Genomic DNA, 144179 nt, shown 5'->3' with positions numbered 1-144179 from the left:
TTCTTATTTATGTACCCTTCTTAACCATACCATCAATTAGTTTTGACTCAAAATACCTCCCAGACTTTCCACTGTATCATCTAAACTGCTTATTCCATAAGCAACAAGATTTCCTTCCTTTTAAGTCCTTTCCTCTCCCACATCTTCTCTTTAATAACTCTTACTAAAACCTGGCTCCTCCATGATGGTACAGACTCTCTGAAACAACCTAGTACTGATTACAACTCATTGGCTCAGTTTTTCAAGGTCAGAGAATTGAAATTCTCCTTGCTCACAAAATTGCCTCTTTCAAAATTTCCCACTTCCTCCATTACTCAATAACATCATTTTCTTTAAGGTTCCTGTTATTCATACCTGCTACCCAATACATTCCTAGTAACTATTATCTAACATTACCCCTGTATCACACCCTTTTCTTCCTTAATGAGTTTATATCTAGCTCATAATTTTCTTCTCCTTCATAGCTCCTACTCTCATTATTCAGTGAATATATTGATTACCTCCTCAGTTCCATCACCCCACTTCAGTTCCACATGATCTTTCCATCACCTATAAACATACCACTCCTGTTAAAACGTTCCGAAATCCCCTTATCAAACTATATTCTACTGAATTTTTCATCCTTCTCTCTCTTTCTCCCTTCTCCTCAAATTGCTACTCTTCATTCAAACTATGACCTCCAATACCTTCACTCCTCAGTTCTCCCCCAGGTCATCTTCCCTTCATTAGTTGATAATCTCTCCTCTTTGTCTCTATTTTGATTCCTTGGTGAATCAATTCAACTCTAAACTGTCCTCTTCTAACTTGAATCCCTAACCACTCTTACCAAATTAAACCTAATAAAGCCTTGACCTTGGATTTCTCCAATTATTTGTCACCTTAGCTCCTAAATACATGCATGAATCATGAATCATAACTTAATACATCATGCAACCATTCTGATTGAGATTTGGATACAGGTCTTCTCAAGTACAGATCCAAAACATTACTGATCAGTATTCTTTTTGCTTATATATTTTATTTTTTTATAATTTATTTTTAAAATTTTCAACCATTTCCAAATTCCCTCTACCCTTCCTTCCCACTCCCCTCCCCACTGTAGGGAACAGTCTGCTTAGCATTTTTATATACATATTTTTTCCAACATATTTGTAAATTGGTAATTTTTGGCACGAGGAATTATGATTAAGGGAAAGAGATATATAAGTAATAATTTTTATAAATTGTTCATCAGATTCAGTAAGGGTGTTTTTTTCTGTGTGTTTTGTTTTTGTTCTTCTGGTGGCAATAATATAGACCATTACCAGTCTAATTCAGTTGTCCTAGTTCTCTGGACTGTTGGAATAGTTCATATCATAATGTTGTTGATTGTGTACATTGTTCCCTAGGCTCTACTACCTTCACTTAGCATCAGATCTCGTAAGTTTTTAAATGCTTCTCTAGATTCCAACCATTTATGGTTTCTTATAGAACAATAATATTCCATAGTATTCATGTAACATGGCTTATTTAACTGTTAGTAAATTTTTGATTGTGGTCCCCTCAAGACATAAAGTCAAGTGGAATATATTTTTGCAGGTGTATAAGCTTAAGAAATACTTTTAGGACACAACTATATAATTACCTGTGTTATATAAGTTTTTCCAGTAATGATATGTATAGAAGCAGAAACAGGAGTTCTTCTCTAGAAATAGTTGGTATGGGATTCAAATCAACTTTTTTATGATTTTTCACTTGTTGGTGACAAATCATTTCACTTGTTGCTGCTATTCACTTCACCTCCTATCTCTCTGTCTTTGTATTTACTGTCCTCCATCTTTGGAATGCACAATATTTTCATCTCTTCCACAGAGAATCTTCATTTTCTTCAAGTCAGTGATCAAGCACCACTTATTTCTTGAAGCATTTATTGATGTATTATGTTCCTCCTTTCTAATTATATTATATTTATTTATGCCTATTATGTATATATGTATATATACTTGTATGGTTGCATGCTTTCTCCATTGAGTGAACACTGGATACTTAATAGCAGGTACTATTTTCCTTTTTTTATCTCTTTATAAATGCTTATTCATCTATTACTTGGATCAGATTTGTGAATGTATAATAAAATCTCAGATATTTGTATTTCAAATACTACTTAATTAGTTAAAATAACATTAATAAATATGGGATAAGATCAAGAAAACTTTAGTTTGATTCTCTAGTTGGTGGGTCAGGCATGGAGGTCACATTAATGTATAGACAAGGGAAAATTTCTCTATCATCAAGGGAGTAAAAAGAGTATGATTATCCTCTCTAATAAATGAATAAAGGATTATAGCTATTGACTGATCACATTTTCTAATATCTGTTTGGAGGCAAAGGGGAGGAAGCCTAGTAAGTTGTATGTCTGTCATTCCCCTAATTAGAGGAAAACAATCAGAAGAATTGAATACTTTATAAATGTATAGACCACTGTCTAGAGACATTTTCATGAGATTCAGTAGGAAAATTAAAGTTGTCTTTTCAGATTCTAGCAAAGCAGTTTTACCATGGAAATGAGTTATTGGAATAATTTAATGTCTTATCCTCTAAAGAAAACAATACCATAGTCAAGGCAGATGAGACATATTAAAAAGTAAGAATCACTTATGAAAATTTTCAGATTCACATATCTTATATAACATTCATTTAACTTCAATTCATGTTTAGTATATTTACACACATATAGCTAAAACTGAAAAAAATTCTTCCTATTTGCCTCACCTATCTATGTACAAATTATTAAAACAGAGAGGTCCTGATATATATATATATATATATATACATATGATAATAAAAATGTCTGGATTAAATCCAGTGTTGCAAATAGTTCTGGTAAAAACATGGATTCATGGCTATCTACAAGCCTGTCCCTTGGGATTAATCAATGATGAAGGTTAGAAATAAAGTCAAATTGTGCAGGTACTTTATTTTGCTGCCAGAATACTGTTAGAGGGCTATGAGGTTCCTCAGTGGATAGAGCACTAGGCCTGGAGTGAGGGAGCCCTTTCAAATACAGTTTCATACACAGATTCCACAAAAGGAGTCATGAAGAGTTGTATACAATTGAAAATAAAAAAAATTACATATGGATATCAAAGTCACTCTTTGTCCCCAAACCTTCTACTCTGATGTTTCTAACTATCCATCAATCTAGCTGTCAAAATCTATTCGAATATTTGTGGTGCTGCTGTTTATTAACTTTCAGTAATGTCTGGCTCTTTGTGAATTTTTTAGAACTTTCTTGAAAAGGTACTGTATTACTTTCTCCTGCACATTTTATAAATGAGGAAACTGAGGCAAAAAAAGTAATAAGGGACTTTCTAGCAAGTTTCTAAGACCAAATTTGAACTCAGGTCACCTTGGCTCAAACTCCAGCACTTTACTGTTTAACTATTTATCTCTATATACATATGTGAGTGTGATATGTAAATATATGTATACATATATGTATGTGTTTGTCTATGAGTATATGTGTTTCCTCATTCATGGAATGTTCTCTATCAATAAAATTTCAGGTCTGGTTACATGTATCCCTCTCTTCTATGTGTATGTTATTATGGAGAGATGCAAATGCTCACATGCGGTCTGGATTATGTGTGTGTGTGTGTGTGTGTGTGTGTGTACATATAGTCATATATACATGCATACATGTGCCTATACACTGTGTATGCAATACATACATATATACATACATACACATATATATTTACACATACATTCATTATACCTTTTTATCCATACACACATAGTGGACAGACATGTATTTTTGATTAGATGAATGTATTGACCACCTTTCAAATTTATAGGGGTTTTTTGGGGGGGGGAGGATTTTGCAAGGCAGTGTCTTGCCCAAGATAACACAGCTAAGTAATTAGTAAGCATCTTAGGTCTCATTTGACTCAGCGCCTCCAAATTCCAGAGCTGGCACTCTATCCACTGTATCACCAGCAGACCCTCAAATTTACTTTTGTTTAAAAATGATGCTTGTAGTGATAGGATGAAAACTTGACAGGCAAGTACATTAAACACAAGGTAGGTAACTGCAAATTGATCACTGATTATAATACGAATGATATTATTGGGTTAATAATATCCCACATTTTAAAATAGTATACAAATTTTGGAAGGTAAACATACACTGTTATAGAATTTATTTTTATTGACAAGAAAATATTACTCTAAGAATTGACACTGGAATATATTTAGTCCATTCAGAGTAAAAATGGAACTCACTAGAAGATTTCCCACAGGAATGAGCTTCCAAAGAAAATATCTATTGTAATCAAAAATGGAACATGAAGTACACAGCTTCTTCTCTGCATAAACATTGTCAATTCTTAGCACACATGTGCATCTGTTCAAATAAAAGGAATTATGCAGATTATTCTAAGATGAACAAAGAGGATTAGAAAATTCCCACATATTATGATTATGGCAGGAATTGTATGGCATTTTTCATTAGTCAGCCTCCTATGGTTAGTAGACTGACTTCTTGAAAATTGAGAGCAACTCTCTAAAGTCTCATAGATTTGTTAAAGTTTAGCATTCATTTCTGTATCAAAGTTCTGATACAGTAGACATATAAAAATATCACTCTGAGAATAAGTAAATTAGTCTAGCACATTGTTAGTTTGTTTTTTATTAGTTCAAATAAAAACATTAATAGAGTACTTCATGTTTTTACTCCCTTTTATATATTCATTAAAATGACATACATATTTATGTAAAATATTTATGAATATTTAACAGCATGTGTTGAATATATATGCTAATGCACGCATGCTCAGTCTATGTATGTCTCTGTGAATCTCTTTGTATAATTTGCCAATCTTATGGATTTAGACATCTAAAGAAAAATTTATTCTGAATTACTAATCCCTTTGGTTTTGCATGCCATTGTGATGTATATCCAACAGGACAAATTAATTCCCAAGACAATCTGCTAACAAAGAGAGATACTTGTGACTTGCTAGGTGTGAAGTGAAGTTACCCTGATTCCAAACTGTATTTTTTTTTTAAAGTGCCAGTGTCAACCTCAGTTTTTTTTTTCTTTTATAATATATCCTGCCTCAAGCTGCCAACAAAAGTGGGGGGGGGCGTTATGAGCATTGCTTAGTAAAGGAAGCTTAGTGCTGTCAGCCATCTTATCTAGGTTGTTGCATGGGCAATAGCTTTTATCTATGAGTATACACATTAAAATAGGAATATAATCCTACTTTATTCATTTTAAAGATTTTTAGCTACAAATGAGTTAGGAAGAAACTCTTCTAGCCAAAGGAGAATTATTTACATATAGATCATATACATAATATTTACACTCAAGTTTACTATGAAGTCACAATTGAAGTAAAAGAGTCACGAAAAAATAGAGAAATGTGAATTGATTATGGGAAAATAGCTAACAGAACTGAGTGCTGTCATAAATTGAGATCAACAGCCTTGTTCTAGTTCTTCCTATTTCTCATTATGATCCCAAAGAATATTATTGCCTTGTCTCTACACTGTAGTCCCTTACATCTTATGGCTTATCTTGCCAGACAGTAAAGTTGCAGTGTGTATTTAAAGTTCTTTCTACAAAATAGCACCTCAAGCCATAATTTTAAGCATGGAAATGACAAAGAGAAAAATAATGCTTACAAGTGTTAAGAAATCTTAAAAGTCATAGCATATAAATAGTTTTGGCTTTTTTTCTGAAACAGACAAAGCCAAACTTTCTTATAGCTCTGGCCAAAGCTTTTAATGTTCTTGCATCATAATGAAACTATTTAATAGAACAGAAAAGAATGAAATCCTATGCAGGTATTAAATAACCTTTATAGCAAAGCAAAAGGGAAGGTGAATGAGAACCATATATATATATACATGCATAAAATATGTGCATACATATATAAATATATATGGACATATATATTTATGCATATATCCATATCTATATATCTATCTATCTCTATCTATCTAAAGGATAGCTTGGAGTCAGGAGGATATCTCAGACAATTGACTCTTACTAGCCATGTGACCTTGGGCAGGTCACTTACCAGATAGGAATCAGGACAACTGGAGATGGCTTTGCATCCAAGGCCATCTCCAGTTGTCCTGATTCCTATCTGGCCACTGGAACTAGATGGCTCTGGAGAAGAAAGTAGGACTAATAACCTAGCAGCCCCTCCTCACTCAAACTCAATTCATGGGCTTGTCATGGCATCATCTCCTTGATGCCATGGTCTTCTCCAAGAATGAAGGCCAAAAAGTTCCATATGTTCCAAAATATTCATAGCAACCCTTTTTATAGAGTCAAAGAATTGGAAATTGAGGTAATGTCTGTCAATTGGGAAATGACTAAACAAGTGCATGAATCTATGGAATATTGTAGTTCTATAAGAACCCACAAATAATTAGACTCTAGAGAAGCATGGAATGACTTATAGGATCTGATGTTGAGTGAAGGGAGCAGAACCAAGAAAGCAACATTATAAGATGAACAACTTTATGGAAGCAGCTACTCTCAGCAAATTAAACTAGCTATGGGCAATGCTATCCCCATCCAGAGGAAGAAAAAAATCAAATAAATCAAAACAAAACAAACAAAAAACATAACCCTCCAGAATATAATAAATACTTTATAAAACTATATTTTATGTATTTTTTTCCTTGAATCCTAATTACTCATACTGAAAATGACTGTAAATATTTTTATCAAAAATATCAATGTACAATGTTACCCTGACTAGACACCACTGAGGGGAGGGAAGTGGGAAGGGAGGGTGGAAAGATATTTTGAAACTAAAATATGTAGTTCAAAAGTGGGGGCAGAGCCAAGATGGCAGCGTGAAGGCAGGAATTCCTAGAAATTCATTCCCCCCAAAACTCCAAAAGTTGTCAAATTATGACTCTAGCCAAAATTTCAAGGGGCAGAGACCACAGAAAAACTGAGTGATACAATTTCCCAGTCGAAGACAATTTAGAAGTTCTGTAGGAAAGGTCTGTTCTATTGGGACCAGGGGTTGGAAAAAGCCACAGTGTAGCTGTAGCAGCAGCACAACACAGTTGGGCCAGGCATCTGGGTGCCTGACAGAGGGGGTAGTTTCCAGATTTCTTGACAGAGACATCAGCAGGAACAGCTTGAAAGGGTGGTGAGAGAATTCTGCCATGCCAGAGTGACTGTGGAGGGAGTGCAGACCTCAGAGAAGCCGGTGGTAAGAACCTGCAGTGGGCAGAGCCACCCAGCATCTCCAGAACTCTCAGCCCATAGATGAAAAGGGGTTCAGGGGAGACTACACAAGTCTCTCTACTCTCCCTGGGGCAGGACTCAGCTGTTTGCACACACTCAGATCCAGGTTGCAGTCTGGGCTCTTAAAACACCACAATAGCTGAGCAGGGACCCCCCTCACATCTCCCGGGCAGAGGGGAAAGCCTGAACACAGGCAAGAACTTTCAGAACCTCTCATAGGACCTTGGAGGAATTAAGTTCCCTGTGGGTTGTTCCCCCAACAAGTCCTTGGAAGTTCTGTAAATCAGTCATAGGATGAGGAAATGAGCAAACAACAGATAAAAGAATAATCAGACCATAGAAAATTACTTTGGTCCAATAGAGGATCAAAATACATACTCATATGTTGAAAGAATAGAAGCTTTTGTTTCCAAAACCTCCAAGAGAAATAGAAAATGAGCTCAGGCTATGGATGAACTCAAAAAAGACTTTGGAAAAGCAAAGGGAACTAGAAGAAAAATTTGGAGGAGAAATAAAAGTGATGCAGATAAATCATGAAAATTAAGTCAGAAAGTTAGTGAAAGAAATATCAAAAATAATGAAGAAAATAACATATTAAAAAAACAGTTTAGGCCAAATGGAAAAAGCAACAGAAAAGGCAAATGAGGAGAATGCCTTAAAAAGCAGAGTTGTCTAGCTGTAAAAGGAGATTAAAAAAGCTCTCTGAAGAAAATTACTCCTTCAAATGCAGAATGGAACTAAAGGAAGCCTATGACTTTGCAAGATCTCAAGAAGAAATAAAACTATTTTTAAAAAATTAGAAGAAAATATGAAATATCACATTGGAAAAACAACTGACCTTGTAAACAGATCCAAGAAAGATTAGTTAAAAATTATTGGCTTACCTAAAAGTTATGAAAAAGAAAAGAGACTAGACTTCATTTTTCAAAAAATAATACAGTAAAATTGCCCTGAGATCCTAGAAACAGAGGGTAAAATAGAAATTGAGGGAATTCCCCAATCATCACCTTAGAGCCCCAAAGAAAAGGTTCCAGGAATATGATAGCCAAATTCCAAAACTCCAAGTCAAAGATAAAATACTAGAAACTGCCAGAAACAAGCAATTCAACTCTTGTGGCTCCATAGTCAGGATTACACAGGATCTGGAAGCATCTATATTAAGGACTTGTAGAACTTGGAATATGATATTCTGGAAGGCAAAAGATCTTGGTTTACAACTGAGAATCACCTGCCCATTAAAACTGAACATCCTCTTTCAGAAGAAAAGATAGTCTTTCAATGACACAGGGGACTTGCAAATTTATTGAAACAGCCAGAGCTGAACAGAAAATTTGATCTGCAAGTACAGGACTTGGGGGAACTATAGAGGGGGTAGACAAGAAGGGCTAATTATGTAAAACTTAATGATGGTGAACTTCTTATATTCTTGCATGAAAAGAAGATACTGATAACTCATATGAACTTTCTCATTTATAAGAACAGGTAGAAGGAGTAAATATAGGCATGGCATAGGAAGGAGGTGAATATAATGATATAATATAGTAAAACATTGGAGTCAATGGGTGATAAAGGAAAGTACTGGGAGGAAGAGAAAGGAGAGGAAGAATGGGCTAATATCTTTCATATAAGAGTCAAGAAAAAGCTTTTACAATGGACTGAAGTGGGTGAAGATGAAGGGAATGAGTGAGCCTTCATTCTCATCAGAAATGGCTCAGAGAAGAAATAACACACACTTAATAGGGTACAGAAATCTATCTTACATTAGAGAAAATGGGATAAGGTGGAAGAGGAGGAGAATGAATGGAGGAGTAAGTGATGGAAGAGAGGGAAGATTGTGTGAGAGGGTGCTCAGATACAACACACTTCTGAAGAGGGACAGGATGAAATGAGAGAGAGAATGGAATAGATGAGAGTGGGGAAGAACAGAGTGGACGGAAATACAGCTAGTGATACCAACTGTAGGAAAAACATTGAAGTAACTCTGATGGCTATGATGGGGAAGACAACTAATGCCAGAGACAGAGCCATTGGAATCTGAACACAGACAGAAGTATACTTTTTTTCTCTCTCACCATTCTTGAGGTTTCTCATCTTTTGAGGGAAGAAGGGGATCTATGATTACTCTCATAACAAGATTACTGTAATAACATAAAATAAACAACAAATGCATGTTCATATAAATAAAAAATGAATTTGAAAGAAATTTAGAAAAGAATTAAGGATAAATACACACACATGCACACATATGTGTGAGATATCTGGGCTAATCTACTCATGTACTAGATAAGAAAGTTAGGATGCCGATATATTAAGTGACTTTCCCTAGCCATTAGCAAGAACTAGAGTCAGAACTACTGCCCAGAATCCTCATTCTGAGACCATGACATTTTCTGCTGCATTGTATGCAAGCTCATCATTAACTGAAGGTACTCTTTCCAAAATTACTAATGGTTTTTTAATTGTTAAAGTGAATGGTCTTTTTTTTAATTCTCATCTTTCTTGACCTCTCTGAAGCTTTTGACACTGTAAATTACCCTCTTCTTTAAACCTTCTTTTCTCTAGATTTCTAAGATGCTACTTTACCCTGGTTCTTTTCTCATCTGTCTGATAACTCCTCAATTTCCTTTGCATTATCTTCATTTAGACCATACTTGATGTAGTTTGGTGTCCCAAGGACTCTTACCTGGATCCATCTCCATTTTTTCCTATATTATTTCACTTGCTATCTCATTAAGTTAATATGTTTTCAACTCTGTTTTACCACTATGATAATGAATCCCAGATATATGCATCCAGCAACAACCTCTCCTTTGATCTCACATGGCTATTTGTCTTTTTCTCTGACTTGAAATTTTTTTTAACTCATGTTGTCCAAAATTAAAATCATTATCTTCTCTTGCCTCATGACCTTAATACTAGCAAGAATACCACCATTTTCCCAGTCAGCACAGGCTCTCAAATTAGTTGTCATACTCAAACTTCATTCTCTTTCTCTCAATCCCCACCATCCAATCAGATGTCAAGTCTAGGCATTTCTATCTTTATAGCATCTTTTTCTACTTATCTTCACTTCTCTGATACTAACACTGCCTTGGTATAAAGCCTTATTACTTCATACATGGACATAGCTAAATTCTGCCTCTTGTTCTCCATACCACAGCTATCTTCCTATTCCAATCCAACTTCCAGTTAAGTGTAAAACTTTCTTTTAAAGTTTAGATTTGACCATGTAAGCTGTGTCACCATTCCATAAATTCTAGTATCTCGCTATCCCTTTTAGATCAAATATAAAATCCTTTGTTTTATGATAAAAGATCATTATAACTTGTTCCCCTTCCCTTTTTCAGTTTTCTTACAATTTAGGAAGAATGAAATAAATGTCTGTTTCTTACTCCTTAGACCATAAGAATCATGACCTTATGGTTTGTGCCTTAACTAAAATTCCTATTTCCTTCAGTAGCCAGAACAATGTTCTAGACATAATTGGAATGTAATGTGTTTGCTAAGTAAGTAGTGATTAAGAAAATGAATCGGATATCTATTTGTTTGCTTTATAATAAACTATCCTGAATTATTATAATTATTTCTCTATTTTTACAGTACTTGACAAATCAGGATTCCTATGATTTTCATTTTTACACAATCAGTTTCCATTATAAAAATGGGCATATGCTTCAATTTCTATGGTTATTAACTTTTATATAACTGAATATTTTTATCAATATACCTGAATTAAATGAAATAATTGCAACAGCAATCATATTCTTTTGGAGAAAAATATAACAAACTACTTCACAAGCTTAACTGTGTGTTTTAGTTTTTAAAATACTCATTAGTCTGTTTGCTCATTTCTTTGACTTTTAATCATTTCTTCAGTAACCTCTGGAGGGAAATTAATATAAGGAGAAAGATATAATTTTATCACTTAAATATTTATTAATGTTAATCAAAGAAGAAATTACCGGAATGGAAAAATATCATAGAAACAGTTTTTAGTATTGAGTGAAGGGGTAAAAGCTTATCACAAATTGATAATTGGAATGCTTACCTAATCTTTACTGTAAAGATAATCACTATAAACCTTATTGATTTAAAATATGAATGAAGTTTTATGAGTCACTGAACTCTTTTTTGCCATCTGAATGCTGAAGGGCATTAAAATATATTTTGGTCAAAGAGGAGAAATTGTCAAGCATTTAAAAACCCTGTCTTGCTGAAAAGGAAAATATCAGTACCATTTGTACGATAATAGCCAAGAAGTCTCTTCAGTTCTCTAAAAATGGATTAAAAATTCTTCCTAATCCAAATCAACAAATTCATCAAGATTATGAATCCTATAGTATTTATTAATGTAAAAAATCACTCTTTTGGAGATTACAGATAAAAATGAAAAACTCTGCCCTGAAGAACCTTAGTAACTTGAGGAATAAGGCATAAAAGGTTTAAAACTAAAAAGTGATAAAGGCAGTGAATAGGTAACATTTATATAGGGATTTAAGGTTCACAAAGAACTTTATATACATCATCACATCTTTTCCTTACAATAGCCTTTAGAGTCACTCTATTTTGCCAATATAGAAACTGAGGCAGACAGAGGTTGTGACATTTACCTAGAGTAACATAACTAGCAATTATTTGAAACAGAATTTTGACTTAGATTTTCCTCACTCCAGCCTCAGCACTTTATCCCCTGTGTCACCTTACTAAAATTTATGTTACATGCATATATTTATATATATATATATATAAATATGCATATGTATATGTATGAATATAGCATCACTGATAAACACATTAAATATCATAGAATAGTTTCTGAAAAGGCCAGAAATCTAGAGAATTTGATTAATGGATGGCCTTTCTCAAATTGACAACAATCCCTTAATGGTCATTTTTTTCAGTTCAGTCATTCAAGTAATTCTGAGAATACTTAATTGGATGATCAAAAGTTTCCATAGTATCCTCACATTATCTTGTATTAACTAATAAATTAACTGTCATATTAGGTAAAATAATAGTTTATAAAGAGCATATAGTTATTTAGATAGCTAGCTAGCTAGATGATAGATATCATTAGTAAATTATCACTTATTAAAATCTCACTATATCACACATAATGTGTATATATGTGCGTGCATGAGAAGAGAGACAGAGAGAAAGTGAATCTCTTGACAAGAGAGAAACAAAGTTATTACCTTGGAAGTCTAGAGAAATGGAGACTTACCCACTCTCCATTAACTGTATATTTATTTACAGGCTACAAAAATTGGGCAAAATTCAAAGATTTAAATAAATGAGATAAGAAACTCTCAGATTTGTCAAAAATGGCAATCACTTAGAAGATGTACCTTCAATCACTGCTGAAACCATTGACCCCATTACCATAGGTTAAAGTCAATCCCTCCTCACATGAAGTTCCATCTGAAGAAGAGGTTTTGAATTCCATTAGCTTCCTTTCATATAGCAATGCACTTAGTACTGATTCTATTGCAATTCATCTTGCTTATACAAAAACTGACTTTTTTCCTAGGTTACCTGGCAAGAGGACTTTATCCTTCAGGAATTCAAGGATACCTCCATTGTTCATAGATATAAAGATAAAGGAAATAAATTTTCCTGTGATTATTTTGGATAAATCCCTCTTTGTCATTGCTGGCATGATTCTTGTTGGAGTCTGCCCTAATAGCCCTGAAGATAGTTACCTATGTGATAACCAATTTGCCTTCAGAAAGGGCTGAGTCCATATAGTATTTTCTCCCCAGTAACTCCAGGAGAAATACCAGAAGCAGAATAGAGATCTGTATACAACATATGTGGATCTAACACCTCTGATAAGTTAAAAGAGCTAAGGGAACATTATACTGAAATTTGGAGAAGGTCATCAGTATTGCATATCAATTTCATGACTGCATCCATGCCCCAGTTCTGGATCATGGAAAATGTTGACTCTCCTTTCCCAATGACTCATGTCTGCTTACTCCCCTACTTTTAAACATGATGTTTACATCCATGTTGTCAAATATTTTCAATGAAGACAAACATGACATCAAAGTTAGCTACTACACTGATGATAAATTCCTCACTTGATAAAGCTTCAAGCCAAGACTAAAGTGGAGGTAAAATGGAGGGAGTCTTGGTGCCTGATCTTCTATTTGCAGATGATTGTGCACTCACTGTAGCCTCTGAATCTGAGATGCAACAAATTATGAATTGATTCTCTGCTGCTTTTGTGAATTTTGACCTAACAATTTATACCTGGAAAACAAAGACATCCAATCAGCCAGTACCACGCCATCAATACCTAGAACCATTGGGTACAGCAAATGCAGAAGTGTATAAATTCATTTATCTTTCTTGGGATATCAATAATGACAATGAGGTTGACATTCGCATTGCTAGAATTAGTTTAATGTTTGGGAGAGAAAAAATAATAGACAGACTACGAAACTGAAGGTCTACAGAATTATTTTGCTGGCATCCTTGTTCTTTGCCTGGAAAACCTCTACATTATACCAATGTCGTGCAGGAAACTGAATCATTTCAATTTTAATTGTCTTAGGAAAATTCTAAAAATAACCTGCTATGATAAGCTACCAGACTGTGAGGTCCTTTTTGCACTAAACTGCCAAGCATTCAAACTTCGTTGCAGAGAGAACAATGGGCTGACCACATTGTTCAAATACCAAATATACACTTGTCAAAAAGATTATTTTTATGGAGAACTCACACAGCACTAATATGATGGTTTAAAAGTTGATACAAGGATATTCTCAAATTCTCTCAAGTACTTTGACCTTAATTACTTTGGAATTGATTATGCTGTGTAAGAGCCATTGACACAGGACCACCCAGCTTGGCATGCCTTCAGCAGAGAAGGTTTTGTGTTCTGTTAGCAAGGAAGAATTAAAGTAACTCAAAAGAAACATGAGAAGCACAAATTTGGAGAATCTACTCCAGATGGTCACATGGCCTATTTGTACTCGATCTATGGCAAAGTAATCTGAACTTGTATTAGTCTGATAAGTCACAGTGGGACACACTGTAGCTTGACTCTAACATAGTGATGTCATTTTGGTCCTTTTCAAGAATGAAGGACAACAATTTACCTATCCCAACCAACCTAATCTAGCCTGGTATCACAGTTTTGTAAAACAAAGCAAAACAAAGCAATTTGACTCCTTAGCAAATCTCCCAGATATGAACTACAATAACAAACTAATTGGGAATGAAAGAAATTAAGACACATTTAAAAAGAGTTTAATTTAATAGCTGTTTTCATTATTATTTGTTTCAGTATACATTTGAGTTTCTTCCGTACATTCTCTTAATAGAATTATACAAAGAATGTAGCAAACTGTGTATTAGCGTTTTGACTTTAGCCTGGTTTTCATCTAAACTATCCATAAATTCTTCTCTTGGGAGATTCTGATAGTCCGAGAGTTAGTTTGTATTGGTTCCACAGACTGACATATATAATTTATCTATCACCAATGGTTAATCCAATGATCTTCTCCATAGGTCAGTCCTCAGATAGTACACAAAAATCTGTTACAAGAACCATATTCAATTCTTTTAGAGTTTGGAAAAGTCTGCAAGTACTTATTTTTTCACAGACATAGGAGAACATGATGACAATACTTCCATGATTTGACATGATAAAGAAATGACATTTGAGAAACGATTTTGCCTGTGAATTCTTGTTAGATTGAACTGAATTAAATGAGGCTTTTTTAAGCAAAGAGGTATTGATAGAATAATATGTAATATTATTGGAAGTTAGATATATACATTTCTGATAGGAAGAGTTATTTCATAAGATTGCTTTTGACTTTCAGTTTTTAAAAAAGAAACCATTTAATCTTCCTTTCATTCTCCCCCATTTCTAATTTTTGGTTATTAAATCATGTGATGTTTCTCAAATAAATTAGAGGAACTGTTCTGTAGTCTAGAGCAAAGGTTCTGAACCTTTTTAAAATCATGAAATATCTAATTTTGTTAGTCAGCTTAAGGCTAAAGACCTCTCCTCCAAATAATGTTGTTTTTTAAATTAGACCTAGATAAAATAAAATACATAAAGTTATAAAGGAAAGCCATTTATAAAAATATAGTTATCAATTTTAAAAATTCATGAATTCTAGTTTAAGAAGTCTAATCTTGGGGCAGCTATTAACTGGTCATTCTGAAAAGCAAATTGGAATCATATTCTACTATGACTCCCTTGCTGAAATATGCACATTCTTTGACTTAGAAGTATTGTCAATACCCCAAAAAGTTTAATGAAAGTAGAAAATGATATGTTGTCAGATGTATAGATAAGGAAGAAGGAAAGGATCAGGAGAAGAAAGAAAGCAAAAAAAGAAGGAGCTCCGGTATAAAGATTTGTTCTGGGAGGAGGAGGGGTGGGAATTTCTAAACTTCTCTCATATCTCTTAGTAGATGGGTGATCTAAAAGGTAGAGTACAAGGATGAATTTAAATCAGAAAGGTAGACCTGAGTTTTAATCTCAGATCAGTCAATTAGCTGTTAGAACCTATTTAGTGTCTGGCACTCTCCTAAGTGCTGAGGATGCAAAGAAAGTTCAAAAAGAAAAAAAAACAAATCCAGTTCTCAAGGAGCTCATATGCAACATGTAAGGAAGACAACATGCAAACAGTGATATACAGATACATATATTCAGGACAAAATGGGGGAAGAGAGTAATACTCTCAGAGGAAAGGCACTATGATTAAGGTCAGCTGGAGAGGACTTCTTGCCAAAGGTGTGATGCTGAGGCACCCAATTAACCACACTCTTACCTCAATCTTTTCCTCTTTGGAAAAAGTATAGCACCTATCTCCCAAGGTTGTTTTGAGAATCAGTTAGAAATCTATTTTAATAAAATTCTTGGACACTGATAGGTACTATGTCTATGATTTCATTGATACAAGGAACTCCTTGGTGAGGCGATTCTTGCTATCAATTGATATCAGTACATTTTCTTCTACTTTTAGTCTTTGTTGCTTACAGTAGTGAGAGATTAAGTGCTAAGGACCACATAGTGTTCCCAACCCTGAAACTTGCTATGGCAGAGAGAAAAAGTAGCAGGCAAATTAGGTCTCTAACTTTGCTTCTAAGTCTAGGGAGGTTTATATTTGATTGGGGCAGAATTGAGAGTAGGGTAGGGTAAGGATAATAAAGCATAAAACTTCTGCATTAATGCAGTTTTTTAATTTTACAAATCCAACAATTAGTCACTGAATTTTAACTTTTTTATTGTTTAGGTAAAAAGTGTTTCTAATGCCTCCCTTAAAGTCTTTTCTTTCTTTGTAGAATTTTGCTAGGCAATGGGGTTAATTGGCTTGCCCAAGGCCACACAGCAAGGTAATTTTTAAGTGTCTGAGGCTGGATTTGAACTCAGGTACTCCTGACTCCAGGGCTGGTGCTCTATCTACTGAGCCACCAGCCACCTAACCACCCCCTCCCTTAAGTCTTAAGGATATAGATCTTAAGTTCAAAAAAGTAAGGGGATTGTTTGTCTCTCTCTCTCTGCATGTGTGTTTCTATTTGTGTGTGTGTGTGTGTGTGTGTGTGTGTGTGTGTGTGTGACCCTGTGTTGGTATTATTCTGACCATGATATGAAAGATGCTTCCACAGAATTCACCAGCACTGACACTGTGGAACCAGGTATGAAGACCTTTTGCTTTTTTGTTCTTCCTTACATTTAAGTAATGCTATGATTTTGAAGTTGTGCATTTGGAACTATAGTGAGAAAGATGCAAATTAGGGATTGCTATGTTGACTGGCTCCGGTTTGGTGAGATAACTCCATTATACAGTCAATTCCTCTGTCCCAAGATTTCAACTGTAGAAGCTACCTGAACATATCTCCATGAGTGAAATTTAAAGCAACAAGTTTCTTATTGAAATTGGTAGCACATGGGCAGCTAGGTGGCTCTGTGGATAGAGCACCAGCCCTGGAGTCAGGAGTACCTGAGTTCAAATCCAGGCTCAGACACTTAATACTTACCTAGCTTAGTGGCCTTGGGCAAGTCATTTAACTCCATCGCCTTGCAAAAACAAAAACAGAACAAAAAATAAAAAAGAAATTGGTAGCACCAATGCTCACTCCCTACATAAGTTTAATGTTCCTTTCCTCCCTAACTTTGGTTCTTTAGACCTTTGGTTTTTTGGTTCTACTGCTTAACTCCATTGTTAAGTAAAGAAATTATCAGTAGAATAACCCTTTTTGTGGACCTGTTACAATGACATTTAAGAGGAAGATGAAATATGATAAATATGGATGACACATCTAGCATTTATCATGTATCAGGGAGAGGAGACAAAAAAACGATTCATCTTCCTCCCCAATTCCCTCCACTTTCCGTTCTTCACCCCTATCACAAACCGCTGTTGTAAACTTGGATATTCCTTAGTCAGCACAAAGCTGATTTATGAGAAAAAAGTATGAAAAATGAAAATATAATAACTTGAAAAAATAATACCTAAAGATAGTAGAGATAACTATCTTGGCTCAATATAGGACCAGCTCTGGATGAGGAAATATCATTTTCCATGTATTTCATATGGGTCCCTTTTTTGCAATCTTTTTTGTTGAATATTTTTTCTTATTATACTTACATCAATCTCCTAAGTAACTTATTGGTGTTTAAGGATTTTATTTCTCATTTTTTATCAGGCTACACTCATTTTGCTCTTCTTTGACTTTTCTATCTGCTTTTCACATCTTGCATTATACTGAGTACTTTTTAACTTTCTTTATGTATATGTCATTAGTTTGTAACCTCCTTGAGTCCAAGGTCTATCTATTTCCTTTAGACACTTCATGAATGTTTATCAACTATTATTGACTCGGGGCGGGGGACATAAAGACTTCTCCAAGTCCTATCTCAACCACTAATTAAAATTGAAAGCAAATTGTACATAATTTCTCATTGGTCAAAGAGTCCTTATGAATCTATTAAATTTTCCTAGCTGATATAATTCCCATATGGATTTGAGTACATTCGGGGATATCTGGGTCCTCTTTACACATAAAGAAGGGGAACTATTCGACTGACTGCTAACCTGGAACCAGGAATATAATCAAAGATACTACCTAAGATCTTTCCTCTATCTGACCTGACTCAGAACTAGCATAAAGTCCATGTTTGTGGTTCACTGTTCTTGGCCTTTTTATATTTTATCTTTTCTTTTTATTATGGTAAAAATAATTAGAGACAGTAATGACATTACAAACATCAAAAGTTTGGAATGGATAACCATCAGAGGTCCAAGACATAGACTAGATTGGTACTTATCAGAAGCTGTGCACCACCAAAGCTACTTTAGAGACTCTGATGAATGACTTGTAGATTGTAACCCAACAGAGATTCAGACCTGATAGTCAAGATGTTTTTTTCTGGAACAGTTTTTTTCTATAAGATTGTACTGAATATGTAACAGTATTGGCTAATGCTGTGTAGAAACTTCTTTCAGTTGAGCCCTTCATTCCGGTAACTAAAATGATATAGTGGAGAACAATGTCCCTTATTGTTTTTGAGGAGAGCAAACATTTTTATTTCCATTCTTATTATACTTCCTTTATAAGATATTATAAAGATAAAAATGAGATATCTGTAAAGTGCCTTGCATCCTCTATTATTGGTATTTTGTTTGTGTATTTGTTTTCATTGTAACCTTACAAATTTCCTGGTATGCATTTCTATATAGTTGGTTTTTTAATTTTTTTTTTTTACTAATCTCTGCTGTCTTTGTCTTTGGCTGCTGTTTTTGTACCCCCCCCCTTTTTGTTTTCTAGAGTGTTTGAGAAGCAAATAATTTCTTCAACACTGATTTTCTTTCTAAGGATGTTTCAAGTGCTTCTTTATTACTCATTGATTATGATTTTTTATTTTGTTTTATTTTGTTTTATGATTAAACTCATATTTGTAAGGCTAATTGACCATGGCTAATTGTTTTTCCCTAGTTTGTCTTATGTAGGATTCTTTGGAAATAAAATTTTGTTGATTTGACTTGACTTAACTTTGAAAAGATCTCATATGTTATCTATTCATTTTGTTTCTTCTGACAGAATATAAACCACTTGAGGGTAAGAATAGATTCCTTTTTTATTTTATCCCGAGAACTATCAGAGTACATGGTAATGTTTTATATGCTTTAAAAATAGACTTAAAGACATCCACTTTTTTTTAAACATTTGGGTTGTACCTATAATTATAAGGAATAGCCTCTATCTACAGATTTAAATTCCATTTAGAGTAATAAAAGGAAACAGGGTGTTTCATGTTTAAAACAATGCACAGGGTATTTTATGGAACCATTTTGATTTCATTAAAATCAACTAGGGACTAACCTTTCCCCAGGAGAATTGAATTTTTAATTAATGTTTCATGGAATAACACAGGAACATAAAGTGCACATTGCAACATCATAATGCTAATCACAGAGGCAGATTTAGGCTTGATGTAAGAAAGAGGGAAAATAAAAGCCCCAAACTTCCTAACAGAACAATCCAACACTGGAATGAGGTGACTCAGAAAGCAATGGAATTTGCTAACTTGGGAAGTTTTCAAACAAAGGTTTCATGGTTTTTGAGTATAATGAGGAATTATTTTTTTTAACAATCAGATTAGAAGGATGCTTATTCTATTCCTACTCTGAAATATTTTCATTCTGTAATTCAGGAAACTCATAATTAAAAATAATTTTCATTTGTATAAAGTGTTAAGAAAAACCATCCAATTTTCATAATCAATTTTAAGTCATTGAAATTTTCATTATATATCTTTTATGTATACATATAAATTCATAAACATAAATATGTATCCTCTTTGCAAATATTGGCATGCATATAACTTATGTAAAATCATTTGGATGGTATATATTCATATAATATAAATATATTAAAATATGAAATTATAATACAATATTTAAATATATATTATGACATTAGTTATTTAGTAAATGTATGTTTTGGAAAATATTCCATAATTGCTATCTATCAACATAGATCTCTTGCTATGTGTGTGTACATATATGTAGGACTGTCCCTGTGTGTATGCATATGCATGCCTTTCTGTCTATATCTATCTGTCTGTCTGTCTATCTATCTATCTATCTATCTATCTATCAATTATCCATCTAACTAACAATACTGTCAGGGTACAGGAAGGAACATTCTATATCAATTTTGAGAGCATCATATGAGTTAGAATCAATCCTCTATTTCATATGTTAATTACTAACTTTAGAAACTGTAAGAAAGAACTAAATTTTTATGAAATATATTTTTCTTTGGGGAAAAAGAGAGTTTTTAATGCCTGTAGCAAAACTAAATTAGAAGTGTTCATATTTCACTGAAAGTATGAATAAAGTGACAAGAAGACATTTAGTTCAGGAATTTAGATCAAATTATATACTAAAGGAATTTAATTTTAAATTATTATTATGTTGCCCTGCACTACACGGATCCTCATACAACACTTAGCTTTTTAAAAATTCTCCAAGTTTTTTTTGTACGTTCATGAGTCATCAACTATTTAAAACCTTGACCTGATTGCCTTCTGTATCAGACTAAATAAAAAAAAAATTCTGAATCCAAGAAGCAAATAGCATTTAATTAGGGCAGAATAATATGAATAACAGTACAATGAAGCATAGGAGCACACAGATGAATAGATAAATAATAATAATCATCTATGGATGATAATAAAATTATAGATAAATGCTAGTCCATTAGGGGCTATCTAGTCTAAGTGTATCATTTTATAAAAGAAAACACTGAGGGCCAAAGAAGGAAAATAACTTACCGAGTTTCATGCAAGTAATTAGCAACAGAATCAGGATTTAAACACAAATCTTCTGCCTGCAAATATTGTTCCTTTTTCTTTAAGTTACTTTAATTAGTGAACATTCTCTGCCCCTAAATATAGAATGAATGCCACCTCTCACAAGAAGAGATTCAGAGCATACATATGCCAGAGTTGGTAAGGAAACAGCATTGACTGCTATGTTTCTCTTGAATTGCTATCCATCCAGGCTAGAGGAGCTAGCCTTGACCAATACTGACACTTGGCAAGAAGTCAACTTTCCTCTTGCTGCAACTCTGAAACTGGGGAGGTATATCTCGTCCATGCCCATGAGGCCTTTCTCTGTTCTCTTCATATCCATTGAACCCTCATGTTATCTCTAATACTCACAACCTTTTTTTGCCAGTCAGCTCTAATTCTCTTCAATTTTTCTACCAGTTTTTTCTTCCAAAATCATGTTGCATCTGTAATTGCTCCTTTGTGAATGCCTTGCTCTTCCTTATTCACTATTCCAACTCTACCTTTCATAAACCTTTCACTTTAACTATGTCTATTTCTTCTGTTCATCCAGCTGATATAATCCTATGTTCTAGTGAAAAGTGCCACAGGAATTTTATATCCACAGACTTTCTCTAGTGAATGGAACCTCTGCTCACTCCTCTGTTAAACTATAAGCAACCAGAAACTATGCTAGGCAACATACATTAATGAAATGAGACCAATTTGAAAGCTGTTATACATGTATATCTCTTATTTTTGTCACTTGACCTATGAGTTTTACAAGATCAGAATGATATTTTAATTCTTTGTTTCTCCTACAGCCTTTGTACTAAGTACACAATCAATAAATATTTATTTTATTGGAAGGAGTGCCCTATAAATGAATTTTCAAGCTCATTAAGTTTCCAGTGGCTTTGAGGATAGGCTGCACTTTTATCTATAACAATTTTAGAATTCTCTATCATTTCTATTATTTTCTGCCTCTCATCTGGCCTGGAAAAAAAGATAACAATCAATTTAAACATATATGAGTATAAATAGATTAGTAGAATGAGGTGGGATTGTTGTTTTTAGGAAATGTTATAAAAATGAGCAATACATACAAACATATATCTATATCTTTATCTATATCTATATCTATATATATAGGTATATGTTTGCAAATGAGTATTTAAAAATCTCTCTATATATGGGTGTTTATATTGAGTCAGTGTGTCTATATATGTATTTATAGATAGACAGAAATAGTTATCTATATATATATGTATGTGTATAAGTTTGCATGTTTTGTTGCATATATGATAATTTTTTTATTCTGTGAAATAAAAATGTTTAAATATTTTTTTTAGATTTTTTCAAGACAATGGGATTAAATGGCTTTCTCAAGGCCACATGGCTAGGTAATTATTAAGTGTATGAGGTCGGATTTGAACCCAGGTACTCCTGACTCCAAGGCTCTATCCACTGCGCCACCTTGCCACCCTTAAATTTTTTTAAAAAGAATAAATTACCCACCCAAAAAGAAAAAAAAAGATAGGATGAAAGCCTAAGAAGTAAAATATAGGGTTGTAATGCAGAAGTTTTCTGTCTGATAATGCTATCCATTTTTCACAGGATTTTTCATTTACATCTAGATTGAAAGCTATGTTCTAGTGACTTGAAGTTGCTTTGAATCTAAGCTCTCAAAAGTTGGTGTGTTTACTATACCTTAAATAGGCTCACATTTCATTCCTTTTGCTAATGCTAAAACTGCTTACAGCATGTTAAATCCCATTTTTTAAAGCTTAGTCTGACAAAGTTAACTGTCAAAATATTGACATGGAATATAGGTATTCCAAGTGACCCATACCTAATACATGACCTGTAAGTTATGTCAGAAATCATTCTGTTTTTGAAGATTGCACTGGGAAGTATTGCTGAACTTCCAGCTGTTCTAGAAGTTCAAGTGACTTGAATAATATCTCCAATCTCTATGACCCCATACGACACATAAATTTTAAAGGAATTTAGAGAAATCAGGTTGAATCCTCAGATGTCAGACACATGAAATAAGTGAACCCAACATGAAATGTCCATGGATTAACTGAAAAGAAAATGAATATATTTGGCCCATGAGTAGAAATGGAGTGACTCTTTGGTGCTATTTCTATATGGGGCTAGTCTTTGAATTTAGTCAAACAACTGGTTAACTGAGTCACCAAGGTTTGTTTTTCAATAAAAACAACCAAATGCTCAGCTGAATTGGTTCAATGTGCAGCTTATTTTAGTATTATTGAGTAAAATTATGCTTGCACTCACTCTGCAGGCTCATTCCTCAAGGACTAGATTTACTTAGTTGCATATTTGGAGGCAGGGACAACATCTCATTTTAGACAACATTCTCTTCATGATGCTAGGTGCTCTTTATGTCCAACAATACTCTGAGCTCAAGTAAAGAAAAAAAAAATCTGCTTTGACAGAAATAAAGCAATAGAAAAATGAGGAAAAGATTTGAAGATCTTTCTTGGACTTAAGTCTGTTGAGATAAAAATTGATTGTGATAATCTACTAAAATGGGGGAAAAATCTAAAGACAAAAATACATAATATGAACAAGAGTGAACAAGAGATATAAGAAAAAAAGTTAAAAATAACTATTTAAGGTCCATCAGTGGCTTCCTTTTGACCATACAAGAAAATTAAAACTCAGCCTAAAAGAGTATTAAATGGTCTCAACAAAAATCTAAATCTATATTCTAAAGTGGCAGCCATCAAAACTGTCTGGGGCTGGCTAAGGAAGTGGAGCAGGAGAATGGATAAGGTACAAACAAAATAGAATTAAATGATTATCTTAACCTATTGTTTGATAAATCCAAAGACATTAACTCCTGGGAGAAGAACTCACTATTTGACAAAAGCTGCTAGGAAAACTGGAAGTAGCATGACAAAAACTGGGTAAAGACACATCTCACCCCTATACCAAAAAAAGATTGAAATTCATACAGGTTTGAGACATAAAGGGTGATACCATAGATCAATTAAGAGAACAAGAAATACTTTTTCTGTCAGATATATTGAGAAGGGAGAAGTTTGTGAGCAAATAAATTCCAAAATTAATGATTTTCAACAATATTAAAGTCAAAAGTTTTTTCATAAATTACACCAATGCAGCCAGGATTAGAAGGAATGCAGAAAGCTAGGAAACAATTTTCACAAATAGTGTTTCTGATAAAAGACTTATTTCTAAAATATATATAGAAAAGTGAATCAAAATTATAATATTACAAATCATTCTTCAATTAACAAATGGTAAAGTATATGAACATGCAATTTTCATACGAAGAAATTAAATCTATTTTTAGTCATATGAAAAAATGCTCCAAATAATTATTGATTAGAGAAATGCAAGTTAAAATAACTCTGAGGTACCACCTCATACCTATCACATTGGCTAAGATGATAAAAAAGGTAAATGATAAATGTTGCAGAGAATATGGGAAAATTAGGACATTAATGCATTGTTGGTAGAGTTGTGAATTGACCCAATCATTCTGTGGAGCAATTTGAAGCTATGCTCGAAGGGGAGTAAAACTGATCATACACTTTGATCCATCAGTTTCTCTACTAGGTCTATATCCCAAAGAGATCATTAAAATGGGTAAAATCTCAGACTTTCAAAAATATTTATGGCAGTTCTTTTTGTAGAGGCAAAGATTTGGAAACGGAAACATGCCCATCAATTACATGAATGAATAAGTTATGTTATATGAATGTTTTGGAGTACTATTGTTCCATAAGAAATCATGAGTGGTTAGACTTTAGAGATGCATGGAAAGATTTGCATAAACTGATCTTAAGTGAATGAACAGAAGGAAGAGAACATTATACACATTAACAATAACATTGTTAGATAATCACCTATGGTAGATGCAGCTCTTCTTAGCAGGTCAGTGATCAAGGAAAATCCTAAGACACCTGTTATAAAAAATGCATTCCACATCTAGAGGGAAAAAAAAACTATGGAATCTGAATGTAGAACAAAACATACTATCTTCACTTTTTCAAATTTCTTTTATGTTTTTTTCTTTCTTATTCATGTTTTTCCCCTTTGTTCTCTTTCACAACATGACTAATATGAAATTGCTAAACATTATTATAGATGTACAACTTTTCCTAGATTTTTTGCCAACATGGGGAGGGGGAGGAAGAGGAGTTTGGTAGAAAAATTCAGAACTCATAAATTTGCAGATGTATGAATGTTGAAAACTTCCTCACCCTGAAATTGGAAAAAATTAAGTTAAATTTTAAAGTTTTTCAAAAAAATTGACTTTAATTTCTTTTTCCAACTTCATTTAATGGAAGTTTCTTTCATATACACTTAGAATGAGCTGTATCAGAGGGTTTTCTTGTGGGACTTGAGAACCTTGTATATATCTGACTTAATTGTTCCATTTTTAGATGAGACTTTTACAGGTATATTACTTGTTTTGCTTTGATCACTAATAAGAGAGATCAAGTTAGCTGGGTGATTATTACTACAGATAGACTGTGATGCTGTGACACTGAAACTGGAGGTTTCCTTTTTGTTTGTAAAAGTTCCCATGTATACCAAATAGTTAAATGAGATACAGCATGTGGGTGGAGAAAGAGAGAGAGAGAGAGAGAGAGAGAGAGAGAGAGAGAGAGAGAGAGAGAGAGAGAGAGAGACCTTCAAGGTCTACTAATCTGAGACTAGACAGATTTCATGTGTTCACACTTTTAATTCTCTTACACTGGTAAGATATTTCTGAGAGTATATAACATTTGTTGTTTTGAAAATATTTTCCAGAAAATTCACTGTTGTCATCTGGAGGTTGAAGCAGCAAGGACAAGTAGGGAAAGGAAAGATATGCTGGTAACCTGTTATCAAGAGGAAAGGGGGGAAAGAGACAATTGAATTTAAAGGTACTAAAGATCTCTGAACTTAGAAAGCTACATATCTCAGGATCTGAGAAGATGCAGAAGGTTCAACTTTGTAAATTGTAATATAGGGATCATCTGCAAGTCAGGGAAACAATGTTTTTTTTTTTATTTTGTTTTTGTTTTATTTTTCTTTTAAAGAAATATCTCACTTCATTTTTGCATCTGCTTCTTTGCCTGGTTTCAAATCCAAGAAACAAGGTGCTTCTCCCAGGATGAGCTCTTAACTTTTAAGTTCACCACCATGTTACTACCTTAAACCCTGATTGACACAACCTTCTTCAGCCTCCACTCCATCTAAGTGGAGAGGTAGAAGGTGAATCCCAAATTCATCTCTAAGTCTTCCTTTTATAGAGCAGATTCTTCCAGATTGCATCTGGTATTCTGCCTCATTTTGACTCCACAGCAAATATTACTGGATTGTAATGGTCTTTCTTTCATTATATCTTGTTGATATTCTTCAAGGAGCATTTTAAATGTCACCCCCTCTCTCTCAAAAATCCCTTGCTCCTATTCACTTGCCATATATTATTTTAATTATAGGCATTCCAGGATATATCATATCATTGAAAACTTTGTGAAGTTCCTGTAGCTAGAGATTCTAGTTTCTTCAAAATGTCTTCCATACAACTTGAATGATTATATAGGAGATAGAGGGGAAAGAAGTAGGAGGAAAAGGAAAAGGAAAAGGAGGCAGATAAAAGACAACTTGATGTAGTGAATAGAGAATCATCTTTGAAGCTAGGAAAAATTGGGTTCAATTCCTATCTCCTATACATACAGAAACTGAAACCACAGAGAAGACATTTAATCTCTTTGTTCTATGGAGCAGACTTAAGATCACCTCTAGCCAAATTTGGTCACATGTGACTTTTAATCATTGTTCCCACTTCTGGAACAAAAAGAGTTGCATTCATAAAAGGAGTATCCTCACCTGAAAGTTTCTTTTACCAATTAAGCTACAAGCCTGATCTATAATACTAACTCTATTTTACAAATCCCCTTGCATACATTATCTTATTTGGATATCAGCAATAAACCTGTATATGACAAAGAGGGCAGCCCAGGCTTAATAAGGATGAAATTAAGACTCAGAAGAAAGGCATGATTTGCCAAGTTCTTTTAACTCAGAAGTGGCAGATGATGCTATAAATCAGATTTGTTAACTCTTGCTCAAGAATTTTTTTTTCATCATGTTGCTTTTTATACAGGTTTCTTTTCTTTTGCTTCACTGCTCTGGGAACCATGTGTATTGAAAAAAATCATAATGTGTGTAATTTGCAAATAAATGCAATAACTATTCATTACTGATATTATGGCAAGGCATATGCTAAGATCCTCATTGACTTCATTATAGATTGTACATTATGAAGAACAAATATCTCATTAGAATTTCACTTCATAAAAATAAATATAGGATTTTACTATGATATCTTCCTTAGCCATTTAAGACTAAAAAGAAATGTGTTTAATATCAAACTGAAATTATATCTTTATACACTTGAGTCTCTGAAAAATAGTCATTAAAAATTCAGTCCCCCTTTCCCCTGCATTGAGTTAGCTCCCAGTGGTTTTGACTAAACCAAAAAAATTTCAAAAACCTTTTGTGAACATATTTTCAAACATATTTTGAGGTGACATGATGCCATAGAATTTCAAAATCCTTAATATTGCTTTAATGGGAATCAAGATCTGCATAGAGGGGCACTGTCTTATACATGTCTATATTGCATTTTTTAGATGATCATTCTCTGAGGCAATGGCCTTCACACTGATAATACTACTCCTATTCATTGAGTGTATGCTGACACAGCCAGGGACATCTAGTCCAGGGCTCTATGTATAGCAATGCACCATCATAAAACACAAAAGCTTAATATGACAAAATCCTGATTTATTTCATGTGTCCATGGAACCTCTAAAATTATCTGTTTTATTAAAATTAATTTAGGAAGAAATTCTTCTAAGTCACAATTACATGTTGTTGTTCCTTACCATACCTTCTCAATTCACCATGTGATGGTGTAGTAATTGTAGTATTCTATCCAGGCAAAGAGCAACTTGTTAGCTGATGTTTTCCTTTCATTCCCAAAAAAGACCATGAAATCAGAGAGGTGAGGCTATGACAAACATGTAAAATAGATTTGAGTGAGGAGGAATGGTGCAAAATCATGAGCCTCAGTTTTGCCTCCAGAGCCATCTGGGTTCAGTGGCCAGATATGAATCAGGATGACTGGAGATAACCCTGAATGCCGGGCAATCAGGGTTACGTGACTTGCCTAAGATCACACAGCTAGTAAGTAGTGAGTGTATGAGATGGATTCAGATTTCCATCTTCCTGACTCCAAAGGTCATGCTTTATCCACTGTGCCAACTAGCTGCCCTACTTTGGTAGCAGCTTCCTGTTCACCAAACTTCATTAAAAAATTCTGAATTCCATGTGTCTATTGCAATACAAGAGTGAGAAACTGAAATAGAATAACATTGTCACACACCAACATCACTTGCAAGCAAAGTGATTGCTATCCTAAACCTCCAAAAGTATCAACCCCATCTTTTTACTTTTGATGCAAAAGAGACCTGACCCTTGTCAGCAGTTTATAGCTTGGCATGTTATAAAATTTTTTCTCAAAGTGACTCTTGCAACTCAAGAATCTAAGGAATATTCAAATATTATATCAGTAAACACATAACTACAATTTCATTAATAACAAATATGTCAGATAGACTTAAGGATTTGGTTTTTATTTGATGCAACAGAGTGTATACTTTTTAGATTAAAACTTACATAAGAAGTCTGTTGTCAAAGTCATGGAAGTATGGAAGAGACTTTTGCTGTCATTTACCCCAACCCCCACTGTTTTTCAGGTGAGAAGTATGAGGGTCAGGATATACAGGAATTTACATTAGTAAAATTCAAGCCAAGTCCTCTGACCCCAGATCCAGTGTTTTTTTTTTTCCTTCTTATATTCTATATACCTCCCATGGCAAGAGCTCTGCCCATTTGATTACAAAACACTCACCTCTACAAGAGGTTTAAAGGAATAATCAATCATTGTCACAACTCAGATTTCATATATTGGCCTTTTTCATGGAATTGGTGTAGCAGGTTGTCCCCATTCTGCCCTGCCCTTTTGCCCTAACAAAACTTCTGGTATTTTTGTAGTCTTATTTCAGAATACTGTACTGAAAACTGCAGCTGCTTCAGGATAAAGGCTAAAATCTCATTTGTCTGCATTTTTCATGTTGATAACATACTCAAATGAAGGTCATGGGCAATGAAATTTCTATATTTGCATCATGGGTCTCTGGAGAAGAATACTACATACTCTAAAGGATCCAGATGGGCTATTGGAAACTTCTGTGGGAGGTCTTCAGGAACTTGAAGGGGTACTTGGGGCTAGAGGAGCTGGTCGTCAAAGCACTGAACTTACACAATCATTTAATAGTGGGGTAACAGACAGACCAAAGTTTCAAATTTATTTCCCTTGACACCTGCAGCAAATTAGTAAACTATCACTTGTCCCTGGTACAGGTCACTGCTCTCCTTTTCCACCATCTGTGTATTACCCTTCTTAAAGTCCTTATTTACAGATGTAATTTTTTTTTTGGCATTTGGATTCAATTTTTCCTTTTTTGGCCTCCTCTTGTGCTTTTGTGAATCCCAGCAGGGCTTTTTTGACAGTGATCCAATTCACTTGCTTCCTCTTTTTAATTTACACCATTGTTATTGGCATCATTTGAAAAAGAGGGAGAGAAGGGAGGAGGAAAGTGACCATTTCTCTTCCTATGTCAGCCTCAAGGGGTAATGAAACTAATGTTTAATACTGTTAAGGTTTCTTTTAATAGTTAAAGAATTTTCCTAAAAAAATCACAATGATTACTAGCTCTGGCTGGTTAAAATTAATTGTTTATTCCCTTTTCTTTCCTTTAACTCTCTATTCTGTCTATATTTAATTAGAGAATCTCAGAATTTGAAGGGACTTCAGAGGGCTTCAAATCAAATTAATATTTGAACAAGAATGTTCTCTACAGCATACCTAAATGTTCTCTAGTCATTGCTTGAAGATACCTACTAAGTAAGGGGATGGGTACCTATAAACTTCACAAGTGGCCGATTTCATTTTGAAATTTTCTTAACAAACTAGCCAAACTAGTGCTATGTAATTTTTGTATATTATTGTTTTTTTCTGACTTATGGGATCAATCAGAAGAAATCAAAACCGTCTTCCAACATGATTTCATGAGGGGATGTATATGAATGTAGCCTTACAACTTGTAAAATTACACAGTAATTGACATAATTTTAAAAAATACATTTAGAAAATTTATTCTTCTAAGTATTGAATAATGATTCAATGAGACAAGTAAATAGGGAGTACTTTGTAAACCTTAAGAAAATGTAAAATGAGTTATTTAGTCTAAAATGAGTTATTATATAGATTGGTAAATTTTTCCTAATAGCATTATTTTTAAAATTTTAATTTATTTTTTTATTTTTTAAGTACCAAACTGTGTCCTTCCCTTTTCATCTTGCATGAAAAATTCCACCATTTCACATATATGTATATTTATTTATAAACTCATATTATGTATATATTTATCAATTCTTTCAATGATGGTGGACAGACTTATCCATCATAGATCCTTTTTGTAACTGTTTTGAATAATTATAATACTTAGAATCATTCAGTTATCCTTTATAATATTCCTATTAGTACAACCATTGTTCTTTTGTTTTTATTCATTTCAGTCTTCATTATTTCAAGGAAGACTTTGATATTTTTTTCTAAAATCACCCTGTTCCTCATTTCTTATAGCACAGTCAAAATTGTATGCCCAATCTTGTTTAGTTATTTCCCAATTGATAAGTACCACCTCAATTTCTATCTTGTAACTTATAGGTTCTTTTACTTTTTCCATTGATCATATTATAGCGGTATTGATAAGTCAAAGGATATATACACAATTTGATATTCTTTTGGGCATAACTCCAGATTGCTCTCCAGAAGCAATCTGGAGCTATGCCCAAAGGACTTTCAAACTATGTATACCCTTTGAGTCAGCAATACTGCTGATAAGTTTGTATCCCAAAGAGATGATGAAAAAGACATGATGATCCACATGTACAAAAATGTTTATAATAGCAAAGAATAGGACATTGAGGGGGATATCTATAAATTGGGAATGACTGAACAAATTTTGTATATAGATGTGATGGAATACTATTATTCTGTAAGAAATCATGAGTGGGTAGACTTCAGTAAAACCTAGAAAGACTTGCATGAATGGAAACTAAGTGAAGAGAGCAGAAACAGGAGAACATTGTACACATTAACAGAAACATTATGAAATGGTCAACTATGATGAATTTAGCTCCTCTCAGCAGTTTAGTGATCAAGGATAATTCCTTTTTTTGTTTGTTTGTTTGTTTTTGTGAGGCAATGGAGCTGAGTAACTTGCTCAAGGTCACACAGCTAGTAAGTATCAAGTGATTTAGACTAGATTTGAAACTCATATCCTTCTGACACCAGGGCCAGTGCTCTATCCACTGTGCTACCCACCTAGTTGCCCCAGATCAAGGACAGTTTTAAAAGACTTATGATGAAAATACTATCCATATACAGAGAAAAACAATGGAGTCTAAATACAGAGCAAAGCATACTACTTTCATTTTTTAAAACTTATTTTATTTTTTTTCTTTCTCATATTTTTTCACCCTTTAGTTTTATTTCTTCTATTACTACATGAATAATATGGAAATATGTTAAGCATGATTGTTTACTTGCTGCCATAGGGAAGGAGGAGTGAAGTGAGGGAGGTAGAAAAAAGTAGAAATTAAAGTCTTACAAAAAGAGGTATTTTAAAACTATTTTTTGTATCTAATTGGAAAAAATAAAATATAACATTCAAAAACAAAAACAAAAAACAAAATGGTTGAATAAGTTTGCAGTCCCATCAAATGTCTATTAGTTTCTCAATTCTTCCACATCCCTTGCGATGTTGTTTAGTTCCTCTTCTGTCATTTTAACCAATTTTATCAGTGTGAGATGATGGTTCAAATTGCTGTAATCAATAATGATTTAAAAGATTTTTCCAATATTATATAGAGCTTTGTTTTCTTCATCCCAAAACTACCTATTATATACTTTGAGCATTTATACATCGGGGAATATCTCATTGTTATAAATTTGGCAAAGTTCTCTATATATTTAAGATATGAGACCTATATCTTAGAAATTGTCTATAAAGAAAACAATCCTCTCCCTTATTTCTGACTTTCCTTTTAATCTTGGCTATATATTTGGTTTAATTTTAATTTAATGTCATAAAAATTATTCACTTTACATCTCAAAGTACTATCATTTGTTTATTCACAAATTCTTTTCCTATCCATAAAGCTGATAGGTAATATTTTCCAAGTTCTTCTTCTTTACTTATGATATCTGCCTCTATGTCTCAGTCATATATTCATAGAGATTATCTAGGTAAAGGTTTAAACTATTAATCTGCCATATTGCTTTCCAGTTTTCCCACCAATTTTTTTTTTTACCAAATAAAAAATTCTTATTCCTAAGGACAAATCTTTACATTTATCAAGCACATAGTTATTATAATAATTTATTATATGTTTATGTTTACTCTATTCCACTGGTGTACCTTTCTAATTTTTAGTCATTTCCAGATAGTTTTGAAAATAAACATTGAATAATACAGTTTAAGATTTGGCACTGTTAAACTGCCTTATTTTATTTTTTTCTCCAATTAAATTTTTTGACCTTTATTCTTTCCAAATGAATTTTCTTAATTTTTCCAACTCAGTAAACTAGTTTGTTTACTTGTTTGTTTGCTTGTAAATTAATTAGGATGGAGTTGAATAAGTAAATTAGTTCAGCTAGAATTGTTATTTGTATTATACTGGCTCTGTCTGTACATAAGCAATTAATCTCTCCAATTTCTCCAATTATTTAAATCTGACTTTATGTGTATATAATTATATTAATGTTGTTCCTGGATTTGTCTTGGCAGGTATATTTCCATGAAATTGAAGTGGTTTCAAGTTATGTTAATTCATTTTATTTTTTTTCTCTTATTGCTATTGCTAGTGTTTCTTATACAAAATTAAATAATATTGATGATAACTGTCATCCTTGATTCACTGCTGAACTTATTTAATTTTCTCCAGCAAAAATAAAGCTTATGATTGTAGGTAAGGTTTCTCATCATTTTAGGGGAAAAAATCCATTTTTACATGGCTTTAAATTTTTTTTAATGGGAAGGAGTATTAATTTTAATTTTAAAAAATTAATCTATTGATTTTATTTACTTATTGATATAATCAATTATGCTTATAGTTTTCCTTACATAAAACTATTCTTAGTATAAATTCCACCTGGTCACACAGTGTATTTTTGTGGTATATTGTTGAATTCTCCTAGTTAGTCTTTTCTTTAGGGTTGTTGCATCCATTTTCATTAGTGAAATTGCTCTATAATTTTCTTTCTCTATTTTTGCTCTTCCAGGTTCCAGTATGAGCACAAAATTTGATTCATAAAAGAGGTTTGATGAGATTCTTTCCCTATCATCCAAATACTTTATCACTATTGTAATTATATGATCTTTAAGTGTTTGGCATAATTAACTTACACATTCTTCTGATCTTGAAGCTTTTTATTTCCTACAGAAGCTCTTTTATGTCCTGTTCAATTTTTTTTTCAAAATAAGATTATTTGGATATTTTCTCTCATTTTTTGTTAATCTGTGTAGTTTATTTATTCTAAGTATTCTTATATTTCTCTTAAATTATTAAAAATTATTGGCAAATAATTGGGTAATGTAACTTCCAATAACTACTTGATTTCATCTTCATTAGTGATAAGTTATAATTTTCATTTTTGATATTAATAGCATTGTTTTCTCAATTTTAAAAATCATATTAATCAATCTCTCAAGCATTTTGTTTTTACAAACCAATCCTTAGGTTTATTTTTAATTCAAATTTTTTATTCCGTTGTATTAATCTTGCCTATAATTTTTAAAATTTCTAATTTGTGTTTAATTGGATATTTTAAATTCATTTTTTTCCATTTTTAAATTATGTACCCAATCCAATAATCTAATCTTTCTATATTTTTTGATGTAAGAAATTTAAGTTATCAATTTTCCTTTGACTCTGATTACTTCTTTTGCAATATCCCATGGATTCTTTATAACTATATAGTTTTTATTATTAATCTCTTTAATAATATTATTTATTGCTTCCATGATTCAATTTTTAACCCATTCAATCTTTAAGATTAAGTTATTAGTAAGCAATTAATTTCAATCTGGGTTTTCATAGGCATGTTTAATTAATGTTGATTATATTATGACTCATTTACTATTTCTGCTTTTCTATATTTGATTATAAAGGGTTTTTTGTTTGTTTTGTTATTTTAGTTTTTGCAAGGCAATGGGACTAAGTGACTTTCTGAATTTGAATTCAGTTCCTCCTGATTACAGGACTGGTGCCCTATCCACTGCACCACCTAGCTGTCCCCAGATATTTTTTAACCTTTTAAATTATGTTTCTTATAACATATTGTTATATTTTATTTTTTATCTCAATAGTATTAATTATTATGAGGCACTGCATCTTAACGACATTTTGACTAATATAAAAATATTCAGGGACAGCACAGTGGATAGAGCACTGGCCCTGGAGTCAAGAGTACCTGAGTTCAAATCCGGCCTCAGACATTTAATAATTACCTAGCTGTATGGCCTTAGGCAAGTCACTTAACCCCATTGCCTTGCAAAAACTAAAAAAAATATGCAAATGCATATAGTATACATAGGTCTCCCTGCATATAAAGATATTCATATTTTCATACCACAATATGAATAATTTAATATTAATATATTATTCTTTTGAGTGTTCAGGAAGAAAAAATCCACTTTTAATGTAACTAAGAAAACTTTTAATGTAACTTTAATTTCTTTGAAACTATTTTTATTAACATAATAGTTTATTAATATTTAGAATGTTCAACAGTATTCTTTAAGCACAGAAATTAATATAATTACTAACATTTATAAGTGTTTTTCTTCAATTGATCCTCTCAACAATCTTATAAGATATGCACTGCCTCAATTTTGTAATAGGTTCACAAAGGTTAACTGTCTTGCCTAGAGTTAATTCTGATTGGATGGTTTATCTCAGAACCTTCAGTTAAGTAGGATATCCAGGTCAACCATGTCTTCATTCTTAACTAGACTGCACTCCAGACTTGTCCATAATACACTAGTTCAAAATAACTCCCATGTCATCTTCTTTCAACTGCCTTTAATTTATTGTCTTTTCCATTAGAATGTAAGCTCCTTTAGGCAGGGACGATATTTTTCTCTTGTGTAGGCATTCTAAACAATGAGTATGGTTCTTGACATACAGTAAATATTTAATTTTTTTAAATTTTCTTTCAAATAATAAATATCTGAGTCAGTATTCAAATACAGTTTTTCTTAACTTGAGTTTCAGTGATTTATTTGCCATATCACTTAGAATTTTGTTGTTCAGTAATTTTAGTTGTGTCTGATTCTTATGATCCCATTTGGAATTTTCTAGGCAAAGATACATTTGCAGCACATCATATCCTTCATCAGTTCATTTTTTTCAGATAGGTAAACTGTGGTAAATTGAGTTAAATGACTTGCTCAGGTTTACACAGTGAATAAGCATCTAAATCTGAATTTGAACTAAGGTATTCCAGACTTCAATCCCAACATTCTATTTACTGTGCCACCTGACAGCCTATGTCACTTAGTAATAGATAATGCCAAAAAATGATCCTGTTCCATTTTGGACAGTATCAAATACATTAATCTAGAAGAACAAAGGAAACTAGAATGTATTTAATGCTTTACTGAAATCAAGGAATACAAAGTCACTCATATAGGATTATGAAAATTGATTGAAATATGAGTGAAAGCTGCAAAATGACTTTGTTAAAAAACAAACAAAAAAAACCTTCCTTAACAATTAAAGCAACAGAATCATGATTTACCATGTTAGATAGTTAGATGCATCTTTATTAGATAGATGACAGGTTCTTAAATATAATACAGAATCAATTCTTGTTAAGAATGACTAACATATTTCTGAAATCTCTTTCAATAATAAAATTCTATAATTATTCTGGTAATAATAATAATAATAATATTAGTAAATGAATTGAAAAAACTAAATGCATGACTATATTCAAAGATTAGGCATTACTGACTGTTATCTAGTTCAGGAAGTTCACTAATGAAGTGTCCAAAAAATTTCTCCAATGAGTTGTTCAAAAAATTTTTTAAACTAATGATTTATATTTAATGCACGCATATATATACATATATATATATATATATAACTATATATAAAATTTTCCAATGACAATAAACTGGGAGAAGTGGCTAATGTCTTGATCATTAAATAACAGTACCAAAAGACTTCAAATACGCTTAAATTTCATGCCAAATCTAATAAAATGAAACTTTATAGAAATAAATGTAGAGTCTTAAATTAAAATTTAAAAAATGACTTCACCAATAATAATATGAAGGATGAAGTCATAGTTATCTAACTCTTTTTGAAAGTACAGAGATGATGGTTGACTGAAAGTTCAATGTGAATCCAAAAATGCTATCAAATTTCAAAAAGGTGTTTGGTGCCCAAAATACAGGAGTTGATGGTGAAACTGTCCTTGACATCTGGGATGCTTTGTTATTCTTTGGGAATTACATTTTAGAAAAGGTATAAGCAGATGAAGGTGGTTGGAAAGATCATGCTCTTAATGGTGGCAGGTCCCAAGAATGTGCAACATAATCATGGATTGAAAGGACAGAAAACCTTTAATGTGAAAAATAATTAAAGATGAAATGAAATGTTTTCATGTATTTAAAGGACTAAATATTTGTAGAGATAAGAAAACTCTTGATCCCAAAGTAATGAGAAGAACATAAAGCAAAGCAAAGTTAAAATCTATGTAAAGAAAAATATATGAGAGTTATCCAAAGCACAATGAGATTTCTCAAGAGGGATGTAAGCTTTCCTGATTAGGGTTTTCCCCAATCAATGTTTGAGTGATCCTTTGTTGAAAATATTGTAGAAACTATTCTTGGTTAAGCATTGGTTGCTGATGACACCTGATATCCCTTCAACTCTGAAGTTCTTAGATTTTATGGTCCCAGAAAGATAAAATGCAGATTAGTATAAAGTTTCTTAGAGAGGAAAAAAATCAGGGAAGCTATATGTTTGTCTTGATTTTATGAGTTTAAATCATTCCATCTCAGTAGAATGATTTCATCACCTATAAATTTATTAGATAACATCCAATTCTCTAAAATTCACTATATTTTGTTATTCTTTAGATTTCACTGAAGAAATATTATCAATCAAGTAATCAACCAGGTCAATTTTTGACAGACTCCCAAAACGTATCCTACATAAAAGTTCATTACTATTATATGTGTTTCTAAACTTATAAGCATCTTCTATCACTTTATGTAGTATTATTTATGAAAATTTATAAATTGTTATTTTATTTTCCTGAATGATTTCATGTACAATATAAATGTTTTTCCATTGAAGAAAACATTACTAAAAATAACACTTACTATATATCTTTTTGATGTTTATAATATTCTTTTTTTTTGGAACAAAGCATCAATAGTCCCCATGTTAGAGATCAACTCAGTAAAGCTAAACAACTTTTTAGGGTCATAAAGGTAGGGTAGTAAATGAAAAAAGACAGAATTATAACACAGGGTTCTTAACTTTAAATTGAGGGTGTTTCTATTTTAATATATGCTTTCCCTAATTAACTTAGATATTATATAAAAATGAGGTAGTACCTAAATATTTGAGAAATCTTTAATTTGGATAAGCATAACAATGTGGAATTACTTTGTTCAGATTTGACTAATTATGAGAAAAAGATCCACATCCTATAGAGGAAAAGTAATGGGAGACCTAAATGTTTTCTTTTTTCGGAGGGAGGCAAATGAGGGTAATGAGAGAGAAGGAATCTGCTAATATTTTTAACATGTGTACTTCAGCTCATCCAAATAACTTTAAATGTTAATAGATGAAAATATCTCCTGGTTCAGCTCATTTGATTTCTGAAACCTGAAACTGTAAGAGGTCTACTACCATCAGCATTTTTCAATTTTCCATACTATGGGCTTAAAGGTAAGTCATAAAGTACAAGAGATCAATCATATCTAAATTTCTGAAAACCTCGGGTTAAACTGTTTCTCTGAAAGGTGTTACTTGGAAGCCCTGTAAGCTTAATGCATCTATAATCAGCAATGATTTTGAAAATGCCAACAATTAAAATGGAGTATATTTTAAGATTTTCTTTATTTAAATTCTTCTGTTTGGTTAAACACACATTATTATCTGCTTTGGTACATTTGTGAAACTTGGAATCATTGCTACCCCTCATTTGGACTAAAAATAAAAATCCTATAAAATTGTACCACCTGTACAATAGAAATAAATGTGTGTTTTTTCTCTAAGTATAATTGAAAAGTCCATGACAGTTAAATAATCATTTGTGTCTTGTTGAAATAAGGGGAGGGGAAGTTGAAAGAAGGTAGGATATAATGATAATAAAATATAAGAATTGCCAAATAAAATGATATCCCTAAGACAATGGTTCTTAATCTAGGTTAGATGGATATTCAAGAGGCCTATAAAATTTAATTAAGGGTTAGAAAAGGGTTAGAAAAAATAGAGGTTTCTTTTTATTAACTTCTTTTTTCTTTGCTTTTTGCAAGACCATTAGTGGGGTTAAGTGACTTGCCCAAGTTCACACAGCTAGGTAATTATTAAATCTCTGATGCTGGATTTAAACTCAGGTCCTTCTGACTCTATGGTCAGTGCTCTATGCATTGGAACCATAGAAGTCTAGAACACACACACACACACACACATGAACACATGCACACACATGCATATGCACATGAACACACACACACACATGCACACACAGATTGTAACAACTCTTTTGCGGGAACCAAAATTTAAATGCCTACCAACACTTTGCGACCATTCAAGTCCTAATAGAATCTTTTTTAGGCAGAGTGGTAACCTTAAGTTTTTTTTAAATAAAAGAAAGATTTTATTCATTTTGAATTTTATAATTTTTGCCCTAATCTTACTTCCTTTTCCCCAACCCCCACAGAAGTAAGTCTGTTAGTCTTTACATTGTTTCCATGGTGTGCATTGATCTAAGTTGAATATGATGAAAGAGAAATCGTAACCTTAAGGAATAAAAATAAAGTATAAGAGATAGCAAAATTGCATAAAATGATAATGGTTTTGCTTTTTTTTTAATTAATGGTAATAGTCTTTGTTCTTCATTCAAATACCACAATTTTTTCTCTGGATACAGATGGTATTCTCCATCACAGGAACCTTATAATTGTGCCTGCTTGTTGAACATCATGCCAGTGTTGCTGTTAGGGTATACAATGTTGTTCTGGTTCTGTTCATATCGCTCAGCATCAGTTCATACAGATCCTTCCAGGCTTCTCTGAATTTCCATCCCTCCTGGTTTCTAATAGAACAATAGTGTTCCATCAAATACATATACCACAGTTTGTTAAGCCATTCCACAAGTGAAGAACATTCACTTCATTACCAATTCGTTGCCACCACAAACAGGGCTGCTATGAATATTTTTGTACAGGTGATGTTTTTACACTTTCTCATAATCTCTTCAGGGTAGAGACTCAGGAGAGGTATTGCTGGATCAAAGGGTATGAACATTTTTGTTGCCCTTTGGGCATCATTCCAAATTGCTCTCCAGAAATGTTGGTTGAGGTCACAGTTCCACCAAAAATGTATTAGTGTCCCAAATTTCCTACATCATTTTCAACATTGACCATTTTCCTTTCTGGTCATATTGGCCAGTCTGAGAGGTGTGAGGTGGTAATTCAGAGATGTTTTAATTTGTATTTTTCTAATAAGTAGTGATTTAGAGCAATTTTTCATATGTTTATGGATTACTTTGATTTCCTCATTTGTAAATAGCCTTTTCATATACTTTGACTATTTGTCAATTGAGAAATGGCATTTTTTTTTATTTTACACAGTTCTCTGTATATTTTAGAAATGAGTCCTTTGGCAGAAATAGTAGTTGTAAAAATTGTCTCCAAATTTAGTACATTTTTTTATCTTTTCTACAGTGTTTTTTTCTGTGCAAAAACATTTTTATTTTTTATATGTAGTAGTCTTTGGTCTCTGTTGAAAATCCACATTTGCTTATTGATTGATAAAATATTCTTTATTTTTTTTGTAAGGCAAATGGGGTTAAGTGGCTTGCCCAAGGCCACACAGCTAGGTAATTATTAAGTGTCTGAGACTGGATTTGAACCCAGGTACTCCTGATGCCAGGGTCTGTGCTTTATACACTATGCCACCTAGCTGCCCAAATATTCTTCTTTAAGAGCAAAAATAATACCCCATCCCCAACAAAAATATAGAACCTCATGAGAAATGAAGTAAAATAAAGAGAAAAAAAATGTGTTTCAGTCTATGATCTGATACCATCAGCTCTGTCTCAGGGGGATCACATTCTTCATCATAAGTCCATCACAGAAGCCACCTTCATACTTTTCCACAGTTGCCACCACTAATTGTAACTCCCTCCTTTCCACTACCATATTCTGTATTTTCTCTCTCCCTTCACCCCATCCCTCTTCAAAATGTGCTGTAGGGCATCTGAGTGAGACATAGTTGAGAAAGCACTCACCCTAGAGCCAAGAGGCCCCCAAGCCCACATACCACCCCAGAAACCCAGCAAGCATCTGGTCCCTTTGTTGTTGACAAGCCACCCAATCCCAGCACCTTGCAAAATGTAAATAAAGATGGGGGTGGAGCCAAGATGAAGAAAGGAGAAGAACCTCTTCTAGGTGCTCTCTCCATAATATTTCAAAAAACTGAAAATTATGACTAACTAAATTTTCGAGTAACAGAACCCACAGAAAAAATCCAGTGAAGCAATTCCCCCTACCAAGGTAACATGGAAAATAGTGGAAAGCCTCTGCTCCACGGGGTTAGAGTGGTGGCTTGCCAGAGTGAAGAAGCTTCAGCCTCCTGGAGGCAATCCAAAGATGCCTGGGAGCCCTGGCTCATGGTATTGAGGACATTTTCCTGACCTACACCCCAGGGGGCATGGGGAACAAATTATAGGATAAGTGGAGGGGATTTCTGCCAGAAGTAGCAAGCAAATGAAGCTCAGGCTGTCAGGGTAGTTGCTGCAGTCAGTGTGGTCAGTTCAGCAGCACAATCTAAGCTGCAGAGGCCTCAAAGAAGCCCAGATCCATGAAACTGAAGCAACAGGAGCACAGCCAGTAAGCAGGAGCTCCAGGGAACTGAGCCTTGAGTACTCAGTCCACCAAAATTAGAGGAATGGAGAGAGACTTCAGAGGTCTTTTGTCTGTACCTGAAACAGGACTCGCGGGGGGGGGGGGGGTCTGACCATCATCAAATCCTGGCAGTCTAGTCCTCTCAAAAAATGCCCCCCTACCTCTGTCCCATGGCAGGGGTGCACTTGTGGACATTCACAGATCAGGAGGGAAGTCAGAGCTTCACAAACTGAGATCATTGTGGGGGGTGTCGCAATAATACTCAAAAACTCAGGAAGCACCCCCAAACCAGGCACGGGATGGAGAAATGAGTAAATAGAGACAAAAGAGGAACATCATTGAGAAATGCATTGTCTGTGATCCCAAGAAGGACCAAAATACCCAATCTGAAGATTAGGAAGTACAAGCTCCTGCATCTAAAGACTCCAAGAAAAACAGAAATTGGGCTCAGGCTATGACAGAGCCAAAAAAATATTTTGAAACTCAAGGGAGATAGAAAAAAATTGGGAAAAGAAATGAGAGAGATACAGGGAAAAACATGAAAAATAAGTCAGCAGCTTTGTCAAGGATATCAAAAAAAGTGCTGAAGAAAATAACATGTTAAAAATCAGCATAGGTCAAATGGATAAAGTAGTTCAAAAAGTTTTTGAGTAGAAGAATTAGCAGAATTAGCCAGATGGAAAAAAGAGATAAGAAAGCTCTTTGAGGAAAAAAAAAAAAAAAAAAACTTCAGATATAGAATGGAGCCAAAGGAAGCTAATGACTTTATGAGAAACCAAGATATAATACTTCAACACCAAAAGAATGAAAAATTAGAAGAAAGTGTGAAATTCTCATTAAAAAACAACTGATCTGGAAAAAAATTCAGGAAAGATAATTTGAAAATTATTGGGATTCTTTAATGTCATGATTAGGAAAAGAGCCTTGACCTCATTTTAAAGGAATTATTACAGAAAATTTTCCCAGATATCCTGGAAGCAGAGGGCAAAATAGAAATTGAGAGAATCCACTGAAAGAGATGCAAAAAAAAAACCCTGGAATATTATAGCCAAGTTTCAGAACTCCCAACTCAAAGAGAAGGACACAATTCAAGCAAGAAGGACACAATTCAAATATCATGGAGCTGCAGTCAGGATCACACAGGACTTAGAAGCAACTACTTTAATGGCTCGTAAGGCTTGGGATATCATATCATGGTAGGGCACTAAACAAATAGTTGACTTTTGGTAGAATTGTCATTTTTATTGTATTAGCTCGGCCTATCCATTAGCAGTTGCCTAGTTATTTAAATCGGATTTTATTGTGTGAGAAGCACTTTGGGAATATTTCCAAAAATTTTTTGAGTCTACTTTGACAGGTAGACTCCCAGGTATTTTGTATTGTGTGAGGTTACTTTGAATGGGATTTCTCTTTCTATTTCCTTCTGCTGCATCTTGCTAGTCATATAAAGAATTGTTGAGGACATATGAGGATGTATTTTATATCCTGTGACTTTGCTAAAGTTAATAATTGTTTCTAGTAGTTTTTTGATGATTTGTTGGGATTCTCTATCTATATCATTATGTCATCTGCAGAGATTGATAGTTTGTCTCATTCTTCCCAATTCTAATTTCTTCAATTTGTATTTCTTCTCTTATTGCTGAAACTAATATTTCTAATGCAATATTGAATAGTAGTGGTGTTAATGAGAATGCCCCTAGGCTATCTGTATTTTATGTAATGCTTGTTGAAGGTTTCAAATATATACTACTTATTATTCTAAGGAACAATCCATTTCTTCCTACACTTTCTCATTTTTTTTAGTAGGAATTGGTGCTGTATTTTTTCAAAACCTTTTAAAGCATCTAAATCCTATGATTTATTATTATTATTAATATAATTAATTATACTAACAGTTTTCCTAATATTGAAAGAACCCTGTATTCCTGGGATAAATACAACTTGGTCATAATGTTTTATCCTAGTTATAACTTGTTGTAATCGATTGGCTAAGATTTCATTTAAGATTATTGCATCTATATTCACCAGGGAGATAGATAGGTATATAATTTTTTGTGTGTTTTAACTCATCCTGCTTTAAGTATCAGCACCATATTGGTGTCATAAAAAGAATTAGCCAGAGTTCCAGATTTACCTATTATTCCAATTAATTTATATAGAATTGAACCAATTGTTCCTTAAAAGTTTGATAGAATTCACTTGTGAATTCATCTGGCCCTGGAGATTTTTTTCTTAGGGAGTTCAATAATGGCTTCTTGAATTTCTTTTTTCTGAGACTGGATTATTTAGGTGTTTAATTTCTGTGCACACTCATCCAATTCACTTATATTATCAAAGTTATTGGCATAGAGTTTGGCAAAATCATTCTGAATTATTACTTTAATTTCCTTCTCATTGGTGGTGAGGTTTTTCATAAATTTTTCATTTATGATACTAACAATTTGATTTTCTTCTTTCTTTTTTAAATCAAAATGACCAGTTGTTTATCAATTTTATTGATTTTTTTCATAAAACCAACTCTTGGTTTTATTTATTAGTTCAATAGTTTTCTTGCTTTTGATTTTAATTTCACTTCTAATTTTTAGAATACCTAATTTGGTATTTATTTGGGTGTTTTTAATTTGTTCTTTTTCTATTTTTTCTAGTTGCATATTTAGTTCATTGACTTCCTCTTTCTCTAACTTATTCATATAAGCGTTTAAAGGTGTAATATATCCCTGACAGCTGCCTTGAGTGTATCCCATAGGTTTTGGTATGTTGTTTCATTCTTTTCATTATGAAATAATTAATTCTTTTTTATAATATGCTGTTTGATCCACTCAATCTTTACAATGAGATTATTTAGCTCCCAAATAGTTTGGGGTCTGTATATCCTTGGCCCAATATCACATTTAATATTTATTGCATTATGAATAAGAAAGATGTATTCACTTTCTCTGACTTTCTGTAATTGATTATTATTAATGCCCTAGTGCATGGTCAATTTTCATGTAAGTGCCATGTACTGCTGGAAAAAAAGCATATTTCTTTCTGTCCTCATTCAATTTCCTTCAAAATTCTATCTAAGTTTTCTAACATTCAATTTACCTCCTTAATTTTATTCTTGTTTATTTTATGGTCAGATTTATCTAAATTTGAGAGCAGGAGGTTGAGGTGTCCCACTAGTAGAGTCTTGCTGTCTATGTCTACCTTTAACTTCTTCACCATCTCCTCTAAGGATCTGGATGCTATATCATTGAGTGCATATATATTTAGGATTGGAATTACTTTATTGTCTACTGTACCTTTTAGGAATATATAGTTACCTTCCTTACCTCTTTTAACTATATCTATTTTTTCAGCTGCTTTGCTGAGATACGGATTGCAACCTCTGCTTTTTCACTTCAGCTGAAGCAAAATATATTTTGCTCCAGCCTTCTACCTTTACTCTTTATGTATCTCTCTGCTTCAAATGAGTTTCTTGTAAGCAGCATATTGTAGGATTCTGGTTTTTAATCTGCTCTGCTCTTTGCTTACATTTTAAAGGAGAATTCATCCCATTCACATTCAAAATTATAATTACTAACTCTTTATTGCCCTCCATGTTATCTTCCCTCTTTTAGTACTTTCCCCCTTTTTTTCACTTTATTCATATTCCCCAGAATTTTATTAATACCACCACATTCAGTGTGTTTGCCCTTCTATATCCAACCCCCTTTTTTACTCCTTTCCCTTTGCTTCTTCTTCCATTCCTTCCTTTTATTATTTCCCATTTTCTTCTCCCCTCCCCTTTCCCTTTTAATACTTGAAAGGGAAGATAAGTTTCTTAACTGTGTGTATGTATGTTTTTTTCTTTTTTTTTAGGTTTTTGCAAGGCAAATGGGGTTAAGTGGCTTGCCCAAGGCCACACAGCTAGGTAATTATTAAGTGTCTGAGGCTGGATTTGAACCCAGGTACTACTGACTCCAAGGCCCCAGCTTTATCCACTATGTTACCTAGCCACCCCTGTGTGTATGTATGTTAACTTTAAACTGAGTCTGATGAGAGGAAGATTCAGGTAGTTCTCCCTCCTCCTTTCATCCCCTGTATTCCAATAAGTCCTTTGTACCTCTTAATGTAATGAGATTTACCCCATTCAATCACCTCCATTCCTCCCATCTCCTTACTTTTTTTTAGGTTTTTGCAAGGCAAATGGGCTTAAGTGGCTTGCCCAAGGCCACACAGCTAGGTAATTATTAAGTGTCTGAGACCAGATTTGAACCCAGGTACTCCTGACTCCAAGGCCGGTGCTTTATCCACTACGCCACCTAGCCACCCAATCTCCTTACTTTTAAGGAGGTATTGTTTTTGAATCCTTCTAACTGAGTCACAGGAAAAATCATGAGTTTCCATCACCTCTGGCTCAGTATATTCTCTCTAATAGAGTTACAATTCTCAAGAGTTATTAAAGTCTTTATCCAGGTAAGGATATGGATAAGTCATGAGCGTCCATCACTTCTAGCTACGTATATTCTCTCTAATAGAATTACAATTCACATGAGTTATGAGAATCTTTCTGTGAGGTAGGGATATAGCCAATTCCATCTTATTGGATGGCACTTTTTTTCTTTACCCTTTTTAAAACCTTTTCTTGTGTTTCTAGAGTCTCCTGTATGATCTCCAAATTTTCTATTTAGCTCTAGCCTTTACAGAAGGAAATATTGGAAGTCTCCCATTTTCTTAAATGTCCATCTTTTCCCCTGGAAGAGAAAACTCAGTTTTACCAGATAGTGGATTTTTGGTTGCATTCCAAGTTCCATTGCTCTTCAGAATATCTCATTCCAGGTCTTTCGATCCCTTAATGTTGATCCAGCAAGGTCCTGTGTAATCCTTACTGTGGATCATTGATATTTAAATTGTTTCTTGGGGCAGCTAGTTGGCACAGTGGATAGAGTACCAGCCATGGAATCAGGAGTATCTGAGTTCAAATCCAGCTTCAGACATATAATAATTACCTAGCTGTGTATCCTTGGGCAAGTCACTTAACCCCATTGCCATGGCAACAACAACAAAAGAAAATTTAAAAAATCAATTGTTTCTTTCTGGATTTCCAACCAAGATGGCAGAAAGAAGACAGATACTGTGTTAATTGCTCTTTGTGTTCTCAAAAATAACTTGAAAGAAACTTCTTAACAGAAACTCTTATCGACAAAACCAAGAATAAGAATCTAGGAAAAGAGCACCCACTAACAAGGTCTGTCTCAGGGCATCATGGGTGATCTGGGAATGGAGACCAGAGGGTCACTACAGGGACAGCAGATGGGGGAAGCCAGAGGACCCACATTAGCCAGAGAAACGTTGGTAAAAGGTGCTGGCTTCAGATAATTTAGAGAGAGTCATTAGCCATAGATAATTTAGTCACATGTGGGTTGAGAACCATCTTACCTGGAGTCTTTGGCCAGGGTAAAAGGAGGCCTTTATGCCTAGAAATTGTCCAGCATGGGGCGGGATCTGAACTCCATACTTTTGGAGAATTCTTCCAGGGAGAAAAGGTAGCCACCCCACCCCCCCACGCCCTCTGCCACAGATGTCAACTACTGAACTCACTCAGTTGAAAGGGAGATTGGTTTCCAGTCAATTTTTCAAGTTCAACTCAGACCCTGCTGCCCTTCCTCAGCCCCTCCTCCCTCTCTCCAGGATTTGGAGAGGGCTTCCATCACTCCAGAGAAAGTAACCACCACCCCCTACTGGCTGACCCTTGGAATTGCTAAGCTAAGTGAACAAAGCCTCTAGGCTCTTTAAAAGCACACATCTGAGACCCAGCCCCCCAACACAAGATCATAGAAAAATGAAGCAAACCAGCAAAAAGGGGGAACCATGGAGAAATACTTAGAAGTGTAGGTTCTAACCCAAAGTTATCTAGGACTTCTGAGGAGAATATGAATTCATCACCAGCCCAGAAAGACTTCCTTAAAGAAATCAGGAAAGTGTTTAAAATCAATTGGAAAAGTTGGGAAAAGAAACTGAAGAGAAAATTAACATGCTGCAAGAGAAAATTAACATCTCTCAACATGAAAACAAAAAAAATGGAAAACACAATTGGACAAATACAAAATGAAAATAATTCTCTCAGATCCTCAATTGGGTAAATGCAAAGAGAAACTAATTCTCTCAAAACTACATTTGGACAAATGGAAAACTCCTTCAAAAATAGAATTGACCAGTTGGAAAAGGAGCTACAAAAGATATATGAAGAAAATTCTTTGCTTAAAAAAATAATGGAATCTGTGGAAACTACATAATTCATAAGACAACTAAATTCTGTTAAACAAAACCAAAAGATTGAAATAATAGAAGAAAATGTGAAATGCCCCATCAGCAAAACCAGTGACCTTGAGAATCTATTAAGAGGGGGAAACCTGAGAATTATAGGAATTCCTGAAAACATTGAAGAGGAAAAAAAGCCTGGACTTAATATTACAGGATGTTGTGATGGAAAACTGCCTGATATCATGGAACCAGAGGTCAAAATAGTTATTGAGAGAATACACCGATCCTCTCTGGAAAGAGATCCTACAATGAAAACACTAAGAATTGTTGTAGCCAAATTCCAGAACTATCAGATAAAAGAGAAAATCCTGCAAGCAACAAGAAAGAATCAATTTAAATACCACAGTAAGGATTACACAGGACCTGGCTGTATCAACATTAAGGCATTGAAGGTCCTAAAATGAGATATTGCAAAGAGCAAGGGAGCATGGATTGCAGCCAAGAAAGGAAAAAAAAATAGCTGAACCTTCTCTTTCACTGGAAAAGATGGACATTTAGTGAACTTGGAGACTTCCAACCTTTCCTAATGAAAAGACCAGAGTCAAATAGAAGATTTGGACAACAAACAGGAGGTTCAATAGACACATGAAAAGGTAAAAAAAAAGGTAAAGAAAAAAACTTCTATCCAGTAAGTTGCAACTGGCTATATCCCCACTTGGAAGAAATGCTCATAACTCATGAGAACTGTAACTCTATTAGAGAGAATATGGTTAGACAGAAGTGATGGACATTCATGACTCGTCTGTGAGACTGCTATCCAATAAGGTGAAACTGGCTATATTCCTACCTGGGAGAAGAACTCTAATATCTCTTGATAATTGTCATTCTATTACAGAGAATACATACTTAGACAGAAGTAATGGACAGTCATAACTTTTCTGTGACTCATGTAGAATGACTTAAAAACAATGCCTCCTTAAAAAGGGGGACAGTATCGATATGGGAGTATGGCAGAGATTGAATGGGGGGTAAATAACATTATATTAAGATGTTCAAAAGACACACTACAATATAGGGGAAGAAGGGAAGAGAGAGAACCACCTGAATCTTCTTCTCATCAGACTTGGCTTAAAGTTAATTTATAGAAATTCAGTTAAATTAAGAATTTTATCTTACCTTTCAAGTATTAAAAGAGGAAAAGAGGAGGGGGATGGGAAGGGGATGAATGATGAAATGGTTGAATATTCACAAAATTGTAAATTGCCCAGATTAAATGAAGAGGAAATTAATTACCTAAATAAGCTATCTCAGAAAAAAGAAATTCAACAAGCCATTATTGAACTCCCTAAGAAAGTATCTCTAGGGCCAGATGTAATCACAAGTGAATTCTATCAAACATTAAAGGAGCAATTGGTTCCAATTCTATAGAAACTCTTTGGAAAAATCGGGGAAGATGGAACTCTGCCTAACTCTTTCTATGACACCAATGTGGTGCTGATACCAAACCAGGAAGAGTTAAAACAGAGAAAGAAAATTATAGAATTATTTCCCTGATGAACATGAATGCAAAAGCCTTAAATAAAATTTTAGTAAAATGATTACAAGTTGTCACTACGATAATACATTATTATCAAGTAGGATTTATCCCTGGATTGTAGGGTTGGTTCAATATTAGGGAAACAGTATAATTAATAACAACCTAGGTATTGCTCCTTAGAATAATAAGCAGTATCTATCTGAAACTATCAACAAGCATTACATGCAGTGGCATAAGCTAGAAGAATTCCCAATAAGATCAGGGGTGAAACAAGGATGCTCATTATCACCACTATTATTCAATACTGGATTAGAAATGTTAGCTTCAGAAATAAGAGGAGAAAAAGAAATAGAAGGAATTTGAATTGGGACAGAAGAGACAAAACTCTCACTCTTTGCTGATGACATTATTTACTGAGAGAATCCCCCCCAAATCATCTAAAAAACTACTACAAATAAGACATAAGTTGAATAAAGTTACATGATATAAAATAAACCCTCATAAATCTTTAATATTTCTATATATGACTAGCAAGAATCAGCAGAAAGAGCTAGAAAGTGAAATCCCATTCAAAGTAACATCAGAAAATATAAAATACCTGGGAGTCTACCGGCCAAGGCAGACTCAAAAACATTTTGAAAACAATTACAAAGCACTTCTCAAGTAAAGAAAATAAGATTTAAATAATTGGGCAAACATGAACTGCTCATGAATAGGCCAAGCTAATACAATAAAAATGACAATTTTGCCAAAACTAATTTACCTCTTTAGTGGACTATCAATCCAAATTGCAAAAAAATAATTTAGAGTTAGAAAAAATTGTATGTAAAATCATATGGAGAAATAAAGAGTCAAGAATTTCTAGGGATTCAATAAAAAAAGTGCAAAAGAAGGTAGCTTATCCTTATCAGATCTAAAATTATATTATAAAACATCAGTCATCAAAACTGGCTGTTATTGACTTAGAAATAGAGTGGTGGATCAGTGGAATAGACTAGGTGCAATAGCCAGAAAAGATTATAGCAATATGCTGTTTGATAAACCGAAAGAATCCAGCTATTGGGATAAAAACTCTCTCTTTGATAAAAACTGCTGGAAAAATTGGAAGTTGAAAGAAACAAATTTGGATTAAACCAAAAACTCACACCCTATATCAAGGTAAGATCCAAATGGAGACAGGATTTAGACATAAAAGTTAATATTATAAGTAAATTAGAAGATCAAAGACTAGTTTACCTGTCAGATCTCTGGAAAGGAAAGCAGTTTATGACTAAGGAAGAGATGGAGAACATCAAGAAAAACAAACTAGATAATTTTGATTACATTAAATTAAAAGGCCTTTGCACAGACAAAGCCACTGTAACCAAGATCAAAAGAAATGTAGTAAATTTGGAAATAATTTTTGCAACTAGTATTTCTGACAAAGGACTGGTTTTTAAAATAAACAGAGAATTGAGCCAAATTTTCTGAAAAACAAGCGATTCTCCAATTGACAAATGGTCAAAGGATATACAAAGGCAATTTACAGCTGAGGAAACCAAAGTAATCCATAGTCACATGAAGAATTGTTCCAAATCATTATTTATTAGAGAAATGTAAATTAAAACATCTCTCAGATACCACCTCACACCTCTCAGACTGGCCAACATGACCAGAAAGGACAACGATCAATGTTGGAAGGGATGCAGGAAATCTGGGACACTAATACATTGTTGGTGGAGATGTGAATGCATCCAGTCTTTCAGGAGAGAAATTTGGGATTATGCCCAAAGGGCAACAAAAATGTGCATATCATTGACCCATCGCTTGTACAAAAATATTTATAGCAGGGGCAGCAAGGTGGCGCAATGGATAAAGCACCAGCCCTGGAGTCAGGAGTACCTGGGTTCAAATCCGGTCTCAGACACTTAATAATGACCTAGCTGTGTGGCCTTGGGCAAGCCACTTAACCCCATTTGCCTTGCAAAAATCTACAAAAAATAAAATATTTATAGCAGCCCTAATTGTGGTGGCAAAAAATTGGAAATTAAATGAATGTCCTTCAATTGGGAAATGGCTTAACAAACTATGATATACATATACATATATATATATATATATATATGTCATGGAACACTATTGTCCTATTAGAAACCAGGAAGGATGGGAATTCAGGGAAGCTTGGAAAGATTTGCGTGAACTGGTGCTAAGCGAGATGAGCAGAACTAGAAAAACATTGTACACCCTAACAGCAACATGGGGTTGAGGATCAACCTTGATGGACTTGTTCATCCCTTCAGTGAAACAACCAGGGACAATTTTGCACTCTCTGCAATGGAGAATATCATCTATATCCAAAGAAAGAATTATGGACTTTGAAGAATGTAAAAAGCATTATTACCTTCAATATTGGGAAAAAAATTATCTCATTATCTAATTTTGCTATATCTTATACTTTATTTTTCTTCTGTAAGGACATGATTTCTCTTTCTTTACATTCAGCTTAGATCAATGTATACATGGGAACAATGTAAAAAATAGCAGATGACATTCTATGGGTGGGGGGGAGGGAAGCAAGAATACAGGAAAGATTGTCAAACTCAAAGTAAATAAAAAACTTTCTTAAAAAATAGACTGAGGTTAAGTGGCTTGCCCAAGGCTACACAGCTAGGTAATTATTAAGTGTCTGATGCTGGATTTGAACTCAGGTACTCTTGACTCCAGGGCCGGTGCTCTATCCACTGTGTCACCTAGCCATCCCAAAGCATTCTTTCAATAATTATTTTGCCCTCTGATTCTATAATGTCAGGGCAGTTTTCCATTACTAAAGTATTAAATATTATGTTCAGGCTTTTTTTTCTCTTCAATGTTTTCAGGAAAACCTATAATTCAGATTTCCGCTTCCCGATATATTCTTGATGGCAGTGGCTTTGCTGATGAGGTATTTTTCAATTTCCTTTATTTTTTTTATCTTTTTTGTTTTTTTATAACAGAATCTTGTTGTCTCATGAATTTACTAGGTTCCACAGATTCCATCCTTTTTTAAGACTAGAATATTCTTCATTCAACTTTTGCAGCTCTTTTTCCAATTGGTCAGTTCTACTTTTGAAGTCTTCCACTTGCCCAAGTATAGTTTTGAAAGAATTATTTTCTTTTTTCATTTCCCTAATTGAGGATCTGAGAGAATTTTTCTCATTTTTTTTGTTCAATTGTATTTTTCAAGGATTTGTTTTCTTGTTGCAAGATGTTAATATTCTCTTGCAAGGTGTTAATTTCTCTTGATTTGCTTTTCCCAATTTTTCCAATTGATTTTTAAACTCCTTTATTTCTTCCAGGAAGTCTTTCTGGGGTAGAGACCAATTAATATTCTCCTTGGAAGTTCTAGATTTCTCTGCATTAGGATTGGTGGTTTCAAAGTATTTCTCCATGGGCCCCCCTTTGTACTGGCCGTTCTTCATTTTCCTAGGATCTTGTGTTGGAAGAGGAGCTGACTCTCTGAGGTTTGCTTTTGAAAACCCGAGAAGCTTTGTTCACTTGGTTTGGTAATTCCAAATAGCTGGCCATTAGGGGGGTGCTGGTTGCTTTCTCTGAAGTGTTTCAATCCCTCTTCCTAGGCCTGGTGGGAGTGAGGGGTGGCAGCAGGGTCTGAATTTTCCTTGAACAATATGAACTGGTCACTGGGGAAGATAATTAATTTCCCTTTCAACTGAGGGAGCTTTGCTGCCTACACTTGAACTTAAGGGGTTTGGAGGGAAGTAAGCTGTTACTGTTTGTTTTGGGAAGAGGGTTCCACTAAAAGTATGGAGCTCAGGGCCCCCAAGTTCAGTAGATTGATGTCCAGCCATGCTCAGCAACTTTGTGCTGGAATTCATCCTCCAGTCCAGCTGGGACTCACCAGACCTTCAGCCCCCCAGCCAAAGTTTCCACAGCTAAAGTTGGTCTTCAGTCCTGTGAATCACCAAGGCCTCCACAGCTAAGACTGATCCTCTGTCTCCACTCAGAGCCCACTGGATCTCTACTCTCCACTCCCAGTTCACCCACAGTCCCTTTAGGCAGAAATTTTGATAGGTGCTCTTCTCCTAGCTTCTCTTTCTGAATTTTGTTGACTGAATTTCTGTTAAGAAGTTTTTTTCTTTAATTTATTTCATTAATTTATTTATTACTTCTTTTACTGAATTGCTCTGAAAGCAAGGAACCATCACATTAATTTTCCTTGACAAAACTCAGAATGTAATGGAAACTTTTTTATTTAAGAAAATGCCAATGAGGGACGGCTAGGTAGTGTAGTGGATAAAGCACCAGCCTTGGAGTCAGGAGTACCTCAGTTCAAATCCAGTCTCAGATACTTAATAATTACCTAGCTGTGAGGCCTTGGGCAAGCCACTTAACCCCATTTGTCTTGCAAAAAAACCTAAAAAAATGCCAATGGATGACCAAAATGACTGTCAAATTTCAAGTTCCAAATTCTATTTTCTCTCTCTCTCAGCATACAAATGTATTTTCTCTGATAGTGAGAGTTTTGAGATCAACAGGTCTACAGTATAAATGAGAGAATGAGAAAAAAATGATTAATTTGGAAAATTTTTACTACAGAAGTAATTTAATAAGCATGTTTTTAGATTTTAGTCCAATGGTAAATATTAATGAATAAATATATAGATGTAAAAAGAATTACCTCTATGCCTTTATGCATGGATATAGAGTTGTCTCTCCCTTAATCTCTTTTTTTTTTTAAATATCATTAGCTACCTTCAGAACTTAAGTCGTCCTTATAGGAGACCTTTACTGGAATTCCCCTAATTATTAGCACTCAGAGCATCATCAATCTAGAACAAGAAAAGACTTCAGAAATCTTGCCTATTCCATTCTTTTACAAATGAGGAAACAGAGGACCAATGAGGTTAACTGACTAGTCCATGGTTAACATAGGAAGAAATCTGCAAAGTTGGAACTACAATTCAAGTCCTCAGATTTCAAGGTCAATCTCCTTTACACTGCACAAAACCACCACCACTGAAATAATTCTATATTATTTTAAAAATAGTTTATATAATTCTTTGTCAGTTGGCCAATCAATGCCGCTAGGACTTCTTTGTTAGAATAAATGACATAAAATGGAACCACCAGCATTGGTTTGAGGAAATTATCTTTTTTTTGTAGAGTTTGCTATGTCAATTAAGTATTAGGCTAATTCTCAAAAACGTATATTATGTTTACTTAAATTATGTAAATTTTGTTACAAAATGCAAATTTCTTGAAATCAGAGATGTTTTGCTTCCTCTTTGTCTCAAAAGAACCTCCCAGATGGTACCAGCCTAACACATATAGCTTATTAAATTTTTGTTCAATAGGATGGCAGATGGTGGATATATCTCAAACAAGCAGGAGGGGCAGCAATCTTCCAAGACTGGAAGAGTGAGTATATGAATTTGGGTTTGAGTACAGAAGATGTTTGGAACTTTTGCTGCAGGAAGTTTGCTAGTGAAGCCAGAAGAGATTAGTACTTTATAGAAAGACAAGGCAGTAGTTGCTGAGAGAGCAAAGAGATATGATAGATGTAAAAGGTCTCTGACATCTGAACAATGGGAAAGGGACTGACAAAGAGCAAAAAGGAGAAAAGTGGATAAAAGGTATATTTCCCCATAAACCTCACAGACAACAACCAAGGCAGCTTTTGCTTGAATTAGGACTTTGGACTGACTCTTCTTTTTATGATGAAAAAAAAAAAAAACCTCACCATGAGCTATCTCTAGAATGATAAAGATTAGAAACTTTCGGAATATTCAGGAAATCAGTAAAAATACATCCTTGCTCAATAACTCCTGATGAGCAAACCTGTCACCATAAAATCAGTTGGCCCTGGAAGTTAGTGAAAAGAACAGAGAACTGAAAGTTTTAGCTGCAGAAGATATAAAGGGTAGGGTAACTTTCCAGTGATATATAGACAATGCCATACATAAATGATTTTAAGTGATACACAACAGTTTGGTGTGCATAAATAGTGGGTTGGATGCCCTGCCACTTAGAGGGGATTTTTCCCTCTATAAAAAAGGGCTCTTTCTATTGATATGAAAGTAAGGCTTGGGAAATGGAGGTAATACAGAGATTGGAAGAATGTCCCCACAATCCATGGCATATCAGGGATATAAAAATGCCATTTGAACAAATAGATGATATGAGTCAAAGGAAACACAAGGAAAGCAATATGATAAAGTACAGGTGAAATCTAATTAGTGCCAAAAGAACATTATCTGAAAAAATGTGACACCACAAAGAAAAGAAGAATAAACACTAATAGACCTATTTAGTAAAGTCATACTGAGAGAATTTTTTGACTCATTTAAATATTTTAGCAGGAATTAGTTTCCTATGCCTTATGGAACAAGATTTTCAAGGTGACATTAGGAGAGAGATGATCTAGTAGAAAGGAAGTTATATATTAAATTGAATAGAAAAAAGAGATATCTCCCACCTTCCTGGAAATTTATTCTGGTGCTTTTGGTATGACCTGAGATTTGTCAAACTTGATGAGCACTACCCTCTTTTCAAGTTTCATATGGTGACAAATGATATTATTAGAAGCATCTTTGAAAACATAACTATCTATTATGATATTCTGAACAAAAAAAATTAAGGCCTTAGAAAAGAGATTGTGTTTTAATCACTTCTGTTGTAAAGAAAATGATTCAAGAGGAGAGATATTTATTTGAAAAGTGAAGTATGCAAAGAAGATGGTGCCTTAAATTCAAATTTAGATTTTTGGGCTAATATCTATAAATTTGGCTAGGACTGCAGTCATTTATAAAGGGCTAGCAAAATATATGCAGGGTGTTCTAAAAGTCTTACTGAAGTTTTAACCTTTAGTGGAAAATATAATCAGTCATTCCAAATATTACATGCTATTATGGCTTAGACATGATAATGAGACAGAGGGGTAGGACAAAGAATATCCATGAAGATATACAATACTTCACAGACAAAATACAAAATGAAGAGAAATAATAAAGACAGAGGCATAAGGTTTGACAAACAAGTGATATTAATAGAAGGTAAGTCAAATCTCAGAGATATCTCTCTATGACACAGACTATGAAACAAGTCTGATATGGCATAGAAAGTAAAGCCTTCTTCAATAGGAGCAGAATAACAAGGTTGTGGAGTAACTTTTACATTGAAAACATATCCTTGGATTGGGGCAGCTAGGTGGCGTAGTGGATAAAGCACTGGCCTTGGAGTCAGGAATACCTGGGTTCAAATCTGGTCTCAGATACTTAATAATTACCTAGCTGTGAGGCCTTGGGCCAGCCGTTTAACCCCATTTGCCTTGCAAAAAAACCTAAAAAAAATAAAAAAATAAGAAAACATATCCTTGGAGTTGTGAATAGATCCAGCCTTTCTGGAGAGCAATATGTAACTATGCCCAAAGAGTAATAAAACTGTTCATACCTTTGAGCCAGCAATTCCAATTCTAGGTCTACATCCATAAGAAATTTAAAAAAAATTGGAAAAGTTCTACATGTTCCAAATTATTCACAGCAGATCTTTTTTTGTAGTGACAAAGAATTGGAAATTGAGTGGATATATGGGGGAATGGTTAAACAAGTCAGGGTATGTGACTACAATGGAGTACTATTGTTCTATAAGAAACCACAAATGGTCAAACTCTAGAGACGCATGGAATGACTTAAGGATCTGATGCTGAGCTAAGGGAGTAGAATCAAGAGAACAATGTACACATCAGCAACATTATGAAATTAACAACCTTGATGGAAGCAGCTCCTTTTGGCAGTCCAGAGAGCTATGACAACTGTATTTGACTGGCTATGGACTAAATTATCCCCAACCAGAGGAAGAAAAACAAAACAAAACACACAGAATAAAAAGCCCTTCTGAATCTGATGAAAACTTTATAAAAATTATATCTTATGTATCTCTTTCACTTAATCCTAATTTCTCATGCCCAAAATGGCTAATTTGTAAACATGTTTAACAAACTATATATGTAAAATGCTAACCTGTTTCCTGCTGAGGGGAGAGGGGTGGGAAGGGAGGGTGGAGGGAAATTTTGTAATTGTGAAATATGCATATACATATGGATGAAAATATATAAATTAAATTTTTAAAAAAGAAAAAAAAGAAAACATATTCTCACTGAAGGCAAGACAATACTTCTAGCATAAATACAGAAAAGTTCATATAGCTGAAATACACTTCAGAGGGAAAAACCAGGATAATAATTCATAGTGACTATGGCATATTAGAGAACACCTAGAATCTTGGTAGGGATGGATATGAAGTTTGGGAAACTTCACAAATCTTGCATGCTACCAGGATTTGGGAGAGATAGGGGACTTCATTTCTGCAGACATTTAATGTGAATCTATATCTAGAAAAGCAGAATAATACTAAAGGATCTTCCCCAAGAACCATTTGATTGTCACAATGGTAGAAGTGAAACAAAGAAAATAGAAACTTAGAGTTTGTTGCTAGCCGGATAGGCAGAATTTGTTACTTCATAGAAATGATGAGAACTTAGAACATCTGCATAATAACATTTATAATAAGTAAGGGAGGCCTTCTTAACCCTAATTCATATGTTCCATATGTGGATATGGTGTGGTGATTTATGGTGTGTGTGTGGGGGGTGTGTGTGTGTGTGTCTGTGTGTGTGTGTGTGTGTGTGTGTGTGTGTGTGTGTGTGTTTAGTGGTCATTGGGTTGGTTAAAGTAAATTTGCTACCCAAATAGATTAACTGACTCTTCCTTTTTAGATTAGGTTTTCTCTTCCTTTTCTTGAATGAGAGTGAAATCTGGGTCCTAATCTCTAAGAAGGCTCTGTGCCCTATACCATTTTAGCCACCAAACAATATTTTGAAGAATACTTGAAATCACTATTGAAAGTGAGAAACTGAGATTGTCAGAGAGGTTATCATTACCCAAGATCTTATTTTTAAGTAAATATCAGAGGTGATATTTGAACTCAGGTATCTTAGATTTTAGAACAAGCACTATGCTTATCATATGGTTCCCAAAATGTCTTTATTTTTCTAGTTCAATGCTTGCAAAACCTGGGATTTCCAAAAAAAATAGCTCTTTCCTTAATCATTTTGAGATCAATCACTGAAAGAACAGAGAGATTAATCAATCAACCAAAAAGCATTTATTAAGCACTCAAGTGCAAAGTAATTGAATAGAATTTCTATTTCTAATTTCTAGTTTCCTTGTTTGGTTTGCTAACTCATACTTATGTGATTTTATTACTACCTGCATGATGATTTTTCTTTTTTTTCCACATTCTATCCCAATAGCAGAAAATATCTCATTCATATCTATTGAGAAGAATAACTGTTATGATTGAATTTAAATTAAATTCAGAAAGTGTGTTAAATGCCACTGAAGGGCCTGAGTGTACAAAGATTATAATTACATGATCCTTGTCTTCAGAATACATCTTCTCTAACGCCAAAATATATGTCCTCAGATAAGCATGATACAAAGCAAGTTCCTTCTCATGGACTACTTTCTTCACATTGTTCTCTAATATCTCCATCCTTTCCTCAACTTATTTCCTTATTTCTAAAAAGCCCCTTTTCAGTACAGTTGTCTTTTTCACATTCTGTCTTCTATCATGTTTTATCTCCCTTATTAGATTGTAATCTTCATGATGGTACCAGTGAAGCTGTTGTTTATATTTATAGTAGTAATTAGGTATAATGACAGAGAGCTAATATTAGACTTAAAGACCTGGATTCAAGTCCTGCTTTTGATACATACAAATTATTCACATCTCAGTGCTCTAGCACTAAGGTATCAAAGACTCAGTCCACAGACTAATTCAGATGGCAACACTCTCAAGTGTGATCAGAGTTATATTAAAATTTATTTGGAAAATTTTTAGCAAAATAAATAAAAATATAAGAGGACATGGATAATGATAATATGTGAATTTACAAATCAAAACATCCATTTCCAGTTGACATTGTTCTAGGATACTCTCTAAAACTACAGAGAAGTTTCTGACTTGCAATGGTAGAGGAATTTTCCTTATCTAAGAGTTCCACTGAAATCGCATGGCCTATCTCTATCCTTCTATCAGTACCTAAATTCCTTGTAAGTTGTCAATATTTACTTTATTGCATTAGAAAAAAAATCATAATTTTTCTGCCAGAATAAATAATTAGAAAAATCTTCCCAAGGGCAAGGGACAAATCATAAGAATAACATTTTCATTTTAAGACTGTGGGACACTCTTACCAAGGCACCAACAACTGGTAATGACATGTAATAATCCCTCCCATATACGGAAGCCAATCTACTCTTGGGAGCCACTACTAGGTTTTGAAGAGAATTTGTTGAAAAAAATCAACAAAGTCACTCAATACTCAAATCATGAAGTCTTTTTATTTGTCTAAATGTGCTTTGTTTAAGGATAAGCATATGCCTTCCCTGGAGATACACAGAAAGTCGGAGTTAAAGGGGGGCAAAGGTAGAAAGAGAAGGATAATAACACTACATCCATTTCACCAAGCTGAATAGCAATGATTATGTCCAAACAGGACATTGGCAGACTGCCAATCAACAATGGGCTCCTTCAGGACTGAGGCTTCCATGGTAGACTGGGTTGGGGGTAGGATCAGGGAAGGAATATAGATGAAAGAATTTACCAGAGAACCTCAGTATGATTATCTTGAGGTCATGATAGGAGGAGGGAGTTCCCAATGGTTTTATAAGATGCTGCATCAGGACTGAGGTGATGATAATACCAAACTAGTGACAGAATTGAGTAGTGATAGTGATAGTGAAGATGAGTTCAAATCAAGCTTCAAACCTCATACACTTACTAGCTATGCCATTTTGGGGCAAGTCATTTGATTCCTGTCTGCCTCAATTTCTTCATGTGCAAATTGGAGATAATAATAGTACCTACATCCCATGATTATTGTCAAGATAAAAATGACATAATATTTGTAAAACACTTTGAAAATTTTAAATCACTATATGAATGTTATTTTCTATGTCTTAGTGAGTAGGTCTAGAATTTGAGTGAGTTACTGTGTATATGAGGTAGAATGGGGGTCTACCCAGAAAAATCTAATTGGTTTTCACACTTCAGAAGTCTTGGACAGAAAAATAATTGTAAAATTCCTGACCAGAAAATTCTAGCATGGAAACCTTCAAGCTTAGGGGAATTAGATACAGGAAAGGGAAGGGAAGAAGACTGGGAGAAAATAAAGAAAAAGAAGGGGTTTGACTTGCACTTAGATAGCTCAGTGTACATGCCGAACAAAACCAGAATCTTATGTTTTTTGCAATCACCTCTGACTTTTTTACAGGGTATTTTTGGCAAGACAAATGGGGTTAAGTGGATTTCCCAAGACCACACAGTTAGGTAATTATTAAGTGTCTGTGGGCGGATTTGAACTCAGGTACTTCTGATTCCAGGGCTGGTGCTCTATCCACTGCACCACTGACTTTTAACACATTTCTGCTCAATGTTCCCTGTGATAGGGAAGTTATCTCAGACCTGGTCTCTGTCTTTATGAACCATGTAATCAGGAGAGTACTGACAGAGAATTCATAGAAAGGGTTAAAGAAGACGCTAAAAATGTCTATTCATTTTGCTTCATAAACACGTCTCCAAAGAGGGAAAAATCTCTCAAGGAAAATAACCAACCAACTGAGAGTTCTTTATAAAGGCAACCTCTTCAGAGAAGTAGATCTGACTGTTTCAAAATTCTTTTCTTTGGCCTATATGAGAAATAAAAGAAGCCTTTATAAATCCTTTCTCCCTCTAAATTAACTCCCCCTTGTATAATTATAAAACTGAATACCAATAGCTATGTTATTCATAATTAGGGCAACATTTGGGTTGAGCTTTCTACTGTACAAATAAATTCACACACAAACAAAGCATTTATATAGCTCTTTAAGGTTTTCAATTCACTTTATTCATATTTTCTTCTTTTATACCTTCAAAAATGCTGTAATGTAGCTGGTATTATTATCTTCATCTTATAGATGAGGAAAATGAGATAGATAAGGTTAAGTGACTTGACTAGGATCTCATATTTAGTAAATATCTAGGGCTGGATTAAAGCTTCTTTTCAGATAATATTCCTAACTCTCTTAACTTTGGCTACCATAATATGGAAACCTCTATCCCTTGGAGGCTCACATTTTCTATCTTGGAACTTTCTGTATTGGAAGTATCCTCCACTCAAGTGGTTTCTCCCTCTGACTGGTTCCTCACAGAATCTGAATTTCTGCAGAAGAGACCCAGTCTGGCCATGTCTTTCATTCCTTTGCAAGTGACACTCTTGATTCTACAAACTTTCTTTACTGTGCTCCCATGTTGCATAGCTTCATTTGCTTCCTCAACCTTTACTTCTTTTCAAGAGTCTTTTATGAATTGTTTCTACCATCAAATTTAAGCTTTTTTTCCCATCCATACACATGTTTTAAATAAATACATACATGTAATAGCAATCTTTGACATAAATTTATATATTATATATATATACATATATATATAAATCTACTAATTCCATTATTTGTCTCATGATCTCTTTTACTTTTCCATATCTATTTAACTATCTCCACATTCTCTCTTCATTTCTCCACCTCCGTGCCCTCATATGCATTTTCCAGTATAGAAACTGCTAGTCATTGATGAAAGGATTAGTAAGATTAGTTGTATGAGTGACAATATTTAGAATAATGCCATGCACTTTCCTTATTGTCTTTAAGGAAAATTAAGAAAGACTAATGCCTCTCTTTTCTTTGTATAGAAATTACATCTGGCAGTTTTCATAGTTTTAAGTTATTTAAAACCTTTGCAATATTTATTTCTATTAAAACTCAGAAATGATCCTATGATACAGGTAATGCAATTACTATCTGATTTCTGACATTTTTATCAACCTTTAAGTTCTCAAAAGCATCCACTATAATTATATCATTTGAACTTCTCAACTACTTTGTCAGGTATGCATCACATTTTTATAGATGTGCAAGTTGAGCCTTAGAGACCATTTTACCAATGATAATACAATTAGGAGTTTCTAAATTGAATCCAAATCTCTCAAACCCAAGTCCAACATTTTAGCCACTAAATTGAGTTCCTCTGCTTCTCTATTGTCATTCAAATTGTAATGTGTGCCTAAACAAGTTTTAATAGGTTAAATGGTTAGCCCATAGTTATTTTGTACCTGAGGCACCTAGATGGTGTGATAGGTAGAGTACTGTCTTGGAATCAGGAAGAGCTGAGTCCAAATACAGCCTCAAAATCTTACTAGCTGTATGACTCTTCAAAGTCACTTTACCCTTTCTTATATCAAATTGCCCACATGACTATTGAAGAAAATAGCAGCATTTATTTATCAGAATTATTGTGAGGAAAATTGAGATGATACATGTAAAGCACTTAGCACAATTCCTGGCAGATTAAGCACTTAATAAGTGTTTCTTTCCTTCACTTCCTTCCTTCCTTCCTTCCTTCCTTCCTTCCTTCCTTCCTTCCTTCCTTCCTTCCTTCCTTTTTCTTTCTCATAGCAAAGCTGAATATGATCCTAAATCATTGGATCTCAAGTCCAGTAGACATCTAAAAAATAATCAACTCTTGAGATGTAGGAGTGATCCTAAGAAAACCTTACTAAGTACAGTATAATAGGTAAGAACCTAGAAATTATCAACTCCATAATTTAGGGGAATGAACAGTGTGACTGGAAGTTAGGGAATTTGCATATCAGATTCCACCAGGATCTTAGAGAAATCACAGAAGAGACATCTAAAGCAAATTGCCTCTTTCTCATTTCTATTTCTCTTTTGACTCGCTTCAATCTCTAATCAATTAGAAATCAGGATTTTTTGAAAGTTTGAAAATTGTTACCTTTAGTGAGTGGAAGTTATGGGTAATGTCTATTGCTCCATTTTTGCCCAAATCATGTTTTAGTTTAATGCCAACACAAATTCCTTTACCTAAACTGGATAGGACATTAGCATCTAACTACTTCAATTTCCTAACTTCATTTTTTAGGGGTTTTTTTGGTAAGGAAAATGGGGTTAAGTGGCTTGCCCAAGGCCACACAGCTAGGTGTGTCTGAGGCTGGATTTGAACTCAGGTACTCCTGACTCCAGGGCCGATGCTTTATCCATTGCACCACCTAGCCACCCATCTTAACATTTTTAATCACATCTGAATAAGAAGCAGGTGGAGTTCATATATAGGAGCCTCAGGGATGTGCTTAAAATATTACCCTCTATGTCATTATTTGTACCTATTCCTTGCTCTGTTTCTGCTCAGTAAACTGAACTCACCATTTCTGTTGTTTTTTTTTTTTTTTACTTCAGTTCACAGTTTCATTCTTAAAATATTCCTTTTGAAGATACAAGTGTTTAGACAGCTCCAACAAATCAATGTGAGTGATATCTATGTTTCTGCTTATATATACCTGCCTGAATTTTAAAGATGTGTGTTCCTTTTCATGACTCTTTCCTTTCTGTGATAGCCTTGAAGACAGCAGGAAGTGGATTTTTTTAGCCATAACGGAAGGAAAAATACGCTATTCACTCATTTCTGGATGAAATCAATCTTAGTGTATCTCATTATTGAATCAAGGTCACTCTCTAAGGACTATTACTAAGTGCTCTTAATAAAAAGAACATATTAGAAATATAGTATCCCTGTAAGTAAGATAATGACAAATAAAAAAAGATTACATTTGTAAAGATAGCAAAAACAGCTTATCAAAAAAAAAAAAAGAAAACAAATAGTCTCTGCTACTTTCCCAGGTAAAATTCAATAAAGAATGACTAAAGTCCATCTTGTGGAATTATTAATCATCCGGTGTGATTATGTGGAATTGAAAGACAATTGTATAAGGCCATTCACTAACAAGGAAATGTAGAGCTAGATTAGAACTGGCCATTGATGCTTTCTTCCTCTTTCCCCTGAGTCCTTCCTTCTATGGCTTAGTTGGTATGGTGTCACATACAGCTAATAATCTGTTTATTCAGAGATCAAATGGTGCTTTTGGCTCAGGCACTGAGAGATCTCAGAAGCGGTACAAAAGCTTTGAGACTGCATTGATTTTCAAAGTGTTTACCATGAAACATTAATTTCTTTCAATTGCAGTCAATGTCTTTCATGAACCCATTAATTCTAAGGACTTTTGTTTTTTCAGTAAACATCCCCACCTTACTTTTGTGGCAGTATCTTTTGACTAAAAAATTAACAAGGATTTTTTAAAGCACATTTTATAAAAAGAAAAGCTTCTATTGGATATCTTCATAGGAAGAATGATTATATCCAAAGTTTCCATCTATATAGTTCAGCTCTGACTTCAATTTTTTAAATCTTACTCTGTCAAACTGCCAGGAGATAAAAGATTCCAGCTCACTTTATGAAAAAGGGCATGGGAAATAAAATCAGAAGAGCATGCTTTAACCTTTTCACCTTATTATTGCCCTTATTATCAATATAATTTTTGGAAAATATCTGAGCCTTATTTTCCTAATTTGTAAATGGCATATGTAACACTTTCTTTACTTCTTTATGGTTAACACCATAGATCAAGGAGTTATAAAATTGGTGTTTACACCAATGTCATGTTCAATAGTATAGGAAAATCCTGGGTGAGCAAACTTCTTCTAAAAAAGCATATCAGGTTAAGAGGATGCCAAATCGCTCCAAATACCTTTAAATTCTAGAGTGACAGAACCCACAAAAATACTGAGTAAAGCAAGATTCCAGTCCAAGACAACTTGGGAGATCCATGGGATGGGTCTGTGGTACCAGGCTTAGAAAGGAGCCTCAGTGTAGCCCAGGCCATGCTGGAACCAATCTGTCCCAGTCATCCAGAAACAGAAACCAGGGCACCTGGTCAAAGACAGTGGTGGTGATTTCCAGACCTCTCAGGGATTTCCAAGGACAACTTTGTAGTTCACAAGAAAAACTCTGCTGCACCAGAGTAAGAGTGGAACATAGTCTAGTACAGGCCTTAGCAGAGCAGACCTAAACCTAGAGGACCAGGCACAGGCCACTTCTGGAGTTCTCAATCCTTTAATGGGAGATTGCAGGGGTCCCTTTACCATCCTTCAGACAGAATAGATTTTGTTCACAGTCTGGGGGTCGCAGTCTCAGAAAAAGGAGTAGAAACCCTACAGAACTTACTACCTTAACACTGTGGGGAACCTCTTCATAGTTCCAGTGCAGAGGGGTGGGCTGATGGTCACTCACAAACTAGAGCACAGGCCAGAAGAGCAGTCATAGTCTCTCATAAGACCTTGGAAGAATTGAAAACTTGCAGGTCCTGGAATATTTCTGAAAATAGCTGCAGAAAGTCTCAAAAGTTTAGAGTTAAAAATCAATTCATATGCTAGGAAAATGAGCAAACAACAGTAGAAAAATAATCTGACCATAGACAATTACTTTGATAATTTGAAGATCAAATTAAAAACTTGGAAGAACATAGCAAAGTCAAACCTTCTACATCCAAAACCTCCAAGAAAATGTGAATTGGTTTCAGGCTATGGAAGAGAGCAAAAAAGATTTTGAAAATCATGTAAGAGTGGTAGAGGAAACATTGCAAAAAGAAATGAGAGTAATGAGGGAGAATCATGAAAACCAAGTCAACAGCTTGGTGAAAGAGAAACAAAAAAAAAAAAACTGAAGAAAGTAATATCTTAAAAACAAGCCTGAATCAAAAGGAAAAAAATAATCCAAAAGATTGAGGAGAAGAATGCCGTAAAAAGCAGGATTGGTCAAATGAAGAATAAAATACAAAAGGTCATCCAAGAAAAAATTTCTTAAAATATAGAATGGAGCAAAGGGGGTTATGACTGTGAGAAATCAAGAAACAATAAAACAAACCTAAAAGAATTAGGAACTAGAAGAAAATGTGAAATATCCCACTGGAAAAAAAAACAAACAACTACTCTGGAAAATAGATATAGAAGAGATAATTTAAAAATAATTGGATTACTGAAAACCATGTCCAAAAAAATTACTTAGACATAACTTTTCAAGAAATTGTTAAGGAAAATTGCCCTGAAATTCTAGAAGTAAAGGGTAAAATAGAAATGGAAAGACGCAACTTTATCACCTCCTGAAAGAGATCCCAAAATAAAAACTTCAATTAAGATGATAGTCAAATTTCAGTACTCCCAAATCGAGGGGAAAATAATGTAAACAGACAGAAAGAAGCAATTCAAATATCAAAAAACATACATAACACAAGATTTAAGTTTCTACAATAGGGGATTATAGGATTTACAATATGATAATCCAGAAGGCAGTAGAAAAATTAGAATGAAGGGGGGAAAAGAGATTATGAGAGAGAAAAAAACAGCATAAATGAAAGTTTAGAAAATGAACATGCTCTACTTAATGCTTGGATTACAACCAAGAATAAACTACCCAGCAAAAGTGATCATAGTGTTTCAGGGGAAAAGATAGATTTTTAATGAAATAGAGAAATATTAAACTTACATGACCCTAATATTTGATCTTCAAATAAAAGACACAAGAGATTATTGAAAAGGTAAATGGAAAGAAATAAAAAACATTAGTCAATAAGGCTAAGAGGGCAAAGTTAGTCAATAAGCCTAAATAGAAAGTTACACTAGTACCTCTTGAGAATTGTATTGCACTTAGAACAAATGAAAGAAACAGAGAGTGTTCTCTTGAGACAGCTGGAGGGAGGGCATTCTCACAGAGGGTATGGATATAAATTTATCATTATGTGCTTATGGCTCTTGAGAATTGTGCTTCTATCAGGACAGTTGAACGGAGTCTACTTGACATTTTGCATACAAAGAAGGAAGAAAATAATTGAGACTTTTAAAAAGAATCATCCTGGGAAAAGAAGGTGGAGGTAGAAGAAGATAATTAGCACCACATAAATAGACACAAAGAAGTTATTATAGTAGAGGGAAAAGTGTGAACATTGAGTAAATATTACTCTCACATGTATGGTTCAAAGAGGTAATCTCATACATTCCTGGTTGATTTTAGAAATTTATCCTATCCTACAGGGATGTAGTAGGAAACAGGGGAAAGGACAATGAAACAGCCAACAGTCAAAAACAAAATACTGATGATGAGGGAAAAGGGGAAAGAAGAATGAAAAGTATAAGTAGGGGGAAGAGAGGATGGAGAGAAAGAAAAAAGATTTTGAACAAATAAAACAATTATAACCAAGATTGAAAGGAATGTAGAAAGCTGGGAAACAACTTTCACAGCTAGTGTTTCTTTAAGAATTAATGAACAGGGCAGCTAGGTGGCGTAGTGGATAAAGCACTGGCCCTGGAGTAAGTAGTTCAAATCCATCCTCAGGCACCTAATATTTACCTAGCTATGTGGCCTTGGGCAAGCCACTTAACACCATTTGCCTTGAAAAAACCTAAAAAAAAATAATTAATGAACAGATGAATTTTGGAAAAGCTTGAAAAGACTTGCATAAGCTGATGCTTAGTGAAGGGAGTACAACCAAGAGATCATTGCACATATTAACAGCAACATTGTGAGACGATCAACTTATGAAGGAAAAAGCTCCTTTCAGCAGACAGGGATCAAGGACAGTCTGGGAGAGACTTGTTATGGAAAATACCTTCCATTTCCAGAGGGGAAAATAACAAAACTATGGAATCTAAATACAAAACAAAGTATACTATGTTCACTTTTTAAAACTTCTTTAGTGCTCTTTCTCTCTTAAGATCTCTTTTTCCCCCTTTATTCTAATTCTTCTTTTATAACATGACTAATATTGAAATATATTTAACATCAATGTACATGTACAACCTATATCAGATTGTTCTCTCCCATGGAGGGAAGGTGAGAAGAGAGAGTGACAGAAAAATATGGAATTCAAAATCTTGCAAGAGAATGAATGTGGAAAACTATCTTTGCATATAATTAAGAAAAGTTAATAAAGGAGAGGAGAAAAAATGCATGCTAGTACTTTTTAGTTAGCTTTATTTCTTTGAGTTGTTTACAGAAGCAGGCTCAAACTCAAATAGAAACAGAAAATATCAATGTGTACATATGGACCACTGGGAATAACTTATTGACTTAGATTCAAAATGTAATGTTATCTATATTTTATTGTTTTTTCATTTAATTTGTTCTATATTTCTCAATTATATTTAAATCTACTTCCAAACCTAATTGCATGTGCATTACATTTAACATCACTGGTCTATAACTTTGGGAGTTTAAATGACTTTCCCAGGTTCACATAGCCAATATGTATCAGAAGAAAACCTATGTTCTCTTGGTTTCAAGACTGACTGTCCTCTAAAAATAAAAAAAAAATAGATGAATATGTGAATGAATAGATAAATGTTTGGATAGTACATATGACTGAATATATGGAAAGATGAATAAAGCAATAAAGTATATGAGATAAAGATGAAGTAATATTTAATCCTAGAGTTAATATTGGAAACAATGGAATTTATTGAGGAAAGAGAGTGAAATGATTTCATTTCCCTTGATAAAAAGTATCTTGGAAGCTGCATAAAATGGATTAGAATGTAGAGAGAACAAAGTCAAGAAAACTATTAGAAAACTATTGCAATAGACTGAGAGGAAATGAGAATCTAAAACAGGTGGTATATGTCTGATTGGAGAGAGATATGGAAATAGAACAAAATAATAGACAGCTAATTAGATATGTGCCAAATTAGTGAGAATAAAGATTTAGGATGATGTAGAAATTGTGAACCTGGGTGACTAGAAGGATATTGGTGTCTTTGGAATTACTAAGGAGTCTCAATAGAGGAATGAATTTGAAGAAAAAATAAGTTAATCATGACTATAATGCAAATTACTTACTTATGCCCTTGAATCTTGTGTGATTCATTTAGTTCCACAGAAAATGGAATAGGGTAGGGATTCTTACTGTCTTCATACTGGACCAGGAAAAAAAATCAGTCAAGGAATACAGAGCTACAAAACAAAGGCCTGTTGAAGACACAATATGATCTGGTGACCATGGTATTGATATGTAGAAAAGGATGTGACAAGAAGCATATTTTCCCAGAAACTCCTATGTAGATGCTAGTGTGGATACCCAAATTGAGCTTAAGGCTTAACTGTCCTAATGTATCCACAACCAGGATAGTAAAGAAGAACTTAGGAACTTGTGGAGCAGTAGGAGGGGTCAGAAGTGGATGATGATAAGTACAGTCCCTGGTGTAATTGTATTGGAGACAAACCCCCTTATTACTATCAAATGGAGGACTCCATATCACCTTTCCTTAAAAGTTTCTCACATGTCCTTTGTAGAAATGCCAGGATTCCCAGGGACCAGAACTCATACTTTGGAGACAGAAGTTAAGTCTGAAACAGTAATGAGACAGCAGCTGCTTATTCAAATGTAACTAAATGAAGAATATTGGATCAAACAGTATGCTCCATTGATTTGCATATGAAAAATAAAATAACTTGAATAACTTTTGGATGTATAACTGGGATTTGTTTATCCAATCAATTCTATGGTTATGATTGTTTTAATTTTTTTCTGATCATAGACAGAAAATAAGAATTTGGTTATTGATCATAAGCTAAAGTTTGATCATAGAGGTTCTAAATTCTGAAGTCAGAACAATGACAGAAGGAATAAAACAAAGTACTAAACTGTTAAAAAGAGATCATAACTTTCTCTGTACTATGACTTTTTGATTGACAGATTGATTGACTAATTAAATTCTGGAGTGCTTTTTTCCTGCCACTTAATGCCAGGAAGAAAAAGGGAATAAAGAAAATATATAATTCTGTTTTATGATTTGTTGTTGAAGAATAAGAAATAGGTATGATTTTCTGATAAGGAGAAAAAGAAAAAAGAAATCTGAAGATAATTTTCTGTATTAAGATCTGTGTTGAAAAAATAAAAAAGAACTTTCTCAGAGAAGCTTTTGGCATCTTTAAGAAAAAATTGTGTGTAATGGTGTGTATATACATATATACATATATATGCATGAATACAGGTATATGTACATATGTGTAGTATACATTTATATGTATTTGTACATGTGTATTATTACATTTGCTTGTATACATGTATGTATACATGCACAAATGTGTGTAGAAAAAATAGCTGAAACATTCTCTAAACTTAAAGCTAAATGGGATGGATATTATAATTGCTATAGAATCAGCTTTTCAGTAATTAAACATTTGTCAAATGACTTCTCAATGCTTAGCATTGTTCTAAATACTGAGGATACAAAAATATACATACAACTTTCCCTGTTCTCAAGGGGCTCACAATTTAATGGGAAAAGCTAATGTTCAAAAAGCTATGGACCTGATAAACTGAATATAACTAATAGAGGGGAGACACTAGCATCAAAATGGATTAGAAGAAGCTTCATGATAACGATGAGATTTTTAGCTGGGTCTTGAAGAAAGGACAAAGGCATAAGTAATGATAGAATTCTAAATAAATGGGATAAAACCAACCCCTTTTGAAAAGCAAGTGTAGCTGAAGGGTGAAAATATCTTGGATGTATAAAATAAAGAAATTTACCAGTACTTAGAATACTCCAGCTAAGACACAGTGCTAGGTGAAGTGTTGATCAAGTAAAGTCAAGCAAAAAAAAAAAAAAAAAAACAAAGAAGATATGCAAAAGAAACTTTTGTGGATAATTACCCTGAAAAAATTAAGTCATTGATGTTTCAGGTATAGAGTTGAGATAGCTTGAGTAAATACATTTTCCTTCCATATATACCTCCTTTTTAGTTTTCTGTGATTACGTATCAATTCTCATCCAAACGTGTTCAATGCATTAGTGGCAAAATGTGACCCAGGTTTATGTGTGGATTTAGATGTATTGATTATTCCTGAATTTTCAAATTGGGTAAATGGTTTTAGTATAAAACTTAATGGTGTCACTCCCCCTACTTTTATTTGATATAATTCTGGAAATGCTAGTAACAGCAATAATAAAGAAGAGAAAAATTAAAGGCATAAAGATAAGTAAAGGGGAAATAAAACTGTCCTTTTTGTTGCTGTTACTGATGGCACATTTAGAAAATCCAAGGAATCAGCAAAAAAAAAAAAAGATAATTGAGGCAATTAATAGCTTCAGCAAATTTGCAGGCCACAAAATTATCCCTTAAAATCTTCATTTTTATATGATAACAAAATCTAAAAAGCAAAAATAGAAAATGAAATCCCATTTCAAATAATTCTAAAATCTTTTAAATATCTAGGTATCATTCTACCAAGGCAAATAAAAGCCTTGTATGGGTTCAATTACAAATTTCTCCTTAAAAAATAATTGAAGGAATCATCAGTGCTCAAGACTAGGTCATGCCAATATGATAAAAATAAGAATATTTCTAAAGTTAATTTGTACCTTTAATGTTATACCAATCTAATTATTGAGAATTTTTATAGAAATTAGCAAAATAATAAGTAAATTCATTTGGAAATCTAGAATATTAAGTACTATGATGGAAAGAGGTGGTGAAAACCCTTCTAGACCTCAAATTATGTAATGAATCAATAGTCATCCAAACTATAAAACTATATAGCATTGTTCAAAAATAGAGAAATAGGGGCAGCTACGTGGCACAGTGGATAGAGCACTGGCCTTGGAGTCAGGAGTACCTGAGTTCAAATCCGGCTTCAGACAGTTTATAATTACCTAGCTGTGTGGCCTTGGGCAAGCCACTTAATCCCATTGCCTTGCAAAAAAAAAGCCCAAAACAAACAAAAAAAAAACAAAAGCAAAGACAAAAAAACCCCTAAAAACTAAAAACAAAAACAAAAACAAAAATAGAGAAATAGGTCAATAGAACAGATTAAATAAGGGGGGAAACAATGGATGTCAAAAATACTTGGGAAAATTGGAAAGATGAATTTGCAAGGTGGAGTGGAGAAACTTATTTGACAATCATTTCTTGGAAAATTAGAAAGCAGTCTGACAGAAATTAGGCACCTTGCCTAAATCAACACCTAGCCTCATGTTCTACAATATATTCTAAATGGCTATATAGTTTTGATATTACATGTGATAGTATTCTTTTAAATAAATATTAGAAGAGACTATCATATAACTCTCACAACAATAGGTAAGACATGTTTATCTAGAGGGAGAAAGAGAGAAGTAATTTTCAGAGATATGTTACATACATATGAGCATGTATATACAAGCATACACACACTCACACGCATATATATATATATATATATATATATATCTTTGATGATATGCATCCACAAGGCAAAATTAATACACAAAATATTAAAAAGGAGTCAAATTTAAAAAATTAAATATCCATCAATGGGGGAAAGGCCAAACAAACTGTGGTATATCCATAAAATGAAATATTATTATTGTAGTGTAAAAATTAATTATGTGATGCATACAGAGAAACATTGAATGAGTTTCATAAACTGATGCAGAGTGAAGTAAGCTTAGACAAAAACTCAATATATATGACTCCACTTTAAATGAAAGAAAAATCTATATTTTTAAAAAGTAAAAAATGAATATAACGAAACTATAATGACAAAGATGATATGAATGAAAAGATAAGAGAAGACATCCTCAACTCATTCTTTTATGGAAATGGAAAGAACGCAGATGTTACACAAAGCACATTTTTTTCGACTTTTTTAATGTATAGATTGAGTATACTGACTTTTTTCCTTTTCTTCTTTTTTTTTAATCTTTAAAATACTATGTGTGTGTGAAATAGTTTCCTAGGAAGGAGAGGAGGAAGGCCACTAAGGGAAAAACTATGAGGACAAAAGTCTCAAAAAAGTAATGTAGACTAAAAAAAATAATAGTTTAATCATTAAGATTCATGGAAACGGAAATAGGGGAATGGGGAATGGGGAAATTGATTAAAAAATTTAATGGGGAGTAAGAGGGGTGTTTTTTATTCTCCCAAAAATTAAACCTAAGACCCTGAAAGAGGTCTTTTCTCTGGAAACTCGGGTTTACTGGTATGAGGGTAAGGTACTCGAGTTAAGTTAGCTGGACCAGAAAGTAAATGGGGATGTCATGATAGAAGTGCCATATAGATGGATTAAATATGATTGTTTATTAGTTTATTAACTATGTTATATAAATGAAAGACAGTCTGGCAGGGCAGATAGAGACCCTCAAATTATGGAATACAGTACTTGGGTTCTGGTTCCATCTCTGACAGAAACTGTATATGTTTGTTTAAGTTGTTATAAACACTCCATTTAACCTCTCCATGCTCAGGAAAATCCCTTAAAAATTATAAATTCTGGAGAAGCTTCTGACCTACATTAATTGAAGGGATTTCAATTTGCTCATTTCTTCTCTTTTCATTTACTACACATTTGCTACTATATGAACTGTAAATGACTATATAACCCTGAATTCAATTGATTCCAGGACTTCATCTTTTTGGCTATCAAAACTGAAAAAATATACAGTAAAAAGAAAAGTGGATCCAAATGCAAGAAGTTCATTAATGTTTGTGCTCTTATTTTAATCAAATCTATAAATTTGACAAAAGCTTTTTTAAACTTAAATTAAATTTATAAAGTTCTATCTTTCTGGATCCCAGCCAGTTTCTTCTGCAAAATACTTTTCATAAATGAGAAAAAATCCCAGTCAAACTCTTCACTTGCAAGTCTTTTAAATAGTTTAGGAAATTATTTTCCTGGGGTCTTTATGTTCCACTTTTTATAGATGATTACACATTCACTTTTTTACGTTCATCTATTTTATTTTTTTAAACATTCATCCATATGCTTATGATATTTTTAAGTTACAAAATTTCCTTTCACCCTCCCTTCTCACCCTCCCCCCAGCCGCAAACACTCAGGCTAACATACATATTTTTGTTAAACATGTTTATAGATTAGTCATTTTCATTATGAGGAATTAAGATAAAGAGAAAGATATAAAAGAGATAATTTTTATAAAGTGTTCATCAGTTTTTGAAAGGTTTTTTTTTATTATGTTTTGTTCTTCTTCCTCTGGATGGGAATAACATTGCCCATAGTTGGTCTAATATAATTGTCCTAGCTCTCTGAATTACTGAGACGAGCTTTTTCTGTCAAGGTTAATCATCTCACAGTGCTGTTCTTAATGTGTACATTGTTCTGTTGATTCTGCTCCCTTCAGACAGTATCAGTTCCCATAAGTCATTCTATTCTTCTCTAGAGTCCAACCATATATGGTTTCTTATAGAACAATAATATTTCATAGTATTCATGTGCCATAACTTGTTTAGCCATTCCCCAATTGATGGGCATCCCCTCAGTTTCCAGTTCTCTGCCACTACAAAAAGAACTGCTATGAATATTTTGGAAAATGTGGAACTTTCTCCATTTTTTTAATAATTTCTTCTGAATATAGGCCTAGAATTGGAATTGCTGGGTCAAAGGGTATGAACAGTTTTCTTGCTCTTTGGGCATAGTTTCATATTGCTTTCCAGAATGGTTGGATCCATTCACATCTCCACCAGCAATCCTACCCAATCCTGCTGCAACCTTTCCAACATTGATCATTTTCCATTTTTATCATCTTGGCCAATCTAATAGGCGAGAGATGATGCCTCATAATAGTTTTATTATTCACATCTCTAATCAACAATGATTTGGAACATTTTGCATATGATTATATATATATATATATATATAGTATAAATTTCTTCATTTTAAAATAGTCTTTTGATATCCTTTAACCATTTATGAATTGAGAATGATTTGAAACCTTAAAGATTTGCTACAATTTGATATATATTTTAGAAATGAGACCTTTAACGGAACTAGTTGTGAAGATTGTAACCTAAGTTATCTGTTTTCCTTCTAATTTTGACAGCATTGATTTTATTAGTGCAAAAAATTTTAATATAATATAGACAAAATCATTCATTTTGAAGTTTATAATGTACTTTAATTCAAGTCATAAAGATGTCATCTTTTCAGAGATTAGATACATAGAGTATTATTTGGTCTATTAATTTTTCTTTGATATTTCCCCATGATGTCTAAGTCCTGTACCCTTTGTGACCTTATTTTGGTATAGAGTGTGAGATGTGGATCTAAGCCCAATTTTTGCCACGCTATTTTCCAGCTTTACCAACAATTTTTGTTAAATATTAACTTCCCATCCCAGAAGCAGAAGTCTTTTTGTTTGTCAAACAATATATTGCTGTAGTAATTTATTGTGACTTCTTTTAACCTATACTAATCAGCTGATTTTTACTTTATTTCTTAAACAGAAACCAGGCAGTTTTGATGACTGTTGCTTTATAGTATAGTTTTAGATCTGGTAGAGCTAGGTCACTTTCTTTTACATTTTTCTCAATAGTTTCCTTGCTATTCTTGATCTTTTGTTATTCCAGATGAATTGTGTTACTACTTTTTTCCTAGCTCAGTAAAATAGTAATTTTGATTTGTATGGTACTAGACAAGTAATTTAATTTGGGTAGCATTGTCATTTTTTATTATATTAACTCACCTAAGCATTAGTAATTGATATTTTTCTAATTATTGAGATCTGACTTTGTTTGACTGAGTACACATCTATTTTTGACAACAAAATCACATACTGATGGAAATATTTTGAAACATCAATGTTCAAAATATAATTTCTTTAGCACAAAGTTATTTTGAAAAGTAGTAACTTTCCTTTTATTGTTGATCAGTCATTTTTCAGTCATGTTCAACTCTCTATGTTCCCATTTGGGATTTTCTTGGTAAAGATACTGCAATGACCTGATGTTTCTTCTGCTACTCACTTATAGTTGAAAAAATGAGGCAAACAAGTTTAAGTAATTTGGCCAATCAAACAGTTAGTAAGTGCTGAATGTAAACTCATGAAGATGAGTCTTATTAACCTCATTCCTTGTACTCAAGTGTCACCTAGTAGCCCCAACAACTTTCTTATTAAAGCATTTTTACTTTTAAGGGACAAATTAGGTCTGTTTATTTTTTTTCAGAAGTATGTGCTAGATAACAGGTATTCATGTACTTATTTGCTCTTCTAGATACCATAGATAATCACTTAGTAACAAGGAAAAATTCGGCAAATTTGGAGATACTAAAAAGTGTCTCTCATCCTTAAATTTGAAAATTCTTTTAATCACTTTGTCACATGAATCTCTGTGTTCTAAAAAAAAGATTTATGGTGACTTTCCATGCTTTCAAAGCAACAAACTACTGTTTTTACAATGAATACACAGTAATGTGAGTAACATTTTTTTTAGGTTTTATTTTTTTTTCAAGACAAATGGGGTTAAGTGGCTTGCCCAAGGCCACACAGCTAGGTAATTAAGTGTCTGAGATCAGATTTGAACCCAGGTCCTCCTAACTCCAGGGCCAGTGCTTTATCCACTGCACCACCTAGCCACCCCAAGTAAACATTTTTAACTTGAAAAAATCCTTGTGTAAATCCTGAAATTAGGTCAAAATTAAATGATAATGGGAATATGGCGGGGGGTAGAGCCAAGATGGCAGTATGAAGGCAGGATTTCACTGAAACTAGTTCCCCAGACACTCCAAAAGTCATCACATTATGACTCTAGTCAAAGTTTAGAGGGAAGAACCTACAGAAAGACTGAGTGATACAATTTCCCAGTCCAAGACAACTTAGAATCTCTGATGGAAAACTAGGTTTCACTGAGACTGGGATTTGGAAGTGACCACAGTCTAGGGATCACCAGTATCAGCTTGAAGGGGCAGTGACAGAACTCTGCTTCACCAGAGTGCAGAAGCACCGGCCTGAGAACAGCCCTGTACTGAAAACTTGCTTTGGGAATTGGGGAAGCCTCCAGAGCACAGCCCACAGATGGTAAGGGGGTAGGGGGAGATTGCAGAACTCTCTCTGCTCTCTCTGTGACACACCTCTGCTGTCTTCCCTTACTCAGATCTAGGTTGCAGTTTGGGCTTCCATACAAAGATAGCTGAGCAGGGCCCTTCCTCACAGCTCCAGGGTAGAGGGGAGCGCCAGTGGTCATCTACATATCAAAGCACAGGCAAGAGAGATAAGACCTTGATGGAGTAAAGGTCCCAGTTGGGTGTCCCCCAAATCCCACAAAGTCTTGGAAGTGTGATAAATTAATCTTAGGCTTAGGAAATGAATAAACAAAAGAAAAAGAAGCATCTAACCATAGAAAATTACTTTGGTTCCAAAGAAGATTCAGCATATGACAAACTCGAAGTTTTTGTATCCAAAGCCTCCAAGAGAAATAGAAAGTGGGCTTAGGCTATGGATGAGCTCAAAAATATTTTGAAAAGCAATTAAGAGAGTTGAAGGAAAAATTGGGAGAAGAAATGAGAGCTCTGCACATAAACCATGAAAACCAAATCACCAATTTGGTGAAAGAAATACAGAAAAATACTGAAGAAAATAACATGTTATAAATGAGTTTAAGCCAAACAGAAAAAGCAAAGCAAAAGGCAAATGAGAAGAATGCTGTAAAAAGCAGAGTTGGCCAGCTGGAAAAGGAGATTTAAAAAAAAATGCTGTCTGAAGAAAATAACTCCTTCAAATGCAGAATAGAACTAAAAGAAGCTGACAACTTTGCAAGAAATCAGGAAGAAATAAAAACTTCTTCCAAAAAGCCAAAAACTAAAAGAAAATATGATATATCTCATTGGAAAAACAACATATCTTGAAAACAGATCCAGGAGAAACAATTTAAAAATTATTGGGCAACCTAAAAGTCATGACCAGTAAAAAGAGCCTAGACTTCATTCTTCAAGAAATAATACAGCAAAATTTCCCTGAGATCCTAGAAGCAGAGGGGAAAATAAAAACTGAGGGAATTCACCAGTCACCTCCTGAAAGAGAACCCAAATGGAAAACTTCCTGGAATATTATAACCAAATTTCAAAACTCCCAAGTCAAGGAGAAAATACTAAAAGCTTCCAGAAACAAGCAATTTAACTACCTTGGCTCTATAGTCAGGATTACATAGGATCTGATAGCAACTACATTAAGGGCTACCAAGGATTAGAACAGGATATTCCAGAAGGCAAAAGATCTTGGTTTACAACTGAAAATAAACTATCCAGAAAAAGAGAACATTCTTTTTCAAGGGAAGAGATGGATGTTCAATGAAATAGGGGACTTTCAAACTTTCTTATTGAAACAGCCAGATCTTAACAGAAAGTTTGATCTTGAAGTGAAGATCATAAAGGGGATGGATGAGAAGGACTAACTATGAGGAACTTAATGATGTTGAGTTGCATGGTAAGAAGATATTACTAACTCATATGAACTTTCTCATTTTATCAGAGCTGTTAGAATGAGCATATATAGACTGTGCACAGGAAGGAGTGGAATATAATGGTATAATATAGTAAAAAGATGGAGTCAATGGGTGATAAATGAAAGTACTGGGAGGAAGAGAAAGGAGAGGAAGAAGGGGCTAAGATATTTCACATAATAGTCAAGAAAAAACTTTTTCAATGGAATGAAATGGAGGGAAGGGGGGGATGATTGAGCCTTCATTCTCATCAGAAACAGCTTGGAGAGGAAATAACATACAGACTTATTAGGGTATAGAAGTCTATCTTATCCTTGAAAAAATGAGAAGAAAGGGAAGGGATAAGGGGGAATGGGGGGGAGGGAGGGAAGGAGGGGAACAGGTCATAAAATTGAGGGAAGATTGTGGGAGAGGAAACTCAGATACAACACACTTTTAGACAGGGAAAGGATGAAAGGAAAGAGACAGAATAGAAAAAAATGAGCATTGGTAGGAATAGAGTGGAGGGAAATACAGGTTGTAATAGCACCTGTGGGAGAAATATTGAAGCAACTTCTCTGGTGGACTTATGATAGAGAAGGCAACTCACCCTAGAGAGAGAGAGAGTCATTGCAATCTGAACACAGTCTGATGTACATTATTTTTCTCTGTCTAACTATTCTTGAGATTTCTCACCTTCTTGGGGGATGGGGGAGTTATATTTACTCTCATAAAAATAACTATAAGAATGTAAAATACAAAAAAATTAAAAAATGATAATCGGAATCTACATCCCAAGACAAACTGAGAAACTGTATGAACGCAATTAAAAAGCAATTTTCACCCAAATAAAGTCAGATCTAAATAAATGGAAAAATGTCAAATGCTTATGATTAGGTAGAGATAATATAATGGAAAATGACAATTCTACCTAAATTAAATTACTTATTCAGTGCCATAGCAATCAAACTACCAAATAAGTCCTTTACCAAGCTAGGAAAAATAATAAAAAATTCATTAGAGCATCAAAAGGTCCAGAATAGCAAGGGAACTGATGCAAATTATGTAAAGCAAGATGCCTTAGTTCTACCAGATCTAAAACTATGCCATAATGAAGCAGGCATCAAAACTGCCTGGAACTGGTTAATGAATAGAGTAATAGATCAGCAGATTAGGATAGGTTCAAAAGAAGTCACAGTAAATGACTACAGCAATCTACTATTTGAGAAACCCAAAGACATCAGCATCTGGGATAGGAAGTACCATTTGACAGAAATTGTTGGGAAAACTGGAAAATAGTATGGCAAAAACTAGGCATAGATTCACATCTCACAAACTATATCAAAGTAAGGTCATAATGGGTACAGGATTTAGACACCATAGATAAATTAATAGTCCAAAAATACTCTATTGGATCTATGAAAAGGGGGATAAATTCATGACCAAAAAGGAATTAGAACACATTATTAACTGGAAAATGAATAATTTTGACTATAGTAAATTTGAAAGGTTTTTCACTAATAAAATCAATGCCACCAAAAGTAGAAGGAAAGTAGAAAGCTGGGAAACAAACTTCGGAACTAGGAGTTCTAATAAAGGTCTCATCTTTAAAATATATAGAAAATTGCATCAAATTTATAAGGTTACCAATTATTCCCCAGTTGAGAAATGGTCAAAGGATATGAACATACAATTTTCAAATGAAGAAATTAAAGCTACATATAATCAAATGAAAAATGCTCCAAATCACTATTGATTAGAGAAATGTAAATTAAAATAACAATGAGGTATCATCTCACACCTATCAGATTGGCTAAGATGACAAAAAGGGAAAATAATCAGTGTTGAAGAGGTTATGGCAGGATTGGGAGATTGATGCATTGCTGGTCGAGTTGTGAACAAAATTCAACCTTTCCAGAGAGCAATATGGAACTATGCCCCAAGAGCAATAAAACTGTTCAGACCTTTGACCAAGTAATTGCAATTCTAGGTCTATATCCAGAAGAAATGATAGACAAAGGAAAAAGTCTTACATTTTCCAAATTATTCGTAGCAGCTATTTTTGTAGTAGCAAAGAATTGGAAATTAAGGGAATACCCATCAATTGGGGAATGACTAAACAACGGTACATGAATACTATGGAATACTATTTTTCTATAAGAAACTATAAATTGTTAGCCTCTAGAGCAGCATGGAATGACTTAGGGTATCTGAGGCTGAGCAGAGGGAGCCGAACCAAGAGAACAATGTACACATGAACAATATTGTGAGATGAACAATCTTGATGCAAGCAGCTCCTCTCAGCAGTTTAGAGAGCTAGGTCAACTTTATGAGACTGGCTATAGACTATATTATCCCCATCCAGAGGAAGAAAAACAAAACATGCAAAAAAACAACCCTTCCAAATCTGATGAACACTTCATAAAAATTGTCTCCCTTAATCCTAATTCCTCATCCAGAAATAACTAATCTTTAAACATTTTTATCAAAATTTGTATGTACAATGCTAATCTGACTGTTCACTGCTGAAGGGAGGGGGTTGGAAAGGAAGTGTGGAAGGAAATTTTTTAACTTAAAAATATGTGTTCATATGGATGAAATTAAACACATTGAAATTAAAAATATTGTGATAATTCATTAGCAATTATTCAGTTGATAGTATCAATGCTCTTGGTAAAGCAAAGACTTCAATATCAAAGTATCACTTTCTCCTATAGGAAATATTAATAGGCAATATCATAGAGAAATCTCAGATTCCAATTGCTACCCTGGAGTTCAAAACATATTGAAGAGATTCACCATTTGTACTAAAATATGATCTGGAAAGAAGTATGTACACTCTGATGAATAATATTTCCATGTTACTGCTTCAGGTTTCGAGCTCACACATGATTCCTGACACATACAAAAATATTAGGTGAGGAACTTGTATAGCAGTTTGGGTCAGTGGTAAGAAAGAATGTAACAGAGTGAGAGAAGTGGAAAGGTTACATTAGAGATGTATCCCTTTAATGGTTATTGTAAGGAGCATGGGATATGACTTATATTCAGACAAATTGGTGATATATTCCCATGAATTATGTCATACTTTTTATCTTATTTAACTTATATTTTTTGCAAAACAATAATTTCATACAAAGAGAATATTTAACAAGATTATGATTGATATTAGTGGATACAATTCCCATTTACTTATGATCTTGGTTCCATGACAGTAGTTAGAAGTCATACAGTTAGTGATTAAAAGAATATGTGATGCACAAGCCCTATATAAATAGTTGTACTCTCCCTGCCCCATATTTAGAGAACACCAAACAATATAGAACAACTGCTAATTTGCATTAGTGAAAGAATCTATTCCTCAGAAGTTTCCTTTACTAATGAAGTCATAGGTCCAAACCAGTTCAACCTTTGAATTGATATTTCTTCTAATTGATATTTCTCAATCATTGCTTTAACCATGTCCTTTACTTGCTGCCTAAGTTCCAAGGGTATTCTCTTGCTTCTGGAATCAAATATATATATTATGGTTCTTGTCTTCCTTTCCAGGCCTCTAGCACGTCATTCTTCTTGACACTATATATTCCAGTGAAATTGGTATATACTCACTTACCCCATCAACAAACTTTTCCCATTTGTGGTACTCCATCTCTCTGTCTGGGCCTTTTCAAAGGCTGTCCTTCACAGTTATAATAAACCCTTTTCACCTCTGCCCCATTGAGGAACAGATTTCATCAAAGCTCATTTCATATACCTCTTTACTTACTGTAAGTCAATCCTGATCCTTTGGAACCACCCTCTTGCCTTTTCCATTTACTAGTTTTTTCTTCCTTGGAATTTACTTTGCTTCTATTATTAACTATTTCTTATTTTATGTGCATATGTATTTACATTTTTCACTAGAATGTAAACTCCTTGAAGAACTTTTACTTTCCTCTTTGTGTCCCCAAAGTTTGACACATAGTAGATGCTAAATAAATGATGCAACACACACCATCCTTTTTTTCAATGGAGACTTGAGATTTCATTGGTGAAAACTATTAAGCTTATATTATTTATAATGCATATATATATATTTTTTTCAAACACTTAAATATGATTTTGATTTTAATGAAAAAGATAACAGAGAATCCACTCCAGTCCCTCTTAGGCAGCTAGTGTTCATTTGTTCCCATAAGTTATTTATAGAGTGTCTACCCAAAATAGTGATTTATTTCCTTGATTTCTCCTGACAAGGTTGATATTGGAATAATTCACCTGCCATCTCTCACCCTGTCAGTAGGATTAACACATTATCTCTTCTTATGATCCATTTCATTGATATCTAGGATCTCTATCTTCTCTGAAGTCCCCTGTTGGTTAAATATTGCAACATTCTAAACATGCATACATATATTCTAACATTCTCTCTCTCTATGCATATATACATGCATATATTATAAATAAATGCACACATATGAATATGAATGAATATACATATATGCAGTTTTAATATAAATAGCATATAGGCAAAATAGATATAAAATCATGTATAAGTTATTTATAAACTATGATTATGGGAACTGAACTAGAATGTCTTCAGTTATTATGGACAGTCCTCTCATTCATCAATATATCTGGTAACAAAATACTCCTTGATGAAATATTTTAAGGTATTAAGTTTTGGCTGACTGCTGAATAATCTTCCAATTCTAAAAATTGGTGAATATGAGCTTCTATTCACTGCTTGATCTCCTGGAGCAGTGTCATTTATTCCAGGTCATTTTAGTTCAAGGGAGCAGTTGATGAGATAAAAGGATTCAATACATTCTCCAGTGTCAAAAAGATCTTAGACTTTTTTTTTTGTGAATACATGAATTACATGCTATTTTGTTATTTTTCAGGAGAGGTCCTGAGTTTAATTTTAAAGAATTGACAAGCTAGAATATATTTTTCTATGGAGCATATGCCTACAATACTCTTCAATTAGATCTATTGTCAGGAAGTTTCACCTGAAATATCTGACTGCACACACATTACATAAATGCCATGTACTGTGACACTTTCTCTAATCATCTTCGTGGTGTTTCCTAATGGTCTAAACTAATGTAATATGATTTTTTTGTCTGCCCAGCACCATGCTTAAATGTTTACTTGATCTTATTCCTCTTGGAATACATTGCATTTCAACACACAGGCTTTAAAATCAAATGCATGGATTTCTACTTGTCCATTTTTCACATCCTTTCCCTCTCCCCCTTTTGGTATTGCATTGGCATGCTGCAGAAAACAACCGTTTATAGTGTATTTGATTACACAGTTAGACATAACAGTTTAGCACAATATGCTGTAATCAGGACTACTCAGAAAAGCAATTTAACCCTGATCTTGTCAAATTACATGTGTACTGAATATATAACTTTTCCTCAGTAAAAGAAGCTATTTAGTGGCAGTAGTGAGCATGAGAAAATGCTATCGTTATTTGTTGCTATTATTTTGCTTTAATAAATAGCAGAATTGGTTTGCAACAATAAAACTGAAGATTCCTTTCTCTTAAATACTCTTTTTTATAAAGGGATTTTAAGGAGGTGGTTACTGAATATCAATTTGGTAATAGTTAGACAAGGGGCAATTAGTTATAAGCAGTGATAAATGGGTAAAAGAAAAAGAAATGAAAAAAGGCTTGTTTATGCAATAAGATGAAAAAGAGTAGAGAGAAAGAAGAGCACAGAGCATTGTTTACCTAGGGATATTAATTATAGTTTTCTCTCAGGACATCATAGTATATAGACAGATAAAATAAGATTTTTGAAAATATTGAACTTTTAAATTTGTTACATTTACTTGTTTGAAAGTGCTCATTCTTAAGTAGCATAGAACAATGGAGTTAATTATATTGTTAGCATGAACAATTAGACAAAATAAGCAGTTAATAGTTGGCACATTTACTTCTCAAGGGATCCAAACCCAGATGAAGTCCTCCATGACCTAATGCCAGTATATTATAGACCCTACATAGTTAAATTCCCAGAATTGTCCAGTGTCCCAGTGCATTTTTCTATCATGGAGTACAGTGTCATCATTCCCTCCATCTTCAAGGGAAAAAATACTGTTTTGCATTCTACTTCCATGGCTCCAATGTCCTAGGGTCCTTTTCAGTAAGTTAACGTTTACTGAAATCTCTTCTTCTGTTCAACTGAATTTGTCTTAATTTCTTCTTGCATGATAATTCACATTTTGATTTATATAGTCATCTTGAGGATATTGCTCACGGTCTATACTCAACAATATTTTATTGTATTTTTCTTTGGTGACCAATGTCTGGACCAGAGAAATTAGGAAGAGGGATGGGTAGATGAGTGGAAGAAGTTAGTGTCCTTATTAACTAAATAGTTTCACTTTTTTCAAAGACTGACATCTCATATAAAGACCTACCTATCTTTGTTGTTGTTTTTTGTTGGTTAGCTTTCTGGTGAGTTGATCTTCAACCATCAGCATCCTTGTTATAATCCTAGGGCTTGAATGGTTTTCATAATGACTTCTATTTCATCCCTATTATTAAAATCTGTACCTAATTTTGAAAGATTTCTTTCCTTCCTTTCCCTTCACTTTTGCTTTTATAGAGTACCACTAACGAGTATAAGAATATTTACTTAGAGATGTTTCCCTCTTCTGTTAGCGGAATGAAAACTCTTTAAAAGAAGAGAATGCTGAACCTTTGGCTTGTATCGCCAATCCTTACCTAGTACAAATTCTGAGCCATAATAAAGGCTTAGAAAATATTTATTGTCATCTATACAATGGGGATGATAACACCTACCCTAATTAATAAAACTTCTAGGAATATATATTAACAACATGATATGAAAACATTTCTATTTTTTAATTATTTTATTACCAAGAATTTCCATTTTGTTTGTTGATATATATTTTGTTTTTGTTTTTGTCTTTTTTGCAAGGCTAGGGATTAAATGACTAGCCCAAAGTCACACAGCTAGTAAGTATCAAAGGTCTGAAGTCAAATTTGAACTCAGGTCCTCCTGACTTCAGAGTTAGTGCTCTATTCCAAGTTGACCTGTTTAAATTTTAATTATTTTTTTATCCATATGTACATACATGTTTTTAAGTTAAAAAATTTCCTTCTACCCTCCCTTTCCACCCAGCTCCCCTCAGTGGTGAACAGTCAGGTTAGCATTATACATACATATTTTTGATAAACATGTTTACAGATTAGTCATTTTTGGTGTGAGGAATTAGGAAAGAGATAAATAAGAGATTTTTTTTATAAAGTGTTCATTAGATTCTGAAGGGTTGTTTTATTTTACTTTTGTTTTGTTTTGTTTTGTTTTGTTTTGTTTTGTTTTGTTTTGTTTTCCTCTGGAACCAGAACCAGTCTAATACAGTTGTCCTAGCTCTCTCAACTGCTTAGAGGAGCTGCTTCCATCAAGGTAGATCATTTCACAATTTTGTTGTTAATGTGTACATTGTTCTCTGGATTCTGCTACCTCCCCTTAGTAGCAGATCCTGTAACTCATTCTATGCTTTTCTAGAGTGACCATTTATGGTTTCTTATAGAACAGAAATATTCCATAATATTCATGTACCATAACTTATTTAGCCATTCCCCAACTGATGAGCATCCCTTCAATTTAAAATTCGTTGCCACTACAAAATGAGCTACTATGAATATTTTGGAACATGTAGGATTTTCTCATTTTTTAATAATTTTTTAATAATTTTTCTTCTGGATATAGACCTAGATTTGGAAATGCTGGGTCAAAGGGTATGAACAGTTTTATTGATCTTTTGGCATAGTTCTGTATTGCTCTACAGAATGGTTGGATTCATTCACCGCTCCACCAGCATTGCATCAATGTACCAATCCTCCCACACGCTCTCCAAAAGTGATCATTTTCACTTTTTCTTCCAACTTGGCCAATCTGACAGTTGTGAGGTAATACATCATTGTTTTAATTTCTATTTTTCTAATCAATAATGATTTGTAGCATTTTTTCCAATGATTATATATAGCTTTAATTTCTTCATTTGAAAACTGTCTATTAATATATTTTGATGATTTATCAATTTGGAGAATGACTTTAAACCTTATAAATATGATGCAGTTCTCTTTATATTTTAGAAATTAGATCTTTATCAACTCCTAGGTGTGAAGATTGCTTCTCAACTTACTGTTTTCCTCTTAATTTTGGCATCATTGATTTTATTAATGCAAAAAAATTTTAATTTAATTTAATAAAGTCAAAATAATTAATTGTGCAGTTTATAATGTACTCTAATTCTTGGTAATAAATTAGCAATAAATTTATCCCCTGACTTGTTTTTTTTTAAGAAAAATATTCAATGTATGATTTACTAGGCTTAGCCTATATTTGGCAGGTTTTTGTTTTTTGACTAGTGACCATATATTGCTTGCTTTTTGCCTGGGATAAGGTGACTTTTCAGCCCTTGACAAATGTCCTAATTTGTCAGAGGCATTTCCCAGTGAATGGCCAACCCCACAAGAGAAAATTCATTGTGGAGGAATACTTTATTGTCTGAAACAACCTACAAAATCAATCTCTCTCTCTCTCTCTCTCTCTCTCTCTCTCTCTCTCTCTCTCTCTCTGTCTCTCTCTCTCTCTCTCTCTGTTTCTCATCTTTACTCTTTCCCTTTATCTCTCCTCTTTAAAAGTGTATTTACAAATTTGTAACATGAATAATTTATATTTTCCAACCTAGTCCATTAATTGAAAACTACTTTTCCTTTTTTCTTTTTTTTGAAAACTATTTTTCAATAACTAATTTTAAAAAAGACTTAAGCAAGAAGACTGATTATGTATGACCATGTTTACTTTAAGAATCTTCACCTTTCTAAAAGAAAGAATTTTTTTGTTATCTGTACAAAAACAGCAAATACACTTTTCCTATTAATATTATTTTCATATACCTTATTACTGTCAGAGTATATATTCATCTCCTAGATCTTCAGGCCAGTATCCTTTAATGAATAAAATAGTTCTTATAACTTCACCACTAAATATTTCTCTACTTTAACCACTATTTTTTAGATATCAATAAAAACTTTGTAGTGTTCATCTAAAACATTGTAATTACCATTTTTCATCCTTAATTTTGGATCCTGTATGTGTACTTTCATTCTTGACAATGTTAAAATAATAAAATCAAGAATCCTAATGAAATTTTCATTCACTTGACAATTAGTTATTAAATATATTGCAAAAAAGATTTGAATATTCAGAGGGCAAGCAAGTATGAGAATGAGTGAACATTCTTAAGACATTTCACATCTCAACCAAATATATCATAGCTTTATGAATTTTTGGCTTAAGAAAACAACCCCAAAATTGTTCATTTGACTCTATAATGAAAAAAAATTTTAAATAATTTTTTTATCAAATTGACTACTTTTCTAATCTAGACTTGTTGATCTAATGCAATTCAACATGCATTTATTGTTTGTTTACTATGAGTAAGAAATTGTTAAATTTAAACCACCCTGCAGAACTTCACCACTGGAATAAAAATAGCTATTACCTTATCTCTCAAAATGAACAGATCATTACATCTTCTAAAGTGTGTTCTATTCTAAAGCTACATCGGTACTTTATATTTTCTTAGAATGAATACGGTTCAACTAAGATTGATTCATGTTTGTTTTGTCAGGTAGGCATATTCATTTTATTTTATTTTATTCTTTCATGAAGATCTCAAATTAATCCTACTCATATATGTCTTACTTCCTTCTTGGAAAGACTGCCAATGTTATTATCTATAATTCCATAAATTGTACTATTCTTCCTCACAACTAATCTCCCAGTATGTGACTATTATATAAAAGCAAGTTGGTTCCTTTGGAAAACGGCATTAACCATTTCTGATGACTAGGGTAGCATTTAATGTACTGTGGTTGCAATTTTCCAGAGACCTGAAAAAATTAAAGAAGCTTTCAAAAGGTAATTTCATTCACTGTAATATGCACTATAAAAATTGTTTATATAAATGAAAACACCAGCTATGCATGCAGACCATGTAAGTGCTAGGGATGAGAAAGAATTTGGTGAAAAAAATATCAGTTTATTGATGGGAATATTTTGAAAAAAAGAAACAGGAAAAAATCTATATCAGTTTCAAGAAAAAATATATACATACATAAGAAAGTAATGACTAAAATAATTCATGTCTTTTCACATGATCTATGTGAAAATTCACATCATTAATTCTATGTTCATATATATATGTATATATATATATATATATGTATATATATATATATATATATGCTTTCACATGTGAATAAGCACTTATATGTGAGAGATTTCTTTGCAATGTATTTTTGGAAATCTGCCTGAAATACTTGTCTAATGGACATTCAGTAATTATCCAAATAGGATTTGAATCCAGGTCTTTGGGAGTCAGTTCAAGTTCCATTTTCTATTAACTTTGTCATGATGCTACATATATGTCTATGTTAAAAAAAAGTTAGAGAGAGACAGAGACAGAGAGAGAGATACAGACAGAAAAGGACAGAAACAAAGAGAGAAGGAATCACAAGAAATATCAAAAGATGATAATTATTGAAGTTAATTTTTTAAAAACATTCTAGTATATTTCAATCATTCTTATGCAGCCTCAAAATATGGGTCAAGTTCCAGACATTAAGTTTTTATCGTTTATAAAAATAATAGCTAACAAACTTTTATCATGATAAACTTACATTATAGAAATGATAGAAATGTTCAAAATAATAGCTTTTGAAAATTCTCCATTTTATTTACATTTCGTTAGACCTATTGACACCCATCATTACCTAGGTAAGGAAAGACGGATTCATAACTGACCTGCAAATTTCAGAATTGGAGGTAGGCTACCTGGGTAAGAATCAAATCATTGGCAATTACAACCTCTTCAATAATCAGAAAGTTACTTTTATCCTGGTCTGTTTCTTTACTCTAAGATGAGAAAATTCAGTTAAATGCTCCCTAAGGTATCTATCAGTTCTAATAATCTCTGATTCTAAGTCTACTGTAATTGTTTTGGCAGATTCTAAAGAACTAAGTGCGCCCATAAATAGAGATAAGTACACAAGTACATTTTAATTGCTACATCCTGAAGCCCTTTCACTGGAGTTAATATGAACACAGTAACAAGTTACCAATACATTCTAAAACTAAATAGGAGAATTATTAGGCCATTCCATTTTGTTTCCCAAGTCTTACATCAAAAAGTTATTTTAAGATTGCCCAAGGACAGACTAGCAAGATAAAGGGATAGACAAGTGAATACATGAGTAAATGAACAAATAAATAACCAAAAAAAAAAAAATAAACGGGGTCACTAAGTTAACAAATGAACAATGATAAAAAGAAAGAAGCAAGGAAGAAAGGAAAGGAGTAAGGAAGGGAAAGAAGACAAAAGGACATGTTCTATTTCATCTCTGAGTAATTTGTGGAAATAAAAAAAGGAATGAAGAGTATAATAGATAATGGAAGTATTAAGGTGTGAAAAATCACATTTGAAATGAATGTTTTTTTTTTCTTTTCAAATAATCAAATGCTTCTTTTTATTATTACAAAGATATAAGGTTGGAACATAAAAAAAATCTATTGTCAATCTAAACCATTCTATGAAGTTTATGTTTAAATGTTAAATAAAAAATTAAGCAAAAATCCACTCGTATCTGCCTTTTGTTATACATTTATGTATTTCAGAATAAGCAATTATAAATTAAGAGAAAATTAATATACTTAGCATCCTGAACAATATAAACTTTCTTTTTCATAGACAGTGATGGAATGTTCATTCAATTTAGCCAAATATCCAAGCAGTTCCATTATATGTCTTCTGCCCTCTCTTCCCTCATGAATTAGCCATGCTATACTGTGGCTGAATAGATTGAATTACCCAGTTAATCAAACACTATTTGGAGGTGTTTATTTGTTCATTCATTCATGTATTCACTTGTCTACTTCTTTATTTGACTAGTCTGTCTTTGGGAACTCTTAAAACAATCACTTGATGTAAGACTTGAGAATAAAAATGAAATGGCCTGACTGCATCCTGAAGCATACAAATGTAGCTATCTTATTTCAATATGGTGATGCACTAAATAAAAAAAAGAAATACATAAAATCTATTATTTTCCAAATCAATAGGTAGCTGACAGGGATTTTTACATGTGCTTTAGCAGTACCCATTTTTATTTGATTTTGACGTTACTATTTTGCTTTTTAAAATAACTAAATATAGTATGACACATGGGTTTGGTAAATTAATTTCATTATTTCTTAAGTGCTAGATGGAGAGGTATGTCTAAGTGAGAATATTTGTCTGGAAATAAACAAACAGCCAAACCTGTGTGACTTAGATTTTAGTCACTTAACCTCTCTGGTCCTCAATTTTTTTAATGTATTAGATTGAGGGGTTTACCAAGATCAGTTCCCAAATCCCCTCAATATCTAAATCTATGGCTATATGAACTTGATGCCTATATTAATGTAATTGAAGAAATGTCTTGTCAAAGAGGAATAGAACTTTTCTGTTTGGCACTAGAATGCAGAATGACGAGCAATGAGTTGAAATTGCTAAGAGATAAATTAGGCAGCATTAAAGGGGGCAGGAAAACTAACCAGCAATAAATTTTATCTACAAATTAGAATGAGTTATCTCAGGAATTAGTGGATTCCCCTGCATTTGTCAGTGATGATTGAAAGGAGATGCTTCTGCTATCTGTAAGATGCTAAATATCAAACTTATGGATTTCTCTGAAAGCAAGGATTCTAACATCCAACAACTCTAACTAATCAGCTGTCAATTTATATATATATATATATATATATATATATATATATATATATATATATATATTTGACACACTAAACCTAGAAAATAATTCCTACTGTTGGCTATTAAACAATAAATGTAAAGCATAAAAAATTACTGACCACATAAATCCATTTACCCATTAACTAACAAGGATAATTAGTTTTATCTCTAGTCTAAGGAAGCATATTTTCAAACATTTGAAATATACTGCAGTAACTGAGTAATCAAGATATCCCTCCTTCTCCCCTCATTATGGCATAGATGCAGTAATTAAAGGGCTGTCAATGAGATTCTTGTAGAATTAAATTTGCAAAGATTTTGCAAAAAGATTGCTTCTGACTGAAAACTGGAATGTCATAATGAAGCTCATTTATGTTAAACCGAAGCAAAGAACTGTCAAAGAAACAAAATTACATTTTTACATATTATTGTTAAAAATATAATTTAGATATGTCCTTGAAAGTAATTAAAAAACCACATCAACTGAGATTTTCTGAGGTGATCTCATCATTTCCATTATTTTGGGGGGATATGCAGATCAAAAATAATAATTTACCTTGAATAACAAAAATACCATGTTGACATGAGTTATGCCTGTGGTATGATTGTATTTCAAATATAATTAACAACTTCTTTAAAAAAATTAAACACTCCCATGTAAATTTCTCTGTGATGATCATATAAAATAAGACCATTCTTATAGTTTTTCCTCTTTCTTAAGTTAACAAGTCGCTTCACATAGTAAAGACAAAGGGAATATACCACTTTGCTTCAAATAACACATATAAAAATTATTATTCTTTTCTAAAAAAATTATTCAAATATGATGTTTCAAAATTGGGGAAACTATCATTCTAGTATTTTTGATCATTTCATTACTTTAGGAATGCTTATTGTGTAGAGTTCTTCTATAATTCCAGGTCATTTTAATTCAACATGTATTTTATTAAACATCTACTAGGCATATGATACTGTGCTAGAATCTGGGGCAGAAAAAATAGACATCAAAACACTCCTGTTGGGCAGCTAGGTGGCACAGTGTATAGAGCACCGGCCCTGGAGTCAGTAGTACCTGAGTTCAAATCTGGCCTCAGACACTTAATAGTTACATAGCTCTGTGGCCTTGGGCAAGCCACTTAACCCCATTGCCTTGCAAAAACTAAAAGACAAAACAACCCCCCCCCAAAAAAAAACCTGACTCCTGTCCTCAAGACATTTGTATCCTCTCCTACCTATTTGGTGGTTTCCCATGAAGAAAAGCTTAATTTTTCACTTAGCAAACATTTTTATGTATATTAATTTCTCTGACCATTGGATGGTGGATATAATTGTCTATGACTAAATCTATACATTACCCTTTTGAACAAGAGGAGTGTGTACCTGAAAATTTGCAATTATGCTATATCATGAAGGGACCTTAGGCTATGACTTGGGAAACTAGCTTAGATTAAGTTCCAAAAATGCATATTTCAGATATTATGTCTTATGGAATCATAATACTACTTATATTTTGAACCTCACAAGATATGGCATGAGAAGACATCTTTGTGACATTTTTAAAAATTATATTTTAGATCAATATGCTTTAACCTGTTAACAGAGTTATAGGGAGAAAAATTTCTAGCTCTGACCCAAATTTTAGATATTAAATTTTCCCCCAAAGATTATCCTTTGCATGATTAAGCAAGTGTTGGTCCCAACACATCATTAGTTGGCATGCAATCAATCTGTCTAACTCAGTAGCATATGTTTGTGGACATCTGTTTAATATGTGAACGTGTGCAAGATATAAGTGAAATTCTGAACTAAGTGATTGCTCAAAACATTTCATTAATGTAGCAAATAATGTTGATCATGTTGACCTTTAACTTTGCTTTCAGTTGTATCATTTCTGCTTGACTTAATTCTCTAGGTGATATAGCAGCCCCATTAAAGAAAATCATTTGGAGTGCCATAACCATCCATGTGCAAGACAATATTTTCTCAGTGATATGCTAGGTATTCCTATGGACTATTTTAGCTACTGTGTACCACTTCAAGGAAGCATAGAAAAGTATCAGAATTAGTGATAATACAGATCTCTAGATGCTGCTCAGGAAACTGTGAGAGAGAGACAACAGAACAGCTTATTCCAAAGGTTTTAGAGGGAGAATGGAGGATTTTTCCAAAAGAGACAGATCTACTATTAGATGGTAAAATAAACTGCCCACTTGTTAATTCAATTTAATTCCTGAAAGGAGAGGTTCTTGACTTGAGACACCCTTGACTGGGGTGGGGGGAGAAAGAAATAACATTTCCCACCACTCGAAAAGAATAACTTTAATGGTAGCTATAAGAGTACTCCATGTCTCCAAACATTCCATTTGTTTACAGTAAGATGAACATTTCTTTCTAATAAGTAAAATTGACAGAAAAGATTTGCCATTGGATTAGTCTCAATGAAAAGGTATGGGATGACAATGTATCCAACAACCTTTAAAGAGACATCACCAAGAAAACAACTGACTGATATCATACAAAAGAAATATGAGGAAGCACAATAAATTAAGACAGTTTAAATGTAAGAGAGCAAAGGAGAAAGGACAGAGGAAGAAAATGAAACCTGTATTAAGAAAAAATACTAAAATGATTTTTTTAGAATTTTAAAAAATCAACACAGAGAAGAAGGAATAGTGTTGAGTTGGGAACAACTGTCCAAAATCAATAACTTTACTGCTAAATACAAAAAAAAGCAACTCTTCAGAGATATTTGGACTTGGGATATTCTTACTGCATATAAGACAGTGGTGATGGTGTCATTGTTGTTTATAACAGAACCAGATAACATTTTCTGAGCAGATATCTAGTATGCTTGTAAGTTTTAAGTTGGAGTTAGTTTTCCAAACTTCTCCATAAAGAGAAAAAAATCTCATAGGTTGATGGTGGCAATGAGAAGAATTTGTGAGGAACAAAGTGTTACTTTTCTTTCTTTTTTCTTTTCTCCTCTCATTTTTTTAAAATTGCTCTTGTCTTTTTTTTTTTGATACCATCTGCTTAATCTAAGAACATGTCTTCCTATATACAGAAAGAATATCTAACAAACATTGAAACCAAAGTGAATGGAAAAGGAGAAAAAAATGACAGTGGCAACAGAGAAAGATGTATTTTAAAGGAGAATATAATTATATTAATATGTACTATTCTGTAAGGAAACTTCTGCAGTCATGAGGATATAAATATGCAAAGCTGCATAACTTAATTTGACACAGGGGAATACAGAGCATTTCTAGGTAGTTTTAATTCATTCAACAAAGAACAGATCTTTGGGGGAAAAGTGTCACCACTAATCTAGAATGATACCATTTATGAACACTTAAAACTCAAAATTCAATGTCCCTAATGGCAACTATTTCATCCTGATGGTATATATCTATCACACACACACACACACACACACACACACACACGCATGCACGCACGCACGCACACACACACACACACACACACACACACACATACACGCTTACACAAAGTGTCTATTTACTCTATCCTATGGATAAGCAGCAATATTTGTATACCTCTCACTGTGAGCACAATGATAGCAAATCATTCCTACACACTGAATGCAAACGAGATGCCCAAAAAAGACCTATTGCATATGCAGTTCCAAACAGATGCAGAAATTTTTAATCCTATTTACTTTTTTTAGCTGTGATCTAAGTGATAAATTTCAAGCAAATCTCTCAACTCTGATTTAACTAAATGATGAAAGCTTTTCTTAGGAGGAAATTTTGATTTATAGAGCTTAGAACCAAATAACATTTTATGGAAGCATTAATATTAATCATTTTGGGAAAAAAGCTTTTTTTTGTAATATGTACTGTTTTCTAAGTGCTTCCCCCCCTTCCCAGCTTCCCACCTGCCACATATCATTTCCATCCATTACTCACAGCTGCCTGTAACTGCTTCTCAACTTACACACCCTTCACAGCATTTGCTATAGAAATGGATAAACATTTAATGACAGGTGACTGAATATGATTCTGAAGTGAAAAAAGGGGGAAAAATTAAAACATGAGATGTATATTATTTATCTTTATTTGCTATGTATTGTATCTCTGTGCCTTAATTCCTAAAGAATCAGTGATTTTGTGGCATGTGTCAATGTGCTTTTTAATTGCATAAGACAGAAATTATTTACTAGTTTACCAAATAAAGTGACAGTTATGGCTAATACAAAACAAAATCATTATCATTATCATCTCTAGTGTATGTTCAGATGTTTACAATAAAGTGCTTTAAATTCAGTTCTCATTTTGATCTTTAAAACCCACTTAAAGATATGTTATAATAATGATGCATTTGGGGATTACTCAACAATTTAATGAGAATAAAGCATTTTCTTTATAATGACTTCATAAAGCAATAATGCTATTTAAATTTTGCAAAAAGAGTAACTAAGGCTGTAGGTTGAACAACATTTCATATGGTTATATAGTGAACAAGTGTCAGAGATGGTATTTAAAATTAGAATTAATATTTTTAAAACCAGTTTTCTTTACTACCCCTCAGTAGTCTCTCAATGTAATATATCTTCCAAAAGCATTTTTATATCAAGTGTTTTACCTATTTTCAGGTGATTTTATTTGGGGTGTGGAGTATTTAGATCGGTAGAATTTTTCTTGAAGTGAAGAAAAGGAGTAATCATAATGTTATTGATATGAGGAACTGCAGGAAGGGACCTCTGTTCCAATCACATCTGTTGCACCATGGGCTTATATAAAGCATCTTAAATTTTAATAATAGTTAAGTGGTCTGAGTTATAAAACAGGTTAACTTATAAAAGTGGTGATATCTAAAAGAGTAATAATAAGTTAGTTATCTCATTAGGCCCTTAGCATAAAAGGGTTTTTCAGATTATATCCCAACTGATAGGTAGAAGAATTCTTGTGGTATAATATTTTATAGACACATTTGATAATGGAAGTTGAGAAGTTGAGAAAATAAGTTGAGTATATGAGCATTACTTAAAATGGAAAACTTGGATGATCTGTTTCAATGGAGAAATTCAGAGCAGATCAAAGAAGGAAATAAATTATCAGGTCCTTGGGCTAAGGAAAGTTCAAGAAGAAGAATATTGAAAGGAGAGATAGGTGCACATTTTAGATAAACAACCTTCTTTAAAGGGTATTTTCCCCACATTTTATATGAAGTACAATCGACTTTATCACATCCAATGAGTTCTATTATATGAAGCTTAAATGCATTCAGTTTATGTTAATAAAAATTTCAATCTCCATATGTCAAGCACAAGATCCAAAACAAAATAATTCTCTGGAGGAAGGACCAAGTTTGTTCTGGATCCCAAAGAATCTTCTGACTTTGCCCTTAGAATTATCCCCTTTGAAATTTTATGAGTAGACATTTTTGTCTTCCTAATCTAAATCCAGATTTATGCCCTGTGAGGCTGGGAAAAGCCTGCTCTGCTCCTAATCTTTTCCTTGTCATTTTCAAATGAGGTCATTTATTAAGAGAAAACTATACACCATTATTTTTATCCCAAAATATCCAGCACATCTATCCTTGCCAGTGAATTCTCCCCAGATGAGATAAGTTGAAAAGAAATTAACTTCTTCTCTCAGTTGATTCTATAGTTAGTTAGGAGGCAGCCATTCAAGAATTCCATTCATGGAAAAGAAAAAAAAATGTCAAGATTGTCAATCTCCAGGCACCATCAATAAATGTGGAACTCAAGGTACTTTCTTTAGTCTCTTGCCTCTCTTTGTGCTCTCTCTCTGTTCACTCCTCTATTTTATCTTCCTCTCTATCTTTCTATATCTGTCTATGTCTCTCTATCTTGCTTGAATCTGTTTCAGTTTATCTATGTCTCTATCTTTCTGTCTTTCTCTCTCTCTCTTTGTAGCTTGAGCAAACAGGACAAAATTAAAGAATTAAAACTGGATACTGGTCATTTATGATGGTGATCCTAGTATTTCCCTGAATGGGAGATAAGGATTCTTTTATAAAGAATATGAACAGCCTAGGTTTCTCTGTCTTCTTAAAGTGTCCAGAGAGAAAGAAAAACTATCTTATTCTTCTGTTCTGCAGATAAAATTTCCTTATGCCTCTTTATCATATTCACTTCCTCATTAAACATTTTCACTTTGGGACTATTTTTGTTATTTCCTGGTTCCATTGTTCATGTTTGAGGGTATCTGAATATTGTTATGATAATAAGGTATTGAAAATGACTTTTTCCTCCTAATTAGCTTAACCATCATTATTTTAATAAATTTTACCAAGTTCATTATATGAGCATAGCATTCTGAATGACTTGGTAAGGAAGTCAGGGTGCATAGGGCATAAGATGTACATGATTATATGGTTTGTATCATGCCTACAACAAGATCTAGTATATTCCGTGATGTGCTGAATTGTATTGCAGCATTTTTCCAGATGTAGGTAGGTTTAGTCACCCAAGGACAGATAGATTAAAAAATAATCTATGGAGAGAGAGAGAGGAGAGAGGAGAGAGGAGAGAGAGAGAGAGAGAGGAGGGGACGGGAGGGGAGGGGAGGGGAGGGGAGGGGAGGGGAGGGGAGGGGAGGGGAGGGGAGGGGAGGAGAGGAGGAGGGGAGGAGAGGGAGAGGAGAGGAGAGGAGAGGAAGAGGAGAGGAGAGGAGAGGAGAGAGAGGAGAGGAGAGGAGAGGAGAGGAGAGGAGAGGAGAGGAGAGGAGAGAGGGAGGAGAGGAGAGGAGAGGAGAGGAGAGGAGAGGAGAGGAGAGGAGAGAGAGACATGGATGGATGGATGGATGGATAGATCTCTGACAATAATGAACTTTATGATTGAGAAGGGAAGATGAGACATAAACTCATAAAGATGAAAATAATAACATACCTGTTATGATTATATGTAATATAAGGACTCTATAATATCTTATTTAAGAAAGATTTATATTAATGTTTTATAGTTTTGTTTTGTTTTGGTTTTTTTTGCAAGGCAATGAGGTTTAGATGCTTGTCTATGGCCACACAGCTAGGTAATTATTAAGTGTCTGAGTCCAGATTTGAACTTAGCTACTCCTGACTCCAAGGCTGGTGTTCTATTCACTGTGCCACCTAGACGTCCCTATATTAATTTTTACGTAGCAAAAAATTAAATATGTATTTGTAGATATAATATGGCGCCAAATGCCATGCCTTATCTTTGTAAAAAGGTATTGATTTGTGGGTAAATAGTTCGTTCCCCTAACTTCCTAAATTTATGGCTTAATCAGTTTTTAATAGATATTTTTCTCTTTTTTGAATTGATATTTTATTTTTCCAATTAAACATTATGAAAAGTTTTTTCAACTTTCATCCGTATGCATAAGTGTAATTTGAAGTAACAAAATTTCCTTTCACTCTCCTTTCCCATCCCCCTTCTCTCAGTGGCAAAGTCAGGTTAAAATTGGACATATTTTTGATAAACATGTTTACAGATTAGTCATTTTCAGTATGAGGAATTGCGATTAAGGGAAAGAGATACACATAAGAGATAATTTTTGTAAAGTTTTCATCAGATTCCGAAGGATTTTTTTGTTTATCTTTTATAGTTTTGATTTTTTTTTCTTACTCTGGATGGGGATAACGTTGTCCATACCCAAGTAATATGATTATCTTAGTTCTATGAACTGCTGAGAAGAGCTACTTCCATCAAGGTTGTTCATCTCACAATGTTGTTGTTAATGTGTACATTGTTCTCTTGGTTCTACTCCCTTTACTCAGCATCAAGTCCTGTAAATCATTCCATGTTCCTCTAGAAGCCATTCATGGTTTCCTATAGAACAATAATATTCCATAGTATTCATGTACAGTAATTTGTTTATCCCTTCCCCAAATGATGGACTTCCGCTCAATTTCCAAATCTTTGTCACTACAAAAAGAGCTGCTATAAATATTATGGACCATGTAGGACTTCTCCCATTTTTTATGATTTCTTCTGGATATAGACCTAGAATAAAATTGCTGGGTCAAAGGGAATGAACATCTTTATTGCTATTTGGGCATAGTTCCATATTGCTCTCCAGAATGGTTGGATTCATTCCCAACACCACCAGCAATGCATCAATGTCTCAATCCTTCCACAATCTCTCCAACATCAATCATTCTCCCCTTTTCTCTCCTTAGTCAATCTGATAAGTGTGAGGTGTTATCTCATTAAGGTTTTAATTTGCATTTCCCTAATCAATAATGATTTAGATATTTTTTTCATATAATTATATATAACTTTTTTTAGGTTTTTTTTTTGCAAGGCAAATGGGGTTAAATGGCTTGCCCAAGGCCACATAGCTAAGTAATTATTAAGTGTTTGAGACTGGATTTGAACCCAGGTACTCCTGACTCCAGGGTCAGTGCTTTATCCACTGCACCACCTAGCTGCCCTGATTATATATAACTTTAGTTTCTTCATTTGAAAACTGTCTATATCTTTTATCAAGTGGGAAACGATTTGTAAGTTTATAAATTTGATGAAATTATTTATATATTTTAGAAATAAGATCTTTATCAGAACACCTAATAGTGAAGATTGCTTCCCAATAGATACTTTTCAATTGATTTGTAACCCCAATAATAACCAAACACAACCCGAAACAGTGAAAATTGGTGCATCCTCGATGTTTCTTAATCAAACAACAGCATAAGTTATTACTATAAAGTAAGAAGAGCTTCTATTTCAGAAAGAGGCATTAACCCTAAAAGTGACTAAAAAGTGACCTTGTGACTAAAGACTTCCAGTATGTCCTCCCCTCTTGGAGTTGAGGCCGTCATACATGTTTTCAACTCAGCAAACTTATTATGTGCCGCACACTCTACTAAGCATCATCTAAGGTCATTAAAATTAGAATATGAACATTCAGAGCGCAGAGACTTTTCTATTTATATCAATTATATTGCACACCTATTTAAACATGACTTTAATAAATCATTTTTCATGTATATATTTACTCCTTATGAAGTTGTACAATTATATTAATTAAATTGATATTGTCTAAAACTTTCAAAACACCTTCAAATTTTCCATAGTCATATATGAATATTTTCTCTGTGACTTTATAATCATATGCTATGGTATTTATCAATGTGATCGCCACTTAATCATCAAACTTAGTTCTAAAGGACTGTATTATTTCCAGAAGACACATAAAATGTCAGAGGTTGAAGATAGAACACATCAGAGATAATTCAAAGAATATAGTTTTGTCTATGCTAGACATTTTGCAAAAGGAGTTCTTTTGAACAATGACAAATATCCCTAGAAAATATTCCTATCTTCCCATGGTGAGGTAAGCTAAAAGATAGCTGGAACCATACAATTAAATATGTTTGCACAGTGAGGTTTGTTAAAGCATTAAAAATATTTAAAATGCAATTGGTCCTCATTTTTTTCATCTGAAAAAAATAGTCTAATTAGGTCAAATGAACTCTAAAATCCTTTCTATTTCTAAAATTCCATCACTTTATAGCAATATCTTAAAGGTCATTGAGAGGATCATGGATCTAAAGCTAGAAATTATCACAGAGGTCATTCAGTGCTACTGTCTCATTTTAAAGATGAGCAAATTGTGACTTAAACTAAGTGCCTTCTCCAAGGTCATACAAGCATCAAAAAAAAGAAAAGCCATAGACATTTCCACTGTAGCTCACTATATTTTAAGGGGTTTTTTTTTTTTTGAAATTTTCCAATTTTCAAGAAAAGACTGTTCTATTAATGAGCTTTGTAAAATGAATATCCCCTGTCAGACCATGTGTCCCAGTTTTGACTTTGGAAAATATGGTCACTATATACTTAGGTTCCATGTAATGAAATATAGGTTCAATGCATCTTCTTAAATTAATCATTATTATTCTTAGCTTTTCTTTTTAATGAAAAAGCTGTATTGGTTTTAACTTTGAGGAGGTTGCCAATGAAGAACCTTAAAGTCCTTGAAGGATTAGTTGTATTTTTAGGACATTTCTCAGAGTGGTCTCTGAAAATGACTGACCTTCTGAAAAAGAGCTCAAATAAGCAGGTGACTACTCAGTGCCACTTCACCTGGGAGAGGGAGGGTGCATCGAAACTGACAGAAATAGATGTGCTCCAACAAAATACTAAAATAAGGTCAAGCTTTAGAAAGGTTTAAAAATATAGTGTCCTCTTTTTACTATGAAAAGGGCATTTTAAAAGTGAGATGGAAAGAAAAAAAAGAAGCTTCAACAATAGAAACTCAAACAAAATTAAAGACACAGTCACAAGAACAGAGGAAGTTGGATACAAAATTTCTATCCTATATTTCAAGGATATCCAAAATCAGATTAATTCCATGGCATTTGTCTAGTAGAAAGGAATAAATGAAGGGAAAAAAAAACTATGCCATAGGAGAGATGGTAAGGTGTGATGCCTAGAGAGAAGGTTACCCTTTGTGTCAAGAAGACTTGGATTCATCTGATATATAATATGCACATGACTATGGGCTCCTGATTTAGCTTCTTAGCTCTCCAGGACACTAAGATCATGAATTATGGATTTTTCCCACTCTACATCCTGCATGGTATTTTTCCATACTGGAAGTGTGTTATACTGATGAAATCAGCAATCTAGGTCTGCCCTTTCCCTGTAAAGAACAAAAGTCACATGAAGGGAATTAAATCAATATTCTAGTCTTGAAAGGATTGTTATATAATGACTAGATGAAGTCTTATTTCTATGTGACCTTAAACAAGGCACTTGTCACCTTCTTGTCTGTAAGCATATAAACAGAAGAGAAGGTATTTATTTATCTGCATTGGTAGGCAGAATCTCTTCATCCAGAGTTTCTACCAAATACAGTAAGAAAGAGAGGAAAGACTGCTAAAGTAGACAACATATTATTATAAATTTGAAACTTTTAAGTTCATTTCTGTGCTATACAAAAACTATCCCTACTGTTTCAGTATTCACATATTTTCCTCATCTTTTTCAGGTTCTATGATAATTTAAAGTAAATTGTTTCAATTTTTGAGGATATATTTTAATTTTTCCTTGCTACTTTTTTTAAGAGAGAACTTTTTATATAAAAGCCTTACATATGGCCTTATAGTATACAGCATATGCAGATACATATTTCCGTATTTTTAAATCTCAGAAAGCTGAATATGAATGAGTTAATCTTCCAATTAACACAGCAATCTGGCAGTGAAACAGAAACATGCAACTTCAGACACTTAAATCCATAACAATAGTGTTGATTAATCATAATTCACTTCTAAAATGTAGAGATGCTTTTGAGTGTTATACTGTAAACATTCCTTTTTTTTTTAATCTCATTTTTGTCCAGACCTAGGATTTCATGGGTAGCATTTAAAGGGAAGACTTAGTGAGGATATTTTTTCTACTAATGTTTTAGACAGTTATTCTTTCTGTAACCACCAATTCTTCTACTCCTCAGTCAGTAAAGTAGTTAGCAAGAATTTATTAAGTGCCTAGTATGTGTGGAGAACTGTGCCAAGTACAGGAAATCAAACACAATAAAAAAAATCAAGATAATTCCTGCTTTCAAAAACATTTACATTCTTCTGAAGAAGAGAATTAAATAAAAGTTAGCTAGAGGGGAAAGAGGTGGAAGGAGAATATGTATCTTGGAGATGAGTGGTAAAAGTCTAGTGGTAAAAGAAAAGATCTTTGACTTGTACAATTTTTGAATAGCCATCCAAGGAGTTAGAAGGACTCTGGGAAATTTTAATTTTAAGAGCTGAAGAAATTTTCCAGAATGAAGAGATTTCTAGGGAGTGAAAAGAAGCTAGAGGAAATGATGAAAACATTTTACAAGATTCACTACAAATTTATGCTGACTAATCTTAACTGAGTATTCATTGGAGGAAATCCTTCTATTATCCCCTAAACAATTTTCTATCTCATTGGCCACAAAGACAATTTCAAACCTTTACTTTTTTTTAATTACTTGTTCCCCTACTAAGATCTTTACTTTTTATATGCCCAAATTAACTAGATGTATATGTACATAAATCAATGAAACCATTTACTGAAAGCTACTTCCTACTCTCATCCTATTATGAATGTTCCCTTATCTATTGATTTTTGCTCGCTGCCTATTAAAAAGCCCTAGTCTTCTTTATCTTAAAAGCCTTCACTTAAGGAAAACCTGTAACAGAAGCCACTACACTACTAAAAAATTTCCAAATTCATCAACTGAGCCAGCAAATACTCAATTTTTATCATAACCTTGGTCATATTTTTAAACACCAAAAGTAATACAGAAAGAAATTTGAGGTATAGGTTGGAATCCAAAGGGAAAAAGAAAAGATGAAAATAAAAATTTATTTGTATCTATTATATTCCAGTCACAGGGGCAAGTGCTTTTTTATAAATATTTGATTCTCAAAAGAACTCTAAGAGGTAAGTGCTATTATTATTCTACTACTTGTATAGTTGTAGAAACCAAAATAAACATGATTTACCTAAGGGTAAACACAGCTAGTAAATGAGAACGTATTAGAACTGAGGTATTCCAAACTCTAGTTTCAATGCTCTCCTGTACCACCATCTTCCTCTAATGTATTACTATGTGGACAGATAACTGAAATGAATGTTGGAAGTTGTAGCTATAATCATAATATAGCTAGGTAGCATAATAGAGCTGTTAAACATTAGGAAACAAGATCTCCTTGATGGTTCAGAAATACATTTTCCTATTATTTTCTTAGCACACTCTACTTAGATACCAAAATGAGAATATCACTGGTATGATCAAATTTTCGACAGAAAACATGAAGAAATGTAGTTCTGAAAAACCCAATAGATGCTTAATTTATTTATTTTACCTTAAAAAATACTTTCTCCAAAGATGAGAATGATATCTTTAATAACTACTGATTTGAGGAAAAGAAGCCTTATGTTACATATGGACCCAGAGAAATCAATAACTTTTGTAGAGTTGCTGGTGGTGGTTGTGGAGGTGGCAGTGTTATAGAGGTAGAAAGCTCTATAAAACCCTTCATTCTGGAATGTAGGGTAGTTTAATGTACGGACAGCAAAAGGCTCAATTATTATCTGCTTATATGCTTGAAGTAACTTCTGATGGGGAGCTCTCAGTGTATGGAAAAATTGACTTTGACTTGGAAGGATATGTGATTTGCAAAGTAACCACGGATATTGTTGCATGACTCAATGAAAGATAAAATTATGAACATGCCTTCATAGGATTGAAAGAGCTGTCTCTGAATGCTGATTGTAAATTAAATGATTGGCAAGTTCACAAAATAATTGATGTGAAATGTGGTATATAACGTCATCAAGAAATATGTTCAAAATTCTTTGAATGCAAAATTTGTTGTAATAAATGTCCCGATCAAGTTCAAGTTAGACATGGTCCATAGCATAAAAATGAAAGGAATAATATTCTATCAAAATAATATGACTGAGAAAAGAATCTTTTTTTAAATGCTGATGCAGAAATAAGAGAAGGAAATATATCTGTGGCCTTAAGCTTCTAACAAACTACAGTTTAAAAAATGATGATGTTGTATATTAGATTGGGGGATAATGGTATTCACTCATAGAATGAAAAGTTCTGCATATTGGCCTATTTCTCATCCATTTTGGTAACTTTGTACTAGCTGACACCCATGTCTAGAATGCTTCATCTCTTCATTTGCACTCCTAGAATACTTTGACTTTCATCAAAAAATCAGTACCAGTGTCATTTTCTGAAGAAAACTTTTCTTGCTCTTCATAAATATGAGAATCTTTTCTTCAAGGCCATCTTTTATCTACACTATATGTATCTTGCATGTATTTTATATATGTCTTTTGCTCCACCAAAAAATTTAAAATCCTTGAGAGGAGAGATTGATAGTTTAATTTTTTTTCTTTGTATTCCTTACATCAATTCAAATGTTTTGGGTTTAGCAAAAGTTTAATAAATTCTTGTTGATTGAAAGATAATAGGCTTAGGTTTTAGAGAGTTAGATTTAGAGTGTCATTGAAAGGCATAATTACTTGATTTTATCACATACTCTATATAGATTTTCAATGATGGAATGAAAAAGTCATTTATTAAAGCACTTATGTACAAAGCATACTAATGATTCAAACAAGTAAAAGAGTTACTTATCTCATGGGGCATATAGGTTTACATAATGTATATCTTATACAGATAGAAGTGAGATAAAAAGGTCAGTGGTCCATAAGAAGATGACATTGCATGTTCTTTATTGGTATTTCCAATGGTAAAAACAAATATATTTTTTACATTGAGCCATTTTACAATAAGAAGAATATGGACAGGAGGTAGGGCCAAGATGGTGGCATGAAGCTAGCATACTCCTGGAGCTTGTCCTTATTTAACTTTAAATAAAGCCTCTACACAGACATTAAAACTACAGATTCCACCAGAAAAAGAGCAAAGGAACTTTAGACATCATGGAAGATCTTCTGTCTTTTTGGGGAAAAAGAGGAAAGTCAGAAAGAGTCTTCTAGTAACAGCACAGCTCTGGCCCTGACAGCTACATAATAGCTAGCCCAGGTCATGGCACCTAGACAACATCCCAGTTCCTGACAGTTAGAGAGCAAGCCAACAGGGAGTGTCCCAACCCCAGGCAAAGTCTGAGCTCCAGAACACTGGAGAAACAGATAGCACTGAGTAGGGAACAAACCACTGCATAGGCAAAAGCTGGAACTAAAGGAGGAAACAAACCCCTGCATAGGCAATTCCTGGGCTACATAGGCAGCACCTTGGAAAGCAATAAGCCAGAGACTGGATCTTGGCCTCAGTACAAAGTTTCAGAAATATACTCCATGTACCCCAAGAGCAGAGCTCATCTATCAAATTGAACAAAATACTTAAAAGAAGTGACATCTCTAGAAAGCTTGGATTAATGCTTGCTAATAATTGGAGGGACCATATTTGGGGTGAGGGATGATGGTGTAATGAAATCATCTGAGTTTGTATCATGCTTTGGTTCATGAGGATTGTGTATTCATGGAGGGCACTTGAAAAGAGGGAACAGGATAAATCAATTATAATTTGATTTGATGTATCACTCTTGAGAAATGTATTGCTAATAAGACAGAAGAGGAGGATGTACTTAGAGACTGTGATACAATGCTGGCTATCAATCATTCAAACAATCAATCAATCACTCAGCCCTTGACAATGGCGCTTCTATCAGTATAATTAAAAGGAGTATATTTTGAAGAAGGGGTCATAAGTATAAAGCAGGATTAAAACAATATAGACATCAAAAGAAGTATACTAGCAAAAGGTTAGACATTAGTGGATAAATAACACAAGGAGAAGAGGCACAAAGAACTATTATAATAGAGGAAGAAAAGGGAAGATGTGAACACTGAGTAAATCCTACTCTCAACAGTTTTAACCTAGAGAGGGAATAACAAACATTCCCAATTGAATTTCAAAAATCTATCACATGAAAGCCAAGATGTTCATGTGGAAGCAGGAATTTCCAGGTTTTCTCCTCTAGAATACTCCAAATAAATGAAAATTATGACTCTAACCAAATTCTAAAGTGTCACAACCCACAGAAAGGCCAAGTGAACCAATTACCTGACCCAAAATAACTTGGAAGATCTGTGGGAAGGCTCTGTTCCCCTGGGGTTGGAGAGTCGGCAGCACAGACAGGTTTGGTCCATGCCTGATCAAAGGAGCTCCAGTCTTCCACGAATAGCCTGCAGGGTACCTGGAGGCCCCTAGGTTTGTGGGAGGGGGAACAGATTCTATACTTCCTAACCCAAGGATTGCCAAGGACAACTTGAAAGGTCAGATGGAAAACTGCTGCAACAGAAAAAGCATAGAGCCCAGGCCTTTGAAGCCTGCCTTGCAGTCACAGTTGGGAGCCAAAAGCAGGCTGCAGAGTCAATCAGCAGCTGCTTCCAGAGTACTCAAACCACAGACAGTAAGGGGATAGTGGGAGAATTTTGAGGTATTTCAGCTATTACTGGATCAGGACTTTGTTACTTTGTCCTAGTCTAGAACCTCCTACTACTATAGAAGAGCAGGGGCCCTCCTTACAGCTCCGGGGCAGAGGGGAGTATTTGTGGCCATCTATAGATCAGTAAGAGCTTCTCATAAGACCTTGAAGGAATTAAGGAGAGGTGTCTCAACAAGACTCAAAAACTTGGGAAGTATGTCAAAATCAGATCATGGGCTGGGAAAATGAGTAAACAACATAAGACAATGAATCTATTCACAGATTATTGCTTTGGTCCCACAAAGATCAAAATACATCCTTTGAAAAGCTTCTATATACAAAGCCTCCAAGAAAAATTGAAATTGGTCTCAAGCTGTCGAAGAGTTCAAAAAAGATTTTGAAAATTGAGGGAGGTAGAGGAAAAATTAGGAAGAGAAATGAGAGCAATGAAGGAAAATCATGAAAGCCAAGTTAGCAGCTTGATGAAGGAGATGCAAAAAAATTACTGAAGGAAATAACATGTTAATAACATGCTAAAACCTGTTTAGTTCAAGTGGAAAAAGCAGTCCTAAGGGTCAATGAGAATAAGAATGCCTTAAAAAGTAGAATTGGCCAGATGGAAAAGGAAATAAGAAAGCTCTCTGGAGAAAACAACTCCTTCAAATGCAGAATGGAAATAAGGGAAGCTATGACTTTGTGAGAACTCAAGAAACAATAAAACAAAATCAAAATAATGAAAAACTAGAAGAAAATATGAAATATCCAATTAGAAAAACAAATGACTTGGAAAATAGATCCAGAAGAGATAATTTAAAAATTGTTGTGCTATCTGAATGTCATGACCAGGAAAATAGTCTAGACTTCAATTTTAAAGAATTTCTCCAGGAAAATTGCCATGATATCCTAGAAGCAGAGGATAAAAGAGAAATTGAGGCAATCCACCAATTGCCTCACCCAAAAACCTCCGAGGAATATTATGGCCAAATTCCAGCATTCACAAGTCAATGAGAAAATATTACAAAAGCCAGAAAGAACAATGCAATTATCATTGTGCTTTACTCAAGATAACACAGGACTTACCAGTGTCCTACATAAAGTACTCATAGGGTTTGGCATATGATATTCTAAAAGACAAAAAATAGATTACCCACACAACAAAAACAGAATCTGGATATTTAGACAAACACTCTAATCAGCATGCCCCTTATCCACTGTCTCTCAATAATAATTATGAGAGTATTCATCTAAATATAACAAAATTAAGAATTTTAAATTGTTATTTTACCTATTATTAAAAATTTTCCTTGGGTAGCTTATTTTTACCTAGAGTTCTAAGAAAAAAGTAAGTAGGTCCTTGGTCATATTTAAGATTTTTTAAACTCATATTATTGGAAATCCGAACTCCTTTGCATAGTTTCTGTGTCTCTGCATATGATCAAAAATAATTTTCATATCTTTATTGAATTGTAAAGTGTCATTTATTTGTCCTTAATTTCAGTTTAATTTAAGTAATCTGGCAGGCACTTGATTTTCTTCTCTCTCTCTCTCTCTCTCTCTCTCTCTCTCTCTCTCTCTCTCTAGGTCCATATTTTCATTTAAGTTTTGCTTGGTTATAAAAAGAAGATGGAATTACTAATAATTCTTTCTCATATTATCATCTCTTATACTTACAAAATTAGGCATAGGGGAAAATCTTATTTATTGAATTAGTAAGTTGTTTAGTGGCAGAATTGTTGCAGATATGTCAATAGGGTGATCATATTTGGGGGAAGTTTGCAAGACAATGGGGTTGTGACTTGACCAAGGTCACACAACTAAGTATTTAGTATCTGAAGTCTAATATGAACTCAGGTTCTCCTGACTCCAGGATTGCTTTATCCACTGTGCCACCTAGCTGCCCCCAAAGGATCATAGTTCTAATTTGAGTGTATATATATAATACTTAGGACTTTTAGGAAAGGATCCTGAAAATTTACACTCCAGAGCATCCAAGTCAGTTGATAAGCCTTACCCTGAAAATTTACACTCCAGAGCATGGAAGTCAGTTGATATGCCCTACCCTCTTCTGTTGCAAAAATAAATTTAAATAGATAGATAGATAGATAGATAGATAGATAGATAGATAGATAGATAAAAATAAATGACAAATGAGTAAATAAATGAATAAACAAATGAATGAATCAATGAATCAATGAATAAGACTCATGAATTTGAAAGGTTGGATGACTTGTACCAGGCAGTTACTCCAAAGAATTTCTCCACAGTTGTTCCATTTCGGTAGAGTATTTGTGGTTGAAAGAAAAATGACATTGCTTGGAGGAACCAATACCTCTAAATAGCAATTGTAAAACAAAGATTCTTAAGTAGATGCCTTTTCAATTGTTAAAGCAATGACAAGAATTGGGGGCAAAGTGATTAGTATTAAGATCTTTATTTTTGCAATATACATTCTGCTATTACAAAGTAATGGGAAAACCAAGTGTTCCATGATTACCAACTACATCTCTCCTTGTAGCATACATCTTGCAAATGAAAGATAATAGTCCAAAGAGATCACCAGCAGCAAAAGAGTATATATTGGTTTCTACAAATTTCTTCCCACTACTAAAGTGCTTCATGGCTCAACCTTCACTTATAAAGAAGAGACATACATCTTTCCTCCATATATTTCTACGTTCCAATATACTAGGTATGTTTTCTCCTCATACCTGCCCCAGGAAACCTTAATTCAATTCAAAACTTAGCTGAAGTTGCATCTCATGACCAATCCTTTTTTGATTATCCATTTTTTACTGCACTCTCTCAATCTCTCTCTCTCTCTCTCTCTCTCTCTCTCTCTCTCTCTCTCTCTCTCTCTCTCCATCACCTCTAAATTCGTTGCCATTAGTTTATTTCAATGTACTTTTACCCCCATTAATATGTAAATCTGATTTTTTTATATCTTTTACTTGAGGCATGTCATCTGGAACAGTAGATGCTGCAAAATTGAATTGAAGAATCAGTTAGCAATATCTTTATTTATAATGGATAGCATAGTAATATAGTTCATGAGAGATATATAATGAAGGTAGTTAATTATGACTTGTCAAGTTCTTTTGAACCTTTGAGATTTCAAAATCAGGCCAATGAACTTGAAGTTTTCTGTGTAGAGACTGAACTGTTTCAGGCATTGGGGAAGGGTAGAAAATTTGAATATTATAGAAAAATGCAATTCTTGGCTTGAGATTATTCTCACATAGTTTAATTAAATTAGTTCAATATATGTACTAAATATACATTTTGAATAATCATTGTTTATTCATAACATTGCTTCACAGAAATAAGAAATTAATGTTAAATACAACATTTACCAATTGAAAAAATAACTAGATGTCATGGTAAAAAGATATACACAAAATATTTATGTCCAATGTTAATACCAATACTAAATTTATAATTCTAAGAGTATTACACAGTCATATACTTCTTTAAGGTCATAAATATTGCATACAGATAAGCATGTATGGATTAGGCAGAGTTGCTCACTCTCTCTCTCTGCCAAGAAAAGTAGGTGTTATCAAATGCTGAATGTAAATCCTCATGGATGGGATTTGAGGTCCAAATAAAGTAGAAGTGGCACTTCCTATTCTCTTTAAGCATAATATTTTCTTATAAGATATTGACAGTTAATTTTTAAGGATGGGCAACTCATAAAATCTATGACAAGATTTCATCCTGAAATTTAATGTGAGGCAATATTTTCATTATCACTATAAATATATTTTATTGACAATAATTAAAAATATGATAAAAATAATTGTTCAATACCTCAAGGTTCCATTATAACATCTATAAGAGTTCAATTCTCAATTCCCTTATACATAAATTATGCTTATAAATGAAGATATGGTTAAAATTTTCATAATTCTTAGAGCCATCTAATGTCAAGCTTCTCCAAACATTCTTTGATCGGACTTCAGATGATATATAAGACCAAGTTCAAACCCAAAGCCTTTACAGCATGGTAATGATGCGTGACTCTCAACTACTTTATTATCCCTTTTCTGAATCATCATTCACCTCCTTCCCATTAAGCATATCTTCTTTATTCTTTTTCCCCCTCTACATTTAATCTTGGTTAATGCATCTCATGTCATCAGATGAATTGGCATTTCTTTGCAGATAACTGTGTGATCTCAATATTTAAACCTAGTATCTCTCTTAAAAGTCAGTTTTACATTACCATTTGCCTGTTAAATATCTCCACTTGACTATACCCTGGTTTAACATGCCTAAAGCAAAAGTCATTATCTTTTTGGGTATATCTGCCACTCTCCCAAATTGAACTCGTTCTATTTGGAGTGCCATCCATTCAGTGATCAAGATGTTCAACTTCAAAAACCATCCCCAGTACTTCCCTTCTCATTCATCATCTCAAAATATTTGTGAGGTTTTTTTCAATCGAACTCCACAACATTTCTTACATTATCTGTCTCCCCCTCTATGTATGCAACTTCTACCCCATTTCAAGACTCTTATATTCTGCTTATATTATAACAGTAGCCTCCTCCTTCAGATCTAGCAATCTGTAATCTGTCCTCCATTTAACTACAAAAATGAAAAAATAATCCTTCTTTTAATCATGCCTGGTCATTGGATTATTAGTAATTCCTTATTGAATCTAATATTATAGATTGTAAATAATAAATTCTTCAACATATATAAATCCAATATAACTTTTCATAATTGTTTCACATTCCTATTCTTAACATATTTTATGTTACCAAACTTTCCAAATTGATATTCCTCAAAATTTCATCTCCCATGTTTATATTTTTATTCAGGTTATCAACAATTTCTGAAATGGAAGAAGATTTAACTTAAATTTCTTCTTAAATATCAACATTCTCAGAATTAATTTCAATAGAATAATTGGACTTTAATATCTTGCTTCAAATATTGTAGAAACTGGGCATCACACTAAGAAATGAACTCTGCAAAAGCAATGGCAGCCCATATCATGTGCACATAAATGTAATTTTGGCTGAACATGTTTTTTTTTTGTTTTGTTTTAAGATTATTCAAAAATGCAAACATATATGTTGTTTTTTGTCTCTTGCATTTCTTATTTCATCTAAAACATTCTGGAAATATTGGAATTATATTCATTAAATTTCATGCTAAAATTTCTATATAATATAAATTTCATACAATATTTTAATTTTTGAATGATACTGTTTATAAGATTGTTTTCCTCTTCTACAAAATTTTTCTTTGCTTTTTCTTTCCTCTTTGCCAGAACAATGTAGGTTATTAATAAATTAATTATTAAAATCATTATACATTATAAATTAATAAATACTTGTAGTTGATTGAACAGAGACAATGACAGAATTCATAGTTTAAAAATTCTCTCATTGTTCATATCAAATGAAACATAAAACAAGGGCATGTATGCTACATATCCTTTGCCATGAATAAGGTCCAACATTCAGTCTAAATGGAAGGTAATTATATATAGGATTTGCCACAGGGGTTATCACTGGCATTTCAAATGGCTAAAAATTGAAATTAAATAAAATTCCTCAGAGCTAGGAAACTGTGCATAGAATTTGACTCAACAATAACAATATTGGGTCAATATCTCAAAGAAATCATAGAAAAATGTAAAGAATCTTTATGTACAAAATATAGCTAGCAATTCTTTTGTGGTTGCAAAGAATTGGAAATATAAAGAAATTGAAAGAACAAATTGTGATGTATGAATTTTATAGAATATTATTGTTTTGTAAACAATGATGAAGAGGTTGATTCCAGAAAAAAAATGTGAGATGGATTATGTATGCAGTTGCAAAATAAAATGAGCAGAAATAGAAGACAATTTTACATTGTAATACCAATTTCTATTAGTGATCAACTGTGAAAGGCACAATACACAATAATTCAAAAAGACTCATGACAAAAAATGCTATTTATCACCAGAGAGGGTAAATAGCATCTGAAAACATCATAAAATTAATATTTTTCAAACTTTTCTTGCTACTTTTCCCCTTTCAGCATGGCTAAGGAAATATGTTTTAGCTATCTTCATAAATCTACTGTGTATCATATTTCCAGACTTCTTGATGAATAGGGAAGGGATGGAGTGACAAAAAGAATTTGGAATTGAAAATAAAAATTGGAAAAAGTTTAAATTGTATCAATGCCTAGGAAACAATAGAGATTCCTCACAGAGTTTTATTTCTACTAAAAATAGAAGAGTTCTATAACGCAGCTTTTCTGATCCGTATAGTAAAGGAAATGTGAATGAATACAACTTACCACCCAAAACACCCGATGTAGTTGGATGGACAGTTCACTAAATTAATACATCTGTACACATACCTCAGAAAATAAATTTAAAAGGGAGTTTGAGAGGGGTATTTTTTGCTCATTTTAGCATTTTATATTTCTAATTAATTAATTAATTAATTTTGAATTTTACAATTTTTCCCCTAATATCACTTCCTTCCACCCACCCCCCAGAGAAGGCAGTTTGCTTGGCTTTACATTGTTACCAACACACACACACACATACACACACACACACACACACACACATATATATATATATATATATATATATATTTATATTCCTTTAAGTTGAATGTTATGAAAGAGAAATCATATCCTCAAAAGAAAAAAAAATAAAGTATGAGAGGTAGCAAAATTACAAAGTAAGATTTTAAAATAAGAGTTTATCTTATTATGTAATCTTTGCTCTTTGTCCACAGTTCTTTCTTTAGATACAGATAGTATTCTCTACTGAGAATAACCCAAAATTGTTCTTCATTGTTGCACTTATGAGATTACCAAGACCATTAAGTTTGATCATCACCCCTATGTTGCTGTTAGGGAGCACAATTTTCTTCTAGTTCTGCTTATCTCTCTCAGCATAGGTTCATGCAAATCCTTCCAGGCTTCCCTGAATTCCAGTCCCTCCTGGTTTCTAACAATAGTGTTCCACATACCACAATTTGTTTAACCATTCCCCAATTCATGGACATTCACTCAATTTCCAATTCTTTGCAACCACACACAAGGCAGCTGTGAATATTTTAGTACAAGTGATGTTTTTATCCTTTTTTCATGATCTCTTCAGGGTATAGACCCAGTAGTGGTATTGCTGGATCATAAGGTAGGCACACATTTGTTGCCCCTTGTGTGTAATTGCTCTCCAGAAAGGTTGGATGAGTTCACAGCTCCACCAACAATGTATCAGTGTTTCAGATTTCCCACATCCCTTGCAACATTGATCATTAGCCTTTCTGGTCATATTGGCCTTTCTGAGAGGTGTGAAGTAGTTACTTGAGAGATGTTTAAATTTACATTTCTCTAATAAGTGGTGGTTTAGAGCAATTTTTTATATGAGTATGGGTCACTTTGATTTCTTCATCTGTAAATTGACTTTGTATATCTGCTGACCATTATATTTATATTTGTAGCTGCCTTGTCTGAGATAAGGATTGCTTTTTTCACTTCAGCTAAAGCAAAATATATTTTGTTCCAACCTTTTACCTTTACTCTATATGTATTTCTCTGCTTCGAATGAGTAGGTTGTAAGCAGCATATGGTAGGATTCTAGCTGCTTATCCATACTGCTATTCATTAGGTTTTAAGGGATAATCCATCCTTTTCACATTCAAAGTTATAATTACTGACTCTCTTTTACCCTCTGTGCTATCTTCCCTCTCTTTGTGTTTTTACCATTTTTTTCACTTTATCATTATTTCCCAGTAATTTGTTTCTGAATACCACCACCTTCAGTGTGTTTTCCCCTTATATCCAAACTCATTCCCCTTGCTTTCCCCTTTCCCTATGCCGCATCTTCCTTCCCTTCCTTCTGTTAGTTCCCCTTTTTCTCCCCCATCCCCTTTTCTTGTTTTAATACTTGAAGGGAAGATAAGTACCTTAACTGAGTACTGAGTGTATGCATGTTAACTTTAAGCCAAATTAGATGAGAGTAAGATTCAGGCCGTGCTCCCTTCCTCCCTCCTTTGCTTCTATTGCAATAAGTCCTTTTTACCTCTTGATGTAATGAAATCTATCCCCATTCATTCTCCTCCATCCTCTCATCTTTTTACTATCCCCCTTTTAACAGAGGTATTGTTTTTAAGTCATTCTATCTGAGTCACAGAAAAGTCATGACTGTCCATCACTTTTGACTAAGGGTATTCTATCTAATAGAGTTATAATTCTCAAGAGTTATTACAGTCTTTCTCCCAGGTGGGGATATAGTCAGTTTCATCTTATTGGATAGCAGTTAGCTTTTTCTTTATCTTTTTTTTTTTCACCTTTTCACATATGTTTCTCTTGAGTCTCCTGTTTAAAGTCCAAATTTTCTATTAAGCTCTGGTCCTTTTGTAAGGTAAAATTGGAAGTCTCCTATTTCATTAAAAATCCATCTTTTCCCTTGGAAGAGAAGGCTCAGTTTTGTAGGGTAATAAATTCTTGCGTGCTTTCCAAATTTCCTTGCTTTTTGGAATATCACATTTGAAACCCTTTCATCCCTTAATGTTGATGTAGTCAGATGCTGTGTAAACCTTACTGTGAATCGTTGGTATCCAAGTTGTTTCTTTCTGGCTGCTTGCAGGATTTTCTCTTTTATCTAATAGTTCTGGAATTTGACCACAACATTCCTTGGTGTTTTCATTGTGAGATCCCTTTCCAGAGGGGATCAATGTATTCTTTCAATAACTATTTTGCCTGCCAGTTCCATGATGTCAGGGCAATTTTCTATCACTTAATCCTGAATTATTAAGCCCAGGCTTTTTTTTCTCTTCAATAATTTCACACAACCCATTGATTCTTAAGTTGTCTCTCTGTTTCTATTCTCCAGGTCAGGGATTTTGCTGATAAAGTATTTTACATTTTCTTCTATTTTTTTCTATTATTTTGTTTTGTTTAACAGATTCTTGTTGTCTCTTTATGTCATTTGTTTACACAATTATTTTTTTAGAGAATTTTATTCAATTATCTTTTTGCAACTACATATCCAATTGGTCAATTCTATTTTTGATGGAATTTTCCATTTGACCAATTGAGGTTTTAAGAGAATTATTTTCTTTTTGCATTTGTCCAATTATATTTTGCAAGGATTTGCTTTCTTGTTGCAAGGTGTGTATTTTCTCTCCAAAATTTTCCAATTGATTTTTAAACTCTTTGCTGATTTTTTCAAGGATGTCTTTCTGCCCTGGGGACCAAATCATATTCTCCTCAGTGGTTCTAGATCTCTCTGAGTTGGGGGTCTTTAACTTCTAGGTAGTTTTCTATGCAATCCCTTTACTACTGGCCTCTCTTCATTTTCCTAATATCTTGTGTTGGGGGGGGGGGCTGGTTCACAGAGGTCCCTAGAGGCTTTGCTTACTGGGTTTTGTGGGGCAATTAAAAGAGTGTGCTTGAGGCTTTGTTCACTGGATTTAGTTAATCCAAGTGGATCGGCCAGTATGGGGTGCTGATTACTTTTTCTGGAGTGCCTGTATCCTTGATTTGAGATCCTTTCCCTTGGCCTAGAAGGGGTGGGTGAAGCTGATGGATACTTTTATCCTCAAACCATATAGACTATGCCCTGGGACAAGGTAATTAATCTCCCTGTGCTCTGCTGTCTATGCCTTTGCTTGGGGGGGGGGGGGCTGTTGCTGTGTTTGTTCTAGAAAGAGGGTTTAACTGAAATGAATGTATGGAGTCTGAGGTCCTCCAGACCAGAGGAGCCTACCAGATCAATGTCCAATCTCACTTCCAACTCTCTATGTTGGAACTTGTCTTCCAGGCCTGCCACAGAACCCCACTGTCAGTCTGTACAGCCAAAGTCTCCATGACCCAGTTGACTCTTTGACCATGTTTCCCACAATCAAGGACTCCGTGGCTGATCCTAGGTTAGTCCAGCTCTCATCCCACCCCCACTGGCTCTCTGCCCCCAGCTCACCTACAATCCCTGAAGACAGACCTTGTTCATAGATGTTCTTCTAGCTTCTTTTTCTGGGTTTTGTTGATTGAATTTCTGTTAAGATGTTTATTTCATGTTATATGTGAGGGAAGATTAGGAAACCTTAGCACAGTGCCTGTCTTCTCTCTGCCATCTTGCCTGGAAGTCTCTGAGAGTTTTAAAAAATGCCAATTTGATACAAAATATTTCTACTTCACATAGAATAATCCCTGAAACAAAAAGAAGTCTTTAAATATTACAATGCTGTTCTATGTCATCAGTCACAAGATAAAATTCTCTCTGAAAAATAAAAATTGCAGGTTAATAAGAAGATAAACTGAGATATATGGGACTTTAAGCAGTTGCTGTATATTATGCATGATGACAAGCGTATAAGAAATAGCATTAAAGATATTTTCAGGAAAATGTGTGATCAGAAAAAGTCATGAGTCAATATTTTCCTTAGCAAAAGTGAAATAAAAAGAGATGCCTAACCCAAATGGTTCCCAATCTTATGAAAGTTTAAAAGACATTGCAATCATACAAAATGAGAAACATAGATGGCTTCTGATATTCCATGGTGGATGAAGTATCCATTTTCAATGAGATCATGGGTACAAGTATAGACAAATTACCATACTTTATATAAAACACTGAATTTAAAATCAGGATAAACTAGTTTCAAATTCTTTATTAGGTACCTTGAATTGGGCAAGTTATTCAAAGTCACTGATCTTTAGTCTCTCCATCAACAGAATGAGGGAACAGGGTTAGACTCAATGATCTTTATGGTTTTCTTAAGAAAAATTTTATGATACAATAATTCTCTAAAATATATTTATGCCATTTCCCTCACTGAAATACAAACTGGAAACGTTCAGATGACTCTTTTAGTATTTTACATATAACAGAAACTCAATGTTGAACTTTATTGAAAAATTTGTGATAAATTTGAATTCTTACGTTTACCTACTTCTTCAGGCTGTAAAAATGATCATAATTGCTAAAGAACCATAGAAACTTGGAAGGACTTTGAGAAAATATTTCTTGTTGGACATTATCATGCGAAGACAAATCTAAATCTCAGAAACTCAGAAACAATTAGTTCTCAGGAAAACATTGGCTTCACTCACATAAATTCACAAATACCCAAAGAATCAGGTGGACTTGAGATCTTGCCACAACAAGAAGTACCTGCACTTTTATCATGGATTTTTGACATGTTAAATTATTAGTTTTATTTTATATGATATAAATTATTGCCAGGAAAGCATCATTTAGGATAGTGCAAATATCTTCTCATGTGAATTTCAAGAATTTGGAATAAAATCCTGGCATTCTCTGATATCATTTATAGATATTTCTTATCCAAAAATTTTCAGAAAATTTAATCATTTTGATTATTTTTATAGGAATTAAAAAACTGAGATGGCAGTCTGTTTCTGATGTTTACTTTGCAGTAATTACCTATCATGAATTTTAACTATGAAAGCAGTGACATTTCCTTTTGCGGCACTTTGGTCTTTCTTTATGCACAATTTATTATAATATATGCCATTAATTAATACTGCCTATAAATGATTTTTATTGGTGTCATCACCATTTTAAATGTTCACTCAAGTATGTTTCTGTAGGTTAAAATGTCACAATTTGGTGAAGTAGCCACCCAGAATAGAGTTGCTCCATTTTAGATTATTTAATTATTCTCCTCACAGTGACACAGATTTTATGTTAATGAACTTTTATGTAAAAGGAGAAAATAGATATCCACAAATTTAATTAATGGAATAAAAATATCATAGTAGTTATATAAATAGCCAAATGGAATTATTTAGACAAATTCAGACATTTATTTGGAGAATGGATTTTAGCAGTCTAAAGCACAATTAGCACATAAAACTGTTTTAATTGAAAATTAGTTTCAGGAATTGAATGTCTGGTCTCAAAACTCTGGCTAGAAGCATTCTGCTGCTTCAGCAGCCTGTCTAATGATATGCTCAACCTGAGATATGGAATGTTTAGTGCTCAGGAATCTCAATTTGCTGGGTACATTAAAAGCCACTGTTTTAGAAGTTCATTTTGCACTTCTGGGATGAAAATCAGATTACCTAGGCAGCTAGGTGGTGCAGTGAGCAGAACACTGGACCTGGTGTCAGGAAGCTCCAAATTTGAATTGAGGCTTACACATTTACTAGACGAATAATTTTGAGCAAGTGACATAACTTGTATCTATCCACCTTACTTTCCTCATCTTTAAAAAGGGAATAATAGTAACACTTGCCTTGCAGGGCTGTTGTGAGGACCAAATAAAATAGTACTTGTAAAGATCCTAGCAGACTTTAATGCTCTATATAAATGCCAGCTATTATGTAGTTGTTATAGCAAGTTTATTTTTTTCCAGATTTCTACTGATGACCTCCTTTCAATGTTATTACTTATCTAGATTTTATTCAGAATTTAGAGATATATATTTATGTGTCTATATACAAGTACATATATATCTACTTCTCCATCTATATTGACATATAGATATAGATATATTTTTGAGCTGTTTCAGCAATGTCATTTGAAGTTATATTGGCAAAGATACTGGAGTGATTTCCTGTCTACTCCACTCATTTATTTTACAGATAAGGAAACTTAATCAAAGAGACTTAAATAATCTTCTCAGGATCACACAATGAGTATCTAAGGTCAGATTTGAATTCCATTTGTATATATGCAAGTGTATAAGCATATGTATACATATATGTGGCATGTATCTATATGAATGTATATATGTATATAAATTTATATGTACATACTTTATACCTAGCTGTCTGTCTATCCTTTTCTCTTTCTTTAATGAGCATTTGTAAAACTCTCATTTTGCCACTGGAGTAATTAAAATCAGTCAATCAATTAGTATTTATTAATCATCTTCTATGTACTGAATGTGTGATACATTCAAAGAATGCAAATTCATTTCATGAAAGACAGAACCTGCCCCTAAAGAGTTTACATTCTAATGGGGAATATTTCACTGGGGGGGAACCTAATCAGTTTGGAAGAGAAATATTCTTCATTCCTTCTCTTTGGGAATGTGATGAGTTTAATGCTTGTTGGTACTTAACTGGAGCTCTTTTAGGAAGTGACCTCCAATTGAAATCTCTTCTCTTCTTAAATTCTATCTTTGAAAAGTAGTAAGGTGGTGAGATAGAAATGGCAGAAATGAGATGAAGAGGGGACAGTTAGGTGGCACAATGGAAAGAGCACTAGCCCCATAGTCAGGAGGACCTGAGTTCAAATCCAGCCTCAGACAACTAATAATTACCTAACTGTGTGAACTTGCACAAGTCACTTAACCCCATTTCCTGGCCAAAAAAAAGAATGGAGAAAATTCCAGACACCTAACCCCAGGTTGAATCTATCTGTTTGGAGATAAGAATTTTAGCTTTACAGGGTTTTAGTCTATCACAAAATTCACACTTTCACCTTGTTTCTTTACTCTGTAAAAGTATAAAATTTAAAATATAGGGTGTAACAAAATTTACAAAATGTTCTGATTCCCAAGGCAATTGGTCAATTTATGTTCTCATAGTTGGTATATTTGATTATCCATAACCTTTTCTCTTGAACATTGCCCCCCTCAACTAAAATCATATCTATAGCAAAAGTATCAACTCACACAATTGAAAGTATCACAACTCGATCAAGTAAAGCACTGTTAAATTAAAAAGTAAACAATAAATTGGAAAAAAAATAACTTAGGAAAGAAATATTTAGCAATGAAACATGCCACCTACAGCATGCAAAAAAATGAAACAGAAGGGAGAAACAAAGAGTGAAGTAAATTTGACATTATTCAAGTGCTTTTTCTGAGGAGTCATAATTCATCTACACTGCTAGAATCACTTAATGAAATAGAAAAAGAAAAAAAATGTTCTAGTCACAAAGGTCTTAGATCAGTCACCTGGAAAACATCCTAAGCTGCTTTCTGGCTGTCTCTCTCTCTCTCTCTCTCTCTCTCTCTCTCTCTCTCTCTCTCTCTCTCTCTCTCCCTCTCTCTCTCCCTCTCTCTCTCTCTCAGAAAATTTGATTCTTTACTTTTTATACTAACATAGTACTCTTTAAGCAAGATTTAGAAACATAGAAAACTATAATGATCTTAAGACATTGATACTTCCTTTTAAGAAAGCCTGTTCAAGCCTTACTAAAATAACTTGCATTATTCTGTCACAGTGACTTTTCGCTTTGGTTGATCAAAATTATCAATCATCACTGCAATATGTAACAACATTGAAGAAGGGATTGCAATCTAATTCTCATAATGGACTCATCAAATTTGTATTTGAGAGGGAAAATTCTGTCATCTAATATCTCATTTTTGAGGAAACTGAGATCCAGAGAGAAAAAGAGAGTAGCCTGAGATTACAAGAGCAGCAATGGTTTTGTTTTGATTATGAATTGACACAGAAAGACTTGAGTTCAATCTAGACTTTTAGGCAATTTCCAGTTGTTTTTGGCAAGTCATTAAATCTTTGCTAACTTCCATTCTTGACCTATAAAATGGGGAAATAATGGTGAGAATCAAATGAAATGATAATTATAATTGAAATGAAATAATGAAATAATAATTGTAAAGTACTTGACACAGCACCTTAAATATACAAAGCACTTACAAATTTTAGTCATTTTTATTGTTTTTGTTTTTTATATGCCATACTGTTTACCCTGTCATGAGTGATCATAGGACCAAACGCTCTCTGAGGTCTATTAGCTATATTTGTGATGTTTTCATCAATCTCATGACTCTAGGTTCACTAGCAAAACAGGAAGAAGGAAAAAATCAAGACATCAAGAGGTTCAAAACACTGAATTGTAGATTTAGACAATCTGTGTAGATCCCAAATGTGCACAGTCTCTCTAGTGCGACAGTAAGTTCTAGAGTGGAAGCACCAGAATTTGAAACAACTGTCACTGTTGTTTAATCTTTCAGTCATGTCCATCTCTTTGTGAAACTATGTCCATAGTAGGCCATACACTTTTGAGCTCCAAATCTATTCAAGTACATATTCATTGCTTCCATGATACTATCTATCCATTTCACCCACTATCATCCCCTTTTCCTTGTGACTTCAATCCTTAAAACCAGGGTCTTTTCCAATGTATACGTGTCCAGAGTATTTGAACTTCAGCTTTAGTATTTGACCTCTTAATGAATATTCTGAATTGATTTCTTTTAAATGTTAGCTAATTTAACCTCCTTGCTGTTCAAAGAACTTTGAAAATTTTTCTCCAGCACAACAATTCAAAAGCATCAATTCTGTGGCACTTAACTTTCTTTACAATCCCACTCTCATTGACATTTTTCTACTGGAAAAACTATATCTGTCTATGGACTTTTGATAAGAAAGTAATGCCTCTGATTTTTAGTGAAGTGTCTGAATTTGCCATAATTTTCTTTCCAAAGAGCAGGAGTCTTTTAGTTTGTTGACTATAGTCACCATCTTGCAATGGTCTTTCTATGAATTGAAAATATGACATTGCTTCCATTTCTTCCCCTTCTATTTGCCAGGAAGTGATGAGACTAATTGTTATAATGTTAAGCATCTAAGCAACTTTTATACTCCCCTCTTTTGCCCTCGTCTAGGGGCTACTTAATTGCCCTTTCCTTTCCGTTATCTGAGTGGTATTGTCTATATAACTGAGATTGTTTCTCCTACAAACTTTAATTCTGTTTTTTTATAATTCATCCAATGTACTATTTTACATGATATACTCTGCATATAAATTAAATAAATATGGTGATAACATACAGTCTTGTCAGATTCGTTTTCCAATCTAAATTCAATCAGTTATTCTATGGCCAGTTTTGATTTTGGTCTGTATGCAGATTCCTATACAGATTCCTCAGGATATAAGAATGATGATTTCACACGCCCATTTCTTTGAGAATTTTCCACATTCTATTTTGATCTATACAGTCTTTATATGTATCTGTTTTTGTTTTGGGAAACCCCTGGCTTTAATCATAATTCACTGAATTTTGGCACTTTAGTCTCTAGTTCCTCTGCCTATTCTGATAATTCTTAGTTCACATATTGCTGAAGTTTGCAGTACTTTAACCATAACATTTGTGGTCTGTAAAATGAGTAAACCTTTGGTAATTTGAATATTCTTTGTCATTGCCCTTCTTTAAGACAGGAATATGAAATGATCTTTTCTAATCCAGTGGACATTGTTGATTTTTCTACATTAAGATTTTTATATCTATGCCAGAATGCTTTGTGCTCTCCCCGCCATAGATTAATTAAATAATATGTAATTGTACTTTTGATTATTCTAGAAGTTGTGGTAGAAATAAAATATCTCTTATTTTGGCTGATGAGGAAACTGCATATGCTTAAAGAACCTTTAAGTTTTTCCTTCTTTTATAAAAGCTTTGAGGGGCAGCTAGGTGGCGCAGTGGAGCACTGGCCCTGGAGTCAGGAGTACCTGACTTCAAATCCAGCCTCAGACACTTAATAATTACCTAGCTGTGTGACCTTGGGCAAGCTACTTAATCCCATTGCCTTGCAAAAAAAAATCTATAAAAGCTTTGATTATTCTGTAATCAATTCAATTAGAATTCTAATTTCAAAGGATAAGAATTTCTTTTTTAGAAGATAGTTTTATTTTGTGAAGTCTATAAATCTAAATATTAAGATTTATGAAGGCATCAAATTAACAATAATAATAAAGACATTTATATTGTGCTTTAGATTTTGTAAAATACTTTCCATATATTTTCTCATTTGAAACCTCACAAAAATACCAAGTTTTTAATATATCCATTTTTTAGATGGTGAAACTGAGCTTCAGAAATATTCAAGCCAGGAGAGAAATATCTAGTGAAATTAAATTTTCTGAAATAATTTCATGAAATTAATGAATAGAATTTCAATCCATTTCTTACAAGTACCCAAGTAATATTCATCACACATGCGATTACATATTTAAATTACATGTGCTATGAATGTAAATTCATCTTTCTCATGTTATTTTATACTCTAAGTCATGATATAAAATAATAGAAGCAAAACAAAGCTCTTAAAACGTCTCTGTGATTTTGTATGAATTTGTTAGAAGTCTATTTATTTATTATGGTGTTGAAATGTTCCCTTGTTAGATGACTTGCTAATTTCTACTAGAATTTGGGATCTTAGAAGAGGTACTTTGCAATCAGATGATTACACTAAAGAATTGTCCTGAATTTCATCTATATTTTGTGGTACATGAACCCCAAGAAATCTTCAATCTGAATAATCTTGCCATGGTTTTGAATGTAGAGCACACATTTCGCTATCCTGATCACCAAAAGAAAATAAATAATTGACTATACTGAGTCCCTGACCTAACTATTCAACTACAGAAAATGATGAGAAAATAAAATAAATGAGCAATGTCTGCAGTACTCTCTTAAAGATGATCTTACTCAAGATAAGAAAAAAAATCAGATTTGCTCTTTCTTGAAGGTTATTTACACTAAAAATGGATGAACTCTTCAATTCTTTGTTTTCTTTTATTTTGCTTTTCTCTTCCCTTTTGAGTATGAAACTTTCTTCATTATTCCACCTCTCTACATAGACAAATATTGTCTTTTTCTTTTCTTGTCTTTTCTCATTAGCCTACAAGTGGATTACATAGCTAATACCAAGATTGCAAGGACATCCTGAATAATTGAGCTTTAAAAAGTTTTGTCTCATGTCACTTTGTCTCTGATTAAGTGGATCTTGTCAAGCAAATAGATCCTTTTTAGAGGGAAAGTTCTTGTTTTCTTTATTTTTTAAATATTTTCAGTCATTGTGATTAATTTTCACTTCCACATTAGTTATGGGAAATTGAGAAAAGTAGTTTATATCTTATAGAGAAACAGCTAGGGAGGATGAGGAAAAAAAACTAAAGTGAATTGATGTAGAATAAAAGACCTTATAGTAAGTAAAGTAGACTACAGGATATAGATCAAGCTAATTTGCATTTAACTAGAAACAAAAAGATTTTCTCTCTGTAGAGTAGTAGATCAACTTGCAACTGGAAAGTAAGGGATCATGGTTGGGTGAATTAGTGAATAAATTGACACCACTTTAAGTATCAGATTCACATATCTGTGTAAAACTCTTAAGGGTCTGGATACAAAATTGTGGAAAAGGAGAAGTTTACTGAAGAATTGAAACCCACATGGGGAAAGAATTGAATACTTTGCTTAGGTCTTTGACTTCCGTTAACCTCAGCCAACTGAGAACATCGGAGGGACTTATATTTCTAGGCAGAGAGAAAAGGCCATGATTTCATGCCCCGTGTTGCCCATCTTTGTTTGGCAAACCTGATCTTAAGAATATTTCAATAAAGGATCCACTTTTCTTTACTAATGGTGATTCTGAGTTCTTAATGAGGTATTTGTTTTGTTACAATTATGTAAGATATATAGCCCCCATTTCAGAGATTATTCTTGGCAAAGATGGGGCTGTTTGCCATTTTGTTCTCCAGTTCACTATGTAGATAAAGAAACTTATCTGAGGCAAACAGTGTTAAGTGATTTACCCAGAGTCACACAGACAGTAATCTGAAGCCAGATGTGAATTCATGAAGAAGGGTAATCCTGACTCCAGTCCTAGCACTCTACTCTTACACCTTGTTGCCCTATTTTGACTTTTATCTTTTTCTTTAATTGAAAAATTACCCTGGGGGCAGCTAGGTGGCACAGTGGATAAAGCACCAGTCCTAGAGTCAGGAGTACCTGGGTTCAAATCTGGTCTCAGACACTTAGTAATTACCTAGCTGTGTGGCCTTGGGCAAGCCACTTAACCCCATTTGCCTTGCAAAAAAAAAAAAAAACTAAATAATATTACCCTTTCAAGATTTTTCCTTTAAGATCTGAATTCAGATTTTTATATGTATGTCTGGAATAAGAAGTACATATGTGACCTTTTGAGAAATCATCTGTTATTTCATAATTTAATGGAAATAATTGATAACTTTTCCTTTTGAAATCTTTTTTTCCTTATTAATCTTCGGTGTATCTAGAAAACAATAATGATCCAGAGTTTCTATGTTTTGAAGTTCAGAACAATAAAATTATGTTTTAAGAATTCTCCTTCCAGAGCAAAGCAATTTAGTTTATAAATTGGAGCTTTTGGTCATAAGATAGGAGCAATATCACTAACATGCTCTGCACAAATGCTAAACCCAACATAAAATCCAGAATAATTTTTAAATCAGTAGGCTAAGAAAGCCCAAATCACGCTAGTTAGTTGTTCTTTTCCCCTTCCAACACAAGGAGGAAGAAATAAAATTCTTTAGGAAGATAATCTCTGTGAAATAGAATTGGAAACTTACAATTTGCCTCAGAGACACACACTCTGTTTTCCTTTCATTAAAAACAATTCAAATTTAAAGTTGAATAATAAACTATATGTCAATAACCTGTTTAGGCTTCCTACAACAAGTGATGAAATCTCTAACATTGAAAAAGAGAGCTATAACATGTTTTCCCTGCATTGTTGAGACAGATAGTTATGTATGTCAGTCAGTCACCTGGAGATGATGCCCAGGGGGACAAATTGGATATGACCATTCCTCCACCATATCAACTGGCATGCAACATTGCCTTCTCTATTGTCACCCTTGACAAATGAGTTAAGTTTTTGTTAAGTCCTGTCTCTTTTCCTGAGCCCATTTCTATGTAAAGATGGTCACACAACCTACTATAAAACTAGAATAATATGTATTCCCCAAACAGACAACAATAATAAGAAACTTGTATTAGTTATAGATTTTTATTTTATTTTTCATTACTCTAAGGAATATCATTTTCTATTTTATGCTACTGCCTACAGAATAAACATCATCTGTTCATTTGGCTAGAGTAAAAGCCATTATTGAAAATCTAGCATTCTGTTTCCCAATCCATTTATACTCTAATAAACATATACTCACAAATATATATATATATGCATATATTTGTCTTCTAGTATTGCCTGCATTAAATTTGAAATACAGTGAATAATTCTATAATTGCTTGAGGATCAATTTCATCACATATTTGCAATAAATAAACAATGTAGTCTAGGCAAAACCAATATGTAGATGCCAAAAATTTTTGACTTCTCAAATATTGAAAGATATTGTCACCTTGATGCTTGAATACATGAATGTCACCTCAATGGGAAATTAAGTAAGAGTGACAAGACTCTATTAAAAGTTCTTGAAATAATGGCAGTTTTCATCTCTATGTAATAGCCCAATCCATCAGAAAATCTTGTCTTATCATACCTAAAATTTATATACTTAAGGGTGGGTTAGAGAATTCTGATTTTTGTAATAGTTATGAACCATTTGGGGAGAAAGATATGAGTATTATTAAAATTGTTCTCATATGAAAATTCTATGGGAACTGAATTAGTTGAAGGACCTCTGCTCCCACCTCCTTTTTTAAATAATTTAATTTGCCTTTTCAGAGACATAAGATACTGCAAAATGTATCAGGAAAAGAATTAGGTTAGAAATATAAAGACTTTGAATCTATTATTGACTCCATCAATCACTGGATACACAAATCATAAAAATGAATGCCAGGGCAGCTAGGTGGCACAGAAGGTATAGCACTGACCCTGGAGTCAGGTGGATTTGAGTTCAAATTTGGACTCATACAGTTAATACTTATTTAGCTGTGTGACCCTAGGTTAAGTCACTGAACCCCATTGCTTTGCAAAAAAGAAAAAAATGAATGCTATATTTCTTGCAACTTCTGCTTAAAAACTTACAATCACTTAATTGCCTCATCTTTAATTTTTTTCTTTTACAAAATAGGGGGAAATATTTATACTATTTTCTTCACATGGATTTGTGTGATGCAAGAGATACTGCATGAAGAGTGCTTTGTTACACTAAATGGATTTGATAGGAATAGACATTGGACTGGGGATTTCTTTGGCATATGGAAATTCTGGATGAGAATATTCCTGCTATGTCAGTAATTTCTCTGTAATTTATAGTCTTAGATAATTGTTCAAAACACCAAGAAATTTGTGTTTGTCAAGTGACTTGATTCAGACAGCTAATAAGCATCAGAGAGAGTAAACAAAGGAGTTACCCTAAAGCAGTATGTAAATCTTCATTATTCTCAGCAGTAATGTCTACACATCATATTCACCTGTTATGAACTTTTAATAGATGAAAGTGAAAGCAAAAATGATCAAAGATAATATTAATTGTATGGGTTTAGAGATAAAGAATCTCAGATCTTGCATATTAATCCTAATCTCTCTGCATACATAGCCAGCACTGTTCTAGGTCCCATTCTTTTTTGCCTGTACTACTATAATGGTCTTTTTAATTCTCTCACCCTGTCTTTAACCTGTCTCTTCTCTTACCTGCCTTTCTTTCAACCAGTTAACAAAGTGTTTTTCCTAAAGCTCAGGTCTGATCATGATAGCACCCTGTATCCTTCACAGATAAACTCAATAAACTCTAATGCCTTCCTATCATTTCAGTGATCAAGAACAATTTCCTTTCTTTGCTATGCAAAGTTTTTCACTACCTACTTTTCTTTCTGTTTTAAACTTCAATCCCTTTCAGTTACTCTATGCTTTAATCAAACTAATCTTCTTACACACACACACACGCACACACACACACACACACACACACACACACACACACAGAGAGGGAGAGAGACATAAAACTCCATTTCCCTTCTCAATTGCTTTTCATCAATTTTTTTCAATGATAGCAACATTAATAATAACAATAATACACATTTATGTCGTAGCTATTGTAGAGTACTGTTCCAAGTGCTTTACAAATATTATCTTATTTCATCTTCACAACAATCCAGGAAAGTTCTATTTTTATAAAACCTGGTAGATACTATGTTTATTCCCATTTTAAAATTGAGGAAACTGAGACAAACAGAGATTAATAATATGCACAAGGTCCTTTTAATAGTCTGAAGATATTTTTTTTGAATTCAGGTCTTCCTGACTCCAGGCCCAATTTTCTGTTCATTATTTTACCTGACTCAGATTCATTTAAAATTCACTTCAAGAATTTCCTTCTACTTAGATGTTTTTTCTGATCTCTCTGTCTCTGGTACTAGAGTCATCTTTAATTTAATAATAAATTTATAAAGTATAACTATATGTGTATACATTCATTAAATACAACAATATTTACAACACATATGTCCTCATTAAAATAATTATATTTGTTGAATGTACACATATCCCTTGCATATACTATATTCATATATTTATATGTATGTTTATGCATATATTTTACATGTGATTTCAAATGCATTTGTCTGACTTGAGAGAATATAAACTGTTTGAGGACAGGAATTGTTTCATTTTTGTCTAGTAAAGTACCTAGTACAATGCATAACTCAAGTATATGTTCAGTTATCCAAAAACCAAGGAAAACATTTTAAGCATTAAAAACAACAGATAGTTCACCATTTCTTTCTCTGGTTTTCGACAAAGGTTAAGTGACTTTCAACTAATAAGTACCTGAAGTCAGATTTGAGCTCTGCTCTTTCTGTCTGCAGGTACATTTCTCTAACCAATACATACACCTAAAATAACCCATAGAAGGTGTTTATTAAATATTTATTGATTAAGCAAAGGTTATATTGCTCCTTGAAGCTGCCTGAGCCTTGGTTAAATCAGTACATTTATTTTCTCATTTCTCATAATGACTTATGGCTTTAAGGCTTTACAAAGTATTTTGTAATACACAATATAATCATCTCCATTTTGCAAATGGAGGCTATTGGCTGGGTGACATTAAGAGCCTTGCAAAGCGCTCACTTGCCTTGCATCAGATGCAGAGTTTGAACCAATGTCCCTCTGAACAATAGGTCTAATCATTATTCCACTATAACATGAATTGAATGGCTTCATTTTACACACCAGGGTTTGAATTAGATGATCTCTAAGGTCCCTTCCAACTCTAAATCCTCTGATCTTTAAACCTTAGTTATTAATGCTGAGTCAACGAAAGTAAACAAGTAAAAAATAAAGGTCTAATTAATTTTTTTTAAAAATTAGTAGAATTTAAACTTCACATTAGTAACAAGTTAATTAGGAATTGAATAAATTCTACATTTTATTTCATCTAAATTGTTTATCAGTATAAGCATAAACCATACTGGCACTTGAAACATGAGGCAAGTTGGGAGAATTCTGCTAAAGAAGAGAGGCTGGTGCCTGAATTTTGCAGTGATTGTGTCAAAATTGATAAAATTCATGCAGTTTCTTTAATCCATATTTTACTATGTCTGCAGAATTTCATATGACATGAATTTTCACAACCAATATATTTTTAGAATGTCATTTGCTTAGGACAAACTACCAGAACTATAGACACAAACCTATTGACTAAATATCTTTTGAATCAGAGATGGGTTACCTTTATGATGGATGGGCTATTACATAGAAATGAAAAATGGAAAAGGCTCTGCTGTACCTATGTAATACTTAATGAAGTTTGGATGTCACTACTCACTTAGGAGAGCCTTAACAATGACCACAAAAGAATCAGATAATTGCAGATAAGGGAGGTTATCTCAGGGCTTTTTTTTCCCTCTCTGATGCTATGCCCTTCGTAAATGTCACATTTCTACTTCATTTTTTTTTTGGGGCATGTCAATTCAAGTTTTTGCCTTTCTTGGCACACATCTTGAAGCAAATGTAGATCTCTGAAGGTTTAAGTTTTCAATATGGTAATTCTTTGGCTAAGCATACAAGCATGAAGTATGAAATTTTCTAGCACTGATCAGTTGAAGGCAATGGCAATCTACAAGGTACCTGAAGACCTCATATATGATGTTTTATTAAAAAATGAATTTATCCATAATTAGATGGATATATAGTCAACAGTGTACTAGAATTAACTCTGACTTTCAGAAGCCAAATCTTAAATTTTTAGTATTAACACTTATACTTCTGAAATTATCAATTTATACAAATCAAGGGTTGGTTTACTGTTTTGTTCATTATTTTGAAAGAAAATGTTAATAATACAGATTAAATTTAAAGATTATGTGTGTGTGTGTGTGTGTGTGTTTTGTGTGTTTACTTTTTCTTACCAGAATATCCTTAGAATTACTATTTAATTTTGATCTTCAGGATTTCTGGATATTTAAGATTTTGTGTTTAGCAAAACAAACCATCCTATAAATGTATATCATAATATCAATTAAAACTCTCTTTCCATCCATATCTATCTTTTTAACTTGTTATTTAGCTACAATCATTATTGTTCCACTTTCCTGGTAATATATTTCATATGCTCACTTTGTACTTTGCACAATTTATTTTCCCAATTGTTGCTATTATGTTTCAATCTACTTATATATGCGCTGCATTAGTCTATTTCAATTCATGTACAATTTTCATTTTTCTATGATGACAGTATTCTGTATTTCATAGCATCATTAGTAAGACATTATTTTCTTTGTTTTTTAAGGGGAAAGGAGTGTTGACTGCTTAGGATTCTGTCATTCCTCAATGCAAAAAAATTCTATGACTTCCTGTTGAATTTATTTGAAATATAAAGTTTTCTGTTTTTTGTTTGTTTTTTTGTTTTTTAGCAAGGTGATGGTGTTCAGTGACTTGCCCAAGGTCATACAGCTAGGTAATTATTAAGTGTCTGAGGTCAAATTTGAACTAAGGTCCTCCTGACTTGTGCCACCTAGCCACTCCCTTCTGTTTGTTTTTAAAAATATAAACTGGGCTAAATCTATATTTCCAACTGTGTTATACTCTATGTTCCTAGCAGCCATTCCTCCTTGTATTTTTCTCATGGACAATGCTCTGTATCTCATCTCTATTCTTTATACTGGCTGTTCCCGTTTTTGAAAATGCACTAATTCCTCATTACCACTTCTTCTTTCCTTCAAAATTTACATCAAGTACCAGCTTCTACATAAAGAATTTCCTGAATTTTTCAAGCTGCTAATTGTTCCCCTCCCCCACAAATTTACTATCTATCTATCTATCTATCTATCTATCTATCTAATAGATATGTATATACACAAATATATGTGTATCTCTTCCAATAAAACAAAAGATCTTTGAGGTTAGGGGAGCAGTAGAAGTTGTACTAGTTGTAGCAGTAATGGTAGTGGTAGAGGTAGTAGTCATAGTAGTGGTGGTGGGAGAAGAAATACTGAAATCAAATTGCAAGGCATATGTTGATTAACAATACATTTTTATTTTATTTTATTTTATTTTTTTAGATTTTTGCAAGGCAAATAGGGTTAAGTGGCTTGCCCAAGGCCACACAAATCAGTAATTATTAAGTATCTGAGGTTGGATTTGAACTTAGGTACTCCTGACTACAGGGATGGTGCTCTATCTACTCTGCCACTTAGCCACACCAACAATACATATTAAATGAAATTTCACAAGTTTTTCTTACTCTCTTTATTTTGAAAGGAGTTATTTTTTCTTAATCTATTCACCCGAATGTCTTTTCACCAGTCAAGTCAAGTAGTATTTTATATCCATGAATATTTTTAACAGTGCTCAGAATTTTGTGAATCCACTTAAAATGGTATTTTAATTTTCCACACTAAAACTTTGATCGAGAAGGTATATCAGTTTTAACCCACATATTCCATAATATAACAATCTACATTTTTTCTACTTGTTATGAATACTACAATGTCAAGTCTTTGTGAAGAGTGAATTCCAAGGTTTATTATTCCAAATAGAAGTATAAGACTCTTTATATGAAAGCAGTGTGTCTATCAATTCCTCTTAAATTTAAGCCAACAGATGTTCAATTGAATAGGTTACCTCTCTGTAATGTATTAAAGAGTCTCTCAAAAATGGGTTTTTTTAAGATTTACTTTTCTTAGACAAGAGATGGGAACCATGCAAATGCTATATATGCCATTTGTTTATCACTAAGAGTCATGTTCACATCATATGACAGTCTATATGTTGAAATATTATTCTAAGTGGACTGTTGCTACAAGATAATGTGATTTATGCTTCACATCCATCATATTGACAAGTTCTGGACAGATGTCGCTATTTGTCAAAACACTCCACAAAATAAGGGGGGAAAAAAACTCATAATAAGATGATGAATATTTTCCTCTACAACCGTCGTGTCTATTTTTCATTTTTTGTGAACAAGTGAGTATTAAACCATGTGCTTGCTTAAAAAGAAATGATGAACTATGGTTAACTTAATTGTTTCCCTGAAGACATAATTGCCAATAATCATACATTCAAAGCTTTTTCTATCATGTATGTATATATACATTTATATTTATATGTATATACACATATATGAAATATGTGATTATCCATTTGTGTATATATATATATATGCCAATTCATTTGTATGTGTATAATAAAACACTATGAATCTAACATACAATACTCAAAATATTCAAACTACTATATTTTTAATAAATGACATATGGAAAAATTGGAAAACAAGAAATTAATCCAATGAGTCAAATTCTCTCTGGTGTCTATGTTAAACATGAGTGGTAAATGAGTCACTATGAAAGTTATATTAAATATTTCAAGTTCCTAGAGTGCTGTTCAGCATATGTAAGCAGCATGTTCATCATGATTAAAACAATATTTATAAAAGAGTGATTATTGTGTATTATTCATAGGAGGAAATTCCCAACTCTCAAAATTTCTGGAATTGTATTGAGAAGCATTCTCTGAAGTAGCTTTGGAAAAAGTGGTGTATTTGCTAGGGTGAGAATTTAATTCTTCCATTTTTATAGACGTATGTATCTCTACTTATTTGCATAATTTAGACAGTAAAATTACTCATGTTACAAAGAGCTGTTAGATAACACAGAAGGTTGAGAACAGGCCCTGAAGACAGTGGGATCTGAGTTCAAATCCAGGTTCAGACACTTATTAGCTGTGTGACCTTAGGCTTCAAATTGTCTTTCATTCAGGACATCTCCAGTATTCCTGATTTCATATCCGGTCCCTGGTCCCCGATGACTCCAGAGAAGAAAGTGAGTCCGATGACTTGGCTTAGTACTTCCTCACTGAAATCCAATTCCTATACTTGGTACTGGCATCACCTCCCTGATCATATGGTCTTTGAGAATGAAGGACAAATCATCATTATAAAGGAATGAATAAGGATAGCTTTGATGAGAATCAAATGAGATACTATAGGACTTTGAAAAACAGAAAGACCTAGTACAGAAATGAAGAAACTAAAATAGAAGAGAACTGAAATTATAGGGGTACCAGGAAAAAGTAAATGAAATGAAAATTGGAAATAGAAATTGAAAGGAGAAATGAAATGAGGGTTGATCTTTGAGAAGAGAAGATATTGAGAAGGGTCATTTGGAAGGATCATTAGGACCTTAGAATTCTTCTCAGAGAAGAAGATTGAGACTTGAAATTAGTAAAGTACTTATTCTTAAAGACTAATGGAAGATCTAAAGAGAGAGACAATACCAACCAGCTATTTTGAATACACCTGATTTCCATAAAATTGCAAAAGATACAGATATCTCTGAAATGTGCTGAAAACACTTAAAAGCACCACTTACACAAAGATATCCAGGATCATGAGGAAGTTATGCTGCTCATCAGTACATCAAGAAGAGAATGCACAGACTCCAAGCCAACTGTAACTTAGAAGTGAATATTTTCCTGAGTTACACTTCTTCAAACATCATCAATACCCTTGACCCTACTGCCAAAGCATCTTGGAACTTGCTCTCCACTATGACTAAGTATTTTCCACAGTGGGACAGGAGAATATTTGCGGGATGTACAGATTCAGTGATACCTTGTGCAATGTAGCCTGGGTCTTACATAATCAACTATTTTTCTTGAGGAATTCTTTAGCTTCCAGAGAAGATCTATCTAACTTTTTTCTTTGATGGTAAAGAGACTTTTCTCCATTAGTCTCCTCAGAATTCCCTCTATGGCTCTTGGGATTTAGTGTTGAAAACAAAATCTGCTCCACATTCCCCTGAAGCAACAAATACAAACCAACTGCATAGCACTGATTTGCTTGTATCACTGGATTTAATAGGTGTGTCACACCCAAACTTTCCTAAATATCTTCTAAATTCTCCTTGAGGGTTTGAAGTTTATTTCATGGATTGGGTATAATTCAGAATTATTCTTTGAAGAATCAGTATTTCCAAGCTCATATGATGCCAGAAAAAATTCAAGATGTCCATATTCTATTTTTAAGAAGAGAAGTTCCAATTCTATATTTGATACTCTTCCCTTTACTTGATGTCTGGCATGATGATGAAGAACATCTGTATGTCAGCTGACAATAATCTCAACAAAATCATGCAAGTCCTTATGTCAGAGTATAACTTCAATTGTACTACTATCCACATTATAGATAAATAATTGCAAATACGGTGTCAGACATTTGTATTTAATTTTATATTCTTACCCCAAGAAAGTTCTATATAGTCAAGTTCCTAGGAAACTTATTTGATAGATGGTCTTGAATATGCAGTCCTTAAAATTTACAGTCTTTCTGGGTCCTAAAAGAGCCCCATGGCACAAAATATTCAAAGGAATAGCTTTAAGTCTTAACAGATATCCAACAACTGGACCAAATTAAACAGTTTGTGATGGTGATGATTATGTACAATTCACAGAGTTAATTTTGTGATTTTTTTCACAAACTGAAATTCATTTATATGTGACAAAGTAAACATATAGCTTAGGGAAAATAGAAAGATATATACAATTATCAGCTATTATGTTACAAGAATTTAAGTTCATAACTTTATAATCATGTATTCTACCATAAAAACTCTACTCCAGTGCTTGATGAAAGTCTCAAATTTCAGTGACTGTAACAGTCATTTGCTGTCATATTCTGTTGAATCACATGCTCTGAGAGTGGAGCCAAGATAAATGAATGAAGAGAGGAATTCTCAGAAGCTTTCCTCCAGACTATTCCAAATGCCTTAAAATTATAGCTCTAACTGAATTCTAGAGAGCCAGAACCCACAGAAAGAATGAGGAATGATTTTCAGGCCCAAGACAAATTGGAAGTTCCACAGGAAAGGTTTGTTCCACTGGGGTAGAAAAAAGTTACAGTTAAGTAGCACTGGCAGCCTGAGCAAACCATCTCCACCCATCTAGCACCAGCCTATAGAGTTCCTGGGTCCCTGGGGGAGCAGTTTCTAGACTTCTCAGACCAGGGGATACCAAGAATAACTTGGAAAGTCAGTGGGAAAACTGCCACACCGGAATGAGTGTGAAGCCCAGGCCAGTGCAGGTCTCAGAATAGTCCAGGTTCCATGAACCAGAAGTAGGCCTGTGGAGATACCCAGCAGCTGGTTCCAGAGTGATTAATGCTGGAAGGGGGTTGGGGGACACTGAAGAAGTCTTTTAGCTGTCTCTGGGACAGAATTCTGTTACTGGTCTCATACTCATATTCAGATTGTAATCTGGGGTCTCATACATTCATAGAAGAGCAGAGACCCTCCTCACAGTTCCAGAACAGAGGGGAGTTCTTGGTCATCATCTACAGACCATATCACAGGTCAGGAGAGCAGCAGAAACTTTCATAAGTTCTTGAAGGAATTGAAGTTCCTGGAGGAGGAGGTGGAATGTCTGAAAATAGCTGCAAAAACCCTCAAAAACTTTGGAAAGTGCATTCTCCATCCTGGAAGTAAGGCCCAACTTAGGAAAATCAAGTCATAAATGGTAAATGAGTAAAAAACAGAAGAAAAGAATCTTGACTATAGAAAATTAGTTTGTTCCCATGAAGGATCAAAGTCCAGTATCAGAAGATGACAAAGTCAAAATTTCTGCATCCAAAACTTCCAAGAAAAATCTGAATTGCTCTCAGACTATAGAAGAGCTCAAAAAAGATTTTGAAAATCAAGTTAAGAGAGGTAGAGGGAAAATTGAGAAGAGATATGAGAACAATGTGGAAAAATCATGAAAATCAAGTCAGTAGGTTGGTGAAAGAGATACAAAAATAGTGAGAAAAATAACATCTTATGAAACAGTTTAGATCAAATGGAAAAAGCAGTCAATAAGGTCAATGAGAAGAATACCTTAAAATGAAGAATTGAGGAGATGGAAAAGGAGATACAAATGCTCCCTGAAGAAAATAATCTCTTCAAATGTAGAATGAAGTTAATGGAAGGTGATGTTTTTGTGAGAAATCAAGAAACAATAAAACAAAACCAAAAGAATTAAAAGAAGAAAATATGAATATCTCATTGGAAAACCAATTGATCTGGAAAACAGATCCAGCCATGATCATTTAAAAATCACTGGGCTACCTTAAAGTCATTATCATCAAAAAAGCCTACACAGCATTTCTCAAAAAATTCTCCAGAAAAATTTTCCTGATATCCTAAAAGCAGAGGGCAAAAGAGAAATTGAAGGAATCCACTACTCACCTCCTGAAAGAGATAATAAAACCTCCCAGACATATTATAGACAAATTTCAGAACTCCCAAATCAAGGAGATAATACTACAAGCTGCCAGAAAGAAACAGTTGGAATATCATGAAGCTCCAGCCAAGATTACACAGAATTTAGTATTATTTATGCTAAGGGTTCATATGACTTGGAATAAGATATTCCAGAAGGAAAAAGAACTTGAATTACAACCAAATCAATTGCTCATCAAAACTCAACATCGTCTTTTAAGGGAAAAGATGGATTGAAAGAGGGGACTTGAAAAATTTTCTGTTGAAAAGACCAGTACTATAGAAAAATTTCAAACTAAACAACAATGTGGCATCACCTCACACCTATCAGATTGACCAAGATGAGAAAAAGGGGAAATGATCAATATTGGAGAGGTTGTGGGAGGATTGGGACATTGATGGAGCTGTGAAAAGATACAACCTTTTTGGAGAACTATAGGTCTATATCCAGAATAAATCATTAAAAAAGGGAAAAGTCCAATATGTTCTAAAATATTCATAGCAGCTCTTTTTGAAGTGACAAAGAATTGAAAAATTGAGAGGATGCCCATTTATTTGGAAATGGCTAAACATGCTATGATATATAAATACTATGGAATAATATTGTTCCGTAAGAAATCATAAATGGTGAGGCTCTAGAGAAGAAAGGAATGACTTATAGGATCTGATGCTGACCAAAGGGAGTGGAAGCAAGAAAACAATGTACACATTAACAATAACATTGAGGGGCAGCAAGGTGGCACAGTGTATAGAGCACCAGCCCGGGAGTCAGGAGGAGCTGAGTTCAAATCTGACCTCAGACACTTAATAATTGCCTAGGTGTATGGCTTTGGACAAGCCATGTAACCCCATTTGACTTGCAAAAACTTATAATAAATTAATAAATAAAGAAAATTGTGAGATGAACAACCTTGATGGAAGCAGATCCTCTCAGCAGTTCAGAGAACTAGGACAACCATATTAGACCAAATATGGACAATGTTATCCTCATCTAGAGGAAAAAACAAATAAAAACAAAATGAAACACACAATGACAAAAAATTTGATGAACACTTTAGAAAAATTATCTCTTTTGTATCTCTTGCCCTTAATTCTAATGACCGATCTGTAAGCATGACTAATGAATAATCTGTAAGCATGTTTATAAAAAATATGCATGTATAATGCTAACCTGACTGTTTTCCACTGAGAGGAAGGGGGTGAAAAGGGATGGAGGAAGGAAATTTTGTAACTTAAAAATATACATGTGCATATGGATGAAAATTAATTTAAAAAAGAAAAATAATGAAAAAAACACAACTGAACAAAAAATTTGATCTTCAAGTAGAAGACACAGGTGAAGCACAGAGAAGGTGAATAGGAAGGGAAAATTATAAGGGATTTAATAATGTTGAACTGCTTGTATTCCTGCATGGGAAGATGATATGGTAACTCCATTGAAACTTCATATTTATTAGGACAGTTAGAAAGAAGATATATAGTCATGGTATAAGAGGGAAATGAATTAGAAGTTATAATTCATTAGAAAAATGGAATTAATGGGTGATAAAGAATGTACAGGGAGAAAGGGAAAGGAGAGGGAGAATGGACTGAGATATCTGACATAAAAGAAGCATGAAAAAAATTTTGTATTGGAGTGGAAGGAGGGAGGATGAGAAGGGAATGAGTGAAGTGGTTTGGAGAGGAAACAACATACACATTCAATAGGGTAGAGAAATCTATTTTTACTATAGAGGAAAAAAGGAGAGGAAAGGGATGGGAGAAAGGAGACAAGGGGAGAGGAGGGAAGGGGAGATGTAGGGGAGAGAAGGCGAGGTGTAGGTGATAGAAGAGAGGAAAGATCATGGGAGAGGCTGGTCAGATACAACACTCTTTTGAGGATGGACAGGGTAAAAGGAGAGTGTGAAAAGAGTAAATGTGAATGGGCAGGAATAGTAAGGAAGTAAATACAACTAGCAACTGTGGGAAGATATATTGCAACAAATTCTCTGATGGATTTATGATTAAAAATGTGATCCATTCCAAAGACAGAGCTGATGTTATCTGATTACAGACTGAAGCACACTTTTTTCTTTCATTTTATTTTTCTTGAGGTTTCTCTATTTTGTGGGGGGGAGGGGATTATGTTTACTTTTACAAGTAATTAAAAATAAACAAATAAATGAATCAATAAATGAATGAATAAATAATTAAATAAACACAAATTACTGAGGTTAAAAAAAGTCACAAGCTTCAAGAATTTGTCCATTGATGCATTTTATGTATATTATCTAACAATTAGATCACCTTTTTTCAGAGAAACAAATTATCAACAAGTTCCTTCACATCCAAGTAACAGAAGTTTATATATATATATATATATATATATATATATGATAGATATAGATTTAGATATAGATATAGATTAGATATAGATTAGATATAGATTATAGATATAGATGCAGATGTAGATGTAGACGTAGACATAGATGTAGACGTAGACGTAGACATAGACATAGACATAGACATAAATATAGATATAGATATATATTACCTTCTAAGATATGGGAGGATTATGTTTTATAATGGTGGAGAAGATATAATCTGTTCCTCCCCTTTCCAAGCTCTGCAGGCTAGCAGAACTGGGACATCAAGCCCTATGTCTAGAATTTCATGAAATCTTTTATACTTAACTGTCCACCTCCCATTTCTATGATTTTTTTTATTGACTGTTCCCATTTCTGAACTGAACTCCTTCCTCACCTCTACCCCTTTATAAAAGAATCCCATATTTTCTCCAAGTTTGCTTCCCCAGGCATATTGGCTTACTCTACTTACTGAGTGTTCTATAATTATCTCTCCACTTTTCTCTACTGACATGGCTGGCATTGGTGAAAGAGTTTGGCTAAGGTTTTATGATGGACTGTAATATTTTGATTCTTTATGCTTTTGAGTTCCATTGAGTAAAGTATTATTTTATTTATGTTATATTTTGTTCATGTCATTGTCTATGTTATGATTATTTTCTTCTCATTTAAGAAATATGATATTTTTCAAAATTAAGAAAGTCAAAAAAGTACTTCCCCACTTTGCTATGTCCTCATATTTATTTGGGAAATATTTTATCCACTTGCACAAAATCACACACTCATGTGTATGCATATATGTGTATTTATGTAAGTATATATATAATATAGATACATATATATACATATATATATCTAAATGTATGCATATGTATGTGTGGACATAGATGGAGACTGTTATCTTTCTATTTATATAAATATTTAAACATATATATATATATATATATATATATATATATACATATATATGTATACAAATCCTTTCTAGATGAAACTCCTTAAAGAAAGAAGTTATATCATATTTTAATTTTTATCCTTAGTACCTAACACATATCTAAAACATAATGTAACTGCTTGCTCCTTGAGTTCAGTTTGGCTGATGAGGAATCATTATTCAGACTTGGGAAAGCAAGGGTGGACACAAAGCAAAAATTTATTAAAAAGGTAGCAAGACATAGGAAGGGCTAAGGAGAGAGAGCGAGAGCAAGAGAGAGAGAGCTAAAAGAATAGCCAGGCAGCATTGGCTGGACCATAGGTTGGTACAGAAGACTGTGTCCCTGAGCCAGGGTCCAACCCAGGTCTTTATGTCTTGCCTCTGGTCCAGAGGGCAAAAGGTGAACTCCCTTCCCCTGGACCCAGCTAGAGGGCAAAACCTCAAGAATGGGGATCTCCACCCAATTTGAGCCTCCTTTAAGAGTACAATTGCCTCTGTTACAATCATAATTCTCTACTTTGAGTCAATTTACATCTCAAGAGTAGGTGGTGGTCAATTTACTTCTCCACCCAAATTCTACATTCACAATTCTCTTCATTTTCCCCCTGCATCAATAGAAGATACTTAAGAAGAGCTTGATGATTAAACACTTTGGATTATACAAATATTGAGTTACTGAATTTATAACTGTTCTTTTCTTGACCTACATAGCTAGTTTTGAAAAGGAAAGACTTTTACAGCTGATAGTAACAGCTTGCTATTGAATATTTCCTAACTGACTTTTTCAAGACACTACTTTGGCTCATACTTGAACACACTTCAAATTATGTGTTTTAATGACATTGTGGAGATAACAAAGTAAAGGCAGAAAGTACAAGTAATGTACTCTATCCTATCTAAAAGTTCATATGACATTCCTTTGTAGAGTTTGATCAGAATGTATTCTGTTATATAAGAAATTCATCTCAGTCTACAATTATTAATTGTCTCATGTGGAAAGCTCAAAGGAAAAGACATAAATTTAAGTCAGAGGACCTGGATTCAAATTCTATTTCTGCTAATTCTAGAGGAAAGCTATATGTAGCAGTCATCACTAATTATTATATTGAGTGGTCAGATTTGGAAATGATAAGTTTGATATTAATCTGCACCAAAACAACTTGTTCAATCTAAGAAAGTCAAGGGAAATGTAGTAATTCAAGGAAGAAGTAAGAATTTAGGAGAAAATGGCCAAAAGGAAAATCTTGAAGATCATATAACTTAAAGACATCAGGAAGAAAAACAGAGATAAAGAGAGACAAAGAAGAAGCTAAGAAATATATAAAAAATTAATCTATTCATCATTGAAAGAATTTTAAAATTTATCCCTTCCTATATATCAGTCTTTGTAGAGTTCACTCCCTCCAGGTATTTTACAGGAACTATACTATCCTTTTTTGTTGTTCCTTTCACACAAACTTGCCATTTCCATACTCTTTTTTTATCCCTTCTGTGTCTTCCATCTTCCTCAACTTGCTTCTAATTCTTTAAGCTTGTTTTTAAAGTTAATAGCCCCTCTTAATTGATGGTTTAATGTTGGGAAGAATTGAAACACTTATAAGTCAGTGGAGAAAATAGTTTGTTTATCCAATTTTAGGTATGATATGCAACTAGTTACAGAAGCACTTAGTCATCCTCTCTCCATTTAGAAACCATATGGTCAGTAAGTGGAATTTTCAACATAAATACTCAGTAATGAGAATGAAGGGGAACACATAAACAGTACAATTTTGAGTCAAGTATTCTCATTGAGATTACCAGTGATGAGGATTTTGACTCTACTTTTGTTTTTGTTTGGTTGGTTATTTTAGGTTTTTAGAAGCCAAATGGGGTTAAGTGGCTTGCCCAAGGCCACACAGCTAAGTAATCATTAAGTGTTTGAGACACGATTTGAACCCAGGTACTCCTGACTCCAGGGCTGGTGCTTTATCCACTGCACCACCTAGCTGCCCCTTGACTCTACTTTTTACAAAAAACTAATAATGAGTTATATCAATTGTTCAGACATATACTACTTAGCACTGTTTCTAGGTTTGTACAATTTTTGTGCATATGGCAGTCCCTAACCAGAAACATTTGAAGATTCATGCATTATTTATTTTTTCACATTTGATATTATATTTTATTTTTGCAAATACATGCTAAAATTTTTTTTGACTTTCATCTACACAGAGAGGTAGAGCCAAGATGGCAGCAGGTGAACAGGCTTTACTAGGTGCTCTTTCCAAAATATTTCAAAAACCTTAAAATTATGACTCTAAATTTTTGAGAGGAAGAAACCATTATTTTCCAGGTTACCTTGGGCTGGAGAATTGTCTCACTGAATCTTTCTGTGGTTTCTGCCTCTTAAAAATTTGGTTACATATAATATTTGTTGATGATTTTAGATAGATATTATTTATTATTTTAAGGAAAATTCCATTAATTCCTAAACTTTCTAATGTTTTTAAAAAGAATGAATGTTGTATTTTATCAAAGGTATTTTCACCATCTGTTGAGATGATCATGATTTCTGTTGGTTTTGCTACTGATCAGTTTAATTATTTTGAGTGTTTTCCTAAAATTGAACCATCCTGCCTTCTTGGTATAAATCCTGATTATGGTATATTATCCTATAAATAACTTGCTATAGTCTCATTGCTAAAATTTTATTTAAGATTTTTGCATCAATATTCATTAGATAATTTGGTTTATAATTTTCTTTGTCTGCTTTGATTCTTCTTGATTTAGATATTAGCACCATGTTGGTATTATGAAAGGAGATTGACAGAACTCTTTTCTCTCCTATTTTTAAAAGAGTTTATGTAGAATAAGAATAATTGTTTCTTAAATGTTTGGTAGAATTCACTTGTAAATTCATCTGGACCTGGAGACTTATTCTATGGAGGTGATTGATAGATTCTTCAATTTCTTTTTCTGAAATGGAGTTATTTAAGTAATTCATTTCCTCTTTCATTAATCTGGTCAATTTGTATTTTTGTAAATATTCATCAATTTCACTCAACCAATTTATTGACATAAAGTATGACAAATAGCTCTGAATTATCTCTTTAATTTCCTTCTCATTGGAGGTTAGTCACCCTTTTCATTTCTGAAACTAGTAATTTGGTTATTTTCCTTCTTTTTTAAATCAGATTCACCCCAAAATTTGTCTATTTTATTGGCTTTTTCATAAAATCAAATCTTAGTTTTATTAATGAGATCAATGGTTTTCTTTTAGTTTTATTAATCTCTCTGTTGATTTTCAGAATTTCTAATTTGATATTTAATTGGGGATCTTTAATTTGTTCTTTTTCTAGCTTTTTTAGTTCTATACCCAATTCATTAATCTCCTATTTTTACCAACCCCCACCCCACCCACTCAGGTTACTTAACACTTTGTTAAGTG

At 33.4% G+C, this 144179-nt stretch overlaps 1 pseudogene; it reads left to right on the top strand.

Moving 5' to 3' along the window:
• The first annotated feature begins 46627 nt into the window (after positions 1-46627).
• Positions 46628-135416, top strand: LOC141499157 (glutaminyl-peptide cyclotransferase-like; annotated as a pseudogene).
• Positions 135417-144179: the final 8763 nt, after the last annotated feature.

This window comes from Macrotis lagotis, chromosome X (assembly GCF_037893015.1).
Source record: "Macrotis lagotis isolate mMagLag1 chromosome X, bilby.v1.9.chrom.fasta, whole genome shotgun sequence".
Classification (NCBI taxonomy): domain Eukaryota; kingdom Metazoa; phylum Chordata; class Mammalia; order Peramelemorphia; family Peramelidae; genus Macrotis; species Macrotis lagotis.
Note: the sequence above shows the minus strand (reverse complement) of the source record. Positions and strands in the feature narration are given on the sequence as shown.